This window comes from Monodelphis domestica, chromosome 5 (genome assembly GCF_027887165.1).
Source record: "Monodelphis domestica isolate mMonDom1 chromosome 5, mMonDom1.pri, whole genome shotgun sequence".
Classification (NCBI taxonomy): domain Eukaryota; kingdom Metazoa; phylum Chordata; class Mammalia; order Didelphimorphia; family Didelphidae; genus Monodelphis; species Monodelphis domestica.
The window spans coordinates 5,945,558-6,088,790 of NC_077231.1; the positions used below are offsets into that span (position 1 = coordinate 5,945,558).

Below are 143,233 nucleotides of genomic sequence, written 5' to 3' on the forward strand. Positions count from 1 at the left end.
AGATACCATGGAAACATGGTGAGGATAACACAGGATCTTTCTGCATCCACACTGAAGGACCGAAAGGCATGGAATATGATATTCCGGAAAGCAAGGGAACTAGGCCTACAGCCAAGAATAAAATACCCATCAAAACTGACTATATTCTTACAGGGGAAAGTATGGTCATTTAACACAACAGAGGAATTCCAAGCATTCATAAATAAAAGACCAGACCTGAACAGAAAATTTGAAGTCCAACCACAGAATTCAAGAGAATCATCAAAAGGTAATTAAAAAAGAGGGGAAAAACAACAACAACAACAAAGGTTTTTTTTTAAGAGACTCAATAAGTTAAAATGATATGTATCCCTATAAGAAAAGAGGTCATTGGCAACTCTTAAAAACTGTTGCTATCACCTAAGCAGCTAGAAGAACTACACTCAGAGGGAAGGGACAAACTGTATAGGATGAAAGGACAAGACATAAATAGGTATATAGAGATATGCATGCATAAATACATATACATGTGTATGTATATATATATATATATGTATATATACATGACTAAAGCTAAAAAAGAAAAGAGGTTATGACTAAAAGAAATGGGAAAAGAAACAAATGGGGGTAAATTTATATGTCACAAAGAAGCTCATGGCGGGAGGGGGGAGAACATCGATACACTGGAAGGGTAAAGAGGTCGGAGATAGGAAATATTCAACTCTTACGTACTTTGAAACTGACCCAAAGAGGGAAGAACAATCCAATCCATTGGGGAAGAGAATAGATTTGCGCCCTATAGAGGAGTAGAAGGGTAAAAAACAGACTGGTAGGGAGGGAAGCAGTACAAGGGAGGGAGAGGGGGGGGGGGATTTTTAAAAAGACTACAGGGGAAAATAAGGGAGGGAATTAGAAGGGAGGGGGATAGAAAGGGAAATACAAGGGGGACTGATTTAAAGTAAATCACTGGACTAAAAGGTAGAGCTGAAGAAGAAAGGTTAGAATTAGGGAAGGATATCAAAATGCCAGGGAGTCCACAAGTGACAGTCATAACATTGAACGTGAATGGGATGAACTCACCCATAAAACGTAAACAAATAGAAGAATGGATTAGAATCCAAAACCCTACCATATGTTGTCTCCAAGAAACACACATGAGGCGGGTAGACACCCACAAGGTCAGAATTAAAGGATGGAGTAAGACCTTCTGGGCCTCAAGTAACAGAAAGAAGGCAGGAGTGGCAATCATGATATCTGATAAAGCCAAAGCAAAAATAGACCTGATCAAAAGGGATAGGGAAGGTTATTATATTTTGTTAAAAGGGACTTTAGATAATGAGGAAATATCACTAATCAACATATATGCACCAAATAATATAGCACCCAAATTTCTAATGGAGAAACTAGGAGAATTGAAGGAAGAAATAGACAGTAAAACCATATTAGTGGGAGACTTAAACCAACCATTATCAAATTTAGATAAATCAAATCAAAAAATAAATAAGAAAGAGGTAAAAGAAGTGAATGAAATCTTAGAAAAATTAGAATTAATAGACATATGGAGAAAAATAAATAGGGATAAAAAGGAATACACCTTCTTCTCAGCACCACATGGCACATTCACAAAGATTGACCATACATTAGGTCACAGAAACATGGCACACAAATGCAGAAAAGCAGAAATAATAAATGCAGCCTTTTCAGACCACAAGGCAATAAAAATAACGATCAGTAATGGTACATGGAAAACCAAATCAAAAACTAATTGGAAACTAAACAATATGATACTCCAAAATCGTTTAGTTAGAGAAGAAATCATAGAAACAATTAATAATTTCATCGAGGAAAATGACAATGGCGAGACATCCTTTCAAACCTTTTGGGATGCAGCCAAAGCAGTAATCAGAGGTAAATTCATATCCCTGAGTGCATATATTAACAAACTAGGGAGAGCAGAGATCAATCAATTGGAAATGCAAATAAAAAAACTCGAAAGTGACCAAATTAAAAACCCCCAGCAGAAAACCAAACTAGAAATCCTAAAAATTAAGGGAGAAATTAATAAAATTGAAAGTGATAAAACTATTGATTTAATAAATAAGACAAGAACCTGGTACTTTGAAAAAACAAACAAAATAGACAAAGTACTGGTCAATCTAATTTAAAAAAGGAAGGAAGAAAAGCAAATTAACAGCATCAAAGATGAAAAGGGGGACATCACCTCTGAGGAAGAGGAAATTAAGGCAATCATTAGAAATTACTTTGCCCAATTATATGGCAATAAATATACCAATTTAAGTGATATGGATGAATATATACAAAAATACAAACTGCCTAGACTAACAGAAGAGGAAATAGAATTCTTAAATAATCCCATATCAGAAAATGAAATCCACCAAGCCATCAAAGAACTTCCTAAGAAAAAATCCCCAGGGCCTGATGGATTCACCAGTGAATTCTATCAAACATTCAGAGAACAGTTAATCCCAATACTATACAAACTATTTGACATAATAAGCAAAGAGGGAGTTCTACCAAACTCCTTTTATGACACAAACATGGTACTGATTCCAAAACCAGGCAGGTCAAAAACAGAGAAAGAAAACTATAGACCAATCTCCCTAATGAATATAGATGCAAAAATCTTAAATAGGATACTAGCAAAAAGACTCCAGCAAGTGATCACAAGGGTCATCCACCATGATCAAGTAGGATTTATACCAGGGATGCAGGGCTGGTTCAATATTAGGAAAACCATCCACATAATTGACCACATTAACAAGCAAACCAACAAGAACCACATGATTATCTCAATAGATGCAGAAAAAGCCTTTGATAAAATACAACACCCATTCCTATTAAAAACACTAGAAAGCATAGGAATAGAAGGGTCATTCCTAAAAATAATAAACAGTATATATCTAAAACCAACAGCTAATATCATCTGCAATGGGGATAAACTAGATGCATTCCCAATAAGATCAGGAGTGAAACAAGGATGCCCATTATCACCTCTACTATTTGACATTGTACTAAAAACACTAGCAGTAGCAATTAGAGAAGATAAAGGAATTGAAGGCATCAAAATAGGCAAGGAGGAGACCAAGTTATTACTCTTTGTGGATGACATGATGGTCTACTTAAAGAATCCTAGAGATTCAACCAAAAAGCTAATTGAAATAATCAACAACTTTAGCAAAGTTGCAGGATACAAAATAAACCCACATAAGTCATCAGCTTTTCTATATATCTCCAACACAGCTCAGCAGCAAGAACTAGAAAGAGAAATCCCATTCAAAATCACCTTAGACAAAATAAAATACCTAGGAATCTATCTCCCAAGACAAACACAGGAACTATATGAACACAACTACAAAACACTCGCCACACAACTAAAACTAGACCTGAACAAATGGAAAAACATTAACTGCTCATGGATAGGACGAGCCAATATAATAAAAATGACCATCCTACCCAAACTTATTTATCTATTTAGTGCCATACCCATTGAACTACCAAAATACTTCTTCACTGATTTAGAAAAAACCATAACAAAGTTCATTTGGAAGAACAAAAGATCAAGGATATCCAGGGAAATAATGAAAAAAAAACACATACGATGGGGGCCTTGCAGTCCCTGACCTAAAACTATATTACAAAGCAGCAGTCATCAAAACAATTTGGTACTGGCTAAGAAACAGAAAGGAAGATCAGTGGAATAGACTGGGGGAAAGCGACCTCAGCAAGACAGTATACGATAAACCCAAAGATCCCAGCTTTTGGGACAAAAATCCACTATTCGATAAAAACTGCTGGGAAAATTGGAAGACAGTGTGGGAGAGACTAGGAATAGATCAACACCTCACACCCTACACCAAGATAAATTCAAAATGGGTGAAAGACTTAAACATAAAGAAGGAAACCATAAGTAAATTGGGTAAACACAGAATAGTATACATGTCAGACCTTTGGGAAGGGAAAGACTTTAAAACCAAGCAAGACATAGAGAGAATCACAAAATGTAAAATAAATAATTTCGACTACATCAAATTAAAAGGCTTTTGTACAAACAAAAGCAATGTAACTAAAATCAGAAGGAAAACAACAAGTTGGGAAAAAATCTTCATAAAAACCTCTGACAAAGGTTTAATTACTCAAATTTATAAAGAGCTAAATCAATTGTACAAAAAATCAAGCCATTCCCCAATTGATAAATGGGCAAGGGACATGGATAGACAGTTTTCAGATAAAGAAATCAAAACTATTAATAAGCACATGAAGAAGTGCTCCACATCTCTTATAATCAGAGAGATGCAAATCAAAACAACTCTGAGGTATTACCTCACACCTAGCAGATTGGCTAACATGACAGTTATGGAAAGTAATGAATGCTGGAGGGGATGTGGCAAAGTAGGGACCTTAATTCATTGCTGGTGGAGTTGTGAACTGATCCAGCCATTCTGGAGGGCAATTTGGAACTATGCACAAAGGGCGATAAAAGAATGTCTACCCTTTGATCCAGCCATAGCACTGCTGGGTTTGTACCCCAAAGAGATAATGGACAAAAAGACTTGTACAAAAATATTCATAGCTGCGCTCTTTGTGGTGGCCAAAAATTGGAAAATGAGGGGATGCCCATCAATCGGGGAATGGCTGAACAAATTGTGGTATATGTTGGTGATGGAATACTATTGTGCTCAAAGGAATAATAAAGTGGAGGATTTCCATGTGAACTGGAACAACCTCCAGGAAGTAATGCAGAGCGAGAGGAGCAGAACCAGGAGAACATTGTACACAGAGACAAACACACTGTGGTATCATCGAACGTAATGGACTTCTCCATTAGTGGTGGTGTAATGTCCCTGCACAATCTGCAGGGATCAAGGAGAAAAAAACACTATCCAAAAGCAGAGGACAAACTGAGGGAATAGAAACACCAAGGAAAAGCAACTGCCTGACTACAATGGCTGAGGGGACATGACAGAGGAAAGACTCGGAGTGAACACTCTGATGCAAATACTAACAACATGGCAATGGGTTCAAGTCAAGAACACATATGATACCAGTGGAATCACACGTCGGCCACGGGGGGTGGGAGGGAGGAAAAGAAAATGATCTTTGTCTTTAATGAAAAATGCATGGAAATGATCAAATAAAATACTATAAAAAAAATAAAAGGGGGGAAAATAAACACAACTGATAAATACATTGGAAAAGGTCCAAAAATATGTGCAAAGTATAACACATGTGGACCTCCCACTTCTTTAAAGGAGTGGTTTGGGGAGGATCATCCCATATCTCTTCATTTGAATTATATTTAGTCTTGATAATTTTATTATATTCACTTTTGGTTTTTTCATATATAGTTATTCTTTCCATTTAGCTATTGTGTATATTGGTTGATTGGCTCTGCTTACTTTCTCTGTGTCAGCTCATATAAATCTTTCCATGCTTCTCTGCCTTCATCACCCATATTTTTTATTATAGTACAGTTATATTCCTTTATTTTCACATACCACAAATTTTTAAGTATTCCCTAATTAAATTTATTTAGTTTCTTATTCTTTCCTATCACAAAATATGCTGCTATATATATATTTTGGTGCTTGCATGGATTTTCTTCTTATCAACAGTTTTCTTGGAGTGTAAGCTGAGTAATGTAATCTGGTTCAAAGAATATGGACCTTTAGTAACTATATTTGTGCAATTCCAACTATTTTTCAAAATGGTCATACTATTTTATAGCTCCACCAACAATGTTTTAGTGTGCCTGTTATTCCATAATCCCTTCCAATATTAACTATTGCTATTTTTATAATTTTTGCCAATTTGCAAGATCTGTGGTAAAATCTCAGGGTTGTGTTGATTTTTATTCCTTTCATTATTAGTAATTTAGAGTATTCTTTCATGTGATTGTAAATATTTTGTGATTCTTCTTTAGGAACTTTATGCTCATATCCTTTCACCATTTCTCTATTGGGGAATGGTTATTATGTGTGTATGTCTAGTGTGTGCATACTCATATATAAAGCATATGTATGAATATGTATAATTATTTACATATCTTAGATACCAAATTCTTACCAGAGAAAATTGATACAAAGATTTCTTCCCATTCTATCACTTCTCTTCTTATTTTAGGTGCATTAATTTTACCTAAGCAGAAGCTTTTTGGTTTCATGTAAAGTTATTAATTTTATCTTCTGTAATTGTCTCTATCTCATTTCATTAAAAATACATCTCTTTGGGCAGGCAGAGTCAATATGGTGGTTGAGTAGCAGTTTTCAGACCTCTGAAAACCCTTCCTTGCTGATCACAAACTAAATGCTCCTAGGGGACTGAAAATCAAACCGAACAAGACAGAGCCAGGGGACCCTCCTGCTGGACTCAATTCAAAAGGTACACCCCCCCAAAAAAAAGCCAGAACCCAAGAAAACTCGGGCTTAGGGGGAAGGCAAAGGGAAGGTCCCAGCCCCCCCCCCTTAGAGTGCTAAGCCTCCAGGGGCAGTGGAAACCACTAGGCAGGCAAAGGAGCTGGTCTGGAGGGTGTACCTTGCAGGCAGGGCTGTGCCAGGTTCTGAGCATCAAAAAGAGACAGCAGGGAAGCAGCTGCAGAGGGAGCAAAGAGCTGGCAGCCTGGACAGGAAGGCTGACACCCTCCATATTGCTCCAGCCTTCCAGGAGGTTTTGGCCTCAGAGCCCATCCAGCCCAACCCAGTTGAACTTAAAACCATCAAAAGTCTTCAGAACTCAGGGAAGCCCAAGTTCCAACACCCCGCCCTCACTGACTGCTGTACTTTAATCCAATCAAAAGCCTCCAGAAGGCAGGGAAGCTCAAACTCCAACACTCCTCCCCCAGAGACTGCACTGAGAGATCTGACAAAGCTCCAAGAGGGGAGACTGACAGAAAGCTCCAAAACCAAAAAAATGAGAGGAGCAAGAGCACAGACAAATACGGGGAGCAAAGAAGGGGTAAATATGAGCAAACAACAGAAAAAGAAGAAAGAAATTATAACTGATAGCTTCTGCACAGGCAACAAACCAAGAATAAAACAATACACAGAAGGAGGCAAGTAATAAAACAGAAATCACAGCGAATTGGATACAGGCTTTGGAAGAACTCAAAATGCAATTCAAAACACAATTAAGAGAGGCTGAAGACAATTGGGAAAAGAATTTAAAAACTAAGATAAGTCATCAGGAAACAGAAAATAGTGTCTTGAAAGTCAAAATCAACCAGCTTGAAAATGAGGCAAAGGAGATGGAAGATGGGGTAAAGAAGATGAAAGATGAGGCAAAGAAGATGAGTGATGAGGTAAAGAGAATGAAAGATGACCTCCAAAGAAAATCAGACCAGAAGGAGAAGGATGACCAAAAAGCCAGGGATGAAATCCAGTCTTTAAGAACAGAATACAACAATTAGAATTAAGTGACCTCACAAGGCAGCAGGACACTATAAAACAAAATCAAAGAATGAAAATAATTGAGGAAAACATGAAGCATCTCATTCACAAAACAGAAGATTTAGAAAACCGTTCCAGGAGAGACAACTTGAGAATCATTGGTCTACCAGAAGACCATGACAAAAGAAAAATCCTAGACATCATACTACAGGAAATTATCCAAGAAAACTGCCCCGATATTCTAGAAGAGAGGGAAAAGTAGAGATTGAAAGAATCCACAGATCACCTCCTGTACTTATTTCCCAACTGACAACACCCAGGAATGTTATAGCCAAATTCAAGAACTATCAGACCAAAGAAAATAGGATAATGCAGGACCTGACTGCATCCACATTGAAGGACCAAAAAGCATGGAATATGATATTCCGGAAAGCAAGGGAACTAGGTCTTTAACTAGGAATCAACTACCCAGCAAAACTGACTATATTCTTACAGGGGAAAGTATAGTCATTCAACAAAATAGAAATATTCCAAGAATTTGTAAAGAAAAGACCAAACCTGAACAGAAAACTTGATACCCAAGCACAGAACTCAAGAGAATCATCAAAAGGTAATTAAAAGGGGGGGGGGAAGGGGGGAGAAAAACAAAACAAAACAAAAAAACCACTATTTTTAAGAGACTTAATAAGTTAAAATTATATGTATCCCTATAAGAAAAGAGGTCATTGGTAACTCTTAAAAGTTGTTATTTTCAACTGGGCAGCTAGAAGAATTACACTTAGAGGGAACAGTGACAAACTGTATAGGATGAAATGACAAGACATAAATAGGTATATAGATATATGTATGCATAAATACATATACATGTGTGTATACATATATACATATATATATATATATATATACAACTAGAGCTAAAAAAGAGGGTAATGCTAAAAGAAATGGGAAAAGAAACAAAAGGGGGTAAATTTATATGTCACAAAGAAGCTCATGGTGGGAGGGGGGAGAACATCAATACACTGGAAGGGTAAAGAGGTTGGAGATAGTAAATACTCAACTCTTACATGCATTCAAATTGACCCAAAGAGGGAAGAGCAATCCAATCCATTGGGACAGAGAATAGATTTGCGCCTTATAGGGGAGTAGAAGGGTAACAAACGTACTGGTGGGGAAGGAAGCAGTACAAGGGAGGGAGAAGGTGGGGGTAGTTTTAGAAAGACTGCAAGGCAAATAAGGGGGGAATAAGAAGGGAGGGGTAGAAAGGGAAGTAAAATAAGGGTGGGAACTAGAGGGACTGACTAAAAACAAACATTGGTGTAGATGGAAATAGTGAAAGAAGAAAAGGCAGGACTAGGATTAGAAATCAAAATGCTGGGAAATACACAGGTAGTAATCATAACTCTGAATGTGAATGAAATTAACTCACCCATATAGCACCCAAAAAGCAGAGTGGATTAGAATCCAAAATCCTACCATATGCTATCTATAAGAAACACACATGAGGAAGGTAGATACACATAGGGTGAAAGTAAGAGAGAATGGAGCCAAATCTATTGGTCATCAACTGATTAAAAAAAAAAAGAAGGCAAGAGTCACAATCATGATAAAAAAAAAGCCAAAGTAAAAATAAATCTAGTTAAAAGAGATAGGGAAGGTAATTACATCCTGATAAAAGTCAGTATAGACAATGAGGAAATATCAGTACTCAACCTGTATGCACCAAATGGCATAGCATCCAAATTTCTAAAGGAGAAACTAGTGGAGCTCAAGGATGAAATAGATAGAAAAACTATAATAGTGGGAGACCTGGACCTTCCTCTATCTGAACTAGATGAATCAAACCAAAAAATAAATTAGAAAGAGATAAGAGAAGCGAATGAAATCTTAGAAATATTAGAGTTAATAGGTATGTGGAGAAAAATAAATAGGGACAAAAAGGAATACACCTTCTTTTCAGCAGCACATGATACATTCACAAAAATTGACCATGTATTAGGGCATAAAAACATTGCAAACAAGTGCAAAGGAGCAGAAATAATAAATGCAACCTTCTCAGATCACAATGCAATGAAAATAATAATTAGTAAGGGCATATGGAGAGGTAAATAAAAAATTAATTGGAAAGTAAACAATAAGATTCTCCAAAACGAGTTAGTTAAAGAACAAATCGTAGAAACAATTAATAAATTCATTGAAGAAAATGACAATGATGAGACATCCTTTCAAAACCTATGGGATGCAGCCAAAGCAGTACTCAGGGGGAAATTTATATGCTTGAGTTCATACATTAACAAATTAGGGAGGGCAGAGGTCAATGAATTGGGCATGCAAATTAAAAAACTAGAAAGTAAACAAATTAAAAATCCTCAGATGAAGACTAAATTAGAGATCCTAAAAATCAAGGGAGAAATTAATAAAATTGAAAGTCAAAGAACTATTGATTGGATAAATAAGACTAGAAGCTGGTACTTTGAAAAAACAAATAAAATAGACAAAGTACTGGTAAGTCTAATAAAAAAAAGAAAAGAAGAAAACCAAATTGACAGTATCCAAGATGAAAAAGGAGACCTCACCTCTAATGAAAAGGAAATTAAGGCAATCATTAAAAACTACTATGCCCAATTATATGGCAACAAATATGGCAATCTAGGTGATATGGATGAATATTTACAAAAATATAAATTACCTAGACGAAGAGAGGAAGAAATAAATTACCCAAACAGACCCATATCAGAAAAAGAAATTGAACAAGCCATCAAAGAATGCCCTAAGAAAAAATCCCCCGGTCCTGATGGATTCACAAATGAATTCTATCAAACATTCATCAACTAATCCCAATATTTTTTTAAAACCCTTACCTTCTGTCTTGGAGTCAATACTGCGTATTGGTTCCAAAGCAGAAGAGTGGTAAGGGCTAGGCAATGAGGGTCAAGTGACTTGCCCAGAGTCACACAGATAGGAAGTGGCTGAGGCCAGATTTGAACCTAGGACCTCCTGTCTCTAGGCCTGGTTCTCAATTCACTGAGCTTTAAGATTTTTGCATCTATATTAATTAAGGAGATTGGTCTATAGTTTTCTTTCTCTGTTTTTGACCTGCCTGGCTTTGGGATCAGTACCATATTTGTGTTATAAAATGAATTTGGTAGAACTCCTTCTTGGCTTATTATGTCAAATAGTTTGTATAATATTGGGATTAATTGGAGGCAGCTGGCTAGCTCAGTAGACTTCCTATCTGTGTGACTCTGGGCAAGTCACTTGACCCCCGTTGCCTAGTCCTTACCACTCTTCTGCCTTGGAGCCAATACACAGTATTGACTCCAAGATGGAAGGTAAGGGTTTAAAAAAAATCTTAAATAGGATACTAGCAAAAAAACTCCAGCAAGTTATCACAAGGGTTATTCACTATGACCAGGTAGGATTCATACCAGGAATGCAAGGATGGTTCAATATTAGGAAAACCATCCACATAATTGACCATATTAACAAGCAAACCAACAAAAATCACATAATTATCTCGATAGATACAGAAAAAGCCTTTGATAAAATACCAACACCCATTCCTATTGAAAACACTAGAAAGTATAGGAATAGAAGGGCCTTTCCTAAAAATAAAAAACAGTATATATCTAAAACCATCAGCAAACATCAACTGCAACGAGGATAAACTAGAAGCTTTCCCAATAAGATCAGGAGTGAAACAAGGATGCCCATTATCACTGCTATTATTTAACATTGTACTAGAAACACTAGCAGTAGCAATTAGAGAAGGAAAAGAAATTGAAGGTATTAAAATTGGCAGTGAGAAGACCAAACTATCATTCTTTGCAGATGATATGATGGTCTACTTAAAGAATCCTAGAAAATCAACCAAAAAGCTAGTGGAAATGATCAACAACTTTAGCAGTCACAGGATACAAAATAAACCCACATGAGTCATCAGCATTTCTATATATCTCCAACCCATTTCAGCAGCAAAAATTAGAAAGAGAAATTCCATTTAAAATCACCCTAGACAATGTATAATACTTAGGAATCTATCTGCTGAGACAAACACAGGAACTATATGAACACAACTACAAAACACTCTCCACACAATTAAAACTAGATCTAAACAATTGGAAAAACATTGATTGCTCATGGGTAGGACAAGCTAACATAATAAAAATTACAATCCTACCCAAATTAATTTACTTATTTAGTGCCATACCCATTGAACTACCAAAAAACTTTTTTACTGAATTAGAAAAAACCATAACAAAGTTCATTTGGAAGAACAAAAGATCAAGGATATTCAAGGAAATGATGGGGAAAAAATGCAAAGGAAGGAGGCCTTGCAGTCCCAGATCTCAAACTATACTATAAAGCAGTGGTCATCAAAACAATTTGGTACTGGCTAAGAGACAGAAAGGAAGATCAGTGGAATAGACTTGGGGTTAATGACCTCAACAAGACAATATATGATAAGCCCAAAGATCCCAGTTTTGGGGACCAAAACCCACTATTTGATAAAAAATTGCTGGGGAAAATTGGAAGACAGTATGGGAGAGATTAGGTTTGGATCAATATCTCACACCCTACACCAAGATAAACTCAGAATGGGTGAATGACCTGAATATAAAGAAGGAAACTATAAGCAAATTAGGAAACACAAAATAACATACTTGTCAGATCTATGGGAAAGGAAAGACTTTAATACCAAGCAAGAGCTATAAAAAAAATCACAAAATGTAAAATCAATAATTTTGATTACATCAAATTAAAAAGCTTTTGTACAAACAAAGCTAATGCATCCAAAATTAGAAGGGAAGCAACAAATTAGGAAACAATCTTCATAACAAAAACCTCTGACAAAGGTCTAATTACTCAAATCTATAAAGAGCTAAACCAGTTGTACAAAAAATCAAGCCATTCTCCAATTGAAAAATGGGCAAGGGACATGAATAGGCAATTTTCAGTTAAAGAAATCAAAACTATCAAAAAGCACATGAAAAAGTGTTCTAAATCTCTTATAATCAGAGAAATGCAAATAAAAACAACTCTGAGGTATCACCTCACACCTAGCAGATTGACTAACATGACAGCAAAGGAAAGCAATGAATGCTGGAAGGGATGTGGCAAAATTAGGATATTAATGCATTGCTGGTGGAGTTGTGAATGGATCCAACCATTCTGGAGGGCAATTTGGAACTATGCCCAAAGGGAGCTAAAAGACTGCCTGCCCTTTGATCAAGCCATAGCACAGCTGGGTTTGTACCCCAAAGAGATAATAAGGAAAAAGACTTGTACAAGAATATTTATAGCTGCACTCTTTGTGGTGGCAAAAAATTGGAAAATAAGGGGATACCCTTCAATTGGGGAATGGCTGAACAAATTGTGGCATATGTTGGTCATGGAATACTATTGTGCTCAAAGGAATAATAAAGTGGAGGAATTCCATGGGGACTGGAACAACCTCCAGGAACTGATGCAGAATGAGAGGAGCAGAACCTGGAAAACATACACAGAGACTGATACACTGTGGTACAATCAAATGTAATGGACTTCTCCATTAGTGGCAATGCAGTGATCCTGAGCAACTAGGAGGAATCTACGAGAAAAACCACTATCCACATTCAGAGGAAATACTATGGGAATAAAAACACCAAAGAAAAACAACTGCTTGAATACATGGATCAAAGGGGTATGGTTGGGGATGTAGACTAAATGAACATCCTAGTGCAAACATCAACAACGTGAAAATAAGTTATGATCGAGGACACAAGTAATACCCAATGAAATTGCCTGTTGGCTGTGGGAAGGGTGGGTGGAGGGGAGGAAGGGAAATAATGTGATTATTGTAACCAAGGAATAATGACTAATAATTGACTAAATAAACTAATTCAACTGGAAAAAAAAATCCATCTCTTACCCCATACCTATAAAAGGTATATGATCTATTTCTCTTCTATTTTTTTTTATGGAATGATTTTTAATATCAAAGTTCCATGTTTATTAAGAATACATTGTGGGAGCAGCTGGGTTGCTCAGTGAATTGAGAACGAGGTCCAGAGATGGGAGGTCCCGGGTTCAGATCTGGTCTCAGACACTTCCCAGCTGTGTGACCCTGGGCAAGTCACTTACCACTCTTCTGCCTTGGAACCAATACACAGTATTGACTCCAAGACCAAAGATAATTGCTTTAAAAAAAAAAATACATTGTGGAAGTGGTCCCAGATCTTAATTTCTTTTCATCATTTCTTTTGTTATTCTAGATCTTCTGTTCATCCAAATTAATTTTGTTATTGTTTCATCAAGCTCTATTCCTCAAAGTTGTTCTTTATTTCTTTAAGGAGTATTTTATAATTAAGTCTATACAAGTTTTATGGTATATTTTGAGTTTGATATCCAAATATTTTATGGATTTTTAAGTAATTTGGAATGGAATTTCTCTTTCTTGCTTCTTGGGTTTTGTTATTACTATACAGGAATAAGTTGATTTTTGAGGGTTTATTTTATAGCCTATACCTTTGTTAAAGCTAATAATTATCTCAATTAGTATCTTTGCTCCTTTCCCTAAGATTTTCTTTTTTTTTTACATAAACCCTTACTTTCCATTTTGTAATCAATATTGTGTATTGGTTCCAAGGCAGAAGAGTGGTAACGGCTGGGTAAGGGGGGGGGGGGGGTTGAGTGAGTTGGCCAGAGTCACACAGCTGGGAAGTGTCTGAGGTCAAATTTGAACCTAGGACCTCCCATCTCTAGGCCTGGCTCGCAATCCACTTAGCTACCCAGCTGCCCCCTCCCTAAGGTTTTCTAAGTCTTCATATCATCTGCAAATATGAATAATTTTTATCTCCTCTTTACTTGTCATTATACCTTTCATTTTTTTCTCTTGTTTTATTGCTGTTACTAGTAATTACAGAACTATATAAAAAAGTGGGGAAAGTGGACATCTTTCCTTCGCTTCTATGTTTATTGGGGAAGGTTCTGGTGCATCCCCATTGCACATGATGCTTGGTTTTGGTTTTACAAAGATGCTTTTCATAATGTTAAAAAAGAGGGCGTTCCTCTGGTCCTATATTTTGTACAGTTTTTGCATAAAGAATGTTGTCCTTTGTCAAAAGCCTTTTCTGTATCTATTGAGAGGATTGTATGGTGTTGGATTTTTCATTTTTAATGATTATGGTGAATGTTTTCCTAATGTTGAATCTCTAGTATAAATCCCAGTAGGTACAATGGATGATTTTGAATAAATCACTATAGTCTGTTTGACAAGATTTTATTTTAAAATTTTTAGTCAGTTTTCAAGTCATTCAACAATGAAATTGGCCTACAATTCTGTATTTTATCTTTCCCTGATTTAGTTATTAGAACTATATTTGTCTCAGAAAAGAATTCTGGTAGGATACTTTTTTTCTTGATTTTTGAGAATAAGTTGTGAAACATCCGTACTAATTGTTCTTTAATTGTTTGATAGACTTCTCCCATGAATCCATCAGGAAAAGAAGTTTTTTTCTTTGGTAATTCCTTGGCAGCTAGATCTTTCCTTTTGTGACACTGAGTTATTTAAGATCTCTATCAGACCTCCTGATAGTGTGGGAATTTTATACTTTTGAATGTATTCCTCTATTTCTTTTGTATCTGGAGAAAATAATTGTGCACAATATGATTTAATTATTCTTTTTTATTTCTTCTGGTTTTGATTTTATTTTCATCTGACTCATTTGCTATTTTATTGACTTGTTTTTCTTCCCTCTTCTTTAATCAGATTAGTTAAAGATTTATCTATTTTTATTAGTCTTTTCAAAGAATTAGCTTTTAGTTTTGTCATTTCTATGTTTTTAGTTTTCAATTTCTCTATTTCTTCTCTGATTTTTAATATCTTTTCCTTTGTGCTGAATTTAAGTGTCTATTTGTTGATTTTTAATTTTTTTTTAAACCCTTACCTTCTGTCTTGGAATCAATACTGCGTAATGGCTCCAAGGCAGAAGAGTGGTAAAGGCTAAGTAATGGGGGTCAAGTGAATTGCCCAGGGTCCCACAGCTGGGAAGTATCTGAGGCCACATTTGAACCTAGGACCTCCCATATCTAGGCCTGAGCTACTCAATCCATTGAGATACCCGGCTGCCCCCCAGGTTTTTTAATTTTTAACTATATATTCAGTTTATAAATCCTCTCTTTTTCTATTTTGTATATTTGCATTTTTCCTCTTGGACACTGCTCTTTAGCTACATCCCAGAAATTTTGATATGTTGTTCTATTATTATCATTTTCCTTCATATAATCACTAATTGTTTATATAATTTGTTCTTTATTCATTATTTAGGATTTCATTGTTAAATCTCTATTTGGGTTTTTGTTTTTTGTCTTTGGACTCTGAACAAATGACCATCTTTACTGCATTGTGGTCTGTAAAGGATGTGTTAAACTATTTCTGTATTTTATACTTATTTGCATCCCTGTGCCCTAATAAATGACCAATTTTTCCAAAAATCCCATGTGGTGCAGAGAAATATGTATTTGCTTTTGTTGTCCTATTTAGATGCTGCCATAAATTAGAGAAACCCTAGTTTCTCTAGCAATTTGAGTTCCATGCTTTCCCTTTTGTTTTTCTTTCTGTTTGGCAACCAAAATGAAAACAAGGATATGGAAGTTTCCTGTCACTATTGTGTTGCTCTTTATCTTTTCTTGAAGTTCAATTAATTTTTTCCTAGTGAATTTAAGTACTAAGGTATTTGGAGTATTTACATGTATTACTAATACTATAATACTAATGCTGTCTATGTTTCAGAATAACATGGTTTCAGCATAATGTAGTTTCTTTATCCCTTTTTGACTTTTGGATGTTTCATATTGTCTTGTCAATAATATGATTACAAGTCCTGCTTGAGGACTAAACTCATCGTTAGTCCTCAGTTTGACTCATGGACATCACACATTCTCCTCTGTTTCCTACTTCCCTCTCATTTACTTTTACAAAGCTTTCCTTTACAGAGAGGAGAATCTGAACTTTCCATAATCACTCTTCACTTTCTACCAACATCTCTATTTGGCTTGAACTCTACTTAACATGATTTCACCATACTGAATATCCCCTGAGTAAATTCCCACTTCCTTTTGTGCAGTTTCCTCCATTATATGGTAGGGACTTTCTTTTTCTTATTTGCATCCCCTGAGGCTTAGCACAGTACCTAGCCACAATAGGCACTTAATTTTTATTGAATTTAATGCCCTAGACTCACCTCTTCACAGCTACCTCCACCTGACTTCTGTCTTCACCCCAGTCTTTTTGTGTACATTTAGAAAGAAATCTCTGTGGCCACTCTGTTGTTGCCACTGTCCTTGGCTGGACCTTAATTCATTCCTTTTGCATTCCTGTTATCTGGGGCATTTGAGAATCAAATAACTTCATTGGGTCTGTGGTTTTTTTTTTCCTCTAAAGAATATTGTAACTGTCTCTTAATTATTGAATGCCCATCTTTTTCATTTATGGTTAAGTTCTATTTTCAGGGTAAGTCATCCTGGTCTGCATCATGTACTCCATTGCTCTTCAAAATACATTTTTCTGTTCCTTCTTGTGTTTCCTGGTGAATGCAGAAGAGTTTTGCTTTATCCAGATTTCCTTTCCTTTATGTTTGGATGTCTTTCTCATGATTGCTTTTGGAATTTGTTGTTTCTGAATTGAATTGTTAAATTTAACTGCTTTGCAGTCTCAGGATTTGTTGTTTTGTTTTGTTTGGCAACAATCTATTAATTCTTTAAATTGATATTTCCTTTTCTATGTTCTGCCCAGTTCTCCTCTATTATTTTTTTGTATAATACTGTTAGATTTTTTGTCCTGTCATGATTTTCTAGAAGGCTTATGATTCTTAGTTTCTCTCTCTCCACATTCTGTCTTTGGAATCAGTCTATTTACTTATATAGTGAGCATATTTTCTTCCAGTGTTATTGTTTTTTGTGTCTCTTTTTGTGTGTCTCTTTTAAATCCTCTGACTCTTTGAGTGTTAGCTGATTTTCCTTTATTTTACAATATTTATTCATAGATGCCTGAACTCATTTACTAAATGTGGAGACCATATTTATTTCTGCTGTTAAGATTTTCTTTGTTGATTTTTCTGATTATGTTTAAAGTCTTTGAGTTTTCTTCTTCCTGAGACCTTTGGTAAATTCAGTATTTTTCCCTCTTATTTTCTTCTTTTCTTTTCAATTTCTAACTCCTTTCCCTCTCATTTTGATTTCTTTGAACATCAAAGTATCTCAGCCTCCCACACTGGGCAAATCATAACTCACCAGCCTAGGTCTTTTCCACAAATGACACTTAAGGGGAACAGAACTGGCCCCATCTGCATGCTGAGCTCTTTCCCTTAGACTTACTTTCCCTTAACTCGTTATACACACACACACACACACACACACACACACACACACACACACACCCCCCTACCTGATCCAGTGCCCTGTCCCATCCCCTCTGTTCTGCAGCACTGGTGCTCTGGAATTGATTTCTGCAGTTTGAGTCTCCTAGTCTCTAAGAGGAAGGGACAGGGAGGGTGAGATGTTGAGCTCTATTTCAAGCCCAGATACATGCCCTGCCCTTTTCCCTGTTCCTGGCTCTCCTGCAGAAATCTTTACAGCACAGACCATCACCCATCCTAGTGTTGGCTCTAGGAATCCAAAGAGCTCCTATCCCAGAGCATTTCCACAATGATGGCTGTAAGTTTGAAGCTCTGTTGAGAGGGAAGGGGCCTGCGATATAGGGTCAGATTGTGTTACAAGGCTGTGTGTTATATCTTTGAGTTGTGTAGTGAAGCCTCACTGCTGGTAGCTTGGGAGGTGAGGAAAGGGCTGCATAAGCTCAGGGTAGGCATCATTTCATGGATTGTTGTTTTTTTAAACCTTCTTTTGGATTCTAGGTGTCATAAATCATGGAAACAACTGAAGTTACTTTATCTTTGATGTATAATTTCTCTTTTTGAGAGATTTAAGAGGTCAAAGAAAATGTCTAGTCTTCCAATGTGTTCATCATACGAGCCAGAAGTCCCAACCTCAGAGTTTTCGATCATAGAAGCAGAAGACTTATAATGTTGGCAATCAAGGGTACAACCATCTATATGTAAACACTGCAGAGGTGCAAAGAAATATAGGTTATAGGAGTTAACAAGATTAAGGGAGATGAAAATGTTTGGGGAACATCAATAAAAAGAGGTAAGGAATTGACATTAGATTGTGAGTCGGGCACTGAGATCACCTTTAATCCATCCTTTGACCTAGAAGACTGGTGATGTTTGTCAAGGAAAATCCAAAGAATTCGTTGGTGTTTCAGTACAGTGTCACTATAAAAATAATGGTACCTTGGTGAGAAGGAATGAATAGACGGGTAGATGACTTATTTCTGAATCCACAAGAAAAGTTTACTAGTGCAGCTGACTCACATCCAGAAGACTCAAAGATTGTATAAGTAGGAGCCATGGTATTTATTATTCCCATGACCCTTTTGTAATTAGCGTCCCATAATTCCCTGGGTCTCCTTAGGAAGTCTGTGCTCTTCCACCCCCTTCCAAAGATACTCCCATGATGCTCCCATAACCTTACGTGATATTCTATGATTGGTTAAGATGCCTTTAATTAATACCATTCCATGACCCTCAATGATTCCAGCAGCTACTATAACCCTATAACCTATCCTGTCAACTTCATATTCCCACTGACTTCTAGAACCAGACTTAGGATCCTCAAAAAGTCCCATTAATATTTTCTTCTTTGTGTTCCCAGCCAATAATTATATGGGGCTCTGAATATTCAGCTGGTATATCCCAGGGCTGGAGTAGACAGGCCGTTTGACCAGGTAGCCCAGGCTTATCCATCTCCACCAGTGCAATGCCATTGGTTTCAGGCTGATTGTTGCATTGCTCATACAGCATAATATGGACTTCCTTCCATTCCCATACCATAGGGCCTAGGGTGGCTGCTGATGCCCACTGCATCTTCCATACCCCAGCCACCAGACACCATTGACTCCGGTCTCTAAGAAGACAGCCAATAAAATGAGGGTCCATATTGGTCCCTTACCTCTCTCAACCCCCATTCACTGAAGGTAGATTGTTTTTTGTGTCTCTTTTTGTGTGTCTCTTTTAAACCACTTTTGAAGAAATTTCCAATTGATCCTGAAGGCCAAACATATAGATGGAAAGAGAAACAGAGATAAGGAGAGATAGACAGACAGACAGAGACAGGAGTAAAGAGAGACAGAGACAGAGAGAAACTCCCTCCCTTCCCCACAGACATGGAACCTTTGGCCACTGTGGTTAATCAGTTCATGCTGACCATCCAGGGTCAGACCCCAAAATAGAAGTCCTTGCCTCCTCAATTGTGTTCCATGTCTAGAATCCACAAGGGCCATCAGAAGAGGAAAAAGAATTGGGGTTCATAAAACAGGGTGATGATAGGAATGATGGGGGGCACAGTTGGCAGGATTTGAAAACTGTTGTCAGCTTTTCCCCACCCCTGAGGATCAAATTTTTCCCCATTCTCTTCTCCCTAGTCTTGAGACAGCCTGGAGAGAAAGAGAGATGACAAAAACTACCTCTATGCCTGATCCCAAGCTCATTCCTTCTTATGTGCTCTTTTATAAGTGTGCCCCACTTGTGCATATATCCTCCCTCCAACATATTCTTTCTCACACGCAATCCCAGAGGAAGGGAGCAAACTGCAGAGGACCTCTATTCTAAACTGTACCTTCATAGGAAGCCCACATGTGTGGTCAACTTCCCTCTGCTGGAGGTCCTCAAGTCAAAGGTAACTTTGACCTTCAGATGCAGCCCATTTCTCTTTGGGATGGTCCTAAAACACACCTGCCTCTCTCCCCAAACATGAGCTCCTTCCTAAATCACAGGCACATACATAGACATATCTTCTCACACACATATCCCCTATTCACTTCCTCACACAATCCCTCATCAAGAACCCCCACATTCCCCACAAGGATGAGAAACAGGGCCCAGCATAGCACCCTGGCCTCCCACCCAACCTTAATCAGGTGCCCACATGACATCACAGTGCCTAATGCCCAGCCGGTCCCAACCTAGAGAATGTGGGGGATGAGAGGTATTCTGGGAGAGGAAAACCTACAGGCAAATGAGGGTACAGACGATGGTCATGGTTCCCACTCTCATTACCTTTTGAAGCTTACAGTCCACTTGCTTCAGCATATGGCACACCGTGGAAAAATCAGTACAATTAGCCTCATGTGTAATTCTGCCAAGGCACACCTCACAGCTCTTGTGAGGCTTTGGTCTTATTGTACTAGGCAGAACAAATTAACAAAGTAATAACTTTGCTCCAAGGAATTGGCCTTAATTCTGGGTCTTTTTCTGGTTCCCTCGTTGATATAGAAGAACAGAAAAGAAGACATAGCCAAGACTGAGGGAAGCCAAGAAAAGGCTTCTCACTGCTCCCTGGCAAGTTTTCCTGTTGGGTTATAGGAAGAAATGTCTTATAGGCTTTGAGCTAAGTGAATATGCTAATGCTTGACCTTCACTAGATGAAGGATTTCAGCTCAACAAGATGTAGGAGGTCAGCTACAGACACAGAAACTGTGTGTCCAATCAACCAGTGTCTGGCAAGGAAGGCTACGTTCATTTGATGAGCATTGTGAGAGACTAAGACAGCAGCAAGGAAGTAAGCCTGGACAGGGCAGCCCACAAACATCACCAGAAAGCATCAAAGGTCCTGCTATGTCAGAATCAGGAGCTGCCCTTCCATGCTCATGCCCCAGGTCTAGATGCTCCTTGCACAAGTGTGCGCATTCTTCCCATTGATGAAGTATATATTTGTGGGAAAGTGCACCTCAGGTTTAAGGGGGAAATGTTTTGTTGATGCTTTTGCTACTCTGCAATCCCATTAAATGTCTTCATTTTAACTAATTGTGTTGCTTGACTGGCTTTCAAAAATAGCATCAATGGGGGCTTATGTACTATGGTTTCATTGCATGGAGAGAGTACTGAGATCTTAAGTAAGTATTTTCTAGGCCAGTGATGCCAAATTAATATAAAAACAGATCCCTACAACCACAGAATGACTAGAAATGACAAATTATCATTTTGGTATGTGGTATGTGTATTTTCTTAAACATGCTCAATGGGAAACTAACATCCCCTCCTCTGGGTTTGAGAGAGAGCATGTTAGAGGAAGACGTGTCAAAGTGGGGCAAACCTGTAGGAGAGTATACAAAAAGGAATGTAAGGGTCCCATGAGTTTGAAGAGAGATCCTTGTGATCCTTTCTTCCCTTTAGTTCAGGCTACATTCAGGAGTCTTGAAGCTCTGGCTTCTAGTCTAAAGGACCAAATCTGAAAGTTGTGGTGTGCCATCAGTTTCTACAGATAAAGGAAGAAAATGCAGATCAAAGAAACTCATGGATTTGGGGTGGGGAACCTCTAAAATCATCTGGTCTGATATCCTCTCACATAGGTGTTACCTCTTCCACCTATTCTACATGCTCTCAGGGAATATTTTCTGGAGACCCCCATGTCAGGGAACTCATTGCCTCCTCACAACTTGGAGATGAAGTGATTTACTTAGGATGAATGACAAGACTCTACAACTTGAACCCAAGCTTTCTGACTCCAAATCCAGAGTTGCCTCTGCTACAGTCCACTGCCTCATATTCAATCAATAATCACTTATTATGCCTGGCACCATTCATTCAAGGCACTGAAGATACAAAGACACAAACAAGCTTTCTCAGTACTCAAGGAACTTAGGAAGTCTTAGAATATGCACACCCATGTTCCCAGGTGTACCACCCAACATGGCAGTCACACCCATATGTCTTCACACTGGCAGGTCTGAAAGAATTTCCAGCAGTGGGGAAGGGACAGAAGGCATGTGGACTGCTCAGCCAGGGGCTTTATCACAGGGCTACAACATTCAGGGTATGACGGAGTAACTATGGTAAGGTGATAAATCAATTCCTGCCACTCACCACTATACCACCTATGCCACCATCATATGCTTTACACAAAAGAAGTTACAATGATACCATTGACTTTTTAAAAATAATTTTTTATTGATAGCTTTTGTTTTCACATTGAACACATCAACCCTGTGTACCTCTCTCTTTCTTTCCCAGAGAGTCACCATTAACTCTCTTTTTAACCCTCACCTTCCATCTTAGAATCAATACTGTGTATCAGTTCCAAGGCAAGTTCCAAGTTGTAAGGGCTAGGCAATAGGGGATAAATGACTTGCCCAGAGTCAGTTAGGAAGTGTCTGAGATCAGATTTGAACCCAAGACTTTCTATCTCTAGGCCTGGTTCTCAAGCCACTGATCCACCTAGCTGCTCTCACCATTGACTCTTACATAAAACATTTAATAAGGTTAAAGTAGAATAATTATACTTATTCAATAGAAGGTAATAGCAGAAATACAAATATAATTCTACACCCATAACCCTGAGACATAGTCTCTCACTAATGCACACAGTATCCAGAGAGGATAGGGGGCCCACATTTATATAAATTTAAGAGAGGAACATGAACAAGGAAACCCATGTGCCTAGGCTGCCCTAGATAGCAGATGTTGGTTTCCTTTGTTTCTGCAGAGAACAGGCTTCACTAAGCATCACATTTTGGGAAAAGTCACTTCTTGGCTACTCTCAGGCCGCTGAAGCAGAGTCAAACTTTTTTTTACCACACAGTCACCCTTAACAGGGTTCTGTGAAAGTGTTACACTCTTTTTGGCAAAATATATCAGCCTAGCTGTAAAGAATTGCAAAGGCAGTCTTTCACTTTTACGTTCTCTTACATCACAGAGATCAGTGAAAGATCATGAATTCACTCCCAAGCTATAGAAGGCCATAAGGAGAAATAAAGCCAGACACCTCTTCAAATAAGCTCTAGAAGGCCCTGCTTTTCTCCAATCAGTTTCCAGAAGGTATAAAACTGAAGTGGTTTCAATTCTCTCTCAGTTGACACAGACTTGCTCCAACAAAGTTCTCAGCAATGAAATACCTTTCTTCCAATCATCATGGCTTCTAGCCAAACAGCTTCAAAGTCATCCTGACAATTTAGCTCCTGTTAGTTCCTATATTCTGGCTTATATAAGTAGCTGCTCCCATAGCCTTCTGTATCTTCTAGTCCTCCTTCACTCAGCATCTTCTGGTCATCCCCTTTTTTGAATTTTTTGAATTTTAATAGCCCATTTCTGAGCCTCTTTGTATTTAGCAACATATCTCAAAGTTAAGATGTAAAACTCAAGATGTAAAACAAAAAAAAAATCCATCTTTCTGTCAAGTATGATCCTATCAATCCTTAAATTATCTTCCCATAGTTCCCCAAATAATTATTTTATTTATAGCTAAAGCAGTCAATCAATAAACATTTTAATAAGAACTACTATATGCCAGGCACTGGGTTATGGTCTGATGAAATAAAAAAAGGTAAAGACAGTCTCTGCCTTTCTCAGTCTGATGAAGGAAGACAATACCTTAAAGGAAGCTGAAAAGAGTGGAGGAGCCCATTAAGAAGGACTGATGTTGGGGGCAGCTGGGTAGCTCAGTGGATTGAGAGTCAGGCCTAGAGACAGGAGGTCCTAGATTCAAATCTGGCCTCAGACACTTCCCAGCTGTGTGACCCTGGACAAGTCACTTGACCCCCATTGCCTAGCCCGTACCACTCTTCTGCCTTGGAGCCAATTGGCTCCAAGACAGAAGGTAAGGGTTTTTATTTTAAAAAATAAATAAATAAGTACTGATGTTATATAACATAAATTTGTATTGAACCTAAGCAGCACAGTTTTATGATTTTCTCCAGCTTCATTCCACAGCACCTATGCAAGAGCAAAGACAGCAGATGTTGGAAGTCATCCAGGATGGATCTGATATCACATATATAGCTCTGAGCCTTCAAAACTCTCAAAAGAGTCACATGTAGCTTGTGGCAACCTAGCTTATGAATGACTATGAACTAGAGTACATTAACTGGGGGAAGATCCTGAAACTATCTGGCTTTGTGAGCTTTAACAAAAGCAGGGTCCTGTCCTTAAGCGGAGAGGGCATTTCTCCCTCCTCCATCTCCTAGAAGCAATAGAAAAGGGCAGGGCTCATGGGTCCTGTGGATTTGGGGTCCAGTGTCCAAGAGCTTCTCAATAATAACAGACTGCTTTGGGCTATAGTTCCAACTGACCCTTTTTGGTCTTTGCTTCTCCCTTTCTTGGCTCAGTGACCTAGGTCTCAAGATTCTTGCTCTTTCCAGAAGCTTTGGAGAAATAACTGAGGTCCCCCTCAATTGGCAAGCTTCCTTTCCTCTGAGATGGTTTGGAAAACTTTCCCAGAAAGGGATTAATAGGAAGAACATTGTGGAAGTGAAACTCTTTCTAAAGTGAAAGAACTTTTACTTGGAATAAAGGAGAACCTTCTGAGCACCTGTATCAAACTTGAATCCTACAGTGTCTTAGAAACCAAACATCAACACTATCTATGTTGTATTGTATTTCTATTTACTTTGTTAAACATTTTCTAATTACATTTTAATCTGGTTCTCCCAGTGATTTGCCCGAAGCCAGGGCATCTGACACCTCTGAGTTCCTACTGATCTGATGATAATTCTGAGGCCCTGGATGGGCTTGGGGAAGAATCTTTATTTAGCCACTGAGGAAGAAGAGATAAGACTCTATACATAAGCCCCACATAAGCAGTGAATTCTGAGTGAATGGAGGTACCTGGAGAGCCTCAGTTTCATTAGATCTCAAGACAAGTTGCATGCAAGAGACTCAGAGGACCTTTTTTAGCCACTTTACTCCAGGTGACATGTGCTGGAAAAGTGTTTATTGAGGCATAAGTGTTGTCACCTGGATTGTGGCCTTGATGTTCCTAGTGCCACGCTGGCTCACTGTCACCACCTTGCATCAGGAGACCTGATGTGAACAGGGAACACTCAGCACCATCCCTCACTTGGACCAGATTGACCAGATCTGAGTCTTGAGCCTTCCAAAGGGAGAAAGAAAAAGCTGTGATTTGACACATTTGTCCTTCTTCACATGTTTCTTCTTTTTACTTATGGTGACTCTTGGGATGAGTGGGGCTAATAAATTGTTTTCTTTTTCTTTATCTCCTCAGCACTGCCTGTGCCAGGATGATCATCTAGCAAATGCCCTAAAGTATTTAAATAGTGGGAGATCTTCTAGAATAGAGATGTCAAACATGGGGATCCAGTGCAGCCAGAACCAGATAAAAATATAATTGGGAAATATTTAACAAACTAAATAGAAACATAATAAAGCATAGGTACATTTCATTTTAAACTATGTGTGCCCCTCTCCATCTTTATATACAGTTTTATGGTGTATTTCTATTTGAGTTTTATACCATTGGCCAAGATCCTTAAGAATATGAAGTGATAGGTAATAAGACTGATTGATACCTATTGGGGTTATCCCCAGTCCCAGACCCCAGGGGTTAGACTAGCCTTTCCCTAAAAGACAGCAAAGCTGGTACTTGATGGACTCATTGGTAGGTCGAGGCTCAAACTGTGCCTCCCAGGATGCAGGTTCCTGGCAGCCTCTGGCTGTATTGACATTGCTTCCTGATTACCTGGGGGCATTAAGAGATTCAGCCACATCAAACAGTAGGGTTGGAACATTTCAGATTTCGAGTATGTACCAAGATCACTCAAGTGACCACACCCTGCCCTGCTGATCAGACATGTTTACATAAAGAGGCTAAGAGGAATATCTGGCCTATATCTTGAAGAAGAGTCAAGCATAACAAATTGACGTTTTTCTTACCCTTGACCCTTCTCCAATCCCTCAAGATCCAGCTGCAGAGACCTGCTTATCTTATTTCTCAGAAATTATCTCCATCTCCAGTCTCTGAGCCGTTGTATAGGTTGCCTCCCATAGCTATAATGCTCTGCTCCCTCTTCTTAGTTTCTCTTAGTTTCCCTAAAAGGATTTAGCTTAAATCCCGCCTTCTGCAGACAGTTTTTCTCAGTCCCCACAGCTGCTAATGTCTTCATCTTTGAGATTTTCTTCCGGCTATGCTGTCTATATCTTATGTGTATCTAAATATCAATACACTGTGGGGAGGTCCCTCTATTGGGAAAGGGCTGAACAAATTGTGATATATTATGGTGATGGAATACTATGATACTATAAGGAATGATGAACGGAAAGATTTCAAAAAGAGCTGGAAAGACCTCCATGAACTGATGCAGAGTGAAATGAGCAGAACCAGGAGAACATGGTACACAGAAAATGAAACATTGTGGGATGATCAAAGGTAATCGACTTTGATATTAGCAGCAATGCAATGATCCAGGACTGCTATTTACCTCTAGAGAAAGAATTGTTGGAGTAGAAATCCAGAAGAAAGCATATGATTTATCACTCGTTTGTTTGGGCATATGATTTAGGGAGTTGGTTTTTATAAGATTACTCTTACAAAAAGGAATAATATGGAAATGGGTTTTGAGTGATAACACATGTATAACCCAGTGGAAGTGCTTGTCAGCTCCAGGAGGGGGAGGGAAGAGGGGAGGGAGACCATATGAATCATGTAACCTTGAAAAACATGTGTAAATTTATTATTGGAATTCAATAAAGAAAAAAATTTAATTTAAAAATGTTTTAAGAATATGGGGGGGGGGGCAGGGCTTAGCAATACCACTACTATATCAGTATCCCAAAGAGATCAAAGAAAAGGGAAAGGATCCATATGTACAAAAATATTTATAGCAGCTCTTTCTGTGGGGAGCCAAAAAAAAAAAACAACTGGAAACTGAGCGGTTGTCCATCAATTAGGGAAAGGCTGAACAAGTTGTGATATAGGATTGTAACAGAATACTACCTTGGCCAAAGAAATGATGAACAGGAGGATTTCAGAAAAATCAAGAAAGACATGAACTGATGAAAAATGAAGTGAGCAGAACCAGGAAATCATTGTGCACTCAACAGCAATATTGTACAATGATCCCACTTGAATAACTTAGCTATTCTACACAATACAAAGATCCAAGACAATTCTGAAGAACTTATAATGAAAAATGTCATCCACCTCCAGAGAGAATCGAATGCAGACTGAATTTTTTACTTCTTTTTTTTGGTCTGAGTTTTTTTCCCCACAACATGACTAATATGGAGATATGTGTTGCATGACTGCACATGTATACTCTATATCAAATTGCTTGACTTCTCGAGAGGGGAAAGGGAGAGACTTTAGAACTAAAAAAAAATTTTTAACGAGTATTAAAATTGTTTTTTACAGGAGCAGCAAGGTGCTTCAGTGGATTGAGAACCAGACCTAGGGATGGGAGGCTCAAGTCTGGCCTCAGATATTTCCTAGTAGTATGACCCTGTGCAAGTCACTTGACCCCCATTGCCTAGCCCTTACTGCTCTTTTGCCTTAGAACCAATACACAGCTTTAATTCTAAGATAGAAGGCAAGGTTGTGTGTGTGTGTGTGGGGGGGGGGGGTTAATTGCTGGCAAGGAGCAGTAATGAATCAGGACCCTCAGACTCTAAAATCTTGCCTTTCTCACTAGTCAGCACTGGTTAAACATTGACCGTAACACCTGTAGTTTCAGCATTCAGTTTTCCACTCTGTCCTGGATCTGTAACATTCCCTGCTAGGCGCTAGCTTTGTATCCATTCGGTTTTATTGCTTGTATTATTCTTAGAAGGAATTCATTCCCCACAGTAGTCCTCCAATGTGTCGCATCCCCTCCCCATGTTCCCACTCTGGAAGGGCATGACAAATGATGACGAGGTGGGCAATGGAGGGACACGGAACCTGCACAGTGAGCCCTCTAATCTTGCACATGCTCCTGAAAGGGAGGCTTCGAGACCCCAATAAATATGCCAACCCTGGTCCACGAAGGAAGCTGCCCTCCTTGGAGGAAGCGGCCACCCCGTTGCAGAGCTGCTGCTACTTTACAACATCAGCTCCAAAGAAAGAGGCTAACCTGCCAGCCCCAGGCTATTCCACCAGCTTTATAGCGTCATAAATCGCTTCTTCAAATAAAACGATTTTCTTACTTCTGGACTGAACGGAGTTCGAGTCAGCCTTTGAGGCCCCGCTACAAACTGGGGGGGCGTTTCTCCCACATCACTTGTAACTGTGCTAGTTGCATGTAACTGGGGGAAATGAACTAGACCCACTGTAAGCTGCCAATGCTCTCTGCTTAACTCCAGGGACTATGAGCTGGCCTTCCACTGGTGCTCACCTTCCCATTCCTGAGCATACTTTCGCTGAGAAGAGTCACAGTGACCACACTGTGGGCCCTCCCCCAATCCTCTCCCACTTCTGTGTCTGCCTTTCTGGGGCTCCCCAGGGCTTGGCCACACCTAAGTGCTTTATAAAGGCTGGTTGGATGGCCACAGATCTGCCCTTGTCGCGCTCTGCACGCCTCCTCTCGGCCAAAGAGCGCGGAGAGAAACCTGAATTCTCATTGGTCCCCTGGAGGTGTGATCAGGTCGGCATTGGCCAGAGTCCTGACACCTTGCCCAATCGCGTTCCTTTACGATACTGTAGTCAGAGGAAATGTTCTCGCGCTTCTATGCATCCGTTGCCTCGGGTTTTCCCAGGTTTCTTGGAATCCACCCCTTTCAGCAATTCTTCTGACCGCGGAAACGCGTCCAAATATCCCTCCTGTCCCTGTTGAAGGAGCTTTGCCCCTCCCCCGGAATCCTGGTCTCCCTGGGATCCCTCCTTTAGATACGTACCTGGCTAGCTAGCTAGACGGGTTCCCGGGATGCCTCCGAGATCCTGCTTGGCTCTGGAGAGCTGCTTTCGCCTACGCTTTGTGCTTTGGGGCCTGGCTATTGGGGCTCGGGTGTTCCCGCAGGACCCTTTCGAGGATTCGGGCTCCTGGGCAAGGTCTAGCTCGGCAGACGCTCTTAGGGGCTCCCCGCCCCCTTTCCTCCAGTTTTCCACGCCTGTCTGCAGAAGCCGCTCTCCTGTCCGGACGGGGCGGGCTTTCTCGGTCAGTGTGCAGTTGGCGAGAGGCGCTGCCCAGCTCCCCTTTCCACAAAGGCAACGGAAGCCAGCGTCGTTTCTTAGAAATTTATTACATAATAATAATATAATAATTAATAATAATATAAGAAACATAGATCTCTGTGGGGTGTATCACAACGGCAGGGTCAGGAGGCCCCGGGGCTGGAGAGGGGAGGAGAAATCTCCCCACGGAACTCCATACAAAAGACGGGGGTGAAACTGAACTGACCCTGTCAAGTTAAAAACCCAAAACGGAATGGAACCAAAAACCCACAGGTGCGTGTGTGCGTGTGTGCGCGTGTGTGCGTGTGTGCACGGGAGAGACTGCATGGGAGGGACGGAGACTGACTGCGTGAGGCTGTCCGTGTGTGTGAGAGAGACCCTGTGAGACTCTGTAAGACTTTTGTGACTCCGTGGGCAGGAGGCTAGATATGACTGAATGTGGCATTGGGTTGTATTACTGTGTGGTTCGATGTTGGTAACTGTCTGTGGCTGTATCACTGCGGGGCAGGGCGAGAGTCCGGGGTGAGTGGAGGGCAGAACAGTGTGCAGGGGGAGCTGGTGAGAGTGAGGAGAATGTGGGGCGAGTGGAGTGCAGAACGCTGTGTGTGCGCGCGTGAGAGTGTGTGAGTGAGTGTGTGTGTGTTCACCCAGAACAACCTCGGCACAGACCTGCGTGCCAGGTCCCCAGGGTGTGAAATTTTCTATTTTTTTATTTAAAAAAAAAGTTAGAAATACAAACAGAACCTTGTGAGTGACATGGACGGATCATAGTCCAGACCCCAACCCCCAGATTTAAAAACAGGTCCAAGAGGGCGCCCCCCCACCCCACAGACCCCAAAGGTCATTGCTGAGCAGTAGAAGTCACAGTAAAGGGGCCATGGGGGTGGGGGATAGGAAAGGACAGAGAGGAGGGGGGGCATCTCAAGATGAAAACAGCCCCAGATTCCCAGCACCCTCCCCTGAGCCGAGGCAGAAGGCTGGGGGTGCCTGGCTCCGAGGTCTCCCCCACCCCCAGCCTAGGGCCCAAAGGGTCCGCCTCCTCTCCCTGCTTGGAGCTGATGGAAGGGTTGCTCCGAGGAGAGGGGTCACTCGTAGACCCCTCCCAGGTGCAAGAGCTCCGCGGGCTGGGACTCCCCCAAAAGAGGAAGATGAATTCACTATATAAACCCTTCCCTCCTCCTTGCCCTTCGATTCCTCCTCAAACTTCGGGGAGAGCCGGCAGGTCCTTGACTAGGGGGCCTAAGCCTGTGCGCACACACTCCCACTCAGACACCCACTCAGTCACAGGGCGAGCCGCCCGGGCCCGGCCTGTCCTAGCACGGGCTTCAAGGCCCAGCACACGCTCCCAAGCCCCAACAGCTTGCCGGTCTCTCACACAGGTGTGTTCTCGCACATTCACACACTCATTCGCACACGAGCCTTCCTGCACGCCTTCCCGCAGTCTAGCCCTCCGCTGAGAGGCACAGTGCCCAGCCTCCGCCCTGATCGCCCACCACTGCATGCCCCCATGGCACACTAGCGCCCAGCCTCGCGGCTTCGCACACAGCCCCGCCGAGGCAGGGGCAGAATGGGAGGAGGGGGCTCTTTGGGGGTCCGAGACACTGGCAGCTGCACTGGGGGATGGGGGGACCCCCTCCTCTGGTGACTGCTGAGTCCGGAGGAGAGGCCCTGGGACAGTGAAACGAGACTGAGTGGGGACCCCGAGGTGGGGCTGGGGGAGGGTGGGGGTCCTCGCTGCCCCCCTTATTGGCTATTGTCTCCCAAGCCAGCCGCGGCCCCTAGTGTGCTGGGGGCGGAGCAGGATCGGAGGGCGCGAGGCCTCACTCGTCCTTTCCTGCAGCACCTAAAGGGGGTGGGGGAGGACGGCGCGCCAGGCCCAGCTCAGCAGGGGGGCGAGGGGGGCGATGGCGGAGCCCAGACCAGCTGGAGCGGACCCGGCCCCCCCCCCCCCTCCGCGCCGAGCCGGGCCGGACCGGGGCCGCGGGGGCGGGTGGCAGTGAGGCCGGGCCCCGCAAGGCGCTGGGAGGTGGAAGACGTGGCGGCCGCCGGCCTGACGCACCCGGCTCCGGCGGAGCCTGCTCGGCCCGACGCGGCTGAGCTGAGTAGAGCTGAACTGGGCTGCGCCAGGCCGGGCCGGGTCGGGCCGGCATGGGGTGGGGACGGGACAGAGACGTTAGTTCCTTTTCTCCTTCCAAATATAGAGCAGATTAAAAATATGCAAACCCGGGGGGAGGAGAGGCCCTGCTCAGCCCCGTCCAGCCCCCGCATGCCGGGCCGCCCCACCCCGCCCTTCAGGACCACGTGCGGAGGGGGGGGCAGGGCAGGGGAACGGGGGCGATAAGCAATGTACAGGGCGACTCTCCGAGCAACAGCAAACAGGACGATTCATGCAACATTCCGGCCCCGGGGCCGCGACGCGGGCTGGTGGGGGGTGGGGAGGAAAGGGAAGAAGAGGCGGGCGGCAAGGGGCAGGGTGCGGAAAGAGAGGAGGGGGCGGGGCCTGGCCGACGTCCGGTGGAGTGGCGAGGCGGGGACAAGGCGGGCCTGTCCGCGGAGAGGCCGGCCCTCGGGCCCCCGCGAGGGGGGCGGGACCCAGCTCGCGTCACGCGGCGGGAGAGGCCCGCAGGCAGGTGGGCGGGGCCCTGCCGGCAGGGCGCCCGGCGGGGTGGGCGGGTCCGGGGGCGCGCGGTCAGCTGTCCGCCAGCGCCTTGAGGGCGCGCTCGATGTTCATTCGATGGCCCACGCGCGTCACACCCATCTCCACGAAGTCGTCCTTGGTGAGCGCAGGCAGGTGCGCGCCCTCGATCTCGTGGTCCTCGAAGCGGTCCCGGTGCTCTCCAAGGTGGATGCTGTCCAGCCAGTCGCCCACGTCGAACTTGGTCCACAGCTGCAGCGGCTTCTGTTGGAAGGGTCGGGCGGGGCCCGGGATGGTGCCCAGACCCGGCCCGGGCCCTGGCCCGGGCCCTGGGGGCCCGGGGGCCGGCGTAGGTGAGGGAGATGGCGAGCGACTCCGCGCGCTGACGCTGCGCACCACGAAGCGCACCTCTTTGGGCTCGTGGGGGATGGAGAGGCTGGACGACTTGAGGATGGTGGGTGGCGTGAGGCCGAAGGGTCGCCCCACGCCGCCCCCGGGACCTGGGCCCAGCCCCTCGGTGCGCTCGAGCGACGCCGGCTTCACGGGGCTCGGTGTCCGGCGGGCCACGGGGTAGCGGCTGCCGGGCCGGACGGTGTACGAAGCCCCGGGCCCCGGGGGACCCACGCCGCTACGCTGCTGCTGCTGCTGCTGCTGCTGGGGCTGGGGCGACGGCTGCTGCGAGATGGAACTCAGCTCGCCGAGGCTGCTGAAGAGCCTGCGGGGATGGAGAGGGTCAGGGCGGGAATGGGGCCAGGGGAGCGGGCGGGGGAGAGCGGGGCTGCACCAAGACATCAAGGACCTAGGGAGGCCCGGGGCAGAGGAAGACAGGAGGGGGCCCCAGAGACCTAGGCTGACGGGTTGGGGGGCCACCTGGTTCCCCTTGTGGCCCTGTCCCCCCTGCTATTCGGGCATAACACTGTGGGAATGTCTGAGCCCGAGCCGAAGAGAGAGGCCCAGGTTTCTCCCTCCTCATCCGTGGCTATCCTTAGCAAGGCTAAATGGCATTTCAAGATGGGCTTCTGAACCCCAGGCTTCGGGAGAGATCTCTGAACGCTTGACCCTCCTCTCCCCTCCCCCGACTCCTGCTGGTGATCTCCCGAGGACAATGAGCCTCAAGCACTGACCCACCAGACCAATGGTCCCCACGGACCTTGAAGCCTACGTGGATCCACTCGGATTCCCTTCCCCCTAGGCCAGGGAACCCCATGGACACTAATCCCTCAGGCACTCCCAGGACAGTGGTCCCTTGAACTCAGACCCCGCCCCCCACCTGCCTTCCTGCGGGGGCTCAGGGAGGTTGTATCAGCTGGGATTGAAGTGCAACAGACAACAAATGCGGTCGCATTAGCGCCCATGCTAGACACATCCCCAGGCTGGACGCACTGGACAGCAGCCGCCTCACTTCCTGGCCTTTCCAGATAATGGATTCGCCCCGGTCGCCTGCCCACCCGACGGCCCCCAGGGGCCAAAAGCAAGGAAGTGAGGCAGTGCACGCAATGACACACAGCACAGCGACCAAAGGCTCATGCAGCTCCACCTACACCACCAGCCCCAAGCTCGCCTGCCTGGCCCCCTAGCCACCCCCAGCCCGGCCCGCGTGGAATGGTGAGAGGCATGGGATGGGGCATGCTCACTTACACAGCCGGCGCTCGGGACCCACCGCCCATCTAGACAGAGCAGCCACATGCAGATGGGGCAAGAAGAAAGCAATGAGAGAGTGTGTTAGCCCGGTGGCCAGACATGGCCCCTCCCCCACCCCTCCCCCGCCCAGTCACAGCCCATGCCTGGACACGGCACATGCCCCAACAGACGGACAACACGTGAGCCCAAGGAGCATGGTCTGGGCCCTGGAGAAAGTGAACTGATGGGGCCAGGGACAGGCTTGAGGTCAGCATTCATGGATCTGCGCAGAGCAAACTGTGAAGGGGCTGGCTACCCCCCTCCATTCCCCAACCCCGGCACTGGTCTGATAGGAAGGGCCGGCTGCAGTCTGTCCACGGAAACCGTTTCCATAGGGATGGAATGATGATCAGTGGAGATAACTCTGATCCAGACCCTCCTCGGTCCTTCAAAAATTGTCCCTGCCTCTGAGCCTGTCCCAAACCTGCTCCTTTCTTCTCCACTTCTGCCCTGACACTGACACTTGCTCCTTTACGCTCCATTCTGTCTTCTCCAACATTCCATGCTTTCCACAAGAAATTTCTGTCTCTCAATCCCCAGCTGCTCCTTTTCTGCATCAACAAAACAGCGGACACAGCCCTGCAAAGGGCTTCAGAAAGTATCCAGTTCAGCCCCTACATTTTCCAGACCAAGAAACCGAGTCCCGGAGTGAAAACTAGTTGCTCAGTCTGATACAAAGAGCAGAGAAGTAGGAAGGAGAATCAAAATCAAGCCAGAGCTATAACTAGGATAGGGCACACTCAGTCCTTCGCCAGCCAGCAAACCTAATAAACAAGAATGATTAGTGAAAAGGGGAAGCTACCGTGTCTCAGCTTCCTGATCTGCTCCTACCTGCAATCAGAGGACCTGTGTTCAAATACCAGCTTTACTTTCCGCAAGGCACCTCCTTAGGTTTGTTTCCTCCTCAGTCAAATTAAGAAATTGGACTAGATGACCTCTAAAAGTCCCTTCTAGCTCTAAATCTATCATCTCAAGCTACAAAAGCTAACTCCTGATCCCTACCCCTTACACTGGAGACAAACAAGAGAATCAACAAAAGAAAAGATTCCCCTGGGCAATGCGGCACTAGGCCAAGAAAGGCCAACAACCAGGGGACTAGGTAGAACAACATCCTCCTCAACTCTCCCCTGCTCTTCTCTAACGTGTGCCAGGATGGCTGGGGTCTCTCAAGAAATTGTCATGAATGTTTAAAGAGTCCTTTACTGATAGAGGGTCTGGGAAACCATTTGGATAGAGGTCCCTACCACCAAAGGGACCAAAGGGAAACTTGGGAGTTCAGGAAAGAGGAAATGTTAGTAATGGAAGGGAAGCTAGATCCTGGGAAGCATCTCTTACACTCTCTTTCCCAAATTGAATCAATCAATATTTAAGTGCCCACTTTGTTTCAGGCACAAAATCCTTGAAAAAGCTGTGTATACTCTTGGCCCTTGTTTCCTCATATTTTACTCTTCCCAATCTTCTGAAATCTGGCTTCTGACCTCATTATTCAAATGAAACCGCTCCTTCCAAAATGACCACCAATCACTTCTTTGCCAAACCTGATGGCTTTTTCTCATCCCTCTTGACCTCTCTGATTTATCTGACTTTGTTGCTCACCTTCTCCTGGGTGGTCTCTCCTCTCTGATCTTTCATGACAAAGCTCTCTCTTGGTTCTCCCAAGTCAGCTGCCCTTGGTTTTACTTAGCCTCTTTGAAGATGACTCCCAGATCCATAAACTCAGCCCATCTCCCCACCCCCTTGGCATCAAATGCAACCTGAACAACACAACTCATTCTCTTGCCCCCCAAAAATACTCCTCTTCCTCATGTCCATATTTGTTCCAAGAGCATCATCCTTCCAGCCACTCATGTTTACAATCTGGGTAATAATCGTCACTTCCAGGCTACACATATCCAGGTATCAAATCTTTTTGGTGCTATCTTTGCAAAGTTGTTTGTGGATATACTCCACTCCATTCCCAAGGCCTTTATCACAATAGCCTCAAGGCTTTCTCTGCTCCAATCCATTCCTCACACTGCTGCCCAAACAATTATCCTAAAGCTCAGAATGGACTACCATCACTCACAGACAAACACACACACACACACACATACACTTTTTGTTTGCAAGGGCTGGGGAGAAACTCAGTGTAGTGAAAGTTGGGTGAAGAAGGGGTCAAAGCTAACACAAAGGAAGTAATGCTGTGGGTCAGGGCCATCTGCAAATTTCCCACAGGCCTCCTGCCCCAAGGGGGTGAAGTGCTAGCCCATCAAGGACTGATTGGCCATGAATATCTAGACATGCATTCCTCCAGATCCAAGGAAACCTTTCAAAATCTTGAAGTGGCATTAGACCTACAGGAAACTGAGCAGCCAGCTGGCTCGGTGGTTCAAGAGCCAGGCCTAGAGATGGGAGACCTCAGACCTTAGAATCTTCATTCAATCACAACCAAACCCAAGGATGGCCATTCCGTTGATCTACTTTCAGGCTCCAGAATTCTAAAATTCCTCCAACTTCTCACAAGTTTCTATTTTTCTCTCTCCCTATACCTTACATCTCTCAAACTTATTATTCCTCCTAACTGACTCCAGCTTCAAGTCACTCCACCTCCATCATGCTCTCCCAGTCTATCTTCCCCTTAGTCTTCCTTTACTTTCCTCCCTCCAAAATCCTGACCTGTTCAATTTGACACTGCCCTCTACCTTTAAGATCCCTTGCCACTATATCCACTCATCCCTTTCAGAACCCTACCCCTCACCATCCACCTTCTCTGCCCTAATTTCCATGCTGCTAAACACCTTTGGGTGTTTTAGTGGGCTATGACCTTAACATAACTCCACCACAAAAAACTATGGTGACCTTAGACTGCACAAAAAAAGCTCACAAGCTCAGAGACTTACAAGAATGAGAAGCTAAATGACACAGGAAACATTCAGTTCTGAGGGCCATATTTTAGGAAGCTGGTAAGCTGGAGATTGTCCACAGAATGCCAAAGGTCCCAGAATTTGTGCAATATGGAGACTGGATGACAAACCAAACAGGATGTGTCTAGCTTTGAAGAGGAAGCTGGGGAAGGGATAGTGGGGGAGACATATTTGAAGCTCTGGAATGTGGAGGAGATTCCAACTTTTTTGGCTTGGCCTATAAAACAGAACCAAAAGCAATGGGTGGCAGTTCCAAAAGTGCAAGTAGAGACTAGATGTCAGGGGAAACGTCCTAACCACTCAGGCTCCCTCCAAGTGGTATGAGCTGCCTCACAAGATAATTAGCCCTATTTAATTGAAGATCTTTTGAGTCAAGGCTGGGTAACCACTTCTTGGGTGTGTAGAAGGTAATCTTTTTCAGAAATGGGTTGGACTATCAGGCCATTGGAGTGCCTTCTAGTCTTGAAACTATTCTTCTGAACCATGGTAACTGGGTCCACTACAAATTTATGTTAACCCAACTTCAACTGGGCTCCTGCTCCTGCATGCCAATCCTTTTACCTCTCCTTGACAGTTTATTAACTCCCTAAACGACTCTGTTCCAAATTTCTCTTTTAGTCATTTTACACTATTCCCTTTCCATTTCTTATCAGAGAACTTGTCCATCTCTGAGGAACTGAGTCATCTCCTCTCCCTTTAGGTCCCCTCAACATCATCCAAACCCCATCCCCATCTCTCTTCCTTTTGAGGCACCAGGTGACACAATGGATACAGCACTGGGCCTGAAGTCCAGAAGACCTAGTCCAAATCTAACCTTAGTTAGTTGGAGGCTGGTGCTTGGAGTTGGAGGAGCCCACAGACTGTTTTCTCCAGTTTGGTCACATGAGTGATAGGGACTGCTCTCATTCCTTGCCTTGGCTCTCCAGGGCCTTGGGCCCGCTTTGGCTCAGCCTGAGCAGAGTGGGTATTTTAAGCCCTCTTTCCTTCTCTCCTCTCTCCCTCTCTCTCTCTCTCCCTCTAATACTTTCTTCCTCCTGTTTGTAATTAAAACACCATAAAAAATTGGCTGCTGACTTGAGTGTTTCATTTAGGAATTACATAGCTGAATTCCTTGGTGACCTTAAATTAATATATATATCAGTCTTTTAAGGTGATTTCAATATCACAGTGTGGCCTCAGACAAGCCACTTAAGATCATTTCCTCCAAACTGTCTTCTCTTTCATTTCTTCACCCCCTTGTAATCTACCCTCTGACTGAAACTGTTATTTCTGAGGTCAGCATCAACTGCATAATTCAAGTTCAAGGACTTTTCTCACTCCTCATCCTACTTGAATTCTCTAAAGCATTTTACACTGTTGTCACACTCTTCTAGACACAGCCTCCTCTCTGGGTTTTCATGATTGTTCTCTCCTGGGGATCTTCCTACTTCTCTAACCAGTCTTTCTCATTCTCCTTTGCTGGCTTAGCAGTCATAAGTAGGGGTAGCCCCCAAGGATCTGTCCTGGCCCTCTTCTTTTTTTAATTCTCCACTCCGGTAGGGACCTCATCAACTCCTATAGATTCAATATTCATCTCTCTGCCCAATGACTCCTGGATCTTTGTGCGAATTTTGCATTGACTTATCTGTGAGCGCTTTATTTTCTCTACCCACATCATTCCATAGACTACACCAACTGAGGGCAAGTAGGTACTATAGTCTTTCTTGTCCTTGTTTTCCTCTTATATAGCACACAGCAGATGTGTATAAATTCTTGAAGAAGAAAAATTGAGCCAGTCTGAGAGTTCAGCCTGAAGAAGAAGGGGAGGAAGGAATCTAGAAGGGCCAGGATTGACTGTATATAAGAATGCAGCAGCAGACCATAGTGGCATAGAACCTACTAAGTGCCCCCCTAAAGTGGATGAAAAGATGGTAGGGAAGTCTAGGGCTGAGTTTACTGCTGGTTGTGGTCAGCCAGGGAGATAGTGGGCATAGGTAGAGGTGACGAGCATGGGCATAGGCCTGGATGCTTCCACATTTGAGCAAATGCCCAATCCACAGAGACCAGCTGACCAGCTTGCTGCCCTCAATCTCTTTATAAATGGCACCACAATTCTGGAAAGTCTCTAAACACCCCAGATTGTCTCTCTTCCCCATCCCTTTCCAGCTCCCATCACTTCCATCATCAAATCCTGTGGAACTGTCCTTCAAAATGTCTCTTGCATTTGTGCATTTCCACGCCCACTCTAGTCTGCTCTTCTTTTAAAAACTTTTTCAAAGGGTCCTTGCCTCCAGGCTCTTCAAATCCCATCCTCCTGCAGACCTGGTCAAAAAAAATCTCTTTTCTAACAACTTTCAGTGGTGCCCCCTGCTGACCACCTGCTCAATCTTCTCTTCCACAATGCAGTTCAAACAAGCCACTCTCCCCTCTGTCTCCCAAATGTTACAAATGTTACTTGCTCATGTGAGCTCCCATTGTGTCTTACTCTGTTCCTTCATCCTGGGCCTCAGCTTCCCCATCTGAAAATGATGGGGTTCCCCCAGATAGTGTCAGCTCTCACCTCACACCTTTGTCTCCATTAGGTCCCCTTTCCAAGCCCTATCTATCCTATATGGTAACCCAGACCTCAAAAACTACCTCACATACCCAACATGCAGCACCCTCCACCTCAGCTTCCACAGGGGAGTTACTCTGGAAGGCAGACTCTTGAATCATGAGCCCCTTTGGCAGTTTGATGAAGCCTTTGGGCTCCTTCTTTTAAAAGTCTTAAAATAAAATACATGAGCTTACCAAGGAAACCAATTGTGATGAAATACATTTACCAAAAGATTTTCTAAGTACATAGATCCAAGGTTAAGAATCCTTTCTGGAAAATGTGTCCTCATAGAATATCTTCCATTGCCATCTCATACCTTTTGTTTAAATCCTTTATTTGTTTGGAGAGGGAGTGACAAAATAGATCATAAGTTGAGCTCAAAACCAGTAAGTTGAGGTCCTGCCTCTGATGCCTACTGGCTCCATTATGACTGTGTGACCTTGGGCAAGTCACTGAACTTCCAAGTACTCTAAGCAATTCTCTAAGAGTATCATTTGTAGAGAAGATGCTGACTTTAATTGGTAAAAAAAAAAAATTCCCCTCATCTGGGAGTTCCCTATACCAATGAAATCAGAAGTCTGAACTCTATTTCCGTTTCATTTCTCATGTGTACCATCGCCTCTTCTATAAGATTGAATCTAATGCATGCCTGTGTTTTTCAGGAAATATAGTCCAACCTAAGCAAGAATGTCTTCTCCAGACTTCCTGATATGCAGTGATGTCCAGTGAGGGGATTCTTCATCTAACACAGACAATGCTGTGCCAACTTCTTCAAACCTCTTCACACTCTGATGCTAAAGGCCAAAGAGGCTGTGTGTGTGTCTGTCTGTGTGTCTGTGTGTGTAAGAGAGTAAGAGCAGGCATCAGATGAACATACTTCTAGGACCCCACTACACAGAAGGAGCCAGATGTGGATTTTTAAAATGGTATTAGAAGACTCAAACAAAGGTCAGGATTTCTGGTTGGGGTGGATGAGAAAATGAAAACCAACAGCAGACAGAAGGCAGAACTGCCCCACTCTTACCTGGAATTTTTCTCTGACAAAGAGAATGATCTCTGCTCTGGATATGATGGCCCCAAAATGTTCAACAGTTATTGAATTCCAAGTTAAGTAAGGAGACAATAAGAGAGCACCTGGCTGCCCTAGACTAAGGATGAAATCAAGATGGCTAGCCCAATGCACTCATCTGATTCCTGTTCTTGCTGTCTCTTACACACACACATCCTTTAAGTCTTAAAAGAAATGGTGAGTTGAACAATGATGGAGAACAGAAGCAGTGCATGAGACCTCAACTTTCCAAAAAAGACAAGAGAGCAGAGTTTGAAATTTTGAGAGCAATGAGCTTGACTTAAATTCCACATTAGTTCCTAGAACTAATAATTAAAGAGATGGTTGTTGAATATCTAGAAAGGGCAGCAGTGGTGAAGACCAAGAGCCAGCTGGGCTTCAACAAGAACAGTCCCTGCCAGCCTAACTTTGGCTCCTTTTTTGGACAGTATTACTAAACTCCTTAATAAAGGGATTGCTGTGGACAATGTTTATCAAAATTGTAGCCAAGCTCTTGATAAAATATTCTATTCTATTCTTGTAAAAATGTAGAGATGTAGACTAGACAATCAGACAAATCCAGAACTGGTTAGCTGATCTCCAAAAGTAGTTATTAATAGTTTAATGCCAACATGACAGAAGGTACTTCATAAGGCATCTTAGGGATCAGTGCTGGGTCCTGAGCTATCTAGCATATGCATCAATGACTTGCATAACAGCACAAGTGCATGGCCATCAAATCTGCCAGTGATACCAAGCCAAGAAGAGCTAAGAGCACCCTGGATGCCAGATCTAGGATCCAAAAGGCTCTTAAAAGCTCAACCCTTGGGCTGATCTAAAGAAATGAAATTCAGTGGGATTAATTATAAAGTCTCATATTTGGATTTGAAATACCAGCTTCTCAAGGAGAAGATTCTGAGGGCACAGTTAGACAGCATTTATTCTCTCAGGCATCTAGGGTTTTGTATGAACTGAAAACCCAATGAGTCAGCAGCAGGATCTGCCACTGCTGTAACAACAAACCAAGGTGCTCTTTGGCAGCTTTAGGGCATAGGACTTCCAGGAATAGAGAGGTCATTTGGACTATTGTGTTCAGTTTGGGGCATCTCTGGTTAAAGACACTGATAATCTGGAAAGTGTCCAGAAGAGAGCAACCAGGTCTTGATATATAAAGGAATCCGGGGAGTTTTGCTTAGAGAAGAGGATGCAGGGAGGAAATGAGGTCTGTGCTCAAGTATTTGAGGGGCCATCATATGGAAGATAGATTAGCCTTGTTCTGTTTGGCCCCAGAAGGAAGAACCAGGAACAATAGGAGGAAGTTGCATAGAGGCCAATGTAGTCTTGACCCCAAGACAAGTATCCCTACAATGAGAACTGAACCAAAATGGAATCAGCTGCCTAAGGAAGGAGCAGATTGCCTCTTTTCAAGGGTCTTCAAATAAGGATCAGATGATCATTTGGGTGTGTCATAAATGAGACACTTTTTCTATTTTAGATTAGACTAGATGGTTGCTGGGGTCCCTTCCAATTCTCAAAGTCTTGGATTCTGTAATTTTGTGAAATCTTCAAGTATGACCAAGATAGATGAAGCAGCAGGGAAGGACTCTATGTAGCCCACATATGGAAGAATTTCTTGCTTTACCCTTAATGATTATTCCCTCTTTCAAAGGTAGAGAAACTGCTAATGGGAACTTTTGTTCTGAATCTGATTTTCATGAACAAGGACGACTCATTTGAAGTAGTCACTTCTTTTTAGAATTTGTACTGGTGAAGAAGAAACCTAGACATAGTCTGACATGCATGATACATTTGGGGAAAGTAGATTCCAAAAATGCTGAAAGGATAGGTAGAATCCCATGGCTTGAAATTCTGTAGAGGAAGTCAGCCCAGTTGGGCTAGAATACTTTCAGGAAAATTATAAAGGTACAATGGGATGGTGTGCATGCAATAGGAACTCACCAGGAATTTTAGAATTTTTTAAAGAAAAAACATGGGGAACTATCAAATTGTGAAGCCCAAAAGTCACTCCCCAGGGGCCATCAAAGTGCAAGAACAAACAGATCTCAAAAAAAGAATAGCAAGCTATTGACAACCCTTTGAAAAACTTCCGAATAGTTATGAATAAGGCAAATATAAATGAAAACAACTCACAGGTTTCACCTCAAACCAAATAAATTGGCAAAGACCTTCAACCTTTTGAAAAAGTTTTTGGAAATTGGGTACTGGAAGTGACTAATATGTCCATTTACTTTAACTCTGAGATTCTATATCAATAGGCACTCAATCAAGAAAATCAATGGTAAAAAGAAAGCCCCCCAAAAAAACTCCCAAATATTTATAATAGCCCTTTCTTTTGGTAATGACAAAGAACTGGAAATAATGCAAATGCCCCCAGATTGGAGAAGGCTTAAAAAGACGGGATGCATGAAAGTCATGGAATATGGTGGTGCTAAATGAGGAGTGTGACAAAGCATATCTGAGGCAGAGGTAAAATAAGAACCAGGAAGACAAGCACCCCAATGACTACAGCAATGTAAATGTTGTAAAGAACAACTTAGGGGCAATGAAACCAAACAATTGATACAACAATATGAAATTATCATGAGCAAGCCTGGCCCCAAAGAAGAGATTGCAGTGGCAAGGGAATCTGGGTGAGAAACACTTCACATAACCTCAATATTTTTCTGTGTATTTGTCTTAATGAAATGGGTTTTTCCTTTAAAAAAAAAAACTCTTACTTTCTTGTCTTAGAATCAATATTAAGTATAGGTAAGGATTAGGCAATTAAGAAGTGCCTGAGGTCAAATTTGAACCCAGGATCTCTTTTCCTTCTGTTTTATTCTTGGGATATATGGGATGCTCTATCTCTGGGTGAGAGGGCAGTGGTGCATTGAGAAATGAAGGTAAAATGAAACCAGTAGATGCCAATCATTATTTTAAAGAATAAAAAAAGTGCAGAAGATGGAAGAAAGGTTAGGTAATAAAAACTGAAAGTTAAATTCATGTGTGGCACTTATAGTCCTAAAAGGACAATTTCAGGGGTGCTAAGCCCTGATATTGATGAGCTCCCATCTGATATTCCAAAGGCTATGGGGAATAGAAAAGGTACCTCAAGACTAAAGGAGGTCAAATGTCACAGTTTTCAAAAAAGGATGGAGATTGTGAACGAGAGAGAGAGAGAGAGAGAGAGAGAGAGAGAGAGAGAGAGAGAGAGGCAGACCATGAGGCTTTCTTTTGTTTTAAGAGTGAGGGACTATGGAGATAGAGTGCTCCCAGTTCTGTTAGTCTGAGGGCTCTAGCAGGTGCTTTTCCATTGCTTTATTTAATTGTTTTTCTTTGTCCCAAGGGAAGGCTCTTTGGGTTTTGGGGTGGTCAGGAAGGGAATAAAGATGACTGGAAACAGAGGACACAAAATTTAAAAAGAAACTCAGTAGGTTCTGGGGCTGAATAAAGTCGGAGAAATGCTGAGGGAGCCACCTGCTAGGATGGTAAGAATGACCACATCTAGGGTCAAGACAGGCCTGGTCAGACTATCAGAACAGTCCAAGGCTGAAAGGCTAGATATCCAGGCTCTAGCAAAGGGAAATGAGCTATGGACAGGCTCCATTCTAGGGGGAAAGACAAGAGGTCAAAAAAAAAAAAAAAGACTATGGGAGGTGAGCCCAGGGGCATCTGATGACTGTCCTCCCAGGGCTCTTCCTCTCACTCTTCATTTCAGAGAAAGTTAGGCCTACCGAACTCAAACCTTTCACTAATACTAATATGAAGCCCGGCTATGGGGCCCTCACACTACTTGAAACCTAGAGGCCAAAGCCAGATAAGGAGGGTAGGAAGGGCACATCTGGGAAAGGAGCAGGAATGGCTTGGGGGGGGGGGGGAGCCATTAAGGCTCTTAGTAGCAGAAAAGACCAGAGAAGTTTGGGACAAAAGAAAAAAGAAAATGCCTCCCAGGGGCCCTTTAGGTAGGGATTAGGAACTGGAGTAAAGTTCTCACTTTCAGCCTGATCCCCTGAGATCAGGTCATTTCTGCTCCTTTCCCAGATGTACCCTTCCTAGGCTCCTTCTTATCTGTTCATATTTCTACTGTCTGAGGGCAGTGGCTTCCTGAGATCCTCACCTACAATATCCCCTCATAAAATCGAGGTTTACTTGAGGGCAGAGGTGATAATAATAGAGCTCCCCATGGTAGAAGTTAGATATTTTTCTTATACTTCTTCCTTTCTAGGATGTTAATGGAGGGTTGAAAATCCCGAGAGAAAGATTACAGGCCCAACCCAAGTCAGAATTCCTAGGAAGATATCCAGCCAATCGCCCTCTCCTACCACTGTCCAGTCCCCAGTCCAGCTTTCCCTTTCCTTAGCCTCTCTTGCCCAAGTCACCAGCATGAACCCACAATAGCTTCCTTTCTAAGGACCACAGCATGGCATCCTGCACCCCATCTGAGGACAGAGAGGTAGAGATTCAAGACCAAGGTCAATAGCAGCCCAGGAAGGATGGATAGAAGAGAACAGAGAAGACTGGGCAGCTGGGATGAATGCAGATAACTGATGGCTAGCTAGGGATGGAGGAGAGGACAGAGGAATGGATGGATGGATATTAGGGCCAGATAGGCAGAGAACAGCTGAATGACAGAGACACACAAGGGAGAGAAGAACAACCCTTTTACTGCAGGTAGAAATTAAATGTATGAGGTGCTAATGTGATTAAAATATCACATCTTGTAAAAAATGTGATGAAGGGGTTTGAAGATAAATCCTAGCCATCCCCTCTGAACACTTGAGAGATCCTGGGGATATATGCAGGGCAGGGAACCTAAACCAAGACAGACAGCTCTTTCACCAATTCAGGTCATCTCTGCTGTACAAGGAAGCTGAGAGTGTGGGATCTGTCATGTGTATAAGAAGAGAATCATAAGTGACAGGCCCCCAGGATAGAGGAGCCTGCTTCTGCACATCAGAGGAACAGGACTGGTTGTGGACAAGCTCTAGAGAGGGAAGGTGCTCCTGCAGTTAAGGCCATGCAACTTACCACCTAGTTCCAACAAAGGAGTGTTGGTGTAGGTAGGAATTCCAGGGCCAGCACCTGTGAAAACCTCAGGAGATGGGTGAAGGAGCCACTTGCCCATTCAGGGAAATTGTGACCATGATGCAAGCAGGTCTGACTTGGCTCCTGCCTCACTATTGGCAAGCTTGGCTATTCCTAAGTACTTGGTACTTTGTTTCCCCTAGACAGGGGCATCTGTAATTCACACCTGAGCATTTTGCTTATTTCTGAGCAGAAAGGGGAACAGCTGTTAGGGCTGAGAAGAGAGATGAGGGAAAGGATGGTCTACAATCCTTCATTTGCTCTCTTTCTCCTTACCAAGAAATACAGTAACTCTAGAAATTAGCTACAGTAAATATGTTTGGAAGTCAACCCCTAGGGATTTGGGGCAAAGTACACAGTAGAATCAGACTGAGCAGAAGACTGAGAGCTAGTGTTGGAAGGAGTGGTATGTGACAGTTAACAGAAAGAAGCTCGTGAGGATACAAGTGAGATCAGAGCTGGAGACAGAGAAAGAGACAGAGAGGCAGGGAGGAAGGGAGAAGGAAATGGAAAAGGAGGAGAAAGAGGGAGGGGGTGAGAAGAGAGATGAAGAAAGAGATCACACAGAGACAGAAAGAGAGGGGAGAGAGAGAGAGAGAGAGAGAAAGAGAGAGAGAGAGAGAGAGAGAGAGAGAGAGAGAGAGAGAGAGAGAGAGAGAGAGAGAGAGAGAGAGAGAGAGAGAGAGAGATGGAGAGGTGGCAGGCTTGCTTATACCTAGTTTACAGACCTCTATAAAATGTCTTGAGTTGGACTAGATGACCTTTTCCACTCACAATCTCTTATCCTGACTCCAGACTGGGGAGCCGATTCCATGGTTACTGAGAGTGAACAAGTCTCGAGTCATGACTATGAAAGAGAGTGGGCTCCAGAGAGGGGGCAGAGAGGCAGGCAGCCTGTAGGGCTGGCCAGAGAGATCACAGTCAGGAAGGATGCCCCACCAGCTTGGAGGGCAGAATAGAGCCCAGGAAATTCAGGGATCTTCATTTAGCATCCAGACCAGTTCAAAGTTTTATGCCCAAAAAAGCCACTGGCATCTCAAGCTGGGTCAGGACCTGTTCCCTATTCGAGTACTAACCTTTCCAAGTTGCCAGGGCAAGAGGTTGCACTAAAGCTTGGACTTCTCCAGAATCAAGGTTCTGAATATTCACCAAATAAAGGGAGACACAATGAGATGCTCTAGAGCAGTGATGGCAAACCTTTTAGAAACTGAGGGCCCAAACCACAACCCTCACTGCATGTGAGCCCCCTGCCTGTCCCCAGACAGAGGAGAGAGGAAGTGCACAGTCCCAAGGCTACCCTACCCCATTCCCTCTTTAGGCTACACATTATAAAATACTCTTACTATGTGGTCTAAAACCCTTAGCAACCTTTCTTTAACCACCAATCCCCAACCAATGCCTCAAACTGGAACCTTTCACATCTCTCCAGTCCAAGGCATAACCAGGTCCTTATGGGAGTGAGACCTGACCAGACTCCCCTGAAAGTAATGAGGGTCATGAGTGGAGGAGAGAGAAGAAAGTACATATTTGAGGAATTCAATGAAAAGAAGTTTGATGTCACCATTGAGCAGCAGCTGAAGGAAGAGTCCTTGGAAGGAGTGGTCAAAGAGGGATTCACTGGTTTAGGGAAATCATTCCTCGAGGTGCCAGGCCCCGCCCCCTCCCTGTTTGAGCTTGATAATAGATTGTGCCTTTATTCTTGACCACTAGAAATGATAGCTCAGACAGAGCCGGGCAGAAAGCTCTTCAAAGGCAGAATGAATTTGGGTCTCTGGATTTTCTCTCTCAGCAAAGATGCTTAGAGTAGTTGGATTAATAAATTTCTCTTTGGCAGGCCTGTGTGCCTAAAAGAAGAGCGTACAGTTTTTCTTCCACTTGAGAAGGGAGACTGGACAGTCCCTCCCCCCCCCCCCAGTCCCTGCTCCCAATTGGGGCTGGGGGAGTCAGGAATACAGCCTGTGGGCACGAGGAAGATGGAGGCTGAATGACTGCAGCTGGGCTATGTGATGAGAGATGAGGTGAGGGCAGACTTGGGTGCTGCCAATACCCTTAGATTTCCTGTGATGCCCCACCTGTACCTCAGGCTTCTTTCCCACTTTCACCTTCAAAGAATTTGAGAGTTCAAAGGGACCTTAAAGTCATCCAGGCCAACCTGCCTTCCCAAGCCCAAGCCTGAAGCCACTCTAATGGCCCTGACCAGTAAGTGCCAGTCTAGCCACTACTAAAAGAAGTCCAGTGGCGGGGAGTTCACTCTTACCAAGACAGTCCACTCCCTTTAAATAGCCCATTAAAAGCCTGCCTCCTTGCACCCCAGGGGTGATCCTGGTCCCCATTCACAATACCTCTGGGGCCAGGTAGGGCAAGATGCTTACAGATGGTGAAACTGAGGCTCCTAGAGGGTAACCCACCCCCCCCCATCACCCAGGCCTCAATGCTCTTGTGTCCAGGTCTTCCCTGACTCCAGATGCAGCAGTTTTTTACCCTGCACCCTGATGCTCCCAATTCTGCCCTTTGGGGCCAAACCAACCCAGGCTTACTCCCACTGAGCCAGCCTGCTGAGCCATGCAGAAGAGAAGGGCTCTGATGGCAGGCAGCCCCATCCAGCTGGGGGCAGAACCCCTCAGAAAGCTACAAGGGTGTTCTCTGGAGAGCCTGTGGAGGAAGAGGGTCAGTGGGAGGGCTGGAAGGGCACCAACCGCCTGGAGAAGCCAGCATGTCCAAGCAGGATCCTCAGGTGCTTACCCCCAGCCCAGCTCATAGGACAGGGCTCAGGAGTGCTCAGTGAGCTCCAGGGAAGCAGGGAGGAAGAATGACCACCACGGGGAGATGAGCTACCCAGCCCCTGGGGGTCCAGGGAGCAGCTCACTGAGGGAGCCACAGCCCGTGCCTGGAGCTCCGAGGTCCGAGGCCGGCTTAGTCGTGGGACCATGGCCCAGAAAGCCCGTTCTCGTGGCCAGGGGATGGCCAGAGAGGCAGGCTGGGAGGGGAAGGGAGCATCCACATGCCCTGGACATGCCCACCTTCTCCTCCTCCTCTCCACCCGCCCCGCCCCGCCCCCAACCGCTCCCCACTCACCGTGCAGCCACAGCAGGCGACTTCTTGATGGGATCGAGCAGGCCCCCCAGGCCTCCCACGGGCTCCTCCCCTAGGGAACGGGTGTCTTTGTTGAGCTGTTGCAGTCGGGAGCTCAGCTCGGTGATCACAGTCGGTTTGTCGTCTTCGGGGCCTGGGAGTCCCCGGCTCTCCACCGGGTCCCCCCACAGCTTAGACCTTCTCTGGAAGAGGTAGCGAGGGCGGGCAGGCCCAGCTCCGGAGGCCAGCCCGGCGGCGGCGGCGGCGATGAGCTCGCTGTCCGAGGACTGCTTGAGCAAGGGGTCCCTGAAGGTCACGGGCCCCTTCCCGAGCGGGGACTTGAGTTTCGGTTTCGGAGGCACAGGCGGCTTCTCGAGTACAAAAGTGTGTCCGTCAGCGAAGGAGGTGTGCGTGTCCGTGGGCTCGCCGCTCTCGGAGCTCAACGTGGACATGCTGGACACGGTGGAGATGGTGCTTGTGGTCTCCAGGTGAGGGTCGCTGGAGCTGCGCGTGTCCACCTCCTCCACACCAGAATCCGCGGCTGACTCCGGAGCGGGGGGCGCGTCACTGCTGGGCTTCCCTGAGGCTGGGCTGGGTGAGGCCATGGGAGAAGGGGCCGGCACGGGGCCCGGAGGGGGCGTGGTCACCAGGAGGCCGTTGGCAAACTCGTCTGGGGGCGGCACCAGCCCGATCCTGGCCAGCTCTTCCCGGGTCTCCTCGTCGCTGGACGACAGCTGCGCGGGGGGCAGCGTCACCGCGAACACCACGTCGGGCTCTTCCTCCGAGCTGCCCTGGCCCAGCACCGTGTCGGTGGCGGGGGCCGGGGGACTGCTTGGGGGCTGGGCCCGGGGGCTGGGCAGGGCCCCAGGAGCGGCCGCCGGGGCAGCGGCCGGAGGAGGGGCCTGGCTCAGCTCGGGGGTGTCCGGGGTACTCTCCTCGGCCTCCAGCTCGCCAGGGCCCTGCCCGTTGCCCGTGGCATGGACTACGATGAGGCCGGCGGGGCGCTGGAGCGACGTGTCCAGGACACTGAGGATCATGGACTTCTTGTCTTCTGGCGTCTTCCTCTCCTCCCGGGGGGACTTCTCGACCTCTCGGCGGGCAGGGAGGGGACCCCAGGCGGGGCCCCGCGGGGAAAAGGCGGGGGTCGGGGAAGCCAGGCTGCTGCGCTCTGGCTCTCTGCTCTGGATATCCACAAAGAGCGGGGCTGGCCGGTCCGTGTCTGGGCTGTGAACGGGGGTCGGGGATCTCGAGGGCACCTGGGAAGCCAGGGCCCGCTCCCGGGCGGCCAGGGCGAGGGCCAAGGGCGAGCTGGGGTCCAGGGGCTTGCCGGTGAGTGGGTGGATGAAGGTGGAGCCCACAGGGGAAGGACTGGGACTGCTGACCAATGGCTTGAGAGCGGAGACGGGCGAGGGTAAGAGCAGGTCCCGGCCACTGCCCAGGAGGCGCTCGTCGATGGATCGGGAAGGCTGCAGGGATGGCAGGTCTGCGGTGGGCGGGCTGCCTTCGATGGCTCCCACGGAGAGGAAGACGGTGGAGCGGCGCCTCTCATCCAGCCGTCGGTCTCGTTCCTTGCCGGGGCCGGCACCGGCGAATGGAAGGCCAGGCGGTTCCCCCGGCGGGTAGTCAAGCCCCCCCAGGCGGTGCCCTCGGCGAGTGGGTGAGGGCTCCCGGGGGAAGCTGCTACCGCTGCCCCCCACAGCCAGGGCAGCCCGATCTTGCGCTTCCTCTACCTGCAGCTGCTTCACCAGGGGGCTCTTCCTGCGCTGGGGCTTGGACGGGGCAAAGAGGCTGGCACTGAAGGCGCCCAGGTTGGCGTAGGGGCTGTCTTGGCTACCCGGCACTCGCGCCTTCCGCCTCAGTCGCTCGGGTGGCGTGGCTGCAGGGGGAGGCCGGCTGCTCTCGGCCATGGCTGGTTCGTGGGGTGAGTCCTGCAAGATGATCATGGACCGAGCCCGCTTCTGGCGCTCAGGGTAAGGGAGAGGCCCGTGAGCGCCTAGGCCGGGGGCATAGAGCCCAGGCGGTCCCGCCCCTCCCAGCCGGGCCTCCAGCCCGGGCTTGAAGCTGGATCGCACGGTGTCGTAGGCACAGCCTGGCGGGGGTGGTGGTGAAAAGGAGGGAGGTGGTCCTGTGTCGAAGTAGTAAGGGGAGGGTGGGGGAGGCGGGGCGGTCTGGGGTGGGGGCGGGATCCCATGGCCCTCACGGACAGCATCCTGCATGGACGAGCTCCTCGGGAACTTCCCCTCCAGGAGAGAGGCCAGCTTCTCATCTTCCCCTACGGAGGGACCGGCAGTCAGGCCCGGGGCCCTGGGGTGAGGCCTGGGGACGGAGAGGGGGTGGGGCGTGGGGGAGCAGTGGAGACTTGGGGCACCTGGGAGGAAAACTGGGGGCGGGGGAGGGTGGCCCTGGCAGGTATCCTCAGAGACTTTGACCAAGTGCCTCCAGGCCACCCTGGCCAGAAGGTCTCTGAGGGTGGGCCCCAAGGCTCTGCTGTTTGCCCTTTTTATCAATGCCTGGGCTGGAGGCAGGGGTGGCAAGCCTACGATGGAGGCTCGAAACACAAAACTGAGAAGGAGAACTTAACACACCAGGGTGATACAATTGGGATCCAAAAATATCTGTGCAGGGTCAAGGCAAACAAGATGAAGTCTGACCAGCTACACAGAAAGCTTCCACTCAGAACACTCAAAAGCCAAATGGAACTTCTGCCACTTCCTAAGGGGGGGGGGGGGGGGGAATGAGCCTATGTGGGAGGGGCTGGGCACCCGAGAAGCCCTGCAGCACAGGCTGGGGGAGCAGCTGAAGAATACTCTCCAGGGGTCCCTACTCCAGGCCAGCTGGGCCCCAGATTCTTCTGATGAACAAGAATTGCTGCTCTGCCTTCTCCACCCAGAAGCCTCAGGGCTCAGGACCTCAAGAACAGCGGCTCAAAGGGGAGAGGGGTGCCAGGCCTCCCAAGAGGAAGCAGGGAAAGTACTGGGGTTCAGGTGGGGGCCAGAAGAGACACAGTGCTACGTAACCAGAGCAGCTAAGCCAGGAGAGGTGGCTGATCTGAGCCAGGAAGACACAGACTTCTTAGGGGAAGCGTGTATCAAGCTGTCGCAAACACAGAGAGGCATCACACAGCCCTGAGAGAACATGGTAGAGGAGGCAGCACTGGCATATCCCAGAGGGCTGGCTGGGGCCATGGGGGGGGGGGGGAATCTGCCTCCGAAGGGAAGGAGAAGAAATCGGGGAACAGAGAAGGCAAGGCAAACAAAGGCCCAGGCAAGAGCAGAGGGAGGCAGGTAATCGGGGCTGGTGGTGGAGATCAAGGACGCAAGAATCCGGGTATCTAGTAGGCAGGAAGCCTTCAGGGACCCATCAGACAGAACCAGCCTTCCCATGTCAGACTTTGAAGGGACAGGAACAAGGAGCACCTTAAGGTTTACAAAGCACCTCCCCGGAGGGAGCTAGGATACACCAAGTATCATCCTCAGCCATATTGGTGAGAAAGCAGGCACAGAGAGAGGTCCTGGCCAGTAAGATGGGAGATTCTGAGCACAGATCTAGAGCTGAAAAGGACCACAGAGGCCAGCTAACCCCATCCCCTCCTTTTTCAGATGAGACCACTGAGGTCCATGGAAGCCACAGAATCACAGACCTAAGGGACCCCAGAAGTCCCAGAATGTCCAACCTCTTCATTTAACAGAAGGCAAAACTGAGGCATAAAGAAACGAAATCATTTGCTCAGGGTTGGTTACAAAACTGGAAGTGCAAAAGAGGCTTTCTGCTGATGACCAAAAAGCATGTGACTTGGCTGCTGGCCAGGTGCCTCCCCTGCATGGACAAGTTCATAAAACTTGCCTTGAAAGACACAGTAGCAGAGACAGCTTTCTTCAGCCATTTTTTCTCTAGTCCTATCCAAGTCCAGCCTAAACCAAGGAGCTCGCTACCTGTTTGCCAGGGCAATGGAGGCCATCCCAGGCAAAGTTTAGATGGAAGAGGGCTTCCCAATAAATGGCGGAGGCCTCCCAGTGCCCTGGTATGGGGATGGCACTGTGTCAAGGGCATCAAGGGGTGAAATGCATCAGGAATGTAGAAATGAGATTCACAAGGGCTCAAAAGAATGTGGCCTGATTATTCACACAGGACACCAAGTGGATGAAGAATGCCGTTGGATGGACCATCACCTGCTGAGCCATTCCACTTTGGGCAGGTGACCTCTCTCCTCTCTGAGTCTCTAGTTCTATATCCAGAAGACAGGGCTGCTCTCAGCGGCCATGGCACTTCCCATAGAAGGTTGTTGTGAGGCTCACAGGCAACAAGGGGGTAAAGCACACTGCTTTAATAAAGAAATTCTACTGATTTTCATGCAATTAATTATATTTATTTTCATATTGTAAATAAGTTATATTTCAATAAAGAAATGCGTGCAGGCTACAAATTCCTTTCCTTGTGGCTCCCCTGGGGTTACTTTGGATTATGGGGTTCTCATGGTTAGAATTATCTGGGGCAGGCAATACAGCTAGACCATCAGGTGAGCAGAATGGGGTGGGCAAAAGAGAGGAGGCCAGACTGCCTTGGGAAAACTGTGCCTTGCTCACAGCAGCCCTACCCTTTCTGAAATAAAAACACATTTTTATCCCCAGCATCCTTTCCATGATGCTGAATAGGAGTGAATCATCATCTATCACCCACACTGAAGAATCAAAGCTTCAGGCCAGGGCCTGGAGGGCAGTGAGGAGACAGAGTGGCCATAAACTGATGATCCCAGGTGCACAGTGTGAGAGCAAGGCTTCCAGGGAATGGGAACTGAGGAGACCCCATCACATTGAGGAACAGAGGCAAAACAAGTGGATGGCTGATATGTATCATGAGAGTGAAGAAGGCCCCCAGCCCAGCATTCAAGAGCCCCTCTCCAGAAAATGAATGCATGGGAGAACATGGGCAAGAAGTATCCAGAATGAGATTTGTAGCTGACGGGACACAAAATTGGAGGGGGACCCCTCACACAGATCTACTGTTGTGTCAAAGAGGTTTATGTATGGGGCTTCAACCTCCCTGAAGGCAGGAACTATGTTTGATTGAATTTCATTATCTCCCCCTGGGACCAGCACAGGTGGCTCTGCATTCAGTAGGTGTCTAATAAATATTTGTGGACTTGAAATGAAATGAATTTTAAAAAATCAAAGGCCAGACATGCTTAGAAAGAGATTCAACATAAATGGAAAGTCAAAAGAGCCTATCCAGGGTAACTAGATGATGAGGGAAAAGATGGCAACAAAAGCAGGTAACAATAAATAAATACCAAGCCTGGCACAGTCCTGAAAGCACTCAGACAGAATGAACAGGGACAGGCTGGCAATGGGTGATAGGGACAACAAAAAGGACTTCCTTTTGCCACCTTAGGGACAAGGAGAAAATAAAAGATGGGACAGCACTGCAGCTCAAAGTGGATGGGATAATGATAATGATCAAGGGGCACAAGGCTGAACCACTCTATCTTATTTGACTCTGTTTTCTCTACCAAGCAGAACACTCATCACACTCAAAAGTATAAAACAGGAAATGGAATTTCAAGATAACTTAGGGGACAACAAAAAACATCAAGATGCTCTTACTGCGTTCAAATCACCTTGATCAGATGAATAAGACACCAGAGGGGTAGACAGTCCAGCATGTGGCCTTACTAAGTCACTGTGACCTTTGAAAGTTGGGGGAACTAGGAGAGAAACCATAAGTCCTTTCCAGCTAACCTTGCCTAAGCAGACCATCCCAAGATTTCAGTAATACACTGGAGAGAGATGGATGTCCTGGACAAGAGAGAGGTAGATGACGATACAGCTGGACAGCCTCGAAACTGAATGAATGACTCAAGGCAATGACCAATCTCTAAATCAATGAGTTGGTGTCCAATGGGAGGGAGTTGTCTGGGAGCAACCTCGAGGGCTCTGCTCTCTCTGTTCAGCATTTTTATCGAACACTTAGATAAAGGCATAGATGGAAGGCTCCCCACTGCTAGAAGGAATAGTTGATGCGTTGGGTGACTCCCCAAATCTGGGCACATTAGAAGGATGAGTTAAATCTATTAAGATAATTGTAGCAGGGATAAAAGCTAAGCTTATGGTTAACAAACTAACCAACTGCACAAATACAGGATGGGGAAGGTTGTTTACAAGAAATCTGTTTTAGTGAACCGTGAGGTCTGCCACATGGACCAACAAAAGCTAACATCATCTTGGGCTCCATTGAGAACGATAGAGACCAACAGTCAGACGTACAAAAAGCCAGAGACCGAGAGGAAGGGAGACAGACAGGCAGAGTGTATCCATGACCAGGGAGGTGGTGGTGTCTTCTACTCTGGTCAGACCACATCTGAGCACCACATTTTCCAGACAATATTAACAAATAAGCACATTCAATGGAGACAGCTAGGATGATGAAGGGCCTTGACTTCTTTGGACTAGAGATGTTTAGCCTGGAGGTGAGGAGACACTAAGCTGCTTCAAGCCTGCCATGGGCTTTCATGTGAAAGAGGCATTAGACATCCATGACTTGGTGTCAGAAGACAGAATCAAAAGCAATGGGGAGGGGACATTACAAAGAGGAAGATTTGGGGCTGGGGAGGGGGAATAGAAGAAGGAACTGTCTAACCATTAGGATTGTTCAAGCATAGATGGTTCTCTTGAAGGGCCCAAGAGATCTAACCAAGGTAGTGAGGTCCTCATCACTGGAAGGCTGCACAACTACCTGATAGGGATGCTAGAGAATGAAAGTCTATACTGGGGGAAGAGCTGGAGGAGATGACTTCTAATGTGCTTACCAACTATATACAGACTAGGAAGGGGTATTAGTGACAGGATGTGGGGGGGGGTGAGGAATATAGGAGGAATGCAGGTAAAGGTAGAACTTACAATGGACACCTTCTAACCTCCACATTTCAAGCGTAAGGTGGCTTCATAAGGAGGGTCCCTTGATCTCTTTCCCATTCTGTGAGTGTCTCATTCCTGCTCTGACCCTTGTGTCCCTTTCATCTCTTCCCCATAACTTAAGGGTTCTCCTATTCCTAAAGATCCTCTCATCTTTCCAACAATTGGCTCCCCTTAACCCTGGCCTCCATAATCCCCATGATCCCACCACCAATTTCATCCCTCCATATCCATGAAATACCCCCCACTCCATACCATCCCCTAGAATCCACCATAGCCATACCTACAGACTTGGTTCGTGGGATGCCCTTGCGAAGGGATCCAGGAAGCTTCTCGGAACCAGGGAGGCCCTGGCGTTCAAACAAAGACTGTGAGGAAGAAAAACAAAAACAATGATAGAGGGGCCTAAGCACCAGAGGCCCTGCTTCCAGATACTTCCATACTGTCCATAAACATCCCACATCATTCCCCAGATGCCCTCCAGCTGCCACCTAATAGCCCACACTGATCCCAATGCCCCAAAATAGACCTTACCAGACAGCCCCCCATTGGTCCCCTGATCCTCTCAAATATCCCACCAGTCAACCCTTACTGAACTCTCCCCCCCAATCTACCAACATCCCCAGATATTTCTATTTCCCAGCCACAATTCCTGTCCTTGACCACATCCATACCAATCCCCTATGGTCAATAAGTGGTATGATCATCCCCGTGTTTATAGTGCTATGGCATCTATAATTCCCCCTCTTATAAACTCCAGGACCTTGACCTCAGTGCACCCCATGGCTTTGATTCCATGGTCTGACTCACACTGATCCCAGTGACCCCCATGACTCCTCTCTCACTGGCCTTTGGGGTTCCATTCACAGTCATCGATCTAATCCCACTCCCAATAGCCTCACCTCCACTGACCCTGTGGCACCATTCCCAGGGAGCCACTCACACGGGTGCCTAGGACTTACATCCCATGAGTCACATCCCTCCACTCCCAGGGGATCCCACTGCTCAGACTGACCCTGACCTTGCTCTGACTAGCCCCTGTGAGCCCACTTTCAGTGAATCCTAGGGTTCGGTTGCCAGAGACCTCGGTTATCCCAGTCCCAGTGACTCCCAACCCCCTATTCCTTGTGGTCCCTGTGACTCCTCTTTCAGTGACCCTCATGGCTTCATTGACACTGAACCCCATGGCCTTACTCCCATTGGCTCCAGGCACATTGGCCCATCCTACTGAGTCCCAAACCCTGCTGACAATGACCCTGCGGCTTCTCTTGTAGTGCTCCCTTTCTCAGTGGCCCTGCTGCCAGGGCCCCCCATTTTCACACCCAATGTAGCCCCCAGAGCCCTACTCACACTGATCTCTGCGGGAGTGATACGCCGACTCGTGGGCCGCTGCTTGACAGTGGCAGCCCTGGAGTCAGCATCCGCGATGTCTGGTCTCAGCGTGGGCTCTGCAGCTGCCGCCAGGATCTCATCCAGCTTCTCTGCATAATCCAAAGGAGGCAGAGACTGAGTGGCCTTTGGCTTCTGCTCTCTGATCCCTGACTCACCCTTGCCCCAGCTGGGGGGAGCCGCCATGCTAAGTAGACACCAGTCACAGGCAAGGTGAACAGTCTCCCAGGGTGCATGCGGCACACAAGGGGGCCAGCCAGGCGCATCCAGCTGCTTGTAATTTCAACTTTCCCTCAAAACGTCTCTTTTACTTTAAGTTGCTCCCTTTATACAGAAGTCTCCAAACCAGTAGAGGGAGGACACCCCACCGGGAGGTTTCTCCTTAGCCTCAGCATCATCCCTCTCGCCCTCATCACTGTGTCCAGCTCCGAGCCTCCCCCCCCCCTGCCCATACCCTCAGTCTTTCCAGTAGCCCAGGCCCTGGGGCCAGACCACACCAGGGATCCTCCTCCCCCCCAGGTAGGAATATGACTGACCAGCTCCTCTGGCCTTCCTGGCCATCCCAGGACTCATGGAGACTTGAGCAGTCTCTGGGGAGAGAAACTGGGGAGAACGTCTTGCAAATCAGTCAGAACTTCTCTCAAACCCTCCCGACTCACATCGGGGCCCTTTAGGGATGCTTCCTACCTGGGAACTTATCTAAACCCTCCTGATTTCAGGAGTGCCTTCATTCCTGAACCCTTCAATCTATCAGCCAATCAACCGACAGCTTTTTATTAAGTGAATGCTGCATGCTAGGCACTCCCTCAGAGAAACATCTGTCCCATTGGGCCTAGGGCAATTTCCCCCCTCCCCGCTCCAGGCCTGGGAACCCTGAGGTGACCCAGGAGTGGCCCAACTCTACTCCTTCCCACCCCACTAAGTGCAGAGGCGTCCCTAACTCCAGAGCACCCCTCCACAGGGAAAGACTGGAGGGGGTGGGCTAGAGGAAGGACACCCCCCTCATAGGAAAGCTCTCAGTGCCAAAGTCCCCACCAGGGGCAAGACCCAAGTTCGACAGTCATGGAACCACTTTTTTACAAGTCTTTTTCAGAAAGCTCCACTCTGTACAATGGGTACAGACCCTGGCTGAGTTCTTGCAGCTAGCTAAAGACAGCACAGCCAAAGACAGAAGCAGCCTTGTTAGGCAACAAGCCAGCAGCTTCCCAGCGGATAGCAGCCTGGAGGGGGGAAACAAGAGTGGAAAGTTACCTCGGGCAGACTGGGGGTAAGCTGGCGTGGGGGCTTTGGTGCTCTCGGCTGCAAGGCGCCCCAGGAAGGCGTGGCTTTCTCTTTTCTCTTCTGCCTCATGTGGAGAAAGGAAGAGGAGCTCTGAGGGCAGGGAGGTTGGAAAGGCAACCTAAGGCCATCCCTGTGATGAGCAGGAAGCAGTCACAGAAAGGACTCTCCTCAGAGAAGTAAAAGGCGCAGGCAGCTGAGGGAAGCAGGCTGGAGGGGGTTGGTGCTGAGCTAAGGTAAGTAGGCTGAGTTACAAAGGAGCATCCCAAGTCAGGGCTGCTGCATAAGAAAGTTATCACAGTTGAGGAACAGCGAGAAAGGGACCGAGTTGTACCTTGGACCCCTGGTGCCTTTAAAAGCTGGCCTCAGGGAATTCTTGGCAGAGGGGTCAATACTATTTAAAGAAACAGTTTTAACTTTCAAACAAGATTTTTTAATAACACGAAGTAAGTAGTGGAAGTTATTAAATTAATTAAACCAGTGAGTGGGCTGGACTAGAAAGCCACCATCTGGAACCTGTCTCCCAGCTTCCACTATCACCTCCAGGTGGCTGACGCTCACTCGTCTGCACAGCCTGCCATGCCTCTTCACAGGGGAAGGAGCAGGTCACAAAGCCTTCTTCACTTCCTTTCCCAGCTACCTGTTGGACGCCTGCACCTTGCTGTCCTGCTGTTCCCTCCGATTCAACATGCTCAAGACTGGATTTCTCTTTCTGATTGCTCTATTTCTGTTGATAGGACCAGCTATTATTCATTCATTCATTCATTCAACAAGCATTTATTAAGTCTCTCTTAAGTCTGAAGCACTTGTGGGATTGATGCTGGAGATACCAAGACAAAATGATCACTAGTCCCTGCCCGGTGGCCTCTCTCCCCAGGCCTTCTTCGGAAGTCACTTGTCTATCGGACAAGGTCCAAAATCCTCTGTTGGACACTCAAGGCTCTTCCTTTCTGGCCCTGGTTTTCCCCCCACAGCTTCCTCGACTCCAGCCAAACTGGCCCTATCCTGTCCCCTAGGGCTGGTCTGCTCAGTCCCATTTCGGAAAGTTTGTCTCGTGTGCAAGTGCTCCTTTATCTCAAAGCCCCCCAGGTGGAAGAGGCAGCACTGGCAGAGCCGGAGCTGTCTTGGAAATGTCAGCAAAGGTGCCATGAGCTTAGGCATGACTCTGAGTCCCTCGTCCTACAAAGTCTAGGCTGAATGTCATGGGGAGCATGCTGGGTTTAGGGTCAGATCTCGGGAGTTCAAATCCCAGCTGCTGGCTGTGTGACCAGGAAGAAGTCATTTTAACCTCTCTGGGCCTCAGTTTCTTCATCTGAAATGTAAGGGAGTTGGACTGGATGGTCTCTAAAGTGTCCTCGAGCTTTAAATATTATAGTCTGAGGAGTTATTCCAGGGAGCCTCTGATGGAGCTCTGCTGACCATGAGGTCAATGGTAAAGAGCACTGTTTTATCTGGTCTGGATGCAAACTAAAAAAAGAGTCAGAAATGACCAGTGACGTGGGGTTACCAAGGGAGCCCTGTTACCAAAATTCTTCAAGCAGGGTCCAGGTAATACAAACTTATTGACCTTGGCCAAATCTCTGCACCTTCATCAGCCTCCGTTTCCTGATCTGTGAAATGAGGTGGAGACTGGGCCAGACTAGGATCCTGAGGCTTCTAGAAAGAATCACATAGAGCATTCCTATTCAGGTGAGAGTGGATAGAATGGCCCAAGCAATGGACTTAAGAATCAGGAAAACCTGGGTTTCGATTCTATCTTAAACATCCTTCCTAGCTATGTGGCCATAGAACACAGTGTGTCCCTTCCCATCTTGGGGCCTCAGTTTCCTCATCTACAAAATGAGGGGATTGGATCTGATGACCTCAAGGGTCCCTTCTGGCTCTAAGCCATGATCCCACTGAGGTTCCTTCCCACCCTAAGTCTTTGGCTCTGACTTTGATTCAAAAATCACAGACTAACGAGAACACGGAAGATGCCAATCCTTATGTCCTCTCCTGTGGAGAAAGCCAGCCACAAGATACCTAGACAAGAAGAAAGGACAAGGCTTCTGACAGCTGGCATGGCTTTCCTGGGTGCCTTGCATGTCTCTGTCAACAGATGGTGCTCAGAAAACTCCAATTTCCTCTACACACCTTCTCTGGGGAAACCTGAGTCCAAACAGTGGGATGTGGGAGGTGGGAGGATGCCTGGCTACTGGATGGAATGGCAGATGCCAGGAGAATGGGCAACATGAGGGTCCACAAAGGATTGGGGCAGAGGCCCACTGGCCTGAACCCTACCTATCCTGCAGGTAGGTTCTACCTTTTCCCAAAAGCCCACATTGTCAGCCCTCTCACCCCTCTGCGCTCCTAACAGCTCATCCTCCCTCAGAGTCCTGGTCCATGTTTTAGCCCATATTACAACCTATCCTGATACTGAGCTGTTCCTCCACGGGTCTTACCTCCCTCATGAAGCTGTGTGCTACCCTTGCTCATATGTCTGTCTTTGCATCTCCCTTAGTGTCTCAGACAGAGCTCTGCAAAAAGCAGGTGCTTGAGAAAGATAACTCAGTGAATGACAGCGAATGAATGAACAAATGACCTCTAAGGAAAATAGCCCCGGAAGGGCTTAGGTCATGCCTCTCCTTCCCACCACCTGGTGAATGCTCATCAGGGCTCCAGGGACAAAGGCACCCAGACTCCCTTTTGGAAGTTGGAGTTATGGAACAAGAGGCACAAAATTACAATACACATACACATACGTGCGCGTGCGTGCACACACACACATACACACACACAGAGGGAGACTGAGGCATAGGAGGCTTACTCCTTGGTGGGAGGAGGTACCCAGAATTCAGCTATTCAGACTCAGGGCCCAATGCTGGGGGCCTCAAACACTTTGTAGAAAGGCTTTTGGACACAGGGTCAGGAACCTCTGGGAAATAACAAAGTGGAGACAGGTGCCACAGGGCTTAAGATGGCCAGATGTTCACCTGCTCTTCAAATGGGCAAGGAGAATGTTGTCTGCTAACTATAGGCTTGAGAGCTTGACACCTACCCCTGGCAAAATGTTAGAATGCATTAGGACATTAAAAGGATTAGTCAGGAAAGGAAAACAGCAATCACAGAGAGATAGCACGGGGTCCTCCAAAAGCCACACTAACATCATGCCCTTTTGGGGCAGTTACAAAATCGAGGAAGGGCTGTAGGCAGAGGCTGCCTGCATTTCAGCAAAGCAGCTGACAGTCTCTCACAATACCCATGTGAACAGGATGGAAAATTCCGGCTGAATGGCTGTACAATTAGGTGGGTTCTGAACTGACTGCACGGCCAAATCCAAAGAGCCATAATTACGGAAAAGGTGTCAGGAAAGTTCAAGTGGAGTGTTCTTGCCCTTTCACTACTCAAAAGGCTCATTCATGGCTTAGATGAAGGTGTAAGTGGTATTCTCAATTTAAAGATGGTAGCCAAAGAAGAGTGGGAGAGCTCCCATTTCCAAAGAAAAGACCCTCACGGATATGAATGACAAGACAGAAGCAACAGGATGAAATATAACTGAGATAAATGCAAAGAACTCCACTTTGGAAGCAAAAATCAATTGCACAAATACAAAAATGGGGACGGAATTAGACAAAACTCCATAGATTAAAGGTTTGAGAAGTTACTGTCATCAGTGCAACATGGTAGCCAAACAAACAAACAGATCCCAAACTGACTTGATCTTAGGTCCCATCAACAACTTTGGTCCTGTGTGTTTGGTCAGACCATACTGAAGGAATATTGTGCTCAGTTCTGGGGGCGGAATTGTTTTTAAAGGATTCTGGTGATCTGGAACATGGCCAGAGTTGGTGAGCAAAATGGTGGAAGGAACTAGAGGCATTTAGCCTAGAGAAGAAAAGACTAAACAAGGAAGTCATGGTTGTTTCCAAATACTGAAAGTCTGTTAGAGAGATTAGCCTTGTTCTGCTTGGCCATAAAATGAAGAGCCAAGAACAGAAGAATGAAGGGGCAGATTTGGGCTAAATATAAGTAAAACAAAAGCTGTCCAATGATAGCTCGGGGTTTTATTTCATAGGTAGTGAGCCCTGTGTCATGAAAAGTATTGAAGCAGAGGCTAGATGACACCTCCACATCTCAGATCCTTCCAGAAACTGTCCTCTCTAATTCATTTTACATTTTACATTGAAAGGTCACTGGTCTGGAATTCAGTTCTGATCTCAGTTCTTCAATAAATTAACTGTGTCACCTTAGACAAGTCCTTTCTCTTCCCCTCTATAAAATGAGAGGGCTGGGCTTGATGGCCTCTAAGCTTCCTTTCAACTTTAAAAGACTTTCTCATCTGTTTCTACCAGGCAGGTTATGAGGATCACAATGCTCAACAATCTTTCCTTCTATCCTTCCTAAATTTCCCTCATTGTAGTGTGAGCCTCTTGTCTTTAGACTGCCTGAAAGTCTTCATATTAACCCCCAGAAGGACTGGAAATAGTTATCTCATCTCCTCGGGAGAGGGCAGGAGGAACCAGAACAAAAGGACAGCTGAGAGGGGATGGGTCTAGAATCTAGCCTAAGGATGCTTTCAAAAGAAAAACCAAAAAAAGCCCTAGAGTTTTCCACAAAAGGAACTGAGGATAGGGGGAAGGAAGTGGTAACACAATATAGACCTCAGGGGAAAGGAGAGGTAGTATGGGGATGATGTGAGGATGGTGGAAAGATGGTAAAGGGTATCTGGGTAGGGATAGCTGCAAGCCCAGGAGGGCCATGGGTTCCTTACAAGCAGGTGACTCACCCCCTTTCCTCCTCCGAATTGAGGCTTGGAATCAAGAAACAGTACAGGGGATGAGAGGCAATCTTCTTCCCTTGGTCCCTTGGGACACCCCAGCCCATTATTCCCCATCCTTAATGTGCTGCCCAATTCCATGCCCCCTTCTTTTTGTACTTCTGCCCCCAATCCCCAAACTCCCTTTCAACATCTTATCCCCTTTCTTATAGACCCCATTTCCCCCTCCTTTAGTACCCCATGCCCCAGAATTTCTTTCCCTATCCTTTTTCCTTTAGCACCCTATACCCCCTCTTATAGCACCCCATCCCTCTTTGTTTAGCAACCATTTACCCCCTCTTCTAGCATCCAATCCCCCAGAATTTCATTCCCTATCCTTTAGCACCCTATAGCCCCTCCTATAGGACCCTATCCCCTTCCTTTTAGCAGCCAGCCCCCCTCTTCTTCACCTCATTCCTCGGAATTCCATCCCCAATCCTTTAGCACTCCATCCCATCTCCTACCCATCTGCCCTCATCTTTCAGCTCTCCAGCTCTCCTCCAACAGCTCATCCTTCAACCCTTTGGTCCTAGAGTTCCCCATCCCAGACTGTGGGCAGAGGGGGCTTCAGAGATTCAGGAAGCACCCTAAATGAGGAGGGGTAGGAGTAAACCACTCCAGGAGTAAACAATGAAGAGTTGCACACCCACACACATACTCACATATACGAACACACCCATATGCACAAACTGTAAAGAAAGTACTCTGCCACCCCTCTACAACTAGAGGCTTTTAAAATATTTTAAAAGAAAAAAAGGAAAATCTCCTTTAAGAAGCAAATTTGGCAGGGAAGCCCTCAGCCTGGTTAATGAATCATCTTTAGTATTCTGCACCCAGTAACTTTACACAAAAGCAAGCAGAAGCACAGCAGCCAAGGGAACCATTTCCTGATTGGAAAAAGAATCCCAGAGAGCTCTGAAGGCATGAGGACATGTCAAAGATTTCCCTGAGAGGTGAGACTCGACAGGGAAATCAAGGTGACAGGGCAGATGGGGAGCAAAAGGAGGCAAGTTATCACCCATTTTCCCTGGACTAGCACAGCAGACCCAGGTGAAGGCCTGAGAAAAGCTGGGGGCTCAGGCAGGCACAGGCCCAACACAACAAAGAGGAAAGCAAAGGTTCCTTGTTAAAAATCAAATGGAAAAGCCTTCAGCCATGTTGTTTGTCTCTGGAATTCAGAAACCAGGCAATATGTCTTCATCAGGGAGTCACTTTTCTAGGGCTTAGCATCTCCTCCTTCTCAAAATTCTAAACCCACCACAGGCTTTGGGGGTCACCAAAGCCAGCATCCTCATTTTACAGAGGAGGGAACTGGACCTCAAGATAAGTTAATGAACTGTCCTAAGGTCATGTAGGCTTAAGTGCAGAGCCAATTCTCTCAGAGGGAGAAGTGTGGGTCCTCCTGGATAAGCACAATCTTTCTCCTCAAGCCAACTCCTCTTCCCTTCCTTGGTCCTTCCTTCATCCATGATCTTGCTCTCTCTTCAGGTTCCCTTCCCTCACAAGCCTTCCACCAACCAGGTCATCCCTCAAGTTCTCTCCTTCCCTTCACAGCTGACCTTCTAGAAAGGCTGCCTCTACCATTGCCTCCACCTGCTCTTTCCTTAACTCCATGAAATTGGGTTTCTTGAATTTGCTTCTCTCTCAGTCACCAGGAACAAATCACCAAGCCAAGAGGTCTTTGGGAAGGCTTCATCTTTGACTTCTCTTCAGCCGTAAGCACCTGGTTGGCTGACCTGACCCACCCAAACTCTTTCTTCCCTGAAAACTTCACATCCAAGGAAAGAATGGCACCTCACATGGCTAGAATGCTGTAAGGCTCTACTGACAGCAGTCTTGTGGAGTGGGGAGGGCAAATTTGATTCTAAAGGTTCAATGACTTCTCCAGGATAGCACTGCTAGCATCTGCAGCAGAATTGAACCCAAGCTCCTGACTCTAAGTCCAGTCTACTACCCCACACCAATCACAGTCACACAGCAGACACAGAGACATCACCTTCGGACATACTTGGACCCATACAAGGACACAGGCATAAATTAGCACATGATACCCATGTGAACACAGCCAATCACATAGTGAGACCTGGCAGCTGCTCCACACTCAGGATCACTTCCATTGCCAAAGGAGAGGCAGAAGATGCTTCCTCTGCCTCCTTCTTTCCACTGTTCAAGGCTTTCTAGTTTCTGAAGGTCCAGCCTAAGGCTCACTCCTGGTCCCACCACCTGAAAATTATCTCCTTCTCCTTACATGTTCCCAGAGACTGTAGACTGGATCCTTCCTTCAGCCCTATATCCCATTCTGCCTTAACTTAGACCTTAATTTTACACACACATCCTGTGGTCTCCACTTGAATGTAAGCTCTCTGAGAGCAAGGACTACTGCCTTTTTTTTTATCAATACTGTGTATTGGTTCCAAAGCAGGACTGGTAAGGGCTAGGCAATGGGGGCTAAGTGACTTACTCAGGGCCACACATCTAGGAAGTGTCTGAGGTCATATTTGAACCCAGGATCTCCCATCTCAATCCACTGAGCCACCTAGCTGCCTCCTGGACTACCCTTTTCTAATCTAGGTGTCCCCACTGCCTGGCAAAATAGAAAGCACTTAACTAATATTTGTAGAATAAGAAATAGGATTTTCAATCCAATGGGTACATGTCAAGCACCTTCTGTATGCCTTTGCATCCTATGCTAAGACCTAGAGATTTTAAGCATCTCCTGTGGGCTTTTGCACACTGCACTAAGAGCCAAGGCTACAAAGGTCAAAATGAAACTAGATCCTACCCTTTGAGAGGATGAAACTCAACTGACAGTTCTTATGTGCTTCATCAGTACCAAGGACTGAGTGCTGGAGAAGGAGAAACAAATACTACATATAAACCAAATAAATACCAGGCCATTTCACAGGGGCTATACTAACAACTGGGGACATATGCGCATGTGTCTGTGTGTGTGTCTGTGTGTGTGTGTGTGTGTGTGAGAGAGAGAGAGAGACAGAGAGACAGAGAGAGAGAGAGACAGAGAGACAGAGAGAGAGATGATAAAGAGTTGGCCAGGCAAACTCCAAGCCACCAGGCCAGCTGGAGGAAATGGATGGCAAATTTGATACAGATCAAAAGTTATTACAGATCTCCAAAAACAATGAGAGCTTCATCTCCTTTTACTTCTTCTCCCCTCCCTTTCTCTCAAGCTGATAAATTTTTGACTTTCCTAACTTGTCATTTCATCTCAGAAGGGAGAAAAAGTGCTGGGAAGCCATGCTACTCTACACTTCATTCTGACCAGCAGACAGAAGTAGTGGCTAAGATAATGAGGAAGCTTAGTGTAATAAAAAGAACTTGGATTTGGAATCTAGGAAACTGAAGTTCACTCTCCCTTTAAAGTTTCTATTTAGCTGCCTAGCCCAAGACAAGGTATGTCCCTGCTCAATGCCTTATTTTCCCCACGTGAAAAATGGGAATCCTACTTCTCATATGCCCTTCCTCATCAGCCCCTGTGAAAAGCACTTTGCAAACCCTGGACACCACGAGTAATATGACAGAAAGTGCTGACTGATGGATTGAAGCATGTCCGGGCAGTGATGTGCAGAGAGAACCAAAAGCCTCTGTTCTTGGCCTGGTCCCTTTGGATATGGTAACTAGTTACTTGCATAATGGCCTAGATGAGCTGTTTATTGTCAGATTTGTAGATGGAAGAAAGTTGGGTGGGATCACTGATATGCCACTGAAGTAGGAATCATGATCCCAAGAGCTTCTAATAGGATCAAATCAGGAGCTAAAGCTAAAAGGACTTCACAAGACTTATACTGCTTGCCCACTCACTTTACAAGTGAGACCCAGATAGGATAAGGATCACTAGCCCAAGATCACTCACAATAAAATTCAGTAGGGATCAATGTCAAGTTGGACACAGGTTCAAAAAATCAACTTCCTAAATACTCGATAGAATGGCTGGACAGAAGGTTCCCATGAAAAGGTTTGGGGTAGAGATGGGGGAGGGCAGGAATAAATGGACTGCAATGGGTCCAGAACAATCAAGAAAAATCCCATGTGTGCTCAAGGTACAGTAAGCAACAGTTTTGCTACTGAATCCTAAGGCTCCCAAAGCCTTTCCATCAGCCCTAAATCTGAAATCCCTCTATATGCTGACTGTCTCCTCCATTAGAATGAAAATTCCACAGTGGGGTAGCTAGATGGCTCAACAGGAGGTCCTGAGATCAAATCAAAGCCTGAGCTCTGGCCTCAGACACTTCCTAATTTGTGTGATCCTTGGCAAGTCACTTAACCCTCATTGCCCAGCCCCTACCACTTTTCTGTCTTGGAACCACAGTATTGATTCTAAGATGGAAGGTAAGAGGTTGTAAAAAAAAAAGAAAGAAAGAAAGAAAGAAAGGGATCTCCTGCAGTATGGGAACTGTTTGACTTTTCTATTTGTATCCTCAGTATTTGGCACATAGGAAGTACTTAATTAATGTTTTTATTCATTAGAATAAATAGAAATCTGTCACCTAGCACAAGCAACATGACCACCTCTGTTAGGTGCCCTCCTCAGACTTTTCATAGAAAGCCTCCAGAGGATCACTACCAGGATGCTGGAGAGACTCTGAACTCTGGGTGCTAATTAATGGATGAAGGACCTGAAGATATTCAGATTGAAAGACAGAAGACTCAGGGGAACCTTTGAGTATCTGAAGAGCTGGAATGGGAAGCAGGATTAGATTCATCCTGCTTGGCCCCAGAGGGCAAGACCAGGAGTGATAGGTTGCAGAGGGACCAATTTAGACTTCAAGTAATAAAAATATGCTAACAATCATTGTTGGCCCAAAATGGAATGGACTGCCTTGAAGAGCAGTGAGATCTATTACCAGCAGTCTTCCAGTAGGCCAGAGGGCCACTTAGGGATGCTGGAGAAAAGTCAATTTGGACAGAGGTTAGGGTCACTGGACACTGAAGTCCCTTCACTCTTATGACCCTATAAGAAGTGAGTCATCCCAGGTCAGGAGTCAGGAGGACCTGGGTTCAAATCTGGCCTCAAACACTTCCTAGCTAGGTGATCCTCGATAAATCACTTAACCCTCTCTGCCTAGCCCTTGCCCTTGTATCTTAGAGGGTTACTAAGACAGAAAGTAAAGGTTAAAAAAAAAAGAAAGTGAAGTGCCCCATCCACTCCTGTGGCACCCAGAATCTGAGATCTGTTATATATAAGTCCATTGCTAACCCCAATTCTTTTGTAGGGTCCTGAGCAAAGCTCTTTAGAAAGAAACAGCCCTGGAGTGATAAAGGATCATTCACTAGGTCATCCCTCATCCCCTACCCCAAAGCACTTCCCTTCAGAAGAGGCCAGGAGGCTTCCTTCTGAGTGGACCATGACACAGTCTCTCAAGTGGCCTTCAATGAAACTGAAACAATGGACCACTGGCCCATGTATCAGTCTGGTCAGAGTGATGAAGACCGCCCAGTCCAAGCCCCTGGAGCAGGTTGAGAAAATCAAGCCACAGACCCTGGCCCCAGACAGCCCCTTGGGGTCCCAGCTGCCACCTCTCCCCTCAGTTAACAGCAACAATGAAAGGCTGATGGCTGGAGTTCCTCAGTCCTCACAGGGATTATATATCACAGGACTACAGAGGAGAGTAAGAGCCAGAAGGGTCCTCAGAAGCATTTTAGTCCTGGTGCCCATTTTACAGATCAGGAAGCAGAGGCCCAGAGAATCTTAGCAGCAGTCCAGATCCCTTGTCACTAAATCACAGTCTTCACCTCTAACCTCCAACCTCAGACCTCCATTATGTGACACAGATGAGGGAGGATTGCAACAAGGAGAGAACAAGGGAGACAGAAAGAGACACAAGGAAATGGAGACACAGAGGTGGAGATGCCAAGACATGGACAGGGACGCTCAGGCACCCAAACACCACTCACGCATGCATGCTACTTGGGTTTCCCAAATATCAAACTGGAGGCCTCTGCTGAGCCCCACCTCCCACCAATGCTGAGGCCAGACCCAGCACTCCCATTCCTGTTGCACTTCTCCCCATCCTAGCTCTGGCCCTATGCTGCACACAGCTCTTTGAGTAGTAGCCCAAGCCTGCATCCATCCTCAGCCTGGGAGTCCCCACATCCCATTTCACAACGCCTCCAGATAAGGAGGGTGGGACATCCTGGCCTCTGGTGGAGCATCTATGTGACTTGGGCCAAGGTCCTCCTCTCTGAACCTCAGTTTCCATAACTAAAATGAGAGGTTGGAGCTTGATGACCTTCCAGCTTGAAAGCTCTGATCCTAGGACAACTTCATCATGAGAGATGAGTTCTTAGAAACCGGGAACTCACCACCTCCTAAGGCAGCTCCCCCAATGCTGGACAGCTCTCATTCTTAACAAGCAGTCCTTGGATTGGGCTAAAACTAACCCCCTAGGGCATGTCGGCCCAGAGCCCCAAGTTCTGCCAGCCAGAGGGGGCCGGCTACTCCTCATCCTCACCTCCATCCTTCCCCCTGCCCTCCGCCCAGCCCTGTTCTGTTCACCATTCCCATGCCTGGTTCCATCCCTTTCCTCACACTGATCCTCGGTCTCCTGGTCTGGCTCCTACTTCTCATTCTCACATTACTTCCCCTCCCGAGTTCTGTCTCCATCCCTCCGATTCGCCAGCCCCCCTGCCCATCCATTCCCATCCTTTGGGCTGCCTCCAGATACAAATTCTCCCCCATCTCTCGGCTTGCCCCTGGCACCACAGCTACCCCACAGCCTGCCCCTGTACCCTGATATTCGTTCCCAGTTCCCTGGTCTGGCTCTACCAGATAGCCAGCCCCAACTCGGCCCCAGCCCCGGATCCATCCCAGTCCTCAGGTTCCCTCTCATGCCCTGGGTCTTTCTCCACCCAGATCCACAGCCCCTGGCCTGGCCCTGTCTCCAAATTCAGCCTCATTCTGCCCCCCCCCCCAATTCATATGGTCTGTCCTGTTCCCACATTAATCCCCATCCCAGGCCAGCCTTCCATGCAGACATCCATCCTTCACACCTCCTAGATCAGCCTCCCTGCTCCCCAGATCCAGCCCCCTCCTCTGGCCTATCCCTGTCCCTCCCCCATCCATTCCCACCTCTGTCTCCCCACCCCCACCCCGGGCAGTGGGTCCCAGGCCACCACCCCCTGCACTCACCCAGCTCCTCCAGTTCAGCAGTCATGGACTTGGAACGCAGAGTCAGTGTGGTGCTGGGTGCCCTCTTGGGGGGCGGAGGGGCTGGAAGGAAGAGGGACGACTTGGACTTCCTGTCCAACAGAAGGAGCCGTGGGGTGGCCAGGTGGAGATGCCACTTCCGTTCCACAGCCTGAATCTCCTCGTACTCTCGGGAGGACGAGTCACACTGAGCCAGAATCTTGTTCAGGCTGCGGCTGGAGGCGAACTTCTTCATGGTGTTGGGAGGGATGGGACCCGCCAGGGAGCCGGGAGAGGGGTCCTGGACCCTTGACTTTCAGGCACTGTGAGGGGTGCCCACCTACAAGGGGTCCTGAAGCCTCCAGAGGGCTCAAGGGCCCCAAGGGGCTTGGGTGGGGTTCAGGGGACTCTGGGTGCCTCGGAGGCTCTGAGCATCTGAAATCACTGGCAGCTTGGCTCCCTTGGCCTGAGGGTGGCTTAGGGTATTCAGGGCAGAGGGGACATCGGGGCTCTGAGGTCAGAGGTTGAAGTGGAGGCAGGGCCCAGCTCCCAGCTGCTGCAAGGCCTACACCTGCCCCTGGAGGGAGGCCAGGGCTCCACCCTTCAGCCTGCCACAGGCCCAGCCCACCAGGAGCTTCGTTGGCAGGGTGGAGCCAGGAGCCCAGGGGTGGGGAATTCCAAAGGACTTGGGGCTGCCCTGCCAGGCCAAGGGGCCCTTACAAAAGCCTCCCAGGCCCTGAGATGCAGCGCGCTGCTAAACAAATGCCTCTCCTCTTCCCTTCAGGTACCGCCTCCTCCCCTTCCCCCCCCCCCCCCCCAACAATACGGTGGCTTCAACGCTCACAGTTGCTACGGCAACGCAGGCCTCCAGGCAGCTGCCACCACTGCCGGAGACTCCCTACCCCCCCCCCCCAATCCTCCGCCCTGGGGTGGGGAGCCTGACGCCAGAAGGGGGGACACAAGGAGAGGCCATGTAGGAAAAGAAACGGGGGGGGGGGGGGGGGGGAGACCCTGAGTCCCATCCCCCTTTACAGCTTGTTCTCCTTTCCCAAGATACTCCTAAGCCTTCCTCCCAGACCACCTCAGCCCAATAGTCTGCTCCCAGCCCCCCAGGTTCCCACCACTCCTTACTCTCCCATTCTCTTGGTCCCCCTCCCCTCTGCTGAGCCCCCTGGGCTCCTCTCCTGCCTCCTTCCCTCTGGCTCCCCTCCTCCTTGCTCCCTTAGCCTTCCTCCTCATCCCCCTCCTTGGCTCAGCACCCCTGGGCTCCTTCTCTGCTCTCCCCATCCCCAACCTTCCTCCACCTCCAGCCCCTAGGCTCCCCAAGTCTCTCTGCCCCCCCTCGCCTGATCCAGGCCCCCCTCACCTCTCCGACGGGCCCCCTCTTCCTCCGGCTTCCTTGTCACTGACACGACCTTCATGAGCAGGCGGTTCCCTCCCTGGCGGATCAGGGCCACGACCTGCTTGTGTCCCACCTTCACCACATTCACTCCATTCACCTGTGGGTGTCGTAGTCGCCCCAAAGAGGAAAGGAAGAGAGGGACAGGTAACCTCTCCAGCTGGGAGTTCGGCCTTTGCCATTAGCCTTCCCAGCCTGCTGCTGAGCACCTGGGATCCCATCTCTGCCCAGGGGCTGAGGGGCAGTGTGGGGAGGCTGCCTGGCACTGGGCACTCACCCTAAAGCTGCCAAGGAGGTGAGAGAGCTGTCCCTCTGGGCTGTACCTGACCCCAGGGGAGTCCCCAGCATGAGCCTGTTCTCCCTGGGGGAGGGGAGGTGGAGCTTGGCATCAATCCTTGTCACCTCCTTCCTCCTCCCAGGAATCTGCCTTGGTTGTGAGGGCCTGGGGGGTTGGGGAGAGGAGCAGGGTAATGGCAGAGGGGTGCCAGGAGGGGTAAGGGTTGATGAGAGGAGGAGGAGGACCAGGTTAAGAAAAGATGGTCTAAGTGGAGAGGGTAACAGCTTGGGAATCCAGGGACAGAAGGGAGAAGGACTAGAGGCATGATGGAAGGGGTGCAGAGAGAGGGAAGGACAGAGGAGGGGCATGAAGGCCATTCCAGGAGCAGAGATTTCAAATAGGAAAAGACCTTATAGACCATGTAGTCAAAGCTTTTCTCTTCTTACTTGTTAACAAATTAGGAAACAGAGGCCCCAAAAGGCTGAGTGATTTGCCCAAGGTCACAAAGCTAGGAAGTATCTAAAGAAGAAGCTGAAAGCAGGCCTTTCAGCTTCTAAGTCCAGCACACTCTAGCCACTAGGTCACAAAGCCTCAAAAGAGAGACAGAGACAGACAGGGAGGGAGGGAGGAGGGGAGAGAGAGACCTAAGATGACCCATTTACTGGGGCTGGGAAGAAGGGAAAACCAGGATAATGGTGAGAGGAACTGGGAAGGGGGGAAACTGGGAGCAGTGACATGGGTCTGAGATGGGCAAAGACTGGGAGTAACTGTGGCAAAGGGGGGCTTAGGTTGGGAAAAGACTAGGCTAATGTTAGAGAGCAAGGAGGGCTAAGGGTAGGACTGGAGAAAGACTAAGGGGATGTGGAAGGGGTAAATTGAGAGGATGAGGGCTAAGGGATACATGGGTGGAATTGGGGTCAGGGAGGGGAAGCATCACTGTAAACCTAGGGTAATGCTGGAGGAGTGGGGAGAGCTGGGTAAGCCAGGAGAAAGAGGGTTAAGGAGGTATTTAAGAAAAATAATAGCTTGTGTTTACATAAACAAAGTGCTTTACACATATCATCTGATATGAGCCTTTATAACAATCCTAGGAGGTAGGTGCTCTTATTATACCCATTTTACAGAGAAGGAAACTAGGAATCCCAAAGTTAAGTGACTTGCCCAAGGTCACACAGCTAAGAAGAATCTGAGGCAGGATTTTAACTCGGGGTTTCCTGATCCTGAGCCTAACTGTTTGATCTTGTGCACCCATCACTTAGAGGACTAGAATGGTGCTAGGAGGAGCTGGTAAGGTCAGTGGTGGAAGAACTAGGGGAAGCTATAGGAGAAGAAGAGTTAGGAGGGGTGAAGACCAGGGATAGCAGTGGTAGATGGATTGTCAGAGGAAAGTGGAAACAAGGGATGGTTGGGGGTGGGGGGGGCAGTCAAGGAAATAGTCCTTTCTCCAAGGTCTCAGTCCTTTTTTCCTATGACTCTCCTTTGTACTTAAGTTGTTCCATTTGGGGCTTGGTTTCATTCCCAGCATCCCGAGATCTCAAGCAGGAAGGGGCCTGGAGGAGTGCATTTTGCACAGGAGGAAAAGAAGGCCGGGAAGGGGAAAGATCTGGGCTTGTGCGGCATCACCAAGGCAGAAAGGAACAAAGCTTCGAGTCCTATGATCCTAAGTCCAGGCCCCTCCCTCCCCCACCCCACCCCTGACGTCCACAAGATGTCCTGTTCCCTGATGGGTCAGGTATGTCTCTTGGCATCTCCGGCAGGGCGCAGCACACAGGAGGTGCTTAAGGCGTGCTTCGTGGCTGAAGGGAGGGGAGAAGAGGGGGCTCACACTCACCTCAATCAGGAAGTCTCCAGTCCGGAGTCCTGCCCTCCAGGCCACCCCCTCATAATCCACAGATTCTAAGTACTGGAGAGCCGGGAAGGCTGGGGTCGGTGTGAATTCTTCAATGGGGGTCTCTGCTGTAGAGAGACACAAAGAAGAGACTTACAGGTCAGAGCGAGAGGCGGAAGCTGGGCTCCACCAAGGGACACAAAGGCAAGGGGCAGCCAGGCCTGGCCTTAAGAAGGGGCCATCTGACGCATCAGTCAGAAAAAGGAATCTAGGAGAGGGCTGGGGCAGGGGCACGAGGTGCCAGGCGGGAAGAAGGAAGCATGGCGCATGGAGCGAGGAAGTAGGGATGAGGAGTGCAGACCGAAAGGGCCCAGAGCTGGGGAGGGAGCAGGGGATAGAAGGAACTCCCCCCCCCAGCTCCTCGACACGAGCTCCCTCCCGGGGAGGGAGGGGGACAGTTAGGGTTGGGAGTCTCCTGAGAGGCCCCTCAAGCTCTAGCTGATTACAAAGTGGCCCTGCAGCCAGCTACACCGTAGCCAGCCAGCCATTCTACAAAGTATCCAGTGTAACAAAGGGAAAGGCCTCGGAGGCCTCAGGGTACAATCCTTTCACTTTCCAGAGGGGAAAACCTCTCCATGGATCTCAAGCAAGAGGGTCTTTAGGTCCAGCACCTCCAGTTTACAGATGACAAAACTGAGGCCTCATGAAGCTAAGTTACTTGCCCAAAGCCTCCTGGGTAATAAGCATGGAGGCTGGTTTTGAGCCCAGAGTCATGCTGTTGTCCCCTTTTGAATCGGTTTGGACTTCGCTTCCCCTTTTGAATCGGTTTGGACTTCGCTTCATTGCCTTAGAGAACCTCTCGTGCCACTGGGGAATCTCTGGAGCTTTTGGAGAAGCCCCTTCCTGGCCCGTCTTCTCCAGGCGCCAACGCTGGGGCTGCTGAGGGCCCATTGCCAAGGTTAAGAGCAGAGGAAGCTCCAAAAGAGAATGCCAGAGGCTGAGAGGTCCGTCCAGATCCAGCTGGGCAGCTGGGTGCTAGGCTAGGTCAAGAGGACTTGTGTTGAATCCTACCTGATACTGATGAACCCTGGGGCTCTAAGGAAGACCCTTTATTTCTCTGGGCCTTAGTTTCCTCATTTGTAAAATGTGGGCATGGACTTGATGGTCTTTAAGGCATCTTCCAAGTCTTTTTTAAACCCTTACCTTCTGTCTTAGACTCTGGGACTTGCCCAGAGTAACGGCCAGGAAGTATCTGAGGCCACATTTAAACCCACCTCTTCCAATTAGGATCCTATGGTCTTATAAGTCCCTTAACATCACTGTGTCTCAGTTCCCCCTACTGTTAAAAAACCGAAGGAGTTGAATTTAGCCTTTAAGGTCCCTTCCAGCTCTAGAACTCTGGGTATCAGCCTCTACCTGAAGACACTGTGATGGAGAACTCACCACCTCCCAAGGCCTCGCCTTTATTGCTGGGAGGAGATGCCATGAAAAATCCACTGCCCTGGCCCAGGAGTCTTATCACCACCCTGGACCCTCCACAGCCATAAGAGAACAGCAAAGAAGGATTAGGGCTGAGCTTTAGCCACGTTCCTGCTGCAGCCCAGAAAAGGCAGAGAACAGGGGAGACCGGAGCAGAATCTGGGCCCCTCAAATGCCAGGGGCATGGCCAGACAGTCTGCCTCTGGTCTGTCGTGGGCTGGCTTCAGATATGTCCAGCACTGACAGCCCCAGATGGCAAGGGGTGGTAGAGGGGGGCCTCTGGTCTAACTCTCCCTTAACAAGGATCCTTTCCCCTCCCCACTACAATACCACCACATCCCCCCGCCCCTCACTACAAGAAAACCCTTTGGAAAACCCCAGAGTTCCTGCTTGTGAGAAGCTGCTAAGGGAAGAGGGAGAGACCACAACTAGAGGCTGGCTCCAAACTAGGCCAGGAAGTTCCTTCTAAGTGGTCACTTTGGGGACAAGAAAGAACATGACCTTCCCTAGGGCCTGCCTGTGCCAGGGCCACTGGGCTGGGGCAGAACCAGCGCTACCCAGTGCTACTCCCAAGTCTCTTCTACATCAGATCTCCCACTCCCTCCCCATCTGGGACCACTGCCTTCTCTCTGCACATCCCCTCTCCTCCTCAAGAACTATCTGTGTCCCCTGCACTCTGTGTGTGTGCCCCCTTTCCCCTCCGAGTATCCCTGTTCTGGGCTCCCCAACCCTCCACATTTTCCTCCCCACTCCTCCAGCTCCCCAGTTTCTCCTCTCTCCTTTCCTTCCAGCTTCCTCCACAACTGACCCTTTTCCTGTCCCCTGCCTCCACAGATCCCTCACCCTCCTCAGTTACCTTTGGCTCCCCGAAGGACAAAGCCAAAACCTTCCTGCTCCCGTTTCTGCAGGACAGCCACCTTGTCTTCAATGACGTAGTCACTGGGGGGAAGGGAGGAAAAGGAGGAGGGGGAGCTTTCTCAGCCCGGGTCCTCCCAGGCTCTAACCCCCCCCAACTTGTGACTGCCCCCCAGTGGACAATGTGGGAGATGCTTTAGTGTGTCCTATGGAAGGCGTGTCTCCTGGGGAGCAGAAAGGTGGGGAAGGTGGTCCAAGCATGGGGGACGGGGAGGGTCAGCACCTTGGCCCCCAACCTCCAACTCCCATTCTTCCATCTCCCCCTCTCCTGGCCCATGCCCCTGGGCCCCTCCCCCATCCCAGCTCCATACCTGTGTGAGGTGAGGCTGTCGTAAGAGCCCACAGTATAGTGTCGGAAAAGGCGCTTGGTTCGGTCCTCACGTGTTTCTGGGGGAGGGGGAACTTTCAGGGGCTGGAGGGAATCTCCTTCCCCTCCCCCCGTCCCTCCCCAGCAGAATCTGCTCCCAGGAACCCTCCTCTCAATCCCTGACCAAGGGGAAGAGTCTGGCACATGCAGGAGGTGAGGTTCTATGGCCACAGGGGTGGGTGCACCTGGGCCCAGAGAGGCTAAGATCCCAGAGTCAGGAGGAGGGAGGAGCTAAGGTCCCAGGAGCAGAGCAACCAAGGGCAGACCGAGATAGATATACTCCGGGAGTCTCTGTGTGTGTGTGTGTGTGTGTGTGTGTGTGTGTGTGTCTGTGTGTCTGTGTGTGTGTGTGTCTGTGTGTCTGTGTCTGTGTCTGTGTATCTGAGCTTTGTTGGGGACTTATGCCTGAGCTGCCCTATTAGCCTGACGGAAAGCCCTGGCTCTGCCTCTCAGATGCATGACTTTCAACAAGTCTTAACTCCTCTGAGCCTCAGTGGGCTCCTCTGAAAAGAGGGGATCTGCCTCCAGGGTCTCTGATTCTCCATCAGCCCAAATTCCTCAGGAAGAGTGGAAGTTCCCTGCGGGCAGGAGCTGGGTCTTCCTCATCTCAGCTCTCCCCAAAGCACACAGTGTCGTGGAGTCGCCAGCCCCGCCCAGTAACTATCACATGTCCAAGGGGCCTCAGGTTCTTTCTGTGGGAGAATACTTACCTGAGGCCCAGCTTCTGGCTTCTTCCAGGCACAATGCACTCCAGAGGCCCCGGGCCCCCACCTGCCCACCCACCTTCCACTCATTGGCAAGAGCAGAGGCAGCAACAACAGCAGCTTCCATCAGCCTTCCTCAGGCCTGGGCTCCCAGCCATAGAAGGGAAGTCACTTGAAAGCAAGGGCTGTTTTCCTTTTGCTTCTGCCACCCAGAAAAGGTGCTGCTAGGCTGACCCTCATCTCTTCCCTCCTCCACTCTCCCACCTCCAGTTGGGTGCCAGGCTCCAGATTTTTTCTAACCTTCTCCATATGGCAACAGCCTTCTAACTGGCCTTTGCCTCCAGCCTGCTCTCCCTTCAATTCCTCATAAGCTGCCACAGTCATCTTAATGCCCAGCCCAGCTCTCAACATCAATCCTGTGCTCCAAACCCTTCCTGACTCTCCACTGCCTGTAGAATTCAATAGAGATTCCTTAGCTTGATATTCTAGGCCTTCTCCATTAGAATGAGAATCCCCAAGAGGAGAAAATTATTCATTCTTCTGTTGTGCCTGAAGATATAACACACAACTTGCCACAGAGTAGGTGCTTAATAAATGCTTCTTAATTGATTGATTCTACTACTTGGCTCCATCTGACCTTCCCAAGCTTCTTTCTTTCTTTTTTTTTTTAAACCCTTACCTTCTGTCTTAGAACTGATGCTGTGTCCACTCCAAGACAGAAAAGAGGTAAGGGCTAGGCAACTGGGGGTAAGTGACTTGCCCGGGGTCACACAGCTAGGAAGTATCTGGCTCCAGATTTGACCCATTTTATTTCATTTTGTACATGCTTTGCCTTGGCCTCCCAGGGTTCATCCTGTCTTCTTCCCCCTTCTTGCATAAACCATATTCTCCTTCCATATGTGCCTACCCCACTTCTCGGCTCTGAAGACTCCACTCCACTGCTGTCTCCACCAGAACACCCTCCTCCATCCCTCTGATGAAGATGCTTCTTCCCTCAGAATCCCTCTGTGTAGCCTTTCCGGACATACTTAATCATCTGCTAATGTATATCCTAGTTATATGTCTCAGTTCTTCTCAAGCTCCTCAAGGGCTTTGTAAACAGTAGTTGATTAATAAATGTCCATTGAGTTGACTTAAGTCCTATGAACCCCACCCCCTGCTGACTCTCTCACAAAGTCCTCATGCTCTTCCCTGGCCTCCATGCCCTCCCTCCAGGGCTCACTTGTCACATCTAGAGAGGGAAGAGCACTGGCCTTTGGGTCAGAACATCTGGGTTTCAATCTGGGTTTCAGAATCGGGCCCACCACTTCTTGGCCATGCTGCTCTCCCCTCTCTGGGGTCTACAGATGACACCATGAGTCAGGAAGACCTGAGTTCAAGGACAGTCTTAGACCCTTAGTAGCCATATAATCCTGGCAATTCACTTAACCCTGTTGGTCTCAGTTTCCTCATTTGTAAAGTGAGCAGGAGAAAGAGATGGCAAATCATTCCAGTTCATTTGCCAAGAAAACCCCAAATGGTCCAAGATATCGATGCTACTGATTGACTGAATTACAATCTCCCCCTCTGTGGGCCTGGCCTCAGTTTCTTCCCTTGTAAAAATGAAATCCAGGTTTCCTAATTCCAAAAGCTTCCTGACTAGTTAGTTCTCCAGAAACTGTCCCTTTGCTCCATCCCATCCAGGCCAATAAAGTTACTGTGGTAGTCCAACTCTCACCCCACTGCTCTCTGTTCCACAAAATCACAGACATCCCAAGAGAAAGAGGCTTCCCTCAGCAGCCATCAGCCCAAAGGACATTCCACCCAGAATCCCTTGCCAGCAGTGAGTAGCTCCTTGATCTGCCCTCTGGGGCAAGCAGAACAAGTGGAAGCCATCTCTCCAAAGAGACCTCCAGATGATGAGCTAAATGAGCTATACCCAAGAAATGGCAAACACTTTATGGTGACATTCAAAGCCTTCAGTCCCCTGTGAGCACATCCCCCCAACTTCCTTTCCATTATTCCCTTCCTCCAAGTTTCTGCTCAGGGTCTAAGTCCACCTTGAAGCCTTTTCTGAGAACTTCATTCAGTCAACCTAAAGGCCTAGGACCCAGGACCAAGTCTATATACCATCAGCAACCTTCCCTTGGCACCTAGCTAGCGCAAACTCACATGCCTCCTTCTTTCTATATCCTTCCCTCTGTCTAGACCCTACCCCTCCAGGGCTGGGCCCATGGGTTAAAACATCTTTGTTGCTTGACCATAGTGGCACCCCCAGAAAGTGAATGGGTGGGGGCAACTAGATGGCACAGTGGATTAAGAGACTGGTCCAAAGATGGGAGGCTGTGGGTTAAAATCTGACCTCAGAACCTGGCTATGTGACCCTGGGAAGTCACTTACCCCCATTGCCTGGCCTTAACCACTCTTTCTTCCACCTTAGAACTGATAGACAGTATTGATTCTAAGACAGAAGGGAGGGAGGGAGGGAAGGAGGGAAGGAGGGAAGGAGGGAGGGAAGGAAGGAAGGAAGGAAGGAAGGAAGGAAGGAAGGAAGGAAGGAAGGAAGGAAGGAAGGAAGGAAGGAAGGAAGGAAGGAAGGAAGGAAGGAAGGAAGGAAGGAAGGAAGGAAGGAAGGAAGGAAGGGAGAGAGAATAGGGAGGAAGACAATGGGGCATATCTCTGACATAAATGGCCAACCTAGACATGATGACTTGGTCCTGACCCTTTCTGCTTAATTACTTAATCACTCTGATTCCATAAGCACCTACTCTGTGCTAGGAAACAAGACAGTTTCCAATACTATCCCCATGTGGCTTTGGTGTCTCCTCCAACACTTCCTTCTCTCACTATGAGAAGTGAGAGAGCTTAGGGGAAGCTAGGAACTGTCTGCCCCACCTAGGTCCAAGAACCCAAGTCCAATTGGGATTTAGCCACCATACGTGTTACCCCTAGACCCTGGCAACACCTCTTTGGTGACTTTCTTGGATGTGATCCTGACCCTCTAAGACCTCTGCCTTTTCAAACCAATGCCTCACCATTACAATCAGTCCTGACCTCTACAATGACCCCACCCCCACCCCCCACAAGGGCACTTTCAGGCTGATACATTGCCCCTAAAGGACAGCCCCAGGTAGACATCCCATGATATCTGTGAGGGGAGGAGGATGTAGTCTCCAACATCTACGATGACAGTGCCCAGCCTGCCTGGGCTGACCTGGCCTCTGGTTGTGGCAGTGCCAACACCCTGGAAATGGACTTGGCACCCTCTCCCTCCCTCTCCTATAGTAAAATTTGCCGGCCACTCTTCAGTCACTCACATGGCCTCAACAGTGAAGTATCAGTGCCTTGAAGCCAGAGGTTCGTGTTCTTTTCTTTCCACTTCCCAGACCCGGCACACAGTAGGGACTTAATAAATGCTATGGCCCAGCTCTGCTCCCTTCTGTGTAACCTTGAACAAGTCTCTTTCTCTCTCTGGAGCTCAATCTCCAACCCCTTAAAGGCCACCTCTGCTCTGGAAATAGTCAAAGGCAGGCTAGCAGCAGCCCAGGTCCTTAGAGGGCAGTTACAGTCAGAGAAGCAAGAGAAATGGCCATTTCTGCCACTAGGCTCCCTGGCTTGGAAGCTGCATCCTCAGGCAATAATCTCCAATATCTCCCAGACCCACAGTAACTCGGCTATCCTGGATGTGATTAAGTTCTGTTCCCTGGTGTCATAGATGGACATACCCTTTTACCCCCTCTCCAAAGCCCCAGGTCCCAGACCCCCTACTAGACCTAGCCAGCCAATCCTTCAGCCAACTCTGGCTGACGGCTCTCCCAATAGTCCATCTGTGACTCACCGATCTGTAGTTCCCAGGGACCCCTTCTGGAAGCCTTTGGATAGGCAGGAGTCCTACCAGCAGGAGGCCAGTACTCTGGCCCAAGAGCCATGGGCAAGAATGGAGTCTGCATTCCAGTAACCAAATCCAGCTTTCCCCTGGTGATCCTTCACAGCTGTCAATGCCAACCCTTCTGAGCCCACAATTCTTCCAGGAGATCATAGGATTTAGATCTAGGAGGATCTTCAGAGACCACTGAATCCACCTCCAACTTTTTACAGTTGAGGAAACTGAGGCCCAGAGGTTGAATGACTTGCCCAAGGTCACACTCATGGGAAGTGGCAGAGCCAGGCTTGAGTCTTGGGGCCTCTGGGGCTGGCCAGGTCCAATCCATCTCCCCTTTTATATCCTCTGTGTCCATTGGCTATAAAGCATCCTCTGCATTTATTTACTACAGTGTAAAAGGGAGCCAGCCTCCCAGGCAGCACCTTCTCCAGATGGGCCCCAGCACAGGATTCCGCCTTCATCCCTGCTGCTCTCTCCTCCTCATCTCCTCCCTGCACGTAGCAGGCCCCTCCCTCTCTGAGGTACCAAGGCCTCTCCCGGGCTTAGAGGCCGCCCACAGGCTGCTCCTCCCAGACTCTGGCCTAATTTCTCCTGTGCCCCAACTGGCCATGCTCTGTGGGCTTCCCTGCTCTGCTCGCTTGGGCAATCTGTCCATTTGGAAAGACGCCTCTTGTCCTACAGTGACCTCCCTCCTTCCTCTCCTCCCTCCCTTCCCCTGTCACTTGCTTAGGCAGGAGTTTCTCCCCCAAGCACCTGTATGTGCACACGTGAGTGAAGTGTTTCCAGCATACGCTGCATGTATGTCCATATGGCTGTGTCCTGGCATGTAGAGCATGTGAACACACGTGTGTGTGTGTGGCACACTGTGGATGGTGTGTGTCCATGTGAATGTGGTGGGGCACACAGCACAGGTGTGTATTTGTGTGTGCCTCTGGAGTGCTCATCTATGCCTCAGAGAACCTGGGCATGTGCCTCCCAGGGAATAAGGGCAGGGTCTATGTGGAGGGCAGTGGTTAGTGGTCACTCACCATGTCGTGTGTCATACTGCCGCATCTGGACCTCCTCCACGCAGTCAGCTGGGAACCAGCCTGTGCGGCCTTTCACCGTTCCCTCCCAGAAACCGCCCTCCCCGATGCTGAGCACTGGGAGAACAGACACATGGACAGACAGATGCATCACACGGGACCTGGCCTCTCCTCTTCTCTGGTTCCCAGCTCTCTCTGGCTCCCTTCTTTCCCAGAGTCCCCTCCCATCCCTCTCCTGCGGCTCTGGCCCTTGGACAATTTGGGACCAGACACTGGGAGAGGGGGAAAGAACAGATGGAAACCAAACAGAATGAACAAGTGGGGGGAGGGGGAGAGAGACAGAGGAAGAGGTAAAGGAGGAGAAAGAAAGAGCAAAAGGATGCAGAAAGAAGGGAAGAGAAATCCAAAAACAGGAAAAGGCAAAGCCTGGGAGGGAGAGACAGAGGAAAATGGAAAGACAGATGGAGAGAAAACAAGAGACAGCCAGACAGAGACAGAGGAGGAGAGGCAAACCATGGGGAGAAACAGAGTAAAAGGAAACCTTGCCATGTCCCTCATTCCCATCCTTCCTTCTCCATCTCACTCCCTCTCTCATCTTCTCCAGAAAGTCTCCTTCTCCTCAATCCCACCCCCACCCCCAGGGGATGAAGCCAGGAACTCAGCTGCACCTGGAAGGAGCCAGAGGCTCAGGCCTTCTGCCTGACCCAGACTCCCAAGGCCTGGAGGCACCAGAAGGTAGGACAGAGTTGCAAGCCAGAGCTCTGAGATATGGCTAAAGAGCAAAGGCTACAGTAAGAAAACTCATTGTGACTCATGGACCCCTTATTACTGTGCCCAGGGAACTCCCCTGAGGCAGAGAGCCCCCTATACATATGGAATAGAGATGTGTGTGTGTATATATATATATATAGATATATACTGTAAGGCAGGCTACAGGGAAGCCTCTCTAGGGAAAGGACTCTGCTCAGAGTGACACAGGGATTATTGAATGCGTCCAAAGTGCCTCCTTGAGGGAGAAAAGAGCATCCCAAGAGACGTCGTGTATAAAACCATTGGGTCCCCCAGAGTGACCCAAGGACCAGCTCTATTTACAAGGCACCCCAGATTGACAGAGACACTCCAGTGGTGACATCAGGACTCCCTGAAGTAACAGAGGGGCTCCTACACAGGGGAGCTCCTCCTAGCAGTATCGTCACTCCTCCCAGGCCAAGGGACAATGAGCCACTCTTCAGCAGCAGTCCTTGGCCCTTGATGTGTCCTGGACCACCATACAGGCAGTATGGGGAAGCCTATGGATCCCTTCTCAAAATCAGAGTTTTAAATGAATCAAATGAAATATGGCTGATTACGAAGGGAAAGAATTACACTAAAATACAGCTGGCAAAAGAGATTGTTTTAAAAACCCACAATCCCAGACCCCAGGATCAGAAGCCAGCAACCTCCCCCTAGGACACTGAAGGACAGTAACAGCCCCCATAATTATACAAGGACCCCCCTAGTGAAAATGAATGACATTCCAACACAGGACAGAAGCCTCCATAATGACAGTGATCCTGAGACCACTCATGGTAACAGCCATCCCCTCAGACTGGCACAGCGACAGGAGAACCACTTGAATTCCAAGGGCCCCTGGTAGAGGGGGGCACAGGGGCTCCCCTCACAGTGGCCCAGACACACCCTAGAGTGACAGAAGGTCACCCTCCTAAGAGTGACAAGGAAAATCCCCTCTCTAGTGACATTGAGATGCCCTACGGTAGCAGAGGGAGCCCCCCATACTAACAGAGTTACCCCAAGCCAGTGACCCCAGAGACTCCTAGTGACTGGAAACCCCCAAACAGGGCCCCAGGACCTCTCAGAGCGATCCAGAAGCCCCAGCAGAGTCAAGACCCCTCTGGAGTGACCCATGGGATTCCTGGAGCAGCAGCAGTTGCCCATCCTAAGGATCCAGGGAGCCTCTAGAGGGCCCTAAGGCCCCTCCCATTCCCCCAGTGACACACCCCCCTCTTCCAGCTCTCCAGTCCCTAGTCCCCCTCCCCCACTCACCTTTGTAGGATGCAGCCTCGGCCCGAGCGCCATCCCTCCCTCCCGCCGGGGCTGTCGGTGGGCTCTCCGTTCGCCTGTCGGTCCGTCTCCCTTGCCGCCCCGAGGCCCCTGCCAGTCCCTCAGCCTCCCCGCCCCCTTACCCCCCCTCCCCCCGGGCGGCTGGCTCACCCTTAACAGCCTCGCCGCGGTGCAGCGGGATCTCGCCCTCGCCCCGCGGGCTGTGCGCATTCACCACGATGAACTTGCGGCCGGGGACCGCGCTGTAAAGTTTGCGCTTCGGGCCCCGGGGCGGCGCGGGCGACGGGGCGGGCGCGGGCGCAGGGCTGGTGGCCGCCGCGGGGCCCAGGGCGCCCGGGCCGCCGCCGCCGCTGCCTCCTCCTCCTCCTCCTCCAGGGCCGCCGCCGGGGCCGCTCGGGCTGTAGACAAACACATAGGTGACAGAGGCGATGCCCGCGGGCAGCTCGCAGGCGAAGCCGGCGCCTGGGGCCTCGGTCATGGCCATGGCGCCCCGGCCGCGGCCTCAGCCTCGGCCTGGGCCCGGCCCCCTGCTCCTCCGGCCCCGCCGGCCTCACCGCAGCCGCAGCCGCAGCCGCAGCCGCAGCCGCAGCGTCCGCCGCCCGGGGCTGCCGACCGGGGCCGCCCCAGCCGCTGCCGCCTCCTGGGCCTCCCGCTGCTGCTGCTGCCGCCACCGCCGCCGCCCGCCCGCCGGGGGCCGGGCCCGCGGCCGCCGCCGCTCCATGCGCCGGGCTCGGCTCCCCGCTCCCCGCTCCTCGGCGCCCCGCGCCTGGCCACTGCGCCCGCCTGCCCGCCCGCCCCCCGGCCCGCGCCGCCGCCGCCGCCGCCGCCGCTACCAGCGCACGGCCGCCGGCCGCCCCGCCCCTCTGCTCTCCTCCCCTCCCCTGCCTGCTCCCCCGCCCTCGCCGCCGCCCCCCAATTCCCTCCCGTCAGCGCCGGCTCAGGGCGCACGGACCCGCCACCACCGCGGGGCTGCGCTCCCGGGAGCGCCCGGCTTCCTTTGCTCCCTGCCCGCTGCGGCGGCCGCACCGGGGACCCCTCCCCTCTGCGGGCCAGCGGGCAGCATCTAGGGCCCTGGGGTGGGAGGCGGGGCGGGAGAGCCCGGACTCAGCGGGGGAAGGAAGCCTGAGGCGCCACAGCAGAGCCCGCCCGCCCTGAAGGCCACCAGGACCTCGGAGCTCCCCCCCCCCCCTCGGGGCCCCAGCACTCCGGCACCACACAGAGCTGTCCCCAGAGCACGGATTCTGGAACTCGGGAGGGCTGGGGGGCGGGACCCCCCAAGGAGAAGGAGCACGAGCCCAGCGACCCCGCCCCCCTTCCCCGGTCCCCATCCCCTCTGCTGAGGTCTCTTCTCTGTTCCCTTCGCTTCTCCCTCTGGCCTCTAGCCCTCATACAGTCTCTCCCTGGCCTTCCCCTCCTCCACCAGCCAGACAGCCCTTGGCCCTCTACAGCCCCTCCATTCCATCCACTCTCTGGTCTTCAGAGAACATTTGCAGGTGACTCCCCAGCGCTTCCCTTCAAAGGACTTCCAAGGTTTGGGTTAAAAAAAAAAACAGCCTCCTGCCTAGATAAGTCCAGAGGTCAGGTGGAAAAGATCTGTTTGAGCCACAAATGCCCAGGATGCGCTTAAGAAAAGCTAATGTACTTTGGGCCTGGACATAGAAAGGCATAAAGGTGGCCTGAGGTCAAGTCCCACCTCCGACAAATAATTTCTGGATGACCCTGGGCAAGTCACTGAAGCTCTATGAACCTCTGTCTCTTCACCTGACAAAGGATGGGAGCAGAGCCGTTGGCCTTTAAGGGCACTCTGTTACTCTGACACTTGGGTAGGAGGCCACTGAGGGCCCTTCTGGTTTCAGCCAGGTATTTGCTCTGACCACCCTCAGCCACATACAAACACTGCCAACTGTCTGCTGGGCATATCCATCTGACTGTCTCACTGTCACCTCCAACAGAACTGACTCCATTCTCTTTCCAGCACAGCCTTCACCTTTTCTCAGCCTCTCCGTTTCTCTCCAAGGCAGCTCCATCCTCCTAGCTCCCAGAACTAGAAGGCAAGAAGCCTCCCTGACCCATATGTCCTAACAGCTGGGCTCTGCCCTTCCTTCCTCCGTCCAGCAGGCTCCTGCCTAATTTAAGCCTTTGTCACCCCTTTATCTGCTTCTGTAATCTTCCCCAAACCTAAAAACCATGCTATGAGACTCCCCTGGCCCCCCCCAAATGGCTGTCACTGCCTGAGAGTGCAGCCTGGCATTTCTGGTTCTCTTCCAGGCTGGCCCAGCTTCCTGTGGCTCTGTTCTCCTCCATACACCCTCCCAATCCCACCTCTCTCAGAGGCCTAGCCACAGCACTGCCATCTGTAAGACAGCCTTTCCCCTAGGACCCACCCAGTTGTTTTCAGCACATATAGCCTACAGGAAAATGATAGCCTGAGCTTCCGGAGCTCAGGACCTCGGACAGTTTCTCCTCTGTCCTCTAGCCTGGAAGGTCTCAGAAGGCAGGTCTCCCTTGCTTGTGAGTTCCCTAGGGTCTAGGCCTTCTTTGTCTCTGCCTGCCCCAGATGGGGCTGTCCCTCAGTTTCCCCAGTCTGTGAGCCCCACAAGGCCGGGGTCTGAGGCAGATCCCTATCCTTTCTTGGTCTGGAAGGAGAGCTCCCTGATGGCAGGCAGGCCTTAGCTTTTCTCCTGACTCCACTAAAGCAACTGAGAACAAAGCTACTGAGTATACAGAAGGCAACAATAACAGGCAGGAAGGACCTATCAAATCCATCCCCTTCTTCATTTTACAGATGAAGAAATTGAGGTTTAGAGAGGTTAAGGGGACTTGGCCAAGGTCACACATCTAGTCACTCTCAGATGCTCTCCAAAGATTTCAGACCTAGACAACACCTTCAGGGTTATCTGCTAGAGGCCCAGAGAGAAATTACTTAGGTGACCAGTCACAGGGCTAAAGACTGGCATATCTGGGACTGGGAGCCAGGTGTCCTGACTCCCATCCAGTACTTTCTGATTACCTTACATTGCCACTCTCATAATTGCTGAATAAACTCCCAGCACTACCAACACCAGAAATAATACTGTCCCAAATTTATACGTGTCCCCATCTCCTGAGACTAGTCATATTCTTTAAGCTGCTGTCATCCTGGGCTTCCCCACCCTCTCCCATTCTCCCCTACTTGCTAGGGGTGGGGGCCCTAGGAATGAGAGCCCAAAAAGCCAGCAGGACTGAGGAAGACACCCAAAGAGCAAATAGGATGGATCCTAACAAACAGGGAGCTGCCCAATCAGGGGCCACCTAACAAAAACAGATAAAGCCATGAAGTCTGGGACTAGTCTGTAACCATAAGGGGCACCTTCCCACCCCTTCTGCCATGAGCCTGTGACCAGCTCTTTCTATGGTCACCATTCCCCCTTTCTTCCCACCTCGACCACCTCAGCCGTCCCCATACTTTTCCTTGGCCACATCCCTAACCCCTCACTTCCCTCTCTCCAAAGCCCCTCATTCCCTGACCCATATCCTACCTGCTCTTGCTTCGACCTCCTCTGACCAGGGTGTGACCACCGGGATCCTTGTCCCTCTCCTTCTCCTCTTGCAGACGCTGAAGGGATGGGGATCGGCTTTGGGGTCCCCGGACCCCACCCACAGGCCCCATGCCTGCTTCTTGCATCTGGAGCAGTAACTGGTGCGGGAGGCTTCTGAGTGAGGGTCCAGGGGAGGGGCCAGACCGAGCTTCAGCTTTTAGATCATTATCACTGGCTGAGCGCTGCAGAGGCCTCGGAGAGGCCAAGCCACTGGGACCCGCCAGACGTCGCCGCTTTGCGTAGCTAGGAGTCTCCCGGAATGGCACTAGAAGAGGGGGCATGAAATGAGGGGAGGTCTGGGGCCCCCCAGAGATTTCCCCACTCTGATACTACCCATCCACAGCAAAACTCTAGTATTAGCCATCAGCACAGATGAATAAGTGCTCGCATTACCCATGAATGCCCACTAGCCCAGATGTTCTCCATCAATGTGCTCGGACATTTCCCATCATTGCATACAGATTCTGAAATTATTCATCAGCACATGTAAACAGTGACATTAGCCATCAGCATATACAAGTGCCAGTCCTACCCACTGATTCAACCCAGGCCTGGCATTACCATGTAATCTCCAGTATTACCCGTCATGCTGACATTACCCAAAGGCACAGAGGAGTTCTAACATTCCCCATCAACATACACAAACCCTGGCATTATTCGGGAAAAACCATAAACTCTGCTATTCCCCAGCAGGACATCCAAGTCTCACTCTCTCCTTAATGAGTCTCAGCTCTGACCACATCACCTGGCAAAGCATGGAAGCTGCGGCATCAGCCAGCCAAGCAGGGCAGTCCCCTGGCACCTGGGAGGTTCGATATTCCTCATTAGTGCACGTAAGCTTGGACATTACCCACCACCTTAGGAAGGTAAGCTCTGATATTAACCTTCAAGATACGCAAGCCCGACCATCATCCATGAATTCCCAGCAGTGTTTGTCCTTCTCTGTCGGTGCACAGAATTTACGGCAGGGCCTCAACCCCCAGCATTAGTTCAGGGCCCAGGAATCCCAGCTTCACCCATGAGCACCCAGAATCACTGACTGGCAACCCTGGAGAACATCTGAATGGTGGTCAGGCTGCTGTTCCATCTGTCCCTGTGATCAGAGTGCAGACCCGGGGGAGATGTTCACCATGGAGATGAGGGACCCCAAGAGCATCCTAGCTCTGAGCTGGAAGGAACCTCAGAAGCCATCAAATCCAAACCCCAAACTGAGGTGGAGGCATGAAGTGACATAGCCAGGTTCACACAACTGCTAAGGATCTATCCAAGTGTCCTAGCCACCACATGATGCTGCCTCTCAAAGGAACACAGGAACCAGGCCTGGATGCCACACCTCTAACAGCCCAGCCTTGCATTAGTGTCTGGCCATTTTGAATGTGGCCACTTCTCTGTATCCTTCACAGCCAGGAGCTCAAGGTACCAAGGAGAATTGGGGGACACTTAGAAGTGAAGATGGACTCTCTCGGGCCTGGAGGTAAAGAGAGACTAAACAGAGACCTCCCCTCAGATCCAGGACCTCTGTTTCTTCAACCGAATGAAAACAAACTTTTTGCAAGTCCCACCTCCCTTGTCCCAAGTTTCTTCAAATTTCTGCTCTAGAAGAAAAAAATATGCTGACTTTGAAGGCAGGGAGGCTCTATCTCTCAGCCTCCAAACAGACCATCCTAGGCTCTCTTCAGTGTTTCCAGTACACACTCTACATGAGATGGGCCACACGAGAGGACACAGGAGAAAACACTGATCAGGCCACGTCTGAGAAGGCTGACTAGGCCACATTCAAGAGCAGCTTAGCACATAGTACCTAGCACTAGGAGGTACAAAATAAATATATAATAAATACTTCCTCACTTTCTTATCGACTTGTCATGAGAGATCACAGCTTGGGCTCAGGAAGAGAACGGGGACCGGGTCACGTGACCGATCCTGGTCAAGGGGAGCTGGTAAGAGACTACTAATCAGCCCAAAGGAGAGCAAAGGTCAAGGGGCTCCTCCAGTTTTGTGCCGGAATGAGTCCAGATGGAGAGCCAGACCGTCTAGTCAGATGGAAAGACAAGAGGCCGAGAGAGCACTGATCATCAGGCTACACATGAGAATGGTGATGGGGGCACAGGACAAAGCACATTATCAGAATGATCAGACCACGGAAAACATCTCATACAGGGCACACCACAAAATGCAAATGTTCCCATGACCACACAGGTAGGGAGAGGAAACAAGGGAGGGAGGGAAAGACAGAGAGACAGAGACAGAGATCCTGATCACACTATGGGATGGAATTATGACACCCTAACCTGACCTCTGAGGGAGAAATCCAAGTCCAGGGTCCTAACTCACAGGGTCACACCTTCTTTCCAATATTAAAGACTCAAAGTGAGGAAATCAGACAGTAGCCTGCCCCACTACCGTGTCACCCACAAGGAGGCTGGGCACAATGTCCTCAAGGAAGACTTCCATAAAGACAGAAGACACCTCCTGGATGATGCCTCGTTTGCAATTCTATTCCTCAGCGCCATGGTCTTGTCCCCCTCTAGCCCTTCTACTTCAGGGACCACCCCCTAAAGGTCTCTCCCTGCCTGGCCCCTCCCAGGCTCTCTCAGGCTCCCTAACCACCAGAGAATTGGCTGTCCATCCCATCATCTACCCCAGAATCTCCAAGCTCTGCCCTTCCGAACTGCCAATTCCACTCTCACTCACACCACACTTTGGAACTCAGGTGGACTCAGTTCATTCTGGAAGCAACAGTGCCAGACCCTTTGCCACCAGAAACCCTTCTGATAGCCACTCGAGCTACTCCATGCCTAGGGAAGTATCTCCACTGATCTCCTCCCTCTCTGCAGGTTCCCTGACCCAGGGTCCATGCATTTTTCACTTTGGAGTCTCAGGGTCAAAGCTGGTGTCAGGACTGATTGAGCTCCTAATAGGTCAACACGCTCCCCCACCCCCACCTCACAACAGGTCCATGATGAGGACTTCACAAAGGAAGCCCAGGGAAGGTCAATAACTTGTCCGATACATCTCATAGTTCAACTGAGTCAGAGCCAGTATTCAAAGCAGGTGGTGAAGTAGACAGAGCCCTGGGCCTAGAATTAGGAAGACCTGAATTCAAATCCAGCTTCAGACACTTACTTTGAGACTCTGTTCAAGTCATTTATCTTCTATTGGCCTGAGTTTCCTCATTAGTAAAATGGGGATAACAATAGCACCTATCCTCCAGGTTGTTGTGGAGATCGAATGAGATAATAATTGTAAAGCACTTGGGACAGTGCCCGGCACATTGTAGGTGCTACAGAAATGTTAGCCATGATGAGCTTTTACTATCATTGATTCCAACAGACCCGCCACACCATGTTGCCTTGTTATGTGCACATGCACAAGTATATAAAGAGCGCGCACCCGCACGCGGGAGTACACACACACACACACACACACACACACACACACACACACACGAACTTGATGAAAAGAAGCAATTTGGATGCCCTGACACATTGTTCAGATCTGGCCTCCATTCTCCCATCTTACAAAATCAGAGGACCATGAAGGGTTGCCACTGGGAGGAGCACCCAAAAGTCTAGCCCACCTCTCATTTGACAGATATGGGGAAACTGTCCAGGTACAAGCCTCGAGTCAGAGTCTGGAGGAAAACCAAGGCTTCCTGGCGAGTCCTTTCCCTAATATCCCAGAACCAGGGCAGGATATATGCAAGCTCTAAGCAAGCCAAGGGCTCATTGTCCCTAATACCCAACTCCTCGCTGGATAGGGCCCCATAAGCCATTGGGTTGTCATCTAAAATAAGGGAATTTATAAGAGAATAACATTCCAGAGTGTCATTCACTGGGAGTTCCACAAATGGCACCTCCCCCCGAAGGAAAGCTGCCTACATCAGGGCCCTCCCTGCACCACCCTTTCAGTGGTCACAGCCTTGAATGTGTCCCAACCTTAACCTCAACTCCAATTCTAACCTAACCCGGACCGTAGACAAAGACAGAATCCACCAGATGCAAAGCCCACCCTGAACCACACAATCATCTTGTATTGAGTCTCACCTGATCTTCTGGCCCCAGGGCTTGGGCACAGGAACAGAATAGCTGCTACACTCCAAAACTACATCAGGACTTGGGATCACCCTCCCAACAGATGGTCTTGAAGACATCATTCTCTGCCCTCAAATGAATCCCAAGTGGGGGACAGGTGGTGAGAACTACCAATACCTCTGGCTTGAACTCAAAGATCAACCATGGCCCTGAGAATGGCCCAAAGATATGCATGAACTGTGATCCTTCCTTGGATTTCAACCTGAACTCAAAGCTAGCCCTAACCCAAATTCAATCTTAATGTCAACCCAACATCAAGGCAGAAGAAACACAAACTCCAGTTATCCAATGCCACCCTTCTCCCAGCCCAAATGTTTCAGTCATCCTGATGGCATTAGCCAAGAAGAACAAAGGCCATTTCTAGTCCACTAGCTGCTCATCAATGTTTTCCTTTGTCACCCTGAAGGAAATCACAAGTCTTCTCATCCCTATGTTAGAGATGAGCCAAAAGTGAAGGGCAGAGCAAAAGGGTTACCCAGCAAGCATCAGAGCTGGGTTGGAGCTGGGGTTTTGGCCACTACTGAAGACACCTCCTCTCCGTCTTGCCCAACTCTCTTATTCCTAATAAATTCTGTATCTTCACCCTGCTCCCCTCTATACTGTGCCACTCTTCCAGGGCCACTGACCAGGCAGTTTAGATGTGGGAACCAACTGACCACAGACTCTGGGGCCAGACCAAGGAAAGAGTAAAGAATTAAAACCAGAGGAGATGTCGTGGTCAATGGAAATCATCAGTTCCTTCTAATCCTCATTGACCTTCTCTTGGCTCCATTTTCCCTCATTGACCCTCCCTTCTGAACCCACTCTTCGCCCCTCACATCCAAAGATTCCTACTATCACTCTGATTCCCAGGGCCCCCATCTGGTCCTTTCTGATCCCAGTGAAGATTCTCCCCATCTTGACTAGGGACCTTTGCTGGCCCCAAGTGAACCCACAAGCCCTAGTGACACTAATGCAGGGAGAGGAAAGGAGGAAGGCAAGGACTCACCAACATCAGAATCCTTATGAGTCTTGATAACCTCAGCAAGTTCAAAGTTCCCAGCAATGATGGCCACCTTAGGGCAAAAAGGTGAAGTGAGTCAGCCATCAACTTCTCTCTGCTGACCCCCCCAACCACCCCACTTCCCTAATCCTCATCCATTTGCCCAGGCCCATGAGACAACGTCCCCATTACTTTAACCCCAAACAGCTCCCTACTTTAACCCACAGCTCCTGCTGTGCCCCATACCTGAAAGGCTGTTTGGCTGTTATAATTACGAACATCTTTATTAGTTCCCCGGAAGAGGAGAACCCGGGCACAGCTCTCCTGGTTGTAAGAGAGAGGGAAGAGAAGCCCATGGTCAGGTTCAAACAGAAGTAGATTAGGGACTGGAAGCAGAAGCAGAAAACTGGTGTACACACACATACACACACACACACACACACACACACATGCATGCATGCACGCACGCACGCATGCACACACACCCCACCTGATTGTACAGGGCACAGATGTGCAGGGCTGTGTTTCCTGATGCATTCTGGGCCCGCATGTCAGCCCCATAGAACAGCAAGTGCTCTAGGTGCTGGACATGACCAAATCGACAGGCCTAAAGGTGAGAAGGGCAGAGAATAGGATTAAAGAGGATACTTGGTCCCCTTAAGTCCCCTCACTCCCTGATTCCTCCATGGAAGTCTTGCAACTTTCTCCAGTGCCACCTTTCTAACCCCACTATACCCAGAAACTCCCTTGGCCCCTCACCTGGTGGATCTCTTGCCATCCATTCTCATCAGCTGTCCCAATTTGTGCATGGTCATGGAGCAAGAGCTCACAGCAGAGGGGGTCCCCACCCCCTAGGGCGCTATGATATAGGGGGGTCAGGCCACGGCTGTCCTTGTAGTCTGGGGATGCCCCAAGGTCCAGCAGGGTCTATAGGGAGATGGCGGCTCAGAGTCACCAAAGCCTCAGGCTCCCTCTTTCTCCCCCGTGCCTCCTCCCCAGGGTCCTTTCCCCACACCGACCGTCAGAGCATTGGGGTTCCGGCAGCGGGTGGCAATGTGCAAGGCTGTCAGCCCATCCCGAGTTCGGAAGTCCAGATGAGCCCCACCATTCCTCAGAACCTTTAGTAAATCTGTGGCACCATCCATCTGGGCAGCCAGGGTCAGAGGGCACTCTGGGAATCAGTGTAGCACAGGACAGAATGGAGACCCTCAGCTCAGGCCTCAGTAAAGGTCAGAGTTGGGCTGCCTCCCTTGCCCCACCTTGGCCACTTACCTCCTGTGTCAGGGTCATGGAAGTTGGGGTCCAGCCCCTTGTCCAGAAGCCGGGCCACCTTGTCTGTGCTGTGAAGCTGGACATATTCCATAAACTTCTTAAGGTTTGCCTAGGATACCAACATGTGTCAGCCTTGGCCTGTTAGCTGGGCCCCTTGTCCCTGCCACTGTCTCCCAGGCTCCATGAGTCTCAGCCACCCTAAGCCATCAGCCCACCTAACTGTCCCCCTCAGCGTATCCCAATGGGGAGAGACTGAAGCCGGAACCCCGGGGGGAGAGGAGGGCAAAGGCACTGAGGAAGCTCATGCTCCTGGGTCCTTCCGGAGAGCTCGGAGCCCTGGTCTGAGCTAGGGGAGAGCCTGGGGATTGGATAGAATGAACTCGGGCAGACCCTGGCGCAGCCCTCAATGCCACTCGAAGGGTTCTGGGGAACATCACCTTGGTGTGTAGCTTTGCAAACTGCTTATCATCCAGCAGGCTCTGGGTGTAAACTCTGCGTTTGTAGCGGAACTGTCCAATGCAGGGGGAGAAAGAGGGAGGGGCAGGTTTCAGCCCAGTCACCGACTTCCCCAAACCCGTCCCACCCCACAAGCTGCAGTGATTACAGGGAACAGGGCCCTGGCATGCTCCCTGCCTCGCCTCTGGGGGCTCCCCAGCTCAGATCTAAAGGCCTTCAGGGAACACGCACTGCCCCCACCCCTGTGGCCACACAGCCTCACTCGGCTCTACCCATCCCCCTCACTGGCCCCAGACTCACCCCACTGGGCACAGCCTCCCATCTTATAGACACCTCTCATTGGACAACCCTCCCCCTGTGTACACGCACACACCTCCCACTGCCTACACACATCCCTCTCTGCCTTCTTCCGTCCCTCTCCCCCTCCCCTCCCTCTCGGTCTCTGTCTCTCATACACACAACCTCCGTACAGTACGTTACACCCCCAGGCCGACACCTGTCAGTCTCTCAGGCCAAGGACTCCCTCCCTAGCCCCGCCCCCTCCAGGAGCCCCACCTCCAGGTAGGGTAGGGGCGTGTCCAGGTTGGGCGGGTAGTCGCGCAGCAGGCGTTCCTCGTCCAGGAACTTGCCTGCCCGCCCCTGAGAGGGGGGCTGGAAGAGGCCGTAGTTGAGCACATCCTGCAAACTGTGGTTGAGGGCGCAGAGCACCCGCTGCTTGGACACCCACACGGGCGCATCGGGGTTCAGTCTCAGACATTTCTGGGAACGAGAGGGAAAGGGTGACTGAGAATAGCCGGAGCGCGCCCCGCAACACCTTCGCAGCTCCGGGGGGGGGGGGTCCTCGAATTCTCATTTTAGTTACGCCCCCTACTGGCGACCGATGAACCGAAGGAGGGCTCCGTGGGGGCGGGGCTTAGGACTGCCCCGCCTGATGGGGGGAGAGATCTGGAATGGGGGCAGGGTGAGGAATCCCGGCCTTAGGAGGGGATAGGGGAAAAGGGGGGGGGGGGCAGGACTGACTGGAAGAGAAGAGGGCCCAGGTGGAGGTTTGGGGGCGAACTTGGGCAGGAGTCCAGTGGAAAGAGGCCGGGGGTCCGAAGGAATGCCCAGGCTGCAGTTGGTCTGGAAATGAACAGGGACCCCCAGGACTGAGAGCGGGGCTGACCACGGATTCTGGGGGCTCCTTGAGGAGGGAAGGGAAGAGCTAGGGCGGTCCAGGAAAATAGAGGACTGGAAATAGCCATTCCCGGGCATGAGGAGGGGGAGAGGGCGGGGAAGTGAGTCCCAGGGCTCCCAGGGGCTGGGAAGGAAAGAGGGAACACACAGTGATTCCAGGAACGGGAGTGAGAGGGCTGGTCCTAGGGCCGGGAGGAGGTCAAGGGAACAAGGAGAACAAGGAGAGGGGGTCCTAGAGCAGGAGGCAGAGTCCCGGGGCGAGGGAAGGGCGGTCTCCCGGGCTGAGAGGAGGTCCGGGGGCTAGGGGGAGGGTGTCCCGGGGCTGAGAGGAGGTCCAGGGATTGGGGGGTGGAGATCCTGCGGCTGGGAGGAGGTTTCGGAGCTGGGGCGGAGGGGGTGGGGAGAACCCGGGCTGAGAAGAAGAGGGGGTCGGCCGCTGGGAGGAGGGGGTTGTCCAGGGCTGGAAAGAGAAGATCCAGAGGCTAGGGCAGCGGTCTAGAGGTGGAGATCGGGGTGGGGTGAAGAAGGGGGTCCCCGGCCAGGGCGGCCCAACGGACCAGGCTCAACTCACCGTCTGCTGCAGGTCCGGGATGCCGATGCGGACCACCACGGCATTAGCCCCCGGGCCATCCATGCCGGGGCCGGGGCCGGGGCCGGGGCCGGGGCCGGGGCCCGGGCCGGGGCTGGCCACTCCCGGGGCCCGGAGCGAGTCGTGCGGGGACTCCCCGCTCCGCCCCGCCCCCCCAGACCCCCCCGCAGCCGCCGCCGCCGCCGCCGGGGCCGCGCTGCGAGGGAGGGGGGAGGGGGCCGGGCCGGGGCCCGGAGAGGGGGAAGGGGAAGGAGAAGGGGAGGGGGACGCCGGGCCCGGGCCCGAGGCCGGGGCGGGCAGCGCCAGGGGCTCGGCGGGGACGGGGAAAAGGGAGGGGGAGGCGGGGGCGGCGTTGGCTGAGCGACTCAGCGGCATGGGCTCGGGCTCCGGCTCCGGCTCCGGCTCCGGCTCCGGCTCCGGCGCCTTCGTTCCCGGGGGGCGGGGGCGGTGAGCTGGGGCCCGGGGGGAGGGGGGCTAGAACCTAGGTCCTGGAGGGGACCTGGGGGGGTCCCACGAGGGAGAGAGGGTCGGGCTGGAGGATCTCTGGGGAGGGAGAGTGGGGGCATACGGCAGACCCAAGTGCAGGGGTCCTCAAAGGATGGAGGAGGGTCAGAGGACTACTCAGGGGGTCTGATGAGGGTTGGGAGGCCTGAGGGGACTGGGCCCTGGGGGTACAGAAGAGGGGAAGGGTGTTGGGGGCTTAGGGTCTGGGGATCTGATAGCCAGATCGGAATGGGGACGGGGCTCTTCAACCAAGAGCGCTTAAGGCCTGCAGGGGACAGGGGCAGGGATGGGGGTCGTGGGGGCGCCGGGCAGAGAGGCCTGTAAAGATACAGGGGAAAGGGGAAGAAGATAAGAGGGGGAGAAAATAAAGAAATTGGAGTTAACTGGGGAGGGGGCAGCGGGTTCCCCCCTCCCCCCATTCCTCTGGAAAGGCCCGGGGAGGGGGAAAATAGCGGCCCCTCCCCGCCTGCTCGGGGCCTCTCTATTCCTGAGGCCCGGCAAGGGTTAAAGGGGGGGCTGATTTCCATCCAAAAAGGGTGAAGTTTTCCCAGAGGTTTAACTCCTTATGTGCCTTCCACCACCATCACCTCCCCCCGCCAGAAGTCTAGTTCAGGGAGTTTGTTCTCTGTCCCCCCCCAACCCCCTTCCATCTCTACCCCCCCATCCAGGATTTCCACCTGCCCCCCGTCACCATAGTAACGACGGGGTGGGGGCGTTGCTGCGTGGGGAGGGGGGAGCGGAGAGGAGGGGGTGCTCAGAGCCTCCTGCCACTCGGGAGTGATTTTTAGTTTTACACGTTGTCATAGCAACGCGAGGGGGGGCGAGTGGGCGGAAGGGGGGCGGGAGACCAGGAGCGAAGACTAGAAACTCTCGCAGACGCCCCACCCCCGCCCCCGCCCTAGAGAACAGCCCCGGATCCAACCCAGAACAGCCCAGAACCTGAGCTGTCCCTTGTTCCTCTGGAGGAAACAGGCTCGGACCGGGCCGAATAGCCGTAGTACACCATTCCTAGAGGGCTCCTCCCGCAGATATCCTGCCGACCCCTCCCTAGCCCGAAACCCCTGCTGCCCCAGATAAAAGAGACCACTACCCTCCTCCCTATCACCCTCTGCACCCCCTCCCAAAGCACGACACTTGCTTCCCCTTGGAGGAGTCCCTCCCCAGCCTCCATAAGCCTTTGGCCCCTCCTGAAGAAATCCCAACCACCCACTGATCCCCGCGAGAGAACAGTCGCTGAAACACTGGTCCCAAAGATCTACCCTGTCGCCTACCAGGAAGAACAGTCCCTAATCCACACTCCACCCCCACCCACTCACCCACCCCACACACACCCCATCAACTCCTGGCCACCTCACACGGAGAGAATCGCCACTGATTATTACCCAGAGAAATGACTCCTTCCCCACGAGGTAAACCGGTCTCCTCATCGCGGAGAAATTATCTTCTGACCCCTCCTTATAGAGTACAGCTCTTGACAGGCCCCCATAGCCTCTGAGCCTCCAGAGGTCAGAGGACTACTTAACCCCCTCTGAAGGGGTCAGCCCCTGACCACCAACGAGGATATCCTCTGCCCTCCTCACCAGGCTCTTACTCCTCCCCCCCCCCACTCCCAAAGAAATAAGCTTCTGACTCCCTAATCTTCCTTGCCTCTTCCGGAGTGACCAGCCACTAATACCAGAAAGAATATATCTGGCCCACCCCACCCCCCAGAAATCAGCTCCTTCCCACCCAGAGAGCAGACCACCCCCACCCCCCTCAGTCCCTAACCTTCTGAGAGGACAGTGCTGCTTCGTTCCCAAGAGAAATCAGACTGATCCCCACCCCAAAGGCCTTTGATTCTCCCAAAAGGTCATTCTGACCTTCTAGATAACTATAACTCCTGGTTCCCCCAAAGAGAATAGCCCTGAAACACCCCATAGAGGGCAGCCCCTCATTAAGCAAAGAAAGCATCCTCTCCCACCAATTAGCCCCCACTACCCAGAAAGATCAAGCCCTTTATTCCCCAGGCCCATCTCCCACAGAACAAAACCTACTGGTCTCTTCCCCAGAACATTCCCATTATCCCCTACCCACAGGCCTATGGGCAATCTGGGTCCCCACTAACCCCTCTGTTCCTCTGTGGCTCCTGCTTCCTCCTTAAAGTCAGTTAGGGTGTATGAAGGAAGCTGTCTGTCCCTCAGGCTGCCCAGGAGCCTGGAATCTTTCCTCCCCAGGGGCAGGAAGACTCCCCCCACTCCTGCTTTGGGATGACCAGTCCTTTTCAAGGCCAGTGACTATTGGGCTGGGCTGGGTTAGCAGGGGGTGGACAGTACTGGGGAGGGGGGAGAGGGAGAGCAGGATATGTGACCATAGAGGAGAAGACAAGAGGGGGTGAGGGATGGGGGCGGGGTCAGGATAAAGGAAGGTTGGACTGCCTTATCGACAGGAAACACCTTAGAAAAGACCAGGATTGAATTTCCTCTGGCCCAGCTCCGGAGAGAAAGGAAATTGCCATTCCACCTACACCCCTCAGGCCAATTACTCTCTGTCCCACCCCCATTCCAGGCAACTCCCAACTCTACTTCCTCTATCCTTGTCAATTAGGAATTTCCCTTGACTAACCCAGCTAATCCATGTTTGGATGGATGGAAAGATTGGTAGAGAGATGGACTACAAGAGAGATTAGTGGATAAATCCATGTAAGAATAGATGGATGAAGAATTAACAAATGGAAGCCAGTCTCAGTTAATAGTGCCTCTAAGATCACCTAGTCTAACCTCTTCTGGTTCTATCCCTAACCTGAACTTCAATATGGGCCTCTCTAGTATCTACCATTGCTCTTATTCCTGCCCTCTGGGGCTTTTCCTGCAAAGAGCTACACTCCTCCACACCCTTCTGGTGATCTTTGAAAGACCATGGAGAATAGGAGAGAGGCCATTGGACTGGAAAACAGCTGTGACCCGGCTTGAGAAAAGAAAAGGAAAAAAGAGTAGACAGTATGAAGACTATTAACCAAAGAATTTTCATTCAGTTCCTGACAACCCTAATGCATATTAATTATTCTGTAACGTTTTTAAAGAGATGCTGAAGACTGAGAAAAGCAAGCCCCTATCAAAGGGCCAGCATGATTTTCTCAAGAACAGGGCACGCCAGACTGATCTCTGAGTCTTCTTTAATAGGATGACTAGTCTGGTAGATTAAGAGAATGCCATAGATTTCATCACCATTTGGCAAAGTCAAGGCTTTCATGTGCTGGGGGCAAGGGGGACACTAAAGGTATGAGCTGGCTGTTACACCATTAAGTGGATTGGGAAGTAGTTAAAATGTCAACTCCCTAGAATTCATAATCTGAGGTAAGCTTAGAAGAGATATCTAGTGAAGCGATTCAGGCATCAGGCACTTGCCACTGACTTCAGTGTGGTCCAAAATTTTTATCAATGACTTGGATAAAGGCACAGATGGCATGCTTATCAGATTTGCAGATGACATAAGCTGAGAGCCATAGCTAACATGTTGGGTGGAAGAGTTGAGATCCAAAAAGAATTCGACAAGCTAGAACACTGGGCTGAATCTAATCATATCAAGTCCAATAGGGAGAAATGTAAAGCCTTACACTAGTGTTTCAAAAAATCTACTTAGTATACACATACAAGAAAGGGAATATGGCTAAAGTCTATAGCAAGTTGAATAGGAGTCAACTAGGGTTATGGAGATGAAGAAAGCCAATGACATCTTGGGCTGCATTAAGAAAGGTCCGGAGAACAGCTAGGTGGCTCAGTGCCAGGCCCAGAAGAGAGAGATCCTGGGTTCAAATATGACCTCAGACACTTCCTAGCTGCATGACCCTGAGTAAATCACTTAATCTGCATTGCCTACTCCTTACTGCTCTTCTGTCTGGCATAGTATTGATTCTAAAACAAAAGGAAAAGAAAGGAAGGAAGGAAGGAAGGAAGGAAGGAAGGAAGGAAGGAAGGAAGGAAGGAAGGAAGGAAGGAAACAGTTCAGTGTCCAAAGTTAGAGAAGATATGTTCCCAATGTACTCCACTCTAGTCAGACCATACCTGGATCCCTGGACTTAGGTCAGGGTGCCACATTTTAGAGGAGACATTGATAAATTGGTGAGTAAGCAGAGGAGGGAAACCAAGACATTTCCTTAGACGGCCATCCAATATTTGACTCCTTTACTTAACCAATGCTAATGGCTTCCTTTTGGCTCCAGAATAAAATAGAAACTCACTGTTGAGCTTTTACAGTCCTAACTAACCTGACCCCCACCTGCCTTTCTCGACTCATTGGCCAATACTCTCCCTGTGGCCCTCAGTCTTGCCTTTTTTTGTTGCTTACTCATCTCTCAAGGGCTACCTCTTAAACTTGGAATTCACTGCCCTCTGCCTCTCTTTTTTTAAAAGATAGTGTTCAAGTGTGCAGCTAGGTGACTCCCGGGATAGAGAACCAGGTCTGGAGACAGGAGGTCCTGGGTTGAAATGTTACTTCAGAGTGATAATACACATGTATTCCCAGTGGAATTGCTTTGTCAGCTCCTGGAGGAAAGAGGGAAGCAGAGAGGGAAAGAACATGAATCACATAACTTTGGAAAACTTATGTGTACATTTGTTATTGAAATAAAATGAAGACAAATTTTTAAAAAATTACAAAACATTTTTTTAATCTAACCTTAGACACCTCCTAGCTGTTTGACCCTAAACAAGTCACTTAACTCCAGGTGCCTAGCCCTTACTGCTTTTCTGGCTTGAAGCCAATATAAAGTATCAAATCTTTGACAGAAAAGAAAGATTTTTTAAAAACCTAATGTTCAGGCATGAAGTCTTTCCTGATCCCTATGGCTACTAGTGTTCTTCCTCCCAAATGCCACAGTATTTCTCTCTACACAAGTATATTTTTTTAACATCATTTTATTTGGTCATTTCCAAACATTATTCATTGGAAACAAAAATCATTTTCTTTTCCTCCCCCCCTCCCACCATCTCTCCCATAGCCCACTGGGTATCACATGTGTCCTTGATTCGAACCCATTTCCATGTTGTTGGCATTTGCTCTAGAGTGTTCATTCAGAGTCTCTCCTCAGTCATATCCCCTCAACCCCTGTAGTCAAGCAGTTGCTTTTCATCGGTGTTTTTACTCCCACAGTTTGTCCTCTGCTTGTGGATAGTGTTTTTCTCCTAGATCCCTGCAGATTGTTTGGGGACATTACACCGCCACTAATGGAGAAGTCCATTACGTTCGATTATACAGGTATTTATTGACTTATGCTGTAGATAGCTTTATTCATGCTTGTTGTATGTCCTGTTAAACTTGGGCTCATGGCCCCAAAGAAGAAGACACCCTCACGCCACAACTTTGCAAAGATTCAAAGTCTATGAATGAGGAGCGTTGTATGTGTATGTGTGTGAACAATATATATGTGAGGCTTTTGTCCTCTTCCTCTTTTTGTTTTGAACCCTTACCTTCCATCTTGGAATCAATACTGTGTATTAGTTCTAAAACAGAAGAGTGGTAAGGGCTAGGCAGTGGGGGTCAAGTCACTTGCCCAGAGTCACACAGCTGAGAAGTGTCTGAGGCCAGATTTGAATCTAGAAACTCCCATCTCTAGGCCTGGCTCTCTATCCACTGAGCCACCCAGCTGCCCCCTGTGCCTCTTTTTCTTTAAAGAAAAAGTTGTAATTTGGAATGGCCCTCTGGGAGGGAGAGAGCAAGGGGTCCTGGGAGGAAATTTAATTTAAAAAATTATATCAACTTAAAAACTATGTTCAGTAGGATTGGGGATTGCTTATTGCTTGTATTCCACAGTACCTAGCCCAGTGATTGGCATATAGTAGATGTTTAATAACTTATTCATTGATTGATGAGGATACGACTCCTTATCCCCCTTTCCTTCCTACCACCCTCCAAAACTGAAAAACAAAACCCTTGGAAGAAATACCCATGTCACTAGCGACATCAAAGAACAGAGCTGTGAGATCAGTCTGTTACAGAGAAAATTCTTGCCCAACTACAGTTTGGACCATATGGTCGCCAACTTTATAATTCTTTGATTTTGTGGAATACTTGGAAAGCCAGTGTGTCCCCCTCTTATGCCTTCAGTCAATCCTCACACGGCATGGTCTCTAGCATCAAATCAAGCACTGGTCTTTCTCTTCTGTCTGTCTCCAGCTTATGTTCTCCCTAAAATGTGGTGGTCAGAATGATGACGATGAAGGCAATGATGGGAATATAACCAGGGCACCTTCCGTGCCCTTTTCTCTCTTTGAATCATTGTTTTCCAATGAGACTAAGGTGATTCTTAAGAGAGAAAGAGAGGTGGGGAGGGCAGCCAGGGGGAGGGACTGATAGATCAGTTTCTAAGGCCCCTGGCACATAAAAGGACCCTTCCCCTCTTAGCGGATGTCTCATTAAACCCTCGCTGACATAAGCCCATGAGTGGAAACAAGATGGCATGATTGTCTGTGACATCCTCGTTGCTTTCTGATGACCTTGCCAACTCAAGCTTCCATGAGGGTGGCAGGAGTGCCCAAAGCTGTGGCTGCTGCCCCACTGGATTCTCAAACTACCAGTGACTGAAGCTCCATGGGGAAGTACAGAGCCCACTTACCATGGCTACCCTACAGCAACGGCACCAGGAAAGCCAAACAATCAAGAGCCAACTCTGTAGGATGGCTTGCAGTCATGAGGCAGGGAGGAGATCAAGAGACTTAAAGACAGCATATACTGAGTTGCTGAAACATCCATGTATTATGAACCCTATTGAGCTGGTGAGCTGGAGGGGGGGGGGGGGAAGGAAGAATCCATTCCCTCACTATTCTACCCCTCCCTTTCACTTTGCAATGTTTCCTGTCCTGAGACTGCATGCAGACCCTTTTTCCCTTGTTCCTTTCTAGGAAGCAATAGGTGCAAATGGTCAGATGTCTCTCCTGATCAAACCAAGAGACCTGGGAAAACAGTTGGGAAGAATTTTAGGAGACAAACGGAGGTGAATGTCCTCCTCCTGAGTGCATTAAAATTCATTCCCCATTGCTTTCATTCTATATATAATAAACATTATGATCACAGTTTGCTAAATTTCTGAATCCTGGGAATTTAGGGCTATGATCTGAGATCCAAGGGTTGGCTCCTGAGGTGAGTCCAGACAATAAAATTCTCACCCTGATGTTCTGAGAAATATTCCATTTAGTCTTCCAGATTAAGTTCCAACTGACCAACAAGGATTAATCCAAACAATTTAATGTGTTTGGGTTTAGGTAGCGGGAAGGGGAATAGAAAGCAGAGGAGCAGTCTAAGTGTCTTTAGATTATTACTCAGGTATCCAGGAAATATACCATAGCCTCTTAAGACTGTTCTCTAGAGAAGCATTGCAGTGCAGAGAAAAATGTGCTGGCTAGACTTGAAGTTAAAAGATCTGGGTTCAAATCCTAATTCTGTCATTTGGACAAGTTACCTAACCTCTCTAGGATTTGAATTCAATAGCCTCTAATGCCTCTTCCACCTCTAAATCTATGATCTCATCATTATATGGCCAAAGGAAACCAACAAAGCTGAGCTGGTGACTCCAACTGTATTCACTAGGTCTGTGTTGGTGAACCTATGGCAAGCGTGCCAGAGGGGGCTATTCCCCTCCCCCTCTCCATGAGTGCCTGAGGACATTTCTCCCATCACCCACCCTTTAGCCCAGAAGCCCAATGGGAATGCTTCCTCCCTTCCCTGTCTGGGGTAAGGCAGGGGGCTCACATGTGGCATAAGGGTTGCAGTTTGGGCACTCGGTCTCTAAAAGGTTTGCCATCTCCATTAGGTGGATTTTTCATAGACTTACATACAGCCTTTCTGTGGGCTTAAAGAAAGCAGTCCCACATTGAGAGGGGATACAATGTGTCATAATAGAAATGACTAATATTTCTATAGTAAACCGTAAAATGTTTTGAGCGTTACAAAGTATTTTCCTTGCAACAACCCTGTAAGGTGATGAAATTTACTAAATAATAAATAAATGAATAAAAATTAATAAATTGCTGTGTGTACTTCTGGACTTTATTAGCAGAGTTCAAAGTCTGGCAGTTCCTCTCAGGCTGGAAAGACTTTGAACAATGCTTCAGTCACACACTGTACTGTATTTGCTATTTGATGGCCAACCTTGTTAAAAGTTGAAAAGTTCATTGCCAACAGGTTACCTTATTAACCTTTTATTTAGGGTTCTGGTGTTAACAATAATGGGGCAGGTAGGTAGCACAGAGGATAGATTGCTGGCCCTGGAGTTAAGAAGACCTGAGTTCAAATCCAGTCTCAGAAGCTTATTAGCTTTGTGATTCCTGGGCAAGTCACTTCACCCTATTTGCCTCAGTTTCCTCATCTATCAAATGAGATGAAGAAGGAAATGGCAAACCACTCCAGTATCTTTGCCAAGAAAACTGTGAACCTTAAAAATTCTCAGACCCAGAGTCACAAAGACTCAGACACAACTAAACAGCAACTTTAATGCTACCAGCATAGGGGTGTGTGTGTGTGTGTGTGTGTGTGTGTGTGTGTGTGTGTGTGTGTGTGTGTGTGTGGTTTAGGTTAGATTTCTCAACAGTCCCACAAGAAGATTAATATTTAAACCACAAAAGAATTTATTAGAGAACCAAAAAGATGCCTAGAGAGGTTGTTGTAGGCTTACATACTGATGCAGATGTGAATATACCTCTCACATTCGGATCCATACAGATAACGGAGCACTGGAGAGAGTATCAGTGCTTACATTCAGGTCATTTCCAACATGAAGATCTTGCAATTCCTTTAACAAAGAATGACCCCTTAGCCAGCTTCCTAAGCTAAAAGACTCTCAGACCCTCACATTTATAACTAAACTTTCTTTGAGGTGCCACTTTGCACCCATCAGATTGGCAGAAATAATTAAAAGCAAGTCTATGTGTTAGTGGAAACATTAGAGACTTTGGGGAAAGTAGTCTAATGGGGGCAGCTAGGTGACTCACTGACTTGAGAAGCCTCAGGAAGCCCTGACCCTCCCTTTTGCAGGGAAATATAACCTCCTTCTGATTGGCCTGACAGTTCACACTTTGGAGCCTCCTTTGCAGTCCCAGTTGTTGGATATTTCAGGGAAAAGGAGGTGGACTTGAAGATCTCCATTCTTCCTCCATCATAAAAGAAAGGACAACGCACTCTTCAAGTGGATGAAAGCTCATCCTGTGACCTACCAGTCCTTAGGGACAGTGTTCTTGTTTACAGATATATAAGGAGCTGCTCTCTACCCTGCTACTAACAAAAGACGAAAGGATCCAGCCAGTGAGCGGCATGGAGGACTGGAAGTAATTACTTTTATCTTGGAAGCAGGCTGACCTTCAAAACCCGAAGTTAAAGAAGGTTTCATGTAGAAATGTTACTATTAAATAAAACAAGTCGACATTAATTTCCCTCACATTTATAACTAAACTTTCTTTGAAGTACTACTTTGTACCCATCATAATGGCAAAAATAATTAAAAGTAATAAAAAATATTTACAGGGTTATGAAGAAAAAGATACAAGTGTGTTACTGGTAGAAGTGGAAACCATTGGAATCTTTTTTGGAAAGTAATCTACCAGGGGCAGCTGGGTGACTCAGTCGATTGAGAGTCAGGAGGTCTGTGTGACCCTGGGCAAGTCACTTGACCCCCACTGCCTAGTCCTTACTGCTCTTCTGCCTTAGAACCAATACACAGTATTGATTCCAAGACGGAAGATAAGGGTTTTTTTAAAGTAATCTAGCAATTCTCTGCAAATGGCTTAAAAATAAATCATATCTTTTGATTAATGATGATTAAATAATTTATGATATTATGTCATGGAATAATATTGTAACAAGGCATGCACAGGGTTGCCCTGCTTGCTTGCAGTTGATTAGGTGTACCAACATAGCACATAAGCTTTTTGAGGGTGGAAAGAAAGAAAGAAAGAAAGAAAGAAAGAAAGAAAGAAAGAAAGAAAGAAAGAAAGAAAGAAAGAAAGAAAGAAAGAAAGAAAGAAAGAAAGAAAGAAAGAAAGAAAGAAAGAAAGAAAGAAAGAAAGAAAGAAAGAAAGAAAGAAAGAAAGAAAGAAAGAAAGAAAGAAAGAAAGAAAGAAAGAAAGAAAGAAAGAAAGAAAGAAAGAAAGAAAGAAAGAAAGAAAGAAAGAAAGAAAGAAAGAAAAACTAGTCTCGGTCTGGTAAATGAATCTAATCTCTGGGCTGGCTTTTCAATGGACATATACCATGAGGAAGAAAGTACAGAACCAGGGTGAAACAATAAGTATGTATTCATCAGTCCTGGCAAATGATTTTTATTTTGGTGATTTTACTCAACCTTCCAGCAGATTATAACAATAGTTACTACTTCTATTTTAAGTGTATTTATCCTTCTCTGACAGTGTATACTTTTGACACCCTTTTATGTTAAGCATTTGTTTTGTGTGTAGGAAATAAATACCTGCTCTCTATCTCATTGACATTGTACCATGTACCACAGTACCTCTCTAGACTCTGGGAAGACCATGGACATGAGATAAAACCTAAGCTTTAAGTACATCTTTCCCAACATACCAGGGTGTGAGTTTAATGAACACAAGAATTTGAAAAAAAAAAAAAGAGCCTGACTGCAATACCACTACTAGGTTTGTATCCCAAAGAGACCGAGAAGAAGGAAGAAAGATATCTATGTACACAAAGATTTATTCTAATTTATTCTAATCCTTTCTGTGGTAACAAAAAAGTGGAAATCGAGGAGATGCCCATCAACTGGGGAATGGTTGAACACATTGTGCTTCGAGGATTGTGATGGAATATGTCGTGCCTTAGGAAATGATGAGCAGGATGATTTCCGAAACATCTGGAAAGATTTACATGAGCTGATTTAGAGTGAAGTGAGTAGGCCCAGGAGAAGATGTACACAGTAACAGCAATACTGTACAATGATCAACTGTGAATGACCTAGTTATTCTTGGTAATTTAGAGATCCACAACACATCCAGAGACTCAGGATGAAAAATGCCATCCACCTCCAGAGAAAAAACTGATAAAAAGCTACTCAGAACATACTACATTTCATTTTCTCTTTTTTGGTTTGAAATCTAAACTGATATGGAAAAATGTTTTGCAAGATTGTACATATAAAATGATATCACATTGCTTACTATTTCAGGGAAGGGAGAAGGTAGAAAGGGTTGGGGGGAGAGAGAATTAGGAACTCAAAAAATGTTAAATGAATGTTAAAAACTGTTTTTACATGTAATTGGGGGGGATTACATTTTTTAAATGAGTGTTATAAATGTTATTATAAATGTTGTTGACTGACTTCTAGATGGTTAGGCTTTCCCAAAATCGAACACAGAGCCACAGCAGATGGGCTATTGAGGCAAAGGGTATAGAGACAACCCCACTTAGCTCAGATACAGTTCTAATGCTAGATTCTAATGCAATTAGGATTGATGAGAAAGATTAAAAAATCCATAGAAACTATGAAATTATGCAAAGGGGGAAAAGTAGAATTAGAAGATCAGTAGGCACACCACAAAATGAAGGAAGGAAGGAAGGAAGGAAGGAAGGAAGGAAGGAAGGAAGGAAGGAAGGAAGGAAGGAAGGAAGGAAGGAAGGAAGGAAGGAAGGAAGGAAGGAAGGAAGGAAGGAAGGAAGGAAGGAAGGAAGGAAATTGGCACCCAGTATAAGTGTAATTAGGAAAAACGGAGTTGAATCTGGCTTCAGATACTTACTGGCTATGTGACTCTAGACAAATAATTTACTCAACTCTGTTTGCCTCAGTTCCTTCATCTGTGAAATGAGCTTGAAAAGGAAATGGTAAATCATCCCAATATCTTTGCCAAGAAAGAAGCATCTGATGTGACTGAAAACGACTGAACAATGCTAAGCATGTAGCCCTTTACATACCACCCCCTAACAAAAGTGAAAACAGTCTGTGCCTCTAAGGAACCTCCATTCCAGTGGGAGACTAGGTGGGCAGGGAGGGGTATTTTGATTTGAGAAATTATGGGGGAGTGAGTGGGGTCATAGGGGAAGAGACTGACATACCCTTTCTAGGAGCAACAGCAGAATGGACTTCCCTGTGATTCACAAACTGGGAAGGGGAGTGAGTGGCCAAAACTAAAAGAGCAAAAAGGACAAGGAATAAATAGGAAAAATGAATTCAGATGGCAAGTTGTTAGGGACATTTTATGGGTTGAAATTCATTTATCCCAATGTAAGTCATTATAAAGCATGTCCATTTTGGTTTATAGATGGCTAAAGTGGAGTTCATAATAAATATGAAAATAAAGGCAACTCAATAGCAACATAGAAAATTCAATTCCTGACAAATCTTATTTTTTAATAAATGTCAAACAGCAAATGGCCAAGGAGGAGACAATCTATCGACCAGAAACTTTTTTCCAGGTTCACATTAGGCCAGGAAGGCACTAGACACCACAGCAATGGCAAAGCCTGAGAGGCTGTACTAGCATGGATCCCACATCCCTCCAGTTTTTCTACGAAGATAGGCTGAAAGCCTTTTGCCCAACAGTTTTGCTGAAATCTAGATCCCGGTCTAGAAACTCTGTCTAGAGTAAGAGTTCTTGATCTTTTTTTGATATCAGGGAATCGGTCCTCTGGAACTTAAGCTGGTGAAGCCTATGAACTCCTTCCCAGAATTATGATTTTAAAATGTAGATGATTGCAAAGGGAAGAAAATAATGTTATATCATTTGATAATTAATATCAACCTTTTCCCCATTTTGTCCTCTCTGAGCCTATATTTTTTTTCTGGTCATCTGTAGTTTTTTTTCTTTTCTTTTTTTGGTTACAATGCTCACATCATTTCCTTCCCTCCCCTCCACCCACCCTTCCCGCAGTTTTCCCGCAGACACGCAATTTCACTGGGTATTACTTGTGTCCTTGATCAGAACCTGTTTCCATGTTGGTGTTCGCACTAGGATGTTCATTTAGCGTCTACATCCCCAGCCATGTCCCCGCGACCCATGTACTAAAGCTGTTGTTTTTCTTCAGTGTTTCTACTCCCACTCTCAGCCTCTCTTAAAAAGAGTCCTGTCCTGGTCTGAATGAGGTATGCCTGAGGAAGATTCCTAGCCCTTCCGACTTACATGCACCCCCTTCCTCCCTCCCTTCAGTTTACTCCATAAATAGAGAACCAGTTTGGGCTGGACATTCCCCAGGGGATGACTCTCCAGTCCTAGCTTTCCCTCTCCAAAGTTAGGGATGATTTGCTCCCCAACAGGGAGGCCCCGATGGAGGGTACAATGCTGCTGACTGAGATAGTTTTTATTTTTCTAGCCAAGATTTCTAGAAGCTACTAGATCAAATAATGCAATTAGTACTCCTTAAGCATCAGAGAGGGGTGCAATCAGCTACACAGAAGACCAGCCAATTCAGTTTCAGAACCAGAAAGTAATAGGAAGAGCTGGGATAACTCAACCCACTTCCTCATTAAAATGTCTGCAAATCAAAGTTGTCTTCCCTTTGCCAGGGGAGTTCCAAATGATGTTTTGTCAGGTCAATCATAAGGAAGATTTAAAAGACCCTGTGAAGCCTCCCTCCTGATCTTTGGTCATTGAATGAGGCCATTGACCCAATCTATTGGTTATTGCTAGCCTAACTAATAAACTGATCATGCTCAGGTTCCTTTGTTTTTGGCTGAGACGGCCAACATAATCAGTACAAGTTACAGTTAATAAAATATTATCTTGCCCTACAGAAAACAGTGTGTCAGGCTGCCTTTGTTGCAATTTTACTTGCCTCAAAAGGAAACCAATTATATTGAAATAAAGACATAATTGTTTCCTATCCAAGTTCTGGAATCTCTTGTTTCTCAGGGTGAGAGCATTCCCCTGATCAACAGGTCTAGTCACCCTGTCACCAAAGGAAATGACTTTAGGCTCTCGAGCTCCTAAGATCCAACCATCCACCTTTTTCTCTCTGACTTTTTTTGTCTTCATAACCAGATGACCTCATGGTTAGATATTTTAATTCTCAACTATGAGATTTTATCCCTGGTTAACTCTCATTATCTGTGTTTTCCTCTGCTCCAGGTCTGTGATGCTGGTCTCTACCACCACAAATTGCCAGAGTATATAGTTGGACCTCACTACTGCAAGACAGCCCTTCAATATAAGCCTAATTGTCTTTCCTTCTTTCTTTCCTTATTTTCTTCTTTCCTTTGTTCTCTCCTTCCTTCCTTCTTTTTTCTTCTTTGCTTCCTTTTGTCCTTCCTCCCTTCTCTCCTCTTTTTCTTCCCTTCTCTTTTTTCTACTTTCTTTCTTTCTTTCCTTCTTCCTTCCTTCCTCCCTCCCTTTCCTTCTTTCCTTCTTTCCTTCTTTCTTTCTTTCTTTCTTTCTTTCTTTCTTTCTTTCTTTCTTTCTTTCTTTCTTTCTTTCTTTCTTTCTCCTTACCTTCTCTGTCTTGGTATCAATTTTTAAGACAAAAGAGTGGCAAGATCCAGGAAATTTGGATTAAGTGACTCATTCAGGTTACCCATCTAGGAAGTATCAGAGGACAGATTTGAACTCAGGAAGATGAATCTTTTCCTGACTCTATCCACTGTGCTACTCAGCTGCCCCAGACTTAACTGATTTCTTATGTCCATCCCTCTAGTAGCTGTTAAAACTTCCTTTCCTCCTCCTAATAACTTACCATATCCCCAATTTCCGTACTTATTGCAGGTGAATTGGGCCCTTCCCATTGTGTAATTAGAATTTTTTCCCCAGAACTCTCTTTTCCAGTTTTCCATTTTCCTTCTCACTTTATGTGCTAACGTAGGGAGGATATATTTTGATATAACCCTGCCCCTCATTCTCTCTGCTCCCAAGAAGGCATTGTGGGGGTTGAGGAGAGAGCTTAGCAATAAAGTTTACTTGTGTGTTTTACTTAGCTTTCTTTGTATTTCTCTTTTTTTATTTCTTCTACTTCAAGTGGTTATTAATGAATCTTATAAAATATGATACTTGGAGTTATTGATATTAATTTAAATATTACATTGTTGGCAACCACAAAGGGATAGAATCCTTGATCTTCCTTTAAGATAGCTTTTGAGTAAAGATAAGTAGATTATTTTGAGAAAACCATGTTTCTCAACTTCTGTGGCCCTTTCTGCCCTCCCCCTCAGTGGAATTCTTTTCAAAGTCTTCCTGGTGCAGGAGACCCAAAGTGGTATCTCTGCCCCCCCTCTTTTGTTTGCAGAACTTAGCCTGGGGGGCTTGCCAAGCCTGGAGCTCCCACCCACCTGCCATGTCTGTTGAGTAAGCTGTTTTCCTGCATGGAGGATGAAGTATAAATCCCCTTTTCTCTCCTGCAACATGAGTCTCAAGCATACAGTAGCTGCTTGAACTTCCAGCTTGCATTTGAGGCAGCTCTTAGAGTACTGTGCACACACTGTGTTCCACCATACCTACAGCCCCAACCCCATTAAGCTTCCAAGCCAATTTTAAAATAACCTGGGGAAGCTTTCATAGCCTCTTTTAGAGCTCAAATTCCAAAAGTCTGTATTCTACACCCATTAAACCCCTTTATTCTCCCAGACCAACTCAGCTAAGCAAATCTGAGGAGTTTTTACCTTCATTGTACCTATAATAGAAAACTCTTGTCTTTTCTTGTTGCCCTTCCTAAATTTAGTCTCAAGCTAAGGCTTTTCACCCCACCCTCCATTCAAAGGCTGATTGGAGCATGGATTGGAGAACACTTCTACCAAATACCTGTTTGCCTATCATTTTGGCACCCCTATCCATGAGAGCTAAGATACAATCATACCAGGGAATGATATTTCCCTTATGCTTCAAAATCTAGTCCTTTTTTCTCTCTCTTTCATAGTATGGCAATTTTCTGTAGTCCTGGCTGCTGATTGGGTAAGTGCATAATTGCTACTACAGGCTTATGGGACACAAATCACTTTAATCAGGCCCTGATCCAAGGACCTGTTACGGGCTTATTCTTCCTTATTTAGAACTTTTACACATGAGACTGATATTTTATGTTTCACCCAGAAGTTACTTTTTTCTCTTTTATTTGTTTTTTTTAATTTTATGTGGTTTTTTTTAAGTTTTCTTTTGACAATTGATTCATATACCTTATAACTCAGCCATGTATCCCAGGGTGGTCCATGTATTGGTCAACACCCTCCTCAAGGGGGATTGTATTATTGCCATAAAATTCTAGATTTATAAAAAATGTTCTTACTCTTAGTCTTGACTGGACTACTTTCTCAAACCCTCATCTTTCTCACCTCAATTTCTCCTGACCATTTTTTAAAAGGAACATGTGCACTTATATTAACCCTTTCCAAATGCAGACACAAATTCAACACAAACAGGAATTCATTTTCAGCATTTTAAAGGTCTTTTGTTCTACATATAAAATGACTATCAAAAATTCACTTACCCTGGCAAAAAGTTTCTCTGTGCTTGACCTATAGAATCCCCTAGGACTTCTAGGTAACAAATAGAGGTGAGAGGGATGAGGATGTCCCTAATCTAAAATGAGGGTTTGAGAAAGTAGTCCAGTCACAAGCTGTGACTCTAAGACATTTAGGGAGATGGAAGACAACAGTTGTTCAAAATCTTCTTCCTTCTTCTTCACAAAATCAGCAAGGTCTCTCAACTTAACCCCAGGAAAAAAAAAACAAAGTTCAAAATCTCTCCTTCAGCGTGGCTTATCTCCTTTCTCAGCTTCAACCTCAGAGAAAAACAAAGTTCAAAGTCTCTCAGTTTCTCCTGACCAGCTGAACTCTCAAATAGGCCACCAACTCAAAAGCCAAGTTTCTCCTTCTTGTCAACTTCAACTGTCCAAAGCCAGAGAACCCCAAAACCAAGTCAGCCCCACCAGGGTCTTTTAGCCAGGTTCAACCCCTCCAGTGAGAATGACTCCAAGTCTGGTCCCCTCCCCTTGGTCAGCTCAATTGCCACTCCTGGGAACATTCCATTTGGAAACTCCTTCTTGATTGACAGGCAGGTCTCCAGTCCTGGTTCCTGCATCTTGGCTTACAAGTCTTCTTCATGCCTTTACTACATCACACAGGAGCCATAGCTACCCCATAATTTGTATCTCTTTTTTTTTCCAAGTTTTCTTTTTAATACTTTTATCTCCTTTCTTAATGCATCCACTAAATAACTATCATCATCTTTCCTTTCATGCCAGTTATACACATATACTGCCACTCTTCTTAATTCATCAAGGTCCATATTCACCCAGTTAGGACAACTGGTTTTAAAATAGTCCTTGACCTTCAACAATTTTTCACAAATTGCCTTCTCAGTTGTCTAATATCCCTTTCTCTGGTCAGATCTAGGTCTATATATCTTCTTTCCAGTTCTACAAGTTGGTTCATGAACTGTGAAGGATTTTCTCCAATCTCTTGTTTTAGTTTCTCAAATTTTGTCCAGGTACCCAGTCTGTCAGAAAACATTCTCATTGAGTTAAGTACTGCCTCCCTAGCTTGACACAATCTGGTGTAGTCTGTTTCATCATTAAAATCCCATTGAGTGTCATTCAGGCCAGTGAACTGCACCCATTCTGCAAACCTCATTAGTAATCCTGATAACCTTACCCTTTTCCCCTTTAGTAAATAATTCATCTAATAAATGTTCGAAATCAATCCAGGTTGGATCAAATTGTATGCAAATTGTCTCCAGCTTTTTAATAACTGCTATGGGCTCCTCCTCAAATGAACAAATGCTATGCTTAAATCCCTCAGTATCCTGAGGGGGTAAATGGTTTTTAATGCCTTATATTCACTAACTGTATTTTATGATTAAAGGTTGGTACTTCCCTTAAGGGGAATAGTTTGAGCTTGTATGTTCTTTCTTTTGGGGTTTGGGTTTAGTTGCCTTGGTGGAAGAATTAGAAATAGTAGGAGAGGCAGTTTGAGTCAAGCAATAAATCATTTCATTTTGGCGAAAAATAGTTTTTGCTATTGTGGAGAAGAGAAAAATTATGAGAAAATGCATGCAAAGGACAGAAGCTGGAAATGGGTTATCTGTCAGTCAAATGAAGATTCCATTTGGAATGTTACCGGGAAAAGCAGTTTGGAGCCAAGCCAACAGTGACTGGTTTGGAGGGTCTTTGGGTTTTCTGGCTGACCTGTTAGCCTGTTAGGCAATGATAGCATCACAATTCATAGATGTGCACCATTGAACCCAGTGACTCTTTGACCCAGTGACCATTGACCCATGTTATGCCTCTTGCTTTGTTCAATATAAGAACTAGACCTAGGACTAACTTGCATATATCACCATTTGAAATGCTATATGGTTAGCCACTTTGGCATGGTAGGACAGTAAAGCCACCATACTTGTCAATGCTAAAAGGGGAATATGTACTTCATGAATATTTAAAACAGATATAATGTAGAATAAAGGAACTAAGGAAACTGGGTTTACTTGTGCAAAGAATATCACTAGATTTTTCATTGCATAAGATAAAACCAGGAGATAATGTATATGTCAAGAACTTTAATAGAGAATCTCCTACAGAACCAAGATGGATCAGATCAACAACGGTCATGATGACAACCCCAACATCTATAAAGGTTAATCAAAGAGATCCATGGTTCCATGCTTCACATGTGAAATTACATCACATCCATAATGTTGAGTAGCCCTAGGAAACTATTCAACAATAAATAAGTCATTATTGAAAACAAAGGAAAACACCCACAAGACTACAGTATCAACAGAAATTACAGACAAGAGCATTGTACATGTTAAAATGATGACAGGAAAGCACCCCTGAAGCAAATAACACAGTTCCAGAAAGAAATACAGCCAGTAACACAGACAAAAGGAAAACATGCATTTAAAAATTTAACTCCAAAGAAAAGTCTCTACATATTCTATACAAACTCTCTGCCAACCATAGTAACAGAAAAGAAATGATGTTATCTCAAATGAAAATGTTACTCCTGACCAAATGAAATACATTATATCTAAATTCTATCTCCAAGACATAGCTAAAGAAAACATACAATAAACCTCCTTGTGAAAAATGCAAACATCAAAAAGATAAGAAAAAACTTCAATTTTATATTCTTGACAAAATTCTAAGAACTTATGCACAATACTATACTGCTTACACCCACCCATGAAGATGAACACATGTAATGCTTACTTCCACACATGAAGAATAAGTGATGAATTCTGACAAGCATTCATGAAGTACTCATAGCTTACTTCCATGCACAATGAAAATTTCAATCTTACATACATGCACATGTAAAAACCTTACACGCATACATGTTCCTGATTGTTCCAGTATGTTCCTGAATTGAAGAACACAGGACTACAATCAAGAGAGACAGCAGACAAGAGTGGCATGCTGACCAGATGACAAAGGACACACAGAGTTTCTACAATCAACATCAAAGGACATGGAAGGACTTTGAAAGTTTGGACTTGTGATCACAAGGTTATGTAAGAATATGACGTACATGTTAACATCACATATACATACACATGCTACACTGAAATATAATGTAGGAAGATATCTCATGGAATGGGTAAGGATACAACACATGCATAGTTGCAAAACAAAAGTCACACTGATATAAATTTCTGTGGAAAATTCAAACAGACAAGTTTGCACAGAAATCAAGAACAATGTATATGGATGTACATATGAAAATCTGTAATAATACAACTTATGTATACATGTAGCAACCAATGTACTAACAAGCTAACTATATTAGAATAATTTATTAATGTTCTAATGACTAACAATAGGGACAGCTTAGAGAATTTGTTCAAAGTCTTAGGGAAGTAGGGACAGACATAAAAAACTACTTAAGTATAGGAGTTAGAGTACATTATAATTGTTGGTTAGTAATTGTTGGTAATAAAAATTTTTACTTAGTTGAATTATAGACATTAGGAGATAAGACAGTTACATATTCAAAATGCTATTGAAATTGTTGGAATTGTTTAAAATTGTTATGTGAGTTATTGTGTCAAAACCATGTTTAAGCCATTTTCCTATAACCAAAGTTAGCATAGAACTAGATAGACAGAATAGCTAAGATAAGATTAGGATCTGTGACTTTGGGGGGATAAAGGAATATTTGATATAGTATAGGGTTAAGAATTAGATAGCTAGATATATAACTAAAAGGTAAGTATCAATAAAAAATGCAGGGTACTTAAAAAAAAGACAAAAAGAGAGGAATGTGGAAAAGAGAGAAATTATAAGAAAATGCATGCAAAGGATAGAAGCTGGAGATGGGTCATCTGTCAGTCAAATGAAGATTCCATTTGGAATGTTACTGGGAAAAGCAGTTTGGAGCCAAGCCAACAGGGACTGGTTTGGAGGGTCTTTGGGCTTTGGGCTGACCTGAAGGAGGAAACTGGTTTTATCTCTGAGACTTGGGATAATCAAGTTGGAGGTGACCTGGTGTGAATTTCAAAACTACTCAACCCTGTTCAAACCATTCTTTAGAGGATGGGATTTGGCTATTTCCTGATCAATAACAATGGAGATACTTGGAATGACAGAATCAGGTCTTGGAAACTACAATCTCCACCGTACTCAAGGTAACAGGATTTAGGAAGGGCTGCAGCAAAGCTCAAGATTTAATTATTTGAGAATATGGCCTTCAACAGACATGTGCAAAGGGGACAGACCTCTGGGCGGTCCTGGGTGAAGCTAGAGCCACCATTGGCACATGTGAGACACAGGAAGGGAGGTAGAGGAGAGCTGAGGAGGCTGGGACTTCCTGTGTGGAGGGAGAGTGAGGTGGTTGGAGGCTGGTTGCTTGGAGTGGAGGCCCTGAGACTGTTTCTCCATTTTGGTCACGTGAGTGATAGGGACTAATCTCTTTTCTTTGCCTTGGATATCCAAGGCCTTGGGCCTTTGGCCCAACCTAAGCAGAGGGGATATTTAAGCCCTATTCCCTTCTCTCCCCTTTCTCTCTCTCTCTTTCTCTCTCTCTCTCTCTCTCTCTCTCTCTCTCTCTCTCTCTCTCTAATACTTTTCTTCCTCCTGTTAGTAATTAAAAACTCCATAAAAGGTTGACTGCTGACTTGAGTTTTCATTTAGGAATTACATAGCTGAATTCCTTGGCGACCTTAAATTAATATATATCAGTCTTTTAAAGTGATTTCCATATCACACTGGCTGATTTGAAGGCAGAAGAAGAAGGACAATAGTCCACATCTCTTTCTCTCTGACTGGCTCTGTTTCATGCCAGTGACTGAATTGCCATTTCTCTCAATATCCTCCAACATAAGACTCACTGTAGAGAATAGGGATATCCCATTCCTCTTACCTTATCCTCTATCTTTCCTGTTTTCCCCAAATAAACCCCTTTTTTGACAAAGAAGATTAAGAACTATTTCACTGAAACCTCACAGCTCACACAGTGACTTGAGGGAGACTGAAGAAGGGGGGAGGGGAGGCTGGAAGGGTTCTGAAGAGGGAGGTACAAAAGGAAGGTTAGGCAAAAAGGAGATAATTACCTGATCCATTAGTTATCTAGTATCCATCAAATACACCCTCAAAATATCATCTAGTACACTATCTGAGATACTCTTTTCAAGGTGAGAAACTTGAGATAGTTTCATTTTGTTGGACAATGGTTTCAGTCAATTGAGAAATGCAATATTCCAGATATGCAGCTCTAGTTTCCATAAATCTCTCTTTTATCTGTTTCCTTTACTTAATGATAATTAAACTAAATACTTGATACAGTTGGTGTCCTTGAAATAATCCGGACAACACAAATACTCCAAAAACCAGTAAGAACTGTAGAATATCTAAAACTGTGAGCTGTAATATCTCATTAAAGTTCCCCGGTAGTGGGAGTTGTCTGAGGTAGAGTGGAACCTCCTCCTGCACTAACTGCACTAACTGCATGATCTCTAGCACCACAGATGCACTTCTATCTCTTTGCTTAGTATTCAAAAGAACAGAAAATTAGCAGATGTCAGACTCCAACCTGGCTCACCAGGCGGTGAAAGGTTAAATTTGGGGTAGGGGGTTGACAAAAATACATAGAGCAGTTTGGTAAAACAGAAAACACTTAGTTTATTTTGAGAAGAAGCTTGGATAAGAAATAGGAGGGAGGAAAGTGAGACAATATATTACTCTAATTTTATAACTATACCTAAAACCCCAATCCTGACTACAATTTCTAAAAAGCCCTAATCGAACTGCCTTTGAGGGCAGGTTCTTCTGCCTGGGCCAGGCCCAGCCTAAATGCCTACACTGTCTATTTAAGAATGTATTCACTATCTAACTACCTATCTAACCTAATCAATACACATTAATCAAACTCCAACTGCCTTAAGTCTGATTTCTCTACTCCAACTGCCAGTCTGACTGAGACAAAGATAGGTGGAGCTCCTGCTCTCTAGGAAACTCCAGAGCCAAAAGCCTCCTTCCAACTGCTCTTTCCCTTATATAGTTACTCCGTCTTGTCTCCTAGACAATGGAATCTTCAGATCTCTTACAGGGAAGCCTGTCAGTTAAGAGGCTCTTACTGAGAACTTCTGCTCTTAAAGAGACAGAGTGAGATTAAGAAACTCCTTTTAACACAAGTGAGAGAAAGAAGAGAGAAAAGAGAAGAAGATCCAGTACAAAACCTTGGGTTAAGCCTACAGTTAAGAAGCATGATCTGAACAATGATACAGCAAAACAGAAACCAAGAAGCAAATGTCACAGAGGTGACAAGAAAAGGGAGGGAGGAAGAGGGAATAAACATTTTATTGGGCATCTACCACATGGTGGGCATTATGCTGATGTTTTACAAATAAGATTCATTTAATCCAGCAATCTTGGAAAGTAGGTACCATTATTATTCTCATTTTATAGTTGAGGAAACTGAGAGCAGACAGAAATGAAGTGATTTGCCCAGGATCTGAGAATCAGTAAGCTTCCGAGGTCAGATTTGAGCATCTTCCTGATTCCAGCCCTTTGTCTTCTTCACCCCCTAGCTCAGGGCTAGGGCCCCAAACTAAGGCCTGTGGGCCACATGAGGCCCCCTGAGGCCATTTATCCAGCTCCCACCACACTTCCAGAAGGGGCACCTCTTTCATTGGTTGTCAGTGAGAGGAACACTATATGTGACGGCTTCACAAAGCAGAGTCGCTCACATACAGCACTACTTCTGGTGACATAATTCTTTGCGTGGCACCTTGTTCTGAGAGTAACTGAATGAGAATGAGGCATCTCACAAAGGATTATGAGGCTGCACAATGGAAGACGTCAGCATGGTGAGCGGCGATCTGGGGGAGGGGATTCTGCACTGTGTGTATTGTTGCCGGGTATAGAGGTGGCAGTGATGGGCCTGTGCAAGGTGGGACAGGCCCATCCCAGCTGGCGCTGCAGCCTCCGCTATCCCAGACAGCGGTATACAGATTTGTTCATAGTTTCTTTTTATAGTCTGGCCCTCCAACAGTCTGAGGGACAGTGAACTGGCTCCCGTGTAAAAAGTTTGGGGACCTGTGCAAAAAGGAACAATAAAGTGGAGGAATTCCATGGAGACTGGAACAAACTCCAGGAAGTGATGCAGAGCAAGAGGAGCAGAACCAGGAGAACCTTGTACACAGAGACTGATACACTGTGGTATAATCGAACGTAATGGACTTCTCCACTGGTGGTAATGCAGTGACCCTGAACAATTTGGAGAGATCTAGGAGAAAAAACACTATCCATAAGCAGAGGACAAACTGTGGGAGTAGAAACACCGAGGAAAAGACACTGCCTGACTACAGCGGTTGAGTGGACATGACAGAGGAGAGACTCTAAATGAACACTCTAATGCAAATACTAACAACATGGCAATGAGGTTCAATCAAGAACACATGTGATACCCAGTGGAATCACATGTCGGCTATGGGGGGGTGGGGGGGAGGAAAAGAAAATGATCTTTGTCTTTAATGAATAACGCATGGAAATGATCAAATAAAATATTATTAAAAAAAAGTTTGGGGACCCCTGCCCTAGCTGGTCTCTAAAAACCCAGAGATGGGAAAGTATTCAGGAGGAGGAGAGGGTGATGAAAGAGTTAAATGCTATATAGAGGCTACAGGGCATGGAGAATAATAAAGGGCTCTTCAATTTAGCAACAAGATATTAATCTCTGTAGACTTTGGAAAGGGTAGCTTCTGTGGGTAAATGATGTTTGAAGCCAGATTGCCAAAGATCAGATTCAAATGAAAATTAAGACAAATGGATTCCTAGAAAGGGAAAAGAGATACAGGGCCATAGTTTTAGGGCTTGTAAGGTGTATTGAAGGTTTTTTTTAAGTATGGAGAAATCCTGGGGTAGTTAGGTGGACCTGGATTCAAGAAAGACTCATCTTCCCAAGTTCAAATCTGGTCTAAGGCACTTATAAGCAGTGTGACCTTGGGCAAGTCACTTAACCCTGTGAGCCTCAGTTTCCTCATCTATAAAGTGAGATGGAGAAGGAAATATTAGTATCTTTGCCAAGAAAATCCAAAAATAGGATCATGAAGAACCAAGCAGGAGGGAGAAATCTTGGGCAAGTTTGTGGGCAAGAAAGAAAAAACTAGTAGATGAGGAAAGATGACAAATCAGTGGGAGAGGTCATAGCAGTGAATATTGTGAAATACATAGAACCTTCCTTTCAGTCTTTGACCCCAAACTGTGATTTCATTGGGGGAATGAGGAGTTGCCTTTTCTTTAAAGGGACTCATTCTGCCAGGAGAGATCTTTGGCTGTTCTGAAAATTATAAAAATTATAGCCAAAGATTTGTATTGGAGATGTAGGGAATGAGGAATGAGAGGTCAAAAGACACCCAGCAGAGGACCACATAGCCAGATGTGTCAAAGGCAGGATCTGAACCTGAGGCTTACCTACTCTGAGGCCAGATTATTGCCTTTCAATATATAAAAGATTTGTCAGGCAAGGTTGGATTCAAAAGGAGTAAAAAGAACTGTTGGGAGGTTATTATAATAGCCCAGGTGAGTGGTAAATAGAAAGCAATGAAGAGGGAAGCAACTTTGGGAGGGAGGAGGGAGGAGGGATGATGTGGGAGATGCTGCCAAGTAGAATTAACATCTGCATGGAGAAAGCACCTGTGGGAGCTCATTATTGGTTTTGGATTTGGTAGGCAATGGCATGTGAGAGATGAAAGAGAGAAGAGGTCAGATAGTAAGTTTCTGATTTTTGGTACCCTTGTGAAGAATAGTACCACCTCTAGAAGTACAAATGTGTAAGCCAGGGCAAGCCACCAGCACTCAGAATCCTCTGATGGGAACTGTATTTCATCAAATCCAAGATTTAAATTTTGTTCGAGATAAATCTTCAGAGAAGAAGCTTGCTAACTAACTGAATCCAGAGAATGAACTGTTTGCAGAAATATATCTAAACCTTTTCACTACAGGAAGATCCAGAATGAACCTTGGGGTGTGGTTGATTGAACATTTTTCGAATGTACACTTATGCCAAAGGGGACTGCCCCCTAATTGGTTTTTGTCAATGTGCCCAGCAAAACATTGGTTTGCTGTCTCTCTCTCTCTCTCTCTCTCTCTCTCTCTCTCTCTCTCTCTCTCTCTCTCTCTCCTCTATTTCCCCATATCTACAACTATTATAGTTTTCCTCTTAGTGGGTAAAATTTTTGTATACACTTACAGTTAGAATTTTTGGGGTGCAGTATGCTTATGTTTAGTGATCAATTGGGGAGACTAGTCTCCCAATCATCATCAGGGGGGATTGTGAATTTTAAAAGTCTCCATCTTGGTCTAGCACCCAAAAATTGTGCACACCCACACTACACAGGCATGTGCTAATCAATGACAAATCAGAAATAACTAACTGCCCACCTGGGCTGTCCTAAGCCAAGCTAGAGCCAACCATTGGCACTTTTGAGGCACAGGAAGTGAGGTAGGGAACAGCCTCTGGAATTCACTCACTTCCTGTGGAGAGAGGGAAACGGGAGTTGGTGTTAGAAGCTTGGACTGGGAGGACACCCACAGACAGCTTTCCTTCAGATTGGTCATGTGAGTCAAGGACTGATTCTTTCCACCTTGGCCCTTTGGGCCTAAAACTCCCTCTGCCTTGGTCAGAGGTTGAGTAGCCCCTTTCCCTTTTCTCCTCTCTCCTTCTCTCCCTCTCCTTTCCCTACTCCCATTGTGATTAAACCTCCATAAACTCCATTCTGACTTGAGTGTTTCATTTTAGGAATTTCATAAGTAAATTCCTTGGCGGCCATTGTTCAATATTACAACAATCTTAAAAAGGTGAAATTTTCACCATTACAGAACTTAGTTCAGCCTCTTACCTAGTCCCTGCTAGTTAGACACTGATATGATGAAATTCTGGATCATCCTGAGCTCACTGGGTCCCAGAGCAAAGTGCCTAGAGCTTCTGATGATTATCTAGAGAACAAGAAAGCAATCATCAGTTGTGACAAATAACCCTTAGAGGCACACAGTGCATGCAGTTACTGAGACTCTCTCCTGTTGGGATCTCCAAGACCCTTGGAGGGTATAGAGACAGATCTCCTCTCCCTTCAAGGTCCTTAATTGCACTTTTGACTCAATGAGGGTTGAGAAATCCTGTTTTAGAAGAATGAGGGGTAATGGGTAGGGAGTGGACACCTCTCCAGATGGTTTCTGAGAAGCAGAAGAACTTCCCCTGCAAACAAAGAAGGGGAAAGGTGGAGCAGCTGTTGGAACTAGGAAGATGAACAGAGGATGTCAGCTGACAGGAAAAGAAATCAAGAGGAGGACCAAGGAGAGCTGCCGGCCTCAGAAGAGAAAGAAGTCTCTTTAGGTTTAAGGCAAGTAAGAGAGCATGTGGGTAAACCATAGAGAGTCTGAAGAATCGGAGCACATTAGCTGAGACACTAGACATATGGTAGGGAGATTTGTGGGAGTGGGTAATAGACACTAGAAGGAAACCTGGCTACTAACCTCTAACACTAACTGCCCATTAACCAACCAAGATAGACCTGACCACAGGAACAGACCAAAGAACAGACCCAGACTGCCCAGAACTGCCCAGGGCAGATCTGATCATGGGAATGGGTCAGAGTGCCTTGCATTTACACTCAAATACTAGTTGGCTGAGATTGAATTGAGAGTATTCTTAGGCATACAAACAGGAGAGGAGAGATTTAGGGAGGGGCAATGCTTGTCACAAGGGAGAAATTTTCTGAGACCAAAAATCATTTTTATTACAACAGCTCGCATTCCCACTCTAAGGTTGACACAACAGAAGGATGTCTGTCCACAGAAAAGCACTATGGGAGGGCCTGAGGTCAGCAGGGTGAATTTGAGACCCAGTTAGGCAATACTAGGGAATAGGCCTTTCTAGTAAAAGGCTCAAAATCCCAGAGAAAGCCAAGAGAGGAAGGAGGCAAGGCTTAAAGCCCACAGGGAAAATCTGTCCCCCAAGAACAACACTAACACTAGCTACCATTTATCTAGTTTATACCAACTGTAGACCTGGGGACAGGCCAGATCCCAAGAGTGTGAGCTTAGCAGGTGGTGCCTTGGACCTGAGGCAAGCTGGGGGAGACAGCAAAAATAATGTTGGCCCTAGCTGTGTGACCCTGGGCAAGTCACCTTGCCCCCATTGCCTAGTCCTAACCACTCTTCCGTCTTGGGATCCATACTTACTTGAAACACTAAAGGTAGGGGTTAAAAAGAGTAGTGTTGGTCCCAGGCCCCAGAGGAGCAGGACGCCCCACCAATAGGAATAGCTAGCCAGGGCTCACATGGCCATAGCAGCATCTCCAGCTAGGTCATCCAGGGGAGAACCAGATCATGCTGAAGAAGGACGCTGGGGATTGAATGGTGGGAACAAAAGCAAGAGGGTCACATGTCTCCCCAGGGAGCTGAACAGAGGTGGGGAGGACATTTTGGGAGGTTCCGAGTAGACCAGGCCCAGGACGCTGGGATGATCGTTTTCAGTGGGCATGGAGATGGGGTAGAGGACTGGAGGAGACAACCTCTCCAGCTCTTCCCATCCCTGAGATCCTGCACTGCCGGTTCCCTCCCGGCACCTTCTGGATAGGATTCTGCCAAGTGAGCATGCTGGTGGAGAGTGCGCAGATGCGGAGGGCCTGGAAAGGGGCAGGGGCAGCAGGAGACAGGAGCCTTCTTTTAGAGGGATGAGCCCTAGTAAGGGCTTTGCTCCTTTGGGCTGACCTACAAGCGATGGGGCACTCAGGCCCCAAGCCGGGGAGCAAGTTCTACGCACAAGAGCCCACTCCCAAGGGGCCCTTCGGGGTTTTCTAGAGGGGGCTGCCTGCCCCAGAGTTAAGGAAGGGAATATCCTACGGCACTAGATGCGCCCCACCCCGGGCCTTAGCTCCCGCCTCTTCAGTCGCGGGCACTTCCTGGCATTTTCTGTGGGTAGTTCAGTGTGGGTGGGAAGGAGGATTCGGGTGAGAGGCCCGAGAGGGAACAAACCAGGTCTGGTCCGGCATATGCAGAGGCGGCCTTAAGCCTGGGTAATGGGTGACTAAGGGTGGGGCACAGTGGGACAGAGCCCTGTGGGTCGTGACCTCCCAAGTCCGGTCTCCTGGCAGGACGAGGCCCCCCGGCCCCCCTGCAGAAATGCCCGTGCGCTCCTCCCTCGGTATCCGCCTGGCTCCCCTCCCCGGCTGAAGTTGAGGCCGCCGTCCCCCCTCCCTCCGCCCCTAATGGGCCTCGTCCACCCACCCCCAACAGGCTGCCCCTCCTCTTCCCAACATGCTCTGCTCCCGACTCAGTCACGGAGATATCACGCGGGAGGTTGGGGTGAGAAGGAGGTGGGGTGGGGTGGGGGGGGCCGAGTGAGGCGGAAGTATTTCTGGGAAAGATGTGGTGACAGGGGCCCAGCTCAGCCCAGCTGAGTCTGGTGCGGCCCTAGGAAAGCCCCCTCCCCCTCTTTCTCCGCCTCTCCACTCCCACTCAGCCGGGGTCCTGGCTGGCAGCAGGACAGCTGGCGGCGCTACTCAGCCTCTTGAGCCCGTACTGGTCACTGCCGGCGCGGGACTGCTCCTCGGTCAGTGCGGGCCCCACTGCAAGGCGGGGGGAGGGGGGCAGCCCGGCTGGTCCAGACGGCCTGGACCTCCTCGGTTGCCCCAGAATCCCGCTTCTACTATTCTAACCAGGGATCATCCCGCCTCGGCTGGGGGGAGCAGGGCAGCCCACTGTTGGACAGCTCTCTTCCTTCTCTCCGGGTCCCAAAGTTCTGCTCTCCAGCTGGAGCAGCTCGGGTCTGAACTGTGTCGGCCAAGCCGACTTGGTCAGGGGTCCCACTCCGCTACTTTTCCGTCCCCCTCCCCCCATCCCGACACTGGGCAGATCTCTCTGGGCCGAGAGAATCCCCGAGACCCTTTCCTGCTCAGAGCCAGGGCCCCTGGGACTTCGGTGATCTGCGTTTGGAGGGGGACACCAAAGGCGAGTCAAGGACTCGCCAGGGTCTTCATGGGGCTCTCTGACGGATTTTTCAGACCAGGATCCTGTCAGCAGGCAGAGGGCACAATGGCCATTTCGTGGTCCTTGACCCTGGCCTTCACCACCAGTCTGGCCTTTGCCCGGCCCCCCAACTTCATTCTGATCTTTGCTGACGACTTGGGCTACGGGGACCTGGGCTGCTATGGCCACCCCAGCTCATCCACACCCAACCTCAACCGAATGGCAGCCAAGGGCCTCCGCCTTACTGACTTCTATGTGCCTGTCCCACTGTGCACCCCATCTAGGTGAGGCTGATGAACCTAGAACCCTCTCCTTTGAATCTGATCTTCCCAGCCCCCATTGTTCCACCCCCCATTGATGTCTGGGTGCTTCCCTCCCCAGCCCACCCTCTGCCCCAGCACACACAGCTTTCTCTGGTCCTTTTTCTCTGTGGAGATCTCTCTCCAGAGAGCCTCCAGGGACTCCCTGATCCCTGTCCATTCCTTCTAGGGCAGCACTGCTGACTGGAAGGTACCCTGTCCGCTCAGGGCTCTACCCAGGGGTCCTATACCCTGGCTCCCTGGGTGGGCTTCCCCTGTCTGAGGTGACCATGGCTGAGGTCCTGGCTGAAAGGGGCTACCTCACTGGGATGGCTGGCAAGTGGCATCTGGGGGTGGGGCCCAATGGCTCCTTCTTGCCTCCACACCAAGGATTCCACCGCTTCCTGGGAGTCCCCTACTCCCACGATCAGGTGTGGGGCCAAGGGCTGTGGTCAGTGGGAAGAGAATTCTGTCAAGGGAATGGGAAATCCTAGGGAGGCACCAGATAGAGGCTGAGGACAGTGGACAAAGGACTCAGGGTAGGACTGCAGGGATTGGGGACTGAGTGGGCAGTGGAGCAGGGTTAGGAGTAAGTAAGTGGGCAGGAGCTGGGGACAGTGTGTCGAGGAGCCCACAGTCCTACCCAATCTTCCCCTCAACCCCTTGCCCTGTGCCACCCCAGGGCCCTTGCCAGAACCTGACCTGCTTCCCACCAGCCACCCTCTGCTATGGAGGCTGTGACCAGGGTGTCGTCCCCATCCCCTTGATGGCCAACCTGTCTGTGAAGGAGCAGCCCGCCTGGCTGCCTGGACTGGAGAAACAGTATGTGGCCTTTGCCCAGAACTTCATAGTGGATGCTGCCCGCCAAGGCCAGCCTTTTTTTCTGTACTATGCCTCCCATGTGAGTAATCCCATGGTATCCCAGTCCCTGCCCCTGACTCCCCACTTTTGCCAGGCTCGGAGGAGGGAGGAGGTGGCCCAAATCTTTGCAGGGATGCAGCTGTTTCTTTCCCATGTGTGTTGTAGCTGTGACTGAGTCCTGGTTCTGCCTCCGCCCCCAGCATACCCACTACCCCCAGTTTGGTGAAGAAACCTTTGTGGGACGCTCTGGCCGAGGACCATTTGGGGATGCCTTGATGGAGCTGGACTCAGCTGTGGGGACACTGCTGGATACTGTGGAGAACCTTGGACTAAGCGAAGAAACTCTGGTCTTTTTCACTGCAGATAATGGGTACAGGGGCTGGGAAGGGGGTCAAGTAAGACATTTGCCAGTGTCCAGATTCTCTCTCTTGCTCTTACTGCCCCCTCCATGTTGTCTCTGCCTCTGTAGCCCTGAGACCAAGCGTATGTTCCGGGGTGGCTCCTCTGGCCTTCTCCGGTGTGGAAAGGGGACGACCTACGAGGGTGGCATCCGAGAGCCTGCTTTGGCCTTCTGGCCAGGCCACATCATGCCAGGTTGGTCTCTGAGAAACAAGCCCTTCAAGCTGATGCTTGGGCAGAAATAGCTCAGGCAATAAGGTGTTGAATGGCATGGCTGCCCCTTCTCTGTGAGGAGACTCTCCTGACTCCTCCAGCCTAGTGCCAATCCATTGAGGACTGACCCTTCTAACTCCCAGGGGTCCCTGGGGCCACACAGTCTCACTTAGGACATGATCTAGTCTACCCTGCTTGAAAACCTCCAATAACAGGGAACTCACTACTTCCTGAAGCAGACCACCCCTCAGCCTCCTTAATCTGCCCCTCTCCCTCTCAACCTCTCATATGTCAATAGTTGGCCTATGGGTTGCCTAGCTGTGGGGGAGGTGAGGGAAGGAGGCCCTTCTTCCTGGCTTTTATAGGTGCTGTCAGTCGAAGGATAGGAGACGGTACACATGTCATGTGCCCATTTTACAACTGAGGATCATGAGACTCAGAGAGGGGAGGGACTAGCCTCAGGTCACATGGCTGAAGAGGGCTGAAGCCAGCATTTGACCGGAACCTCTGATTCAAAGGCTCATGCCACCTCTTCATTACCATCCTCCCCTGGCAGCCCCTGTGAGTAGTGCCTCTTGCTAGAGGCTCCCCTGACTGGCTCCTCCACACAGGGGTCTCCCATGAACTAGCCAGCTCCCTGGACCTGCTGCCCACCATGGCTGCTCTGGCTAGTGCCCACCTACCCAACGTCACCCTAGATGGGGTAGATCTGAGCCCCATTCTGCTGGGCACAGGCAAGGTAAGAGTCCTGGGACCCTATAGCCTTCCTCTGTGAGTGGGTGGCTCTGGGCCACACAGACCCTGACCTCTGTCCCACTGTCTCTAGAGCTCAAGGAAGAATCTCTTCTTCTACCCTCCAGTCCCTAGTAAAGCCCAAGGTGTCTTTGCCATCCGGCGGGGGAAGTACAAGGCGCACTTCTTCACCCAGGGTAATCCTAGCCACAGACAACTCCTTGAGAAACCCTCCCCACTCCAACTCTCTACCCTGTTGGGGTCTGTTGCACTCAGGAACAGAGCCACTGATGGGAGTGGAATGCTCGGGTCCCCCATTGCCCCATCTTCCCTGCCCATCCCAGGGGTCCTGTCTTCCCATATCCCTGTTCCTCTCCAGGGCCAGCAGACTACATCCCTTCATCCTTCACTGACATCCCCCTTTGGTTGCCCCCACTCCAGTACCCTATGTGATTCTATCCCCATGCCGCTCCAGGATTTCCTCCTCTTTATTCCTCATCATCCTCATTTATATTCCTCACTATTTAGGTTCTTCACACAGTGACATGGTTGCCGACCCAGCCTGTCATGCCCTCACTCCACTGACTGCGCATGATCCACCGCTTTTGTTTGACCTCGAGACCGACCCTGGAGAGAACTATGAACTTGGGAGCCATGGCCCCAGGGAGGAGATGACAAGAATACAAGAGACCATAAAGGAGATGCAGCTACTCAAGGCCCAGTTTGATGCTGCCATGACTTTTGGAGAAAGCCAGATGGCCCAAGGCACAGACCCAGCTCTGGAACCTTGCTGCCGCTCAGGCTGTTCCCCCAGGCCAGAATGCTGTAACTGTCCTGGCCCTTAATAGGACACCTCCCCCCACGTGATTGTAGGAATGACCTTGTGTCTTTCAGTGTGCCCACAACCCCACTGACCACTAATCCTTCAAACTGCCATTCAAGGACTACTCTCTGACTCTGGGCAGCAGGGGCACATGTCCACCATGTGTCTTCACACAAATCTGGAACTCAGGTTGCTCCACTGGATGCTAAACACATGCCACAATTAGGGGCTCACTGGCCAGTGGCTCAGACATCTCGGTCAGACAGTTCTCTATGCAGCCCATTGAGGTAACATTTTCCACACTCCTCTGGCATCCCTAAGGGTTGGGTTTTCTTCTGAAAGCTCTGGTAGGAAGTTTCCACACCCATCCCTGGATAATTGATGCTGCTTTCCGGTAGGGAATACAAGTCAGACAATTGGGTTCGCTGTCATTCATGGATAGCTGGGAGATTGGATGAAAGCACAATCTCCAGGTCTTCAGTATTTCTTATTACAGTAAAGCCTTTACTAAGATATTAATATGTGTATTAACTTAAGCACGAATTTTGAAAATACCTTTTGGAGCAAGATTTAAATAAATACCAACATCAAAGTATAATTTGATGCCCTTCCCATGTCTTCTTACCTCTTTTAACATTCCTGATGAAAGTTACTGTGCCTGATCACTGTCAAGGAAAGCTGCAGCTGCTGTTCCAGGCACTGCTAAGCCTCTATATGGAATGCCTCCTGTTCTCCCTCAGTAGTTTGGGGAAGAAGATAATGTTATTCCCTAATTGTTTTCCATATTATTCTCTCTTAGAACTTTCAAAACTACTGTATCTACCATACCTTAGCAAAGAGATTTCTTTCTTCCCTATGGATTAACTAGTATAATCCATTCCACCAACCCTCCATTGTTAAAAGATGATTTGTTGTCGTTGTTAGAGCTAAGAGGAGTATGTGGAGGGGCAGCTGGGTAGCTCAGAGATGGGAAGTCTTGGGCTCCAACCTGGCCTCAGACGCTTCCCAGTTAATGCTTAACCCCAGTTGCCTAGCTCTTTTTGCTCTTCTGCCTGGGAATCAATATTTACTATTGATCCCAGGGTGAAAGAGAAGGGTTGTTTTGGGTTGGTTTTTTTAAGTGGTATACCGAGAATGGACATAAATATAATTCCATCTTGTTCTATATTTGCCTTTTTTTACTATGCGTTGCCCTAGCACAAAATGTAGGACCCCTTTGCAACAAGTAGGATTTCTCCATTATCTTGCTTTCTGACTGTAAAGAGAGGACCTGGATAACTTTGGGGCTCCTTCTCTTTATCTTAGCTGATGATGGAATGATGGTACCCTAAGAACAGGTGGGAATTATGAGGCAAATAAGGACATACTAATGGTAAGCATTGTCTCTACATATCCTATGTATTTCCTACATGAGGCAGCTCGGTGTCACAGTGGATAGAGTGCTGGGCCTGGAATCAAATCTCTCCTCAGACTCTCTCTAGTGAATCACTCAACCTCTGTTTGCCTCAGTTTCTTGGACTATAAAATGAAGCTAGTAATAGCAACTACCTCTCGGGATTCTTGTGAGGATCCAATATGATAATATTCCTAAAGTGCTTACCACATTACCTGGCACATAATAAGCACTTTTGAAATGCTTACTTCCTTCCAGCCCACTCCTACACACATGACCAAGAAGAATGCCTCCTCTCTATCATGCTCTTTCAGATAGGTTTGATGAGGGCAAGAGTATAAATACCATCTGCTGAACACAAATCCATCAACTTCCGGTGGTGACTCACTCTGAGGGAATGAATTCCAGTTCTCACCCTTGGTTGTTAATTATGGAAGAAGTGGACAATGGATAACTGGACAATTTTGTCATTCTGGCTTCTCTGCATTTCTTTTTTTTCCCTTCTGGGCATTTGAAAACATGACCTAAAGGGGTGCGAATCCTCAGAGCCCTAGTCCTCATTGTCCCAGCAAAGGAAGAAAACTTCCCTACTTAGCAAGCATTCTTTTTTTTTCAATATTAATTTCATTTTATTGATCGAGAAAAATTTTCCATGGTTACATGATTCATGTTCTTTCCCTCCCCTCCCCCCACCCCTCCCATAGTCAACAAGCAATTCCACTGGGTGTTACGTGTATCACTGATCAAGACCTATTCCATATTATTGATAATTGCACCAGGGTGATAGCTTAGAGTCTACATCCCCAATCATGTCCCCATTGACTCATGTGATCAATCATATGTTTTTCTTCTGAGTTTCTTTTTCCATAGTTCTTCTTTTAAATGTGGATAGTGCTCTTTCTCATAAATCCCTCAGGATTGTCCTGGATCTTGCATTGTTACTAGTAGAGAAGTCCATTACATTTGATTGTACCACAGTGTATCCGTCTCTGTGTATAATGTTTTCCTGGTTCTGCTCCTCTCACTCTGCATCACTTCCTGGAGGTTGTTCCAGTTCACATGGAATTCCTCCACTTTATTATTCCTTTGAGCACAATAATATTCCATCCCCAACAGATACCACAATTTGTTCAGCCATTCCCCAATCAATGGGCATCACCTCATTTTCCAATTTTTTGCCACCACAAAGAGTGCGCTTAGCAAGCATTCTGCAAGTATCAGATGAGTTACCATTCTTTGCTGGGATGCTCATAAGATCATTGACTAATGAGGTTGAGTATTCTCACTTCCACCAAGACTTTTTGGAGAAGGATTTTGTCTTTTCTTCCTCTGTTCCATTTTAACACGTTGGATAAAACCAAACAAGTGTGAACACTTGTATACAGTAACTTTTTTGCAGGAGCCCAGTGAAAGGAAAAGATTCCCAGGTTAGAGTGGGTCCTCTGGGACTCTCATTCCAATAACATAACCCCTAATTAGCACTGCTAAAATGTAGAATGAAGACAGGAGTCAACAGAAGAATTTCAAGAGTCTTTGAATAAGAAGAGAGAAAGGAGGGGGTGATGCAGTGCTAGGTGACTCAGTGGATAGAATACCTAACTTGGAATCAGGAAGACCTGAGTTCAAATCTAGTCTCAGACACTTTAATCTCTGGGTGATGTTTGGTAAATTACTTGAGCTCTGTTTGTCTCATTTTCTTATCAGTAAAGTGGGGATAATAAGCACACCTACTTCCTAGGGTTATTGTGAGACGAAATTGAAAAATCTAGCTATTAATATATGAAAGAAGAAGGGGCTACTTCACCCTAGCTATATTGATTGGAAACTGGTGACCATTCCCATTCTCTGTCTCCAGCTTCTCTCTCTTCCCCCACCCTGTATCCATTCCTGCCTTAACTAGATATAACATGAACTTTGAGTCTATTTTCATTTGCTGAATTCATTTAATAAAATTCCATGCTCTGTTCTTAATTTGTTAGCACAGGTAAATTAAACCTATTCTTTTTCTCTAAAAAAACAGATTTTCTTTTTACTTTTGTGTGGCTCTTGATTAGTGCTTTTCTGCGTTCTTAATTAAAGAGAGAAGGATTAAATACTGGAGATGATTTTGAAACCCAAGACCTAATGAGGGGGAGGAGGCAGCTCCCCGTGCTCTGAAGGATAATAATGAGGATCCCAAGGTATCACCAGTACCAAAGACTTGCAGAGAAAGAAGAGATCAGCTGAAGTGGTTGGCACTTGAGTTGAAGTGGTTCCTACTGAAGGAGGGTAGGGGTGAGCCTCAGGGATACAGCTGGTAGATCTGTTCTCATTCTAGGGTATCTAGGATATGATTGAAAAGACTCCTGAGGCTTGTAACATCAAGACTTTAACCATAAAGAAAATGAGGCCGTGGATTTTTTAAAATTAAGGCATTTTGTTACTGCAGCCTAATATAAGGAGTATTTTTTTTAAACCCTTACCTTCTCCAGAACTGATACTAAGTATCATTTCCAAGGCAGAAAAGCACTAAGTGTTAGGCAGTTGTGGTTAAGTGACTTGCTCAGGGTAACACAGCTAAGAAGTATATGAGGTCAAATTTGAACCCAGTTCCTCTCAACTCCAGACCTGGCTCTCTATCTACTGAGCCACCTCACTTTTAAGCACTTCTGAGCATTAAACTAAATACTTGTGATAGATATCTTCCCTCCTCAAAAAAAAAAAAGGAGGCAGGGGAGTCCCTGCCTTCACTGAGTTTATATGATACTACAGGAAACAAAACACATGCGCATACACATAAATAAATATAGAATCATTAGAGGAGACCAACACTAACAATGGGCATCAAGAAAGTTTTGAAGGAAGTGCAAGACCATTGGAGGAGAAGGTGAGAAGAGAGGATCCAAGACATGAAGAGCAACCTAGACAAAGGAACATGAAATCCTTTCATTCCTGAGTTGGGAGGGCTAAAAGAAGGCTAGAATAGCTACAATCTAACGTACATACAGAAAAATGCCGAACAACAATCCCTAAAAAGCTTGTGCTTTTTCTTTTCTTTTTTGTATTTTTTAATGTGTATTTTATCCCCAAGGCAACAGGGAGCCACTGAACATGCTTGAACTAGGCCGGTGATATGGTTTGGTCAGCCCAGAGAAGACAGACTGAAAAGAGAGAGATTTGAATTAGGGAGACCAAGTAGTCTGAGAGATGAAAACTGCTTGTTTTGGAGGGTTGACAACTGTCTTGATAAGGGAAATGCAGAAGAAGGTGGAAGAGTCTAGAATGGCTCCAAGGTATGAGTCAGAGAGAAAGATGTCAATAGGGAAGATAACTAACTCCTTTTTAGACGTGATGCTCTTGAGATACCTGCAGTACACCTAGAAGAATCTAGAAGAAAGTTGTCCATGTAAGACTGGAGCTCGAGAAAGAGATCCGGTTGGATCTATAGATCTGAATCTCATCTGCATAGAGATCAGTGAATCCTAAGGAAACCCGTTTTCTCATTGTGAGAGAGTATAAAGTAAGAGAAGAGAGCACAAGGACCCAGCAGAGAGCACTGGGCTCTACCATGCCAGAAGAGGGAGAGATTGATGCTGATCCAACAAAAGAGACTAAGAAGTTGTCGGGCAAGTAAGAGAAAAAAACAAGAACTAACACTATCACACTTGAAGGTCAAGGAGGAAGAAAAGGGGTCATGTGAGAAGGAGAAGGCCATTATTTTTAGAGCTGCAAAGTGACCAAAGGAGGGGAAGGACCAACAAAAAGCCATTGGATTTAGAGGCTAAGAGATGACTATTGAATTAGGAGAGTGGTTTGCTGGAGGCGAGTAGTTCAAATAGAAGCCAGACTGTGAGGAGCTGAGAGATGAGAAGGTAGAGAGGGAGCAGAGATAGCAAGTGTATCTCATGATTTCCTCAAAGACAAAATGGAGCTCATTCAGCTAAATGAGGGCATAGTAAGGTAAATTTGGAGCCGATTTAAATCTCCAGATTGAAAGACTAGAGGTTAAGGGGGAGATGGTGATCTAGAGGGATTTCATTAGGTTCTTTTTAGGCAAGTCCCATGAAGCATCTTTGTCTACCACCCAGCTGAAGACTTGGGTGGTGTGCTTATCCACCATGGAGGTGCCAAAAACCTGAGAAGGATAGCTCAGAAAGACGGGCTCTCAAAAGAACTCAGTGTACAGAAGAATGGATCAAATCTAAAATGATTAAATGTAATTACAGCAAGAACTTCTGGGGTATAGAAGCGGCAAGACAGGATTCGACATTTTCTTTATCTCCATCACCCTTCAGACCTCCCTAAAACAGAAATTATGGGCCAAAAAAGAAGCAACTTCAATTGTCTCGGAGGCAAAAGTTACTCGGAGTCCAAAAGACAGCTAAAAGCAAGCAAACGGACAGTCACTGACCCGGAGCTCTCTCAGCACCACTACTGACATAAGAGCCCACCAAAGGACCCAACACAGGCATATGACAAAGCCCAACCCCTCCCTCTTTTCATTGTCTGTGGCGACCTTGGCTCTGGGCTGTGACAGTCTTCTCAAGATGTGACACAGAGCCAGTGCAGTCAGACAACCCTGCAAAGGTGCTGCGGTGGACAACCTTATAGAGGCAGCTGATGAATGACTTGCTGGACCAAAGAGGTGAGGAACAGAGGACACAGGATAGGACTCTAGGACAGGACACCATGTTGGTGAGGGAGGACTGGGTGGCTCTCCACTAAGCCCCAAGGAAAGAGCTCAGCATCTAGCAGGAGCCAGTTCTTGCCACCCAACAGTCACCCAGGACAGAGACTAGTTTAGTGAAGCATACATTATCCAGTACAGGAGGAAGCTCAGATACTTTGAGATCTAGTCCCCAAGGAAACCATCATATCAGAGGGTAGGGAGATAATAAGAAAAAGCCCTGAAATTGCCAAAGATCTCAAGGATAAGAAAGCTCAAAGTCTTGAACATGAACACATAAATCAATAAGGAAAGCATTAACAACAGAAGGAAATATGGAAAACACAAGTTCAAGCATCAATGAATACATACTGCAAAACAAAGGAAAATGGTCCAATACCTGATGAAACAGAAGACTTGTAGAACAGGAGGAAAACATGGAACAACGACATACTCTTTTTTTTCTTAATAACCCTTACCTTCCATCTTAAAATCAACACAATGTATTGGTTCTAAGGCAGAAGAGTAGTAAGGGCTAGACAATGGGGGTTAAGTGACTTACCCAGGGTCACACAGCTAGGAAGTGTCTGAGGCCAGATTTTAACCAGGACCTCCCATCTCTAGGCCTGGCTCTCAATTCCTTGAGCCACCTAGCTACACCCCCAAAACATATCCTTACTGAGTAGTGCAAATTAGGAGAGCCAACTATGAACTACATAGCAAAATATAATGGGAAGAATAGAAAAAAATTGGAGTCTGCAATGGCAAGTGCCACCAAAGAATCCAAAGAAAGAAGAGCAGATTGGCAATGCAAATAAGTGAAAGATAAATTAGAGAAGATAAGCAAAAAAAAAACAACAATATTTACATTAAAAGAAAATATGCTCACTGTGCAAGCAAAATATACTGATCTCAAAGGTGGAAAAACCTCAACATCATGATAAAGGAAAAAATATAAGAGAGCTGCCCAGAACTTCTGAACATAGAAAATGAAATACCAATAAAAAGATTTCACAGATCACCCCCAGCAAAAAAAAAAAAAAACCCAAGACTCCAAATTCTAAAACACACAGTGCCTAAATTCAGAAAGAAGTTATCTAGGCAATCAGGAGAAAGACCTTGGGCGACAAAGGACAGGACATTTAATATATCATACGGCTATTCTGCACCCATCAGAAAACATAGAAGGAAATGCAGTAATATGTTCCAAAGAGCAATGGAGCCCAAGATGCACCACAGGTTGACCTACACTTGAAATCTGAGCTAAACCATACAAGAAAAAAGATGGATATTTCATAACAAAGAGGGGTTTGAAACATTTTTAGAAAGAAGCGAAGAAATGGTTTGCTTCTCAGACACTGAATAATAGAAATGCAGGAGTGAATTAATGCAGCACCTAAGGACAGCAACGGGAATAGAGGGACAGCAGGGAGACCAGTAAGAGACTCCTTTCTAAATTTACCCAAGATTGGAGCAAAGGCCGAAATGTAGCAGATGTAAGAGTTTACGAGGCAGGACTGGGTCATGGTGGTGAGTCACTGTTTTCCTGAGGCTCTCTTACAACATGAGAGGGCACATGAAAGAGAAGTAAGGAGAGCAGGGGGATAGATAGGAATGTATGATGTGTTGGGGTCAAAGAAGGTCTTACAATGTGGGGATGGTGTCCCCTGTGGCCTCAGAAACAGAAGAGCCTACATGGAAATAGGTGAGGAGGAGGTGGGGTGGATTGAAAAGGCCAGGAAGGAAGGACATAGTGATACCATATCCACCCGTTTTTCTTATGAGAGTGGAAATGTCACAGCTTAACAAAATTGACTTCTAGATAAGGCTGATTCTAATAAAGACATATTGATGTTTGCAAATATAATGTACCCTTCAAGACAATAATCATAATTACATTTTGGATAGTAATAACCTTTTGTGCTGCCATTGGACAGCAGTCATTGTGGTGTCATAACATTCACAATTGTACCCTTTGATATTTGATCAAATTTGGCTAGCATGGAACAATGCCAATAAAGTAATTGTGAATCACACATTGTACCACTACCATTCAAAATTTTCAGTCTTGTAATAAAGTTAGATCTTATAACAAATACCCATATATTCATAGAACAGAATATCTGTCAGTGACTTAACAATATTCTTCTGCTTGTAAATTGCTTTTCATACAACTACATTTGTGTGGATAGCGTGTTAAACCTGCCTATAAGGCCATGTTATTGCCTTTGCAGTGCATGTGCTTTGTTTCTGGTGTCCTGTGCCAGCCACCTCTGCAATCTGTCCTTCTTCTGGGCAGATTTCCTTGCCATCAGGTGCTCTTGGTCATTCTCCATGGACTTCACGTGTCTGAGAAAATAGACAGAGAATCTCGACCCCAAATGAAAGCCTCGTTGGGTCTTATAGAGTTAGAAAGTGACAGCACATATATACCTTCAGTGTTTGAACCTTGGGGCTCATAAATGCCTTTGAGCTCTATTTACCATAGCTTGCATTTAAGCCATGAGCTATCCAATTCAGCCCATGCATTGCTGTTAAAATCACTGCTATCCCAAGCTGTTTGGAATAGACAACTGTGCACAATTATTTACAAGATCTGTAATCACTTTGCTCACTTCTTCATTTGAGCTTGAACCCATAAACCAGGAGGGTAAGTACCTCCTATCATTTCTCACAGTTCAACCTCTATGCCAGGAACATGTTGAAATGCATCCTTTGCTCCAAATGGGTAGTGGATATTTTACAGAGGTGAAAAGAATCCACAACATTTTGCAGTGGAAAGCAATATCACTTGCTTGTACAGGATATAGATGTACAATAGATTTGGCCCTCTGCTAGAGCAGAGAATGCTAGCAGGTATCTGTTCAAAGGAATCAGTTTTACAGCTATTTGTGTGTGCCTTTGCAAACCAGCATGCATAGATGCTTAAACATTTGCCTTTTCAAACCCATAATCATAAAACCATCATACCATAAATCACGTATGATTTCACCCATTTGTGCTGTGATCTTAAGCATTTGTCTGTCTGCACACAATTTTTGCTTTTTGAAAAAATTCATATTGTGCAATCATTACAATTATAGTATTGTCTTATGCTGTAAAAGTATGCACAGCATTATCAAACAGTTGCACAGGAGTTATTATTTCTGAACTATTACAGTTAACTTCATAACTGAAAAGATCTTGATACTGTGACTAGAGGTATTAATTTTATCTACCAACTTTTCAAAATTTCACTGCAAAAATAGATCATATTGTGCAAGTAACATTTGAATTTGCATTATTATCATAGGTCTCATTTCAAAATCATGATCAGCTACAATATCTGTAATTTGAGTAAATGGCAGTATTGCCCTCTTTCAAATCATTAATACATCACTGTACTGATTAACAAATTACTTGATAACTAATAATTAACTACTGGTAAACAGATTGAATCCTTCTAACCATGCTTTCACTCTGCTGAGCGTGTGTCTTAGTTGTCCATAGTTGAAGCTATTCTAGTTATAAATCCTTTGCTTTCTGGATACAGATGCATTAATATGCCTCACAAAAAGTTTTTGAACTGCATACAGGTTGTTTGAATAATCTCTGCCCAATTTTTACTTTGTTGCTCTTATGTCCTGCTTAGGAAAGTGCTAATAATTCCTCCATAGTTAAAATTAGAAAGCATTAGAAATTCCTTTAAATCATATTCCAATTTATGCTTGTCATATCTTAGTATTAAATTTTCCTTCTGGCTAATCACAGTGTTTGTGATAAAAACTCGGAACCTCAGTCACCCTGATGCTGCCTCTCTAGGTGGCTTCAGGTAAGCCACGTGGCTGAGAGAAAAAAAATCCATGCAGCTTTATATCTGAGCCCAAACCTTAAAAATTTCTGTGTGCACCTTAATTACCTCGTGATTTATACCAAAATTTCATTGTGGATAAAGCATCTCTTGTCCTGATATTCTGCGGCATATGACAAAAGTCAGAAAAAGATTTTTATCTTTTTAACTTTCTCTCTCAAGAAATATAAGCAGACATTCCTTTATAATTTTGCCTTGTCCAACCCAAATTAGAACAACTTAAATTCTTAAATTTCACTTCACTGTAGTTTCATCTCATTGCAACCATCCTGGTAAAGTCAGATATTTCCTTCAACAAAAGCCTGCCTTCACCTGGCTGGACCTCAAACAAAGGACTTCCTAGGATCCTTTTGATATGCTAAAAGAGTGTAGAGGCTTGCTTTTAAAAAAAATCTTCTGCTGTTTGGCTAAAGAATCACAAAATATCTTTTCAAACTAGGCTTTTTAAAAGTAACTCAGGATTATTACCTTGATTTTTTTTTAATTACCTTAATTTTGCTGAGACCTGTGGTTTTATTAGAAAAAGTTTTTAGAAATTATCTCTGTTGCCAATTGATTCTGATACTAAAAGTGCCCTGCTTTGTTTGAGTCAAAGCAACCACTTCCTGCTAAGCCTTTCAAATGCATCTGAGGCAGACAGCTTCTGAAAAGGCACAGGAATTTTCTTGTGAAGATTAGCTTGCTCCCTGCATAACTTTTGAAATAAACAGTGTTTAAGAACTCTTTTGCAATAAACTTATTTTTGCAGCAGCTTCTGCCTTGCTAGGTTTTTTCTAGCCTTTCACACTTTGGCTAAAAGAACTCGATTAACATACTGCCCCTTCTGCATTTGCATAGAAGCCTGGCTCTCCGAGCTTTTGTCTTAGGACCTGGTAAATTTGACTTTGCACTTTCCTAATGAAATCTTAACTCCTGCTTTTTCTTTTCCTACCTGCTCTGTTTGAAATTCACTATGCTAAAGTAATTCTGGTACAAATAAGCTTTGTGGTCAACTGCCTGTTTTAGATAGAGGAAATTTCCAAGTTACAGAAATCCTGTCGGTGAGCGGTTGGGGGTGGGGTTACAGCCTTCCCGGCTTCAGAAGTCCTTCGCTAAAGGCAGACCCAGCCGCTAGCTACCAATCGCTGTGGTGAGGTTTCCCTGGGTTAGATTCTCCCACTCCTCCCCCACCTCAGACTTTGCCTCAGGATTTTTGTATTTGTTTAAAAGTCTGGATCTTCCAGTTTAACCTCAGGAGATCCAGGTGGGGGGAGAGGTGGTCACGGCATAGCATTGTACCAGTGGCCCGGTGGTGGGGGAGGGGAATGGCACTCCCCCGCAGAGATAGTTTAAAAAGGAGAGGAAATCTCTGAGCATTTAAATCGGTTTCTCCTGGAGCTCTGGCCAGCTCCTATCTGTCCCTGCTTTCAACCCACGCTGAAGCCTGGGAAGTGCTTGTTTCTACAGCCTGTTGCTGTGTTTCCTGGGTTCGCGGAGTTGCTTTCTCCCCAGAACTAGAAGTTTGGAAAGGTAGAACAGCTAAAATCATACTCCAAACGACCATGTGTTCAATATTGTTTTCCTGCCTCGGTTTCCCTCATCCTGATATTTTTCCAATCTTAGTCTCAAGTAGTTTAATTTTTGAGACCTTACTTCCTCCCCTGTCAATCAACGACATTAAGAGTCGAACAGGTTTGAGAGGAACCAATCACCCCACCTCCAGCAGAGGAAGACTTACCGTCCTCAGCCCAAAAGACCGGTAAACTTCCTGAGACTCCACACAGGACCAACCACTGCCTTAATTTCCCTCGGGTGATGAGACGCATCTTGCCCCAGCTGTGTGAAATAAAGGGTTAAGAGCCAGGTGTCGTCATTAACCACATTGGCGCCAGGTGTGGTTTTCTTGGCTAGGGAGAAGCCACAAGGTAGAAAGATAGAAAAAGGATAGAAGTTTCAGATACTCCAAGGGGTGTGGTGGAGCCAAGTTATAGATATGAGGTGGCAGAAATGAGTCAGAAACCAGGCCTTATTGATTATAATGGGGCCACAGCAGAACCCCAATCTTAGGATGTCGCAGAGGCATGATCCATCCTGAGATCCACAATTAATACCACACAGGTCAGAGACATGATAGAGAAAATAGAGTGCCTGGCCAAAAGCCAAGTCCCAGGTGAGAGAGGTAGATAAGGAAAGGAATTCAAGATGTAGCTTGGCCAGAGGCCAAGCTCCAGCAAGGACAGACATCAGTGAGAGCTAAGATACAAGAGAGGAAGAGGGCAAAGCTTGCTGTGGCCCTTGCTTTTAATGTCTTTGATATGCTAATATGCACAATACATATTGATGACTTACATAGTATATTGCCATTGGGTAATAGTAAATTACGACAAGGTATAGGTGTGGTTTCTCTTAGCCAGGTGAGCACAAAGAAACCTGTTTTCCCGCCTCACCTGGGGGAAGCTGGGGTCAAGGGTCAGAGGCTTTCCTAGCCATGGGCAAGACTGAGCATGCTCTCTTCTAAGCCACTCTGTACATTCTGTTTCCCTTGTCCCTAGATAGGGGTGGACTGCTACATCCAGGTATTCCAGATAAAGAAAAACCAAAGCTGAAAAGGAAATCTGCTGACCAAATTTGATATTCAAGAAAAGCATAAAAAGATAAACAAAAAAGTGAAAATGTAAGGGTTTTAATAAGATTGAATTGAGTATATTAATACCTGGGAAGGTGATATTTGAAATACTTAATGATATTTGAGATACTTAAGCTATTCAAAATATGCAAGATATCTAAAGTACTAAAGATACTTAAAAACTTTAACTCTATTAGAGCAATGAAAATGAATATAGGTAGAAAGAAGGAAGAGAACTGAATAGGATGGGTCTAATACCCAAAAAGAAGACATCACAGGACAGAAAAAAGGGCACATATGGAGAGAATAGAAATGAAAAGATAAAGTATCATAAAGTCGATCTTTATGAAGAGGTGCACAAGAGTCGATACAATGAGGAAAAGATTGGCAAGTATAGGGCAGCAGGCTATGTTTGAACCTTACCCTCAATAGAATTAGCTCAAAGTGGGAGTAACACCCTCATTCAGTCATCTATGGAAACTTACATTAACCTATAGGAAAGTAGGAGACTAGAGAAGAAATGGACTAAAAGGAAGGCTAATGGCAGAAGTGGTGGTCAAAAACAAACTAACTGTGAAGAGAGAAGGACACTGGGGGGAGGGAGGGAGAGAGAGAGAGAGAGAGAGAGAGAGAGAGAGAGAGAGAGAGAGAGAGAGAGAGAGAGAGAGAGAGAGAGAGAAGTAAACAAGGGAGAAATAATATGGAGGGAAACACAAGTGTTCATCATAATTGTGAATGTGAAGGGGTAAACTCACCTATAAAATGGAAAAAGAAAAGAAAGAAAAGAGTGGACTAAAAACCAGAATCCCATAATATACTCTCTATAAGAACCACATTTAAAGCAAGGAAACATGCACAGGGTAAGGGGTTAGAGCAGAATCCACTATGCCTCAGCTAAAGTAAAAAAAAAATCAAGGATAGCAACTCAGACAAGGCAAAAGTAAAAATTGTCTTAATCAAAAAAGAAAAGAAGGAAATTACATCATGATAAAGGCACCATGGACAATGAAATAATACTAACCACATACCAAAATGACATAGCATCCAGATTCCTAGAGGAGAAGTTACCTGAATTACAGGAAGAAATAGTAAAACATTACTATTGGAGTCCTCAACCTTCCCTTCACAGAAGTAGATAAACCCAACCAAAAATTGAACAAGAAAGAAGCTAAGGAGATAAATAGAACTTTAGGAAAGTTTGATATGATATATCTCTGGAGAAAACTGAATGGGAATAGAAAGGTATATGTCTTTGTCTCTGCAGTACATGGCATATTCACAAAACTGACTATATAAGAGGGCATAAAAACCTCACAGCCAAATGAAGAAAAGTAGAAATATTAAATACATACCTTTCAGACCATAATACAATAAAATTACACTACACATAGGGCAGCAGAAAGACTAAAACTTAATTGGAAACTAAATAATCTTATCCTAAATAATGAACAGGCCAAAGAACAAATCATAGAAACAATCAATAATTTAAAATGACAATGAGGAATAATCCCAAAATTTATGGGATTCAGACAAAGCTGTACTTTGGGAGAAGTTTAAAGCTCTAAATGCTTACATTAATAAAATAGAGAAGGAGCAGATCAATTAATTAGGAATACAAGTAAAAAAA

The 143,233-nt window shown here is 46.9% G+C and overlaps 2 protein-coding genes and 1 long non-coding RNA gene across 11 annotated transcripts; 1 reads left to right on the forward strand and 2 right to left on the reverse strand.

Moving 5' to 3' along the window:
* Window positions 1-29,403: 29,403 nt before the first annotated feature.
* SHANK3 (SH3 and multiple ankyrin repeat domains 3) lies at window positions 29,404-98,681 on the reverse strand. 5 transcript variants are annotated; one of them, XM_056797508.1, is made up of 25 exons: window positions 98,539-98,681; window positions 95,913-96,752; window positions 94,721-94,924; window positions 94,147-94,218; window positions 93,710-93,818; window positions 93,457-93,608; window positions 93,197-93,364; window positions 92,928-93,044; window positions 92,684-92,761; window positions 92,444-92,510; window positions 87,302-87,626; window positions 83,934-84,181; window positions 81,726-81,839; window positions 76,076-76,151; window positions 75,706-75,788; window positions 73,374-73,498; window positions 71,233-71,365; window positions 69,870-69,950; window positions 62,693-62,716; window positions 57,901-57,990; window positions 56,611-56,741; window positions 55,544-55,628; window positions 48,356-50,624; window positions 33,628-33,656; window positions 32,535-32,704 (listed from the first exon to the last, which is right to left on the reverse strand). In XM_056797508.1, exons 2-25 carry the CDS (start codon window positions 96,303-96,305, stop codon window positions 32,679-32,681), a joined length of 5,199 nt encoding a protein of 1,732 aa, XP_056653486.1. In that variant the 5' UTR covers window positions 96,306-96,752; window positions 98,539-98,681; the 3' UTR covers window positions 32,535-32,678. The 5 variants fall into 5 exon arrangements, with proteins under 5 accessions (XP_056653480.1, XP_056653481.1, XP_056653484.1 ...); XM_056797502.1 differs by lacking the exon at window positions 33,628-33,656 and having other exon boundaries at window positions 29,404-32,704; XM_056797503.1 differs by lacking the exons at window positions 33,628-33,656; window positions 98,539-98,681 and adding an exon at window positions 97,817-98,010 and having other exon boundaries at window positions 29,404-32,704.
* Window positions 98,682-106,494: 7,813 nt separating this feature from the next.
* Window positions 106,495-124,176, reverse strand: LOC103103193 (uncharacterized). The gene is made up of 4 exons (XR_472260.2): window positions 122,657-124,176; window positions 108,456-108,527; window positions 108,140-108,209; window positions 106,495-107,259 (listed from the first exon to the last, which is right to left on the reverse strand). It is a non-coding gene; the product is annotated as an uncharacterized LOC103103193 (long non-coding RNA).
* A 46-nt stretch (window positions 124,177-124,222) lies between these two features.
* On the forward strand, window positions 124,223-129,705 carry ARSA (arylsulfatase A). Of its 5 annotated transcripts, none has more exons than XM_007502772.3 (9): window positions 124,223-124,406; window positions 125,822-126,070; window positions 126,276-126,516; window positions 126,768-126,986; window positions 127,147-127,316; window positions 127,416-127,540; window positions 128,170-128,297; window positions 128,385-128,487; window positions 128,819-129,705. In XM_007502772.3, the coding sequence occupies exons 2-9, from the start codon at window positions 125,853-125,855 to the stop codon at window positions 129,133-129,135; spliced, it is 1,521 nt and encodes a 506-aa protein (XP_007502834.1). In that variant the 5' UTR covers window positions 124,223-124,406; window positions 125,822-125,852; the 3' UTR covers window positions 129,136-129,705. The 5 variants fall into 5 exon arrangements, with proteins under 5 accessions (XP_007502834.1, XP_056653487.1, XP_001366628.1 ...); XM_001366591.4 differs by lacking the exon at window positions 124,223-124,406 and adding an exon at window positions 125,083-125,370; XM_007502773.3 differs by lacking the exon at window positions 124,223-124,406 and adding an exon at window positions 125,108-125,370 and having other exon boundaries at window positions 128,419-128,487.
* The last annotated feature ends 13,528 nt before the right edge of the window (window positions 129,706-143,233 follow it).

Excerpts from the sequence above, each read along its gene's own strand:
- SHANK3 (XM_056797502.1), bottom strand. The coding sequence starts at position 96,305 with ATGCCGCTGAGTCGCTCAGCCAACGCCGCCCCCGCCTCCCCCTCCCTT. Across the intron at positions 76,152-81,725 it reads GCAGTATGACACACGACATG|AAACACGTGAGGACCGAACC; the intron begins GTGAGTGACCAC and ends CCCCTCCCCCAG. Across the intron at positions 71,366-73,373 it reads CTGGAGACTTCCTGATTGAG|GTGAATGGAGTGAATGTGGT; the intron begins GTGAGTGTGAGC and ends CGACACCCACAG.
- ARSA (XM_056797509.1), top strand. The coding sequence starts at position 125,796 with ATGGGGCTCTCTGACGGATTTTTCAGACCAGGATCCTGTCAGCAGGCA. Across the intron at positions 126,987-127,146 it reads TTCTGTACTATGCCTCCCAT|CATACCCACTACCCCCAGTT; the intron begins GTGAGTAATCCC and ends CTCCGCCCCCAG. Across the intron at positions 127,317-127,415 it reads TTTTTCACTGCAGATAATGG|CCCTGAGACCAAGCGTATGT; the intron begins GTACAGGGGCTG and ends CTGCCTCTGTAG.